The sequence below is a fragment of the Manis pentadactyla genome, chromosome 2 (genome assembly GCF_030020395.1).
Source record: "Manis pentadactyla isolate mManPen7 chromosome 2, mManPen7.hap1, whole genome shotgun sequence".
NCBI lineage: Eukaryota > Metazoa > Chordata > Mammalia > Pholidota > Manidae > Manis > Manis pentadactyla.
In genome coordinates this window covers 2,503,582-2,647,760 of record NC_080020.1, presented here as the reverse complement: position 1 = coordinate 2,647,760, position 144,179 = coordinate 2,503,582, and the positions used below count along the sequence as shown (strand labels likewise).

Here is a 144,179-nt window from a genome sequence, read left to right as displayed (position 1 = left end):
CAAGTGTTGCAATATATGCAACATACTCCCTTGTTTGCATAATCCCATTCTAAGTTCCATCTCTGTCCCAACAACCTCTCCCTCTCCAAGGATGGAGCTGTAATATAAATCTATAACCAAGCTTACAGGCAGTACATAGAAGAAAGAAAATGGTGTCCTTGAAGGATAATACATATTTTTTATAGCTTTTTAGGACTTTACTGTTCATAAATCAATTAGCATGATTTTTGTTAATTTGTTAGTTAGAAAATGCATTAATAGCACAACTAATTTTATATTAGATGAGTTTAAATAAATACTTTCATTCTGCCAGTCACAGAATTTTGCTTAAAATGAATTTGTGTTTGTTAATCCTCATCAAATTCCCCAAGATAAAGTTTTATAATCATTGTTTTACAGTTACCAAATTAAAACTGCAAAAGGTTAAGTACCTTGCCCAAGGGTACCTACAGCTACTTTAAGAATTAGCCTAAGTGTGCAAGTCTGTGTGACACACCATAAGCTTTAAAGAGCCTGTTACCTACTTGTAGAAAGATACCTGAATTAAAAAATGATAATAGACCATGAAAAGTTTTAGTGTGATTAAATGACCAGGGAGATAGGGCAGTCATTGCATTCGTTTCTTACTGTTACTGTCACAAATTACCACAGACTTGCTGGCTTACAGAAATACAAACTTATTAGCTTACAGTTCTTAAGTCAGAGGTCCAAAATAGGTCTCACTGGGGTAAAATCAAGATGTTGGGGGGCTATGTTCCTTCTGTAAGTGTCGAGGACCATCCATGGCCTTCCCTCTTTCAGCTTCTAGAGGCTTCCCATATTCCTTGGTTCAGGGTGCCCTTCCGTCTTCAAAGTCAGTGATGGCTGGTCCAATCTTTCTCATCACTTCATCCAGGCAGCCCTTCTTCTGCCTCCCTGCAGTGACGTGGGACCCAACCGGGTAACTCAGGATAATCCGACCTCAAGACCCTCCACTCACATCTTCAAAGAGCCTTTTGCCATGTAAGGTAACACAGTCACAGGGTCTGGAGATGTGGATGTGAATGTCCTGGAGCTCCACTATCCTGCCTACTACAGGCAAGAAAGGCTTTCTTGAAGGAAATAAAATACAGAGGTTGGCCTTGAATGTCAGAGAGTTAGGGTCGGGACATGGTCAGAAGCAGCACTCTGAGATGGGATGCAGGGAGGGGGTCTCTTCACTGCAGCTCCCCACGCAGAGCCAAGACCGCTGCGTCATTCGCTGGTTTTGCGATTTCAGGTAAGTCACTTGAAATGTCAAGGTCTCCATTTTCCATCTGTGAAATGAAGGCATGGGATCTCTAGTTGTTTCCCCAATCTTATAAATGTATACTTACATTTTGAATGATGTATAAATAATAGTATTTTTAAAAGGTGGATTGGTTAAGTTCCAGCAGTGTTTACCAAGCCTCCACAAGGTGCATGGCCGTGTCCAAGTATGAGACGGACTTCAGGCATCTTGTGTTTAGCTTCATGGAAACCTTGGATTTCTCCGTGGACAGGCCGTGCATTTTCATTTCCAGCGTTACACACGCTGAAACATAATGAAAAATGAAAAGTGGTTTTTTATATTGCTATTCTTTCTTGTTCCATAATCTCTTATTTTATGGAACTTTATTTAATCTTTTGTGAACCTTTTTCATTTAATTAAACTCTTGCTAAAATACATTCTTTTCAATATTTTAGTTTTATCAAAACAAAGGGAAAGGTACAGAGACTCATTATGCATTATTTGCACTTATTGGCATTTTCCAGTATTATTTGTCATCTTCCTGAGACTTATTGTGCTAGTCTCTTCATATTGTACCATTCCTTCATGTGAAATAATTCCCATGCCAGACTCTACCTGACCGACACACACAAACCTAGTGATCCGAACTCAAGGTCTACAGCCAGACTTGCCACAGGTCTGCAGTTCTGTTAGTGTCCGTCCTTTGGATTAAAATATATATATATCCTCTTCCACCAACTCTTATTAAAAGGCAATGATTTTTGCTCTGATAGAAGTATAGTGACTGGATATCAATCATAAATACATTAGTAAAGAGCAGAGAGCAGGCCCTGAAAAACAATTAAAAGAACTTGTGCATTTTGGATAAATAACGAAGAGGAGGAAAGGCCCGGCCCCAGGGGAAGGCTGAGTAGCCAGGATGCCTCACACTGACACCTTCTCTGTTCTCTAGACAACACCCCCGTGGGGTCCTTACGCCTCCTTCCCAATGCAGGTGCGTCAGCCCCTACATCCAAACCCCTCCTCAGCCCACCCCACACACCACCTTGGGTATGTCACCACCCAGCTGGGAAGCGTCATCTTGTCTCTGCCACATGTAAGACAAAGTTCAAAGGCTCCCTCAGCATGCCCTGCTCCTGTCTTCTTAATATTACTGCACTTTTTAACACAGTCTCCACTATTGTCAAACATGTCTGCTGCATGATTATATATACATAAATCTCCCTTTCTACCTCTCCCTCTCAAAATTGTTCCCTCGCCAAGGAAGCTTGGACTCCTCCTTCTTTCTAAGTCCACCTTTCTAGCTCTACCAAGAGCTTCTTATTTCCTCAGTTTTCATGAATTGCCTCCTCCTTGAGATTCTATGACATTTACAGTCAATCCTCTTCATTCGTCACAGGGCTAACCTTAGGGCTGCTGTTAAATGCAGGTGGCTGTTCTTAATGACATGTCCTATGTCCCCAGTGACATTCTAAATCCCTGAGGAATAGGGACTATATCCTTATGCTGTTGGCATTCCCCATCCACGGCACTTAGCTGTACTCGGAGACAGTTCTCAGAAGAAGTTTAGAGATGATTATGAGGACTACCTTAGTTTTTGTTCAAAGGATCTAAACACTGTGGTGTTAAAAAGCCTACTAGTATTTGCTTATTTGCATGTCAGGGATCTGGAAATAGATATTGAATAGCAGCATGAGCTTGAGGATACACTGAGATAAAAATCATAACATTTAAAATGCAGGTCCCAGCCCTCAACTGAGTCCCTATCAACTGTCAACACAAGGATATGATAAATAGTAATTCAGATTCTTACAAAGGTTGGTGTTCAAAGATTTTAAAACTCATGTGGTTGTAGGTAACTTCTAAATAATATTCTTGAGTATAGGGCTAAAATCCTCCTTTGCTGTAGAAATGTAAAACCTGTGATATACCATCCTTATTGTAGTTCTTACGGCACCAAAATGATCATGCAGTTCAGACTCTACAATGCCTCCCAAGGAGGTTCTGTTTTTCTCTATACACAGAAATGACCATCATCTCAGCTAAGAACAGATCAGGTCACTTTTCAAATATTTCACTGGTTCAAAATTTCCTCCTCTGAAAAACCTTTTGCGAATTAGTCACTCCGTCCAGTATGGTCCCCAAATGCAAGGTTCCCTTCTCTGTTATAACATTTATTATTATTTTGCTCTATGGTTTGTTTACATTTCCATAATTTTCCCTAGCCCAAAGATTTCTTCAGGATATTTTCCTTCTTTTTGTTTTTTTTATTTGTTTGATTTTTTTTAATGCTGGGAAACCTGCACATTAAAAGTGTTCCATAAATGTTTATTAAATATATATTTTAAGAACATACGGATTTTTGAAACTTCCGCCACCTGATTCTAGGGATTGAACCCCTCAGAAGCATCTGTCGAGCTTTCAACAAACATAAGTCCATTAAGCTGACACATGAAATGGTTAGTAACAATAGTGAGATTGCAGTGAGCCTCTTAAAAGTGCAATTACACTTTATTTTTTTCGTAACCCTTGCCATGGCTAATGGAACCACTGGAACCTTTTACATGCTCGATAAAGATTTACCAAGTGAATTTAAAATTCCCCTCTGACCGTGATAACTGCAGCAGTGAAGAAGAATCCGCATCAGATTTGGGATTCTCCCTGGCCAGTGAAGATGCCAGAAAATAAGGAGGCTATATCTGTATCAATTACTCCAACCATGTTGAGTTTCTGATGATCTTGTCTCTTCCAAGTTGCTGAAGCTACTATAGTAAAACACCTCTTAAAGATTTTGAAGATCCACTCAAATTCTGAATCTTTTTCTGGTATCAACACCACTCCTGAATATTTTTCAGGTTATATGTAAGTCCACGATTTCTACCAAAGGATATAAAGTTGTATGTCATATTACAATATATTGGCCATGTTACAAAATATGTGGACTCTTAATTTCAATGGAATTGTGGGTATTTAGAGTATCATCCCATTTTTAACATCATCATATTGATGAATGCAGACAGTAATAACTGGAACATCTTAACAGTAACATCAACACCATCTCCATTAGGAGAAAACTTTTTCAGATTTACTAATAGCATCTCTGTGCTATCCAGTTTATTCTCCAAGAGCAAAAATGGCATTCTGTGTAACAGAATCATGAATAATTGTGAAGCTTCTGGTAGGTAATGGTACCAGATGGCTTAACTATAGAAAGATTCAAATGAATGGTATTATATTTCTCAGACATCTGGAAAACATAACAACATATGGAACCTACAACCACCACTCCCAGTATTTTTTAATGGCAAAGTCATTAACATTTGCAAAAGTAAAATTCTGATAAGGCAACATTTTACCATATCTGTTGTTCAGACTTTCCATTATCAGTTTATGCAAAATAAACTGATATTTTTCCGAATATCAGTTTATGCAAAATATTTATAGATATGTAGTGACTGACAATCAATAGATGGTCTGAATTTTTTTGGCGTAGGAAGCACTGTGAGAATTGGAAAAGACCGTGAAAAAAAGTAAAGTGAAATTTAGCTTTGCTATGAAAATAAGCGAAGTTTCTCAATGACTGTAATTTTTTAAATTGACATTGTGCTTTCCCCATTTTCTTAGTAATTGTTTGACCATTTAACTCATGTTTGATTTATTATGGTCTTATTTCCAAATTTAGTGCTTACAAGAACAGTTTAGCACGAGCACACACACACACACACACACACACACACACACCCCACCTGCTGCCTTCCTCAAGCACCATCCAGGTTACCTGGGCCATTTTCGAGTTCCACAATTCACTTCACGGAGGAAGAGTGGGATGATCATCTCTAATATTCTTATGGATTACCAAACTATTACACACATGAAACTCATTTAAAATACTCTTTCAAGTAAGATTATTATTGCAATGGCTATAAAAATTAAGCAGAATTAAAAACAATCTCCAAGGTTAAGGGTAACAGAGTTCAAATAAGACAGTGTTTTAGCAATTTTCCAACCAACACAAATTATATGACTAAATAATTATGTAAATAGAACCTTAACATTTTCAATCCATTTCAAATGATGAAGGCTGAAAATAAATGAAACAAAGAAAGAAGGAAATGGGAGGAAAGGAGAGAGAGAGAAGGGAAATGGGAAAAGTCAAATAGGGTCGGAGGGAAATTACTTAGGTGTAAATTCTATTCTTTAATAGGACATCAAGAATACAGACGATTTCTGTATGTTCACTTGGATCCAATAACTCCACTTAATTCACTTAATAATCTTAATAATTCATTTGTAAGTTATTTTGAGTTTTCTAAATATATATTTATAAAACTTCTTAAATACATGTGGGGACTATTCATTAGTTTTCAGAAATTCTCATCCAGTATATTTTCAAACATGGTTTCTACCCAATTCCCCCTTTATTCTTCTTTGGGGACCTATTGCTCTTATGTTAAAACTTTTCACCATGACCTACATGTGTCTTAAGGTTTTTTTTTATGTTTTATATTCTTTTTTCATCCTCTTTGGGTGTCATCTTGATACTTTTTATTGACCTATTTTCCAGATGAGTGATCCTGTCTTCTAATGTTTCTAACCTTCCATTACAACTATTCCATTTTCAACTTTATTATTAAATTTCTTACTTCCACCATTTTACTCTTGTGTGTGTGAATTTTGGGTCTCTACTAAATTCTCCATAATTTTCTCTAAGATCTTGTGCATATTAATTGCAATTATTTCAATGTCCCTGTATGATAACTCAAAATCTCAATCACTAAGCATTTCATTTCTTTTACCTGCTTTTCCCCTCCTTTTCGTCAGTGATCCTATGTGTTCCTTTTGTTTTTTAATCATGCTTCGTAATTTTGGAGAGGATGCTGAAGCCTTTTTGTACAATACTGCAGAGATTCTGAATGACGTTATATGTACTCCCAGATAACTAAAAAGTTTCTGTTGGGAGGCATATAGACAGTTACTTGATATTTCCAAGCATCAGTTTGAGTTTTGTAATAGCTGTTATACTTTGGGTTTGTATATATACTTTCAGACCATGGTAGTTACTTTAAGACCCCTCTGAGCCTAAAGCCAAAGTTGGACCACAATACTGCTAAAATCTCTGTCCAACTCTCTGGCCTCACAGCTATTTTTATCTGCTGAGATTCCTGGAGTTTATCACTATGCACGCACAGCTGAGGATCAACCATTCACTTAAGAACAATTAATGTGCAGTGTTTGGGGTTAATTTCTCTGCAGTCCCCTTCTCTGAAGAACTCTGTTGCTTACATTTCAGCCAATCCGGAAGTCCCAAACACCAATCTCTTTCTCTTCAGCTAAGTGGGGCTGCTGATTGCCCTTGGCGTTTCTCCTGCTAGGAGGTGAACTAGAAATTCCCCTGAACAAAAATCAAGGATGAAGGTGGAAATCACATGTTGTAATTTTCTTCTCTCAAGGACAGGTCACTCAAATCTTACTTGTGTTTCTTGGTCTCCATTGCCCTCAAACAACTGTAAAAATATATGTTGTCCAGCTTTGATAATTATTTTCAGCAGAAGGATAGGACAATATGAGTTTCTCTGTCATTGCCAAAGCAAAATAACTTTCTCACTTAAAATGCTTGAATTTTGATTTGTTACTGAAATATACCATAGTTATTACAGATAAAGCAACTTGACAAGGTACTTAGGAAGTTGGAGTTGGAGGGTACAATCATATCCAGACTTTCTGACTGCAAATTCTCATTTTCTTACATTACATCTTAACTAACAAGATGCATCTCTGCTCCAAGTAGGGCTTAAATATTTGCTCAATCTTATGTGTTCTTGGGACAAAGCAGGTATGGCCTGTTGATGAATCAGAATAACACATCACGAGGAATAAATGAGATATCAGAGGAGAAGAAATGAATAGTATAACGATGTGGGGCACAGGTGTAGGACATTGATGGATTGAAGTCCCAAGGGAAGCAGAATGGACTAGAAAGAAGCAAAAACTGAAGCCAGAGAGTTAGTCTTGCCACAGAGGAGTGAAGCTCCTTCAGGGATAGAAATGGAGGAAGGGAAGGAGGGTTCAAGATAGAGGGTTAGTTAAAGGGAAGCTGAGCAAGTGCTTATAACAGTATGTGGACTCATGTACTGAGAAAAGGAAAGGATAAATAAGATTTGATGTTAAGAATTATTGAAGGGCATTAACAGTTTACCTTAGGTTTGGTAACCTGGAACGAATCTCATGGATTTCCTTCTGACTTCAGGAATGGGTTTATGTCTAAGGAAGCACGGGAGGCAAGGTAGACAGCAGGCAACCCAGGTGTAACACACTACAGCACCAGGAGAACGGGGTAGTCTGAGATTTCAGCAAACATCGAACTGAACTACACTCACTGAGAAACAAGAAGACTTCAAGAGGAGATTTGTTGGTACAGAAGGCATTGAAAAGTGGACAATCAGAAGACCTTGTGGTCAGAGATTGATACACTATGTTTGAAATACCTCCAAATGGTCATACATCATTTTAACCAAATTGGGGGGTAACTGAAATGTAGAGGAGGTTGCTGAGTTGATCAGATCAAGAGTCTTTGAAGTCAGGCTTTTTTTTTTTAATAAACAAAAGAAACCATTCTATAAGCACCAATATTTTGAAAATAATACACTTCAAAATCCATCATAAAAACTGTCTTGTATTTGGAAAACTTCAAAATCACTGTTTAAAATCATTAAAATGGCATTAAAGGTGACAGAATCCCAAGGGTAAATCTTGAATATCACAGATATAAATATTCTATCATTGATCTGATGCCTTTTATTCGATGTTACCAAAAGTCTTGTGTATTTCAAACACAATGTCTATTTCAGAGATTTAATATAATTCATGTTGCTATTTTTCATCTACCAGTCTAGTTTCTATTCTTCACTTACAAATGTTTTATAAATGCAAATTACCCAAATAATGTATTTTCTTCATTTAGGATCAAGTACTAATCCACTTACAAAAGAGCAGACATGTGCTTCTCTTGACTAGAATAGTCACAAAGCAATTTAAATGTCACCTTGCAGATATCAGTCTAGTTCCACTGAACCAATAGATAGCTCTTTAAATGGCTGATTTTCAGTTTTTCTCACCTTTCTCTCTACGGCAGTGGCTCACAGATTATTCAGTGTGGTCCCTGAGAGCAATATCATCACACACAAGGAAGCATAAAAATTTTGCCTTCTATGTCTCGCATCCTAACAAAATCATTAAATGGGTACTTTGTTACAAGTGATAGATGGGATTAACTGCCTGTGGTCCGGAGTTGGTTTCACCCTTACATGACTACACAGCTCTCTGTACAGAAAAGGGATATCATGTCTTACATATTCATGAACTAGATCTCTACGGCTGCTAGAGAAAATGTACTTTATTAAAACTACAAATAAATGTATGATTTAAAATAAAAAATATGAACTTTTATACTTTTAAGTTAAATGTGATATATGCAAAGGTTCATAGCAGCTTTTTTTATAATCACCAAAAACTGGAAACAACCCAAGGTTTTTTAACTAGTCAAAAATGAATCGGGGTAAGATTCCTCAAGGGAGGAACAACCTAAGACCGGCACAGTCGCAGGGGGGCCATCAGGTGAGAAATTGGGGATCAACAGAGGTGAGGCTTAGAACCTCACCCCCCCTGTTCTGAGAGAAATCTTCTGCATACGTGGATGTTTTATTGCCCTTGTCTAGCTTGGATTAACACATAGTCTACAGGCACACACCTGATCATCTACATTTGCCCTCTTACAGCACTAAACTATGTTTTCTACCTTTATCTTGCATCTACCTACCACTTCAGCATTTTATTAAAAATAATAATAATAATAATAATAATGGAGAAATGTGGGATTCACATATAAATCAAGTATAAAAATCAAATGAATAATCATATTTGACCTGATTGTTTATAGTTCATAATGCATGATCAAAACCAAAAGTTTCTGTGATGACTGCCCTTGTACTGTTCACCATGTAAGAACTTATTCACTATGTAAGAACTTGTTCGTTATGCTTCAGAAGATTGGAGACTGTTGAGAATTAGGCTTGGGGTTGATTAATGATTGTGCATTGAGTCCCCTATACAGAATTTTATTGTTGTTAACAACCATTTGATCAATAAATATGAGCGATGCCCTCTCAAAAAAAAAAAATGAATCGACAAGCAAAACGCGGCATAATTATATAATGGAATAGCAGTTAGCAATTAAGTGGAACAAACTGATAATAAACTCAATATGGATTAATCTAAAATACAATATCCTAAGTCAAAGAAGCAAAACACAAGACCACATGCTGTATGGTTCCATTTCTATTACATTCTAGAAAAGGTAAGACATAGGGACAGAAAACATGTCTGTGGTTGCTAGAGAACAGAGTGGGGGCAGGGTGCGGTAGAGCATTTGACTATAAAGGGACCCAGAATCTTTGGGAGATGCTTAAACTATTCTGAATCTGGATGGTGGCACTGGCTGCCCAACCACATCCATTTGTCAAGGCTTAGAGAATGGTACACTAAAAAGGGGGAATTTTACTTTTTGTGACCTCTACTTCTATTAAATCCGACTAAAAAAAAATTAAAACCTTTATTTTATAATCATGTACTTCTGGCATTGGTGCTCTAAAATGGGTATAACATCACCTCTATAGCTTTCTTGCCAAAAATAAGTTACCTCAACCTGATCCTGAGAAATACGGTGACAAATTGAGGGGCATTGTACAAAATCACTGGTCAGCACTTCTCAAAATGAAAGTCAGAGAAATGCTCAAGAACTGTCACAGACTTGAGAGACTAAGGAGATTTGACGACTAAGTGAAATTTCAGGTTCTCGGTGCTGGCCAAGAAAATGGTGAAATTTGAAGAGGGTCTGAACAGTAGTTAATGGTATTGTATTATGTTAAGTCCCTAGCTTAGATCATTTTAATGTGGTTACAGGAGATGTTATCATTAGAGAAGTCTGGGTGAAGGGTAGGCAAACTGTGCATTTCATCTTCAGCTTTTTGTATGTGAAGAATTATTATTTTTTTTTTAATAATTATTTTTTATTGAAGGGTAGTTGACGCACAGTATTACATTACATTAGTTTCAAGTGTACAACACAGTGGTAGAACATTTATATACATAATTCTAGGTTCCAGCTATCACCCTACCAGGCTGTTACAATATCTTGACTATATTCCTTATGCTATACATTACATCCCGGTTACTTATTTATTTTACCATTGGAAGTCTGTCCTTTTTTTTTTTTTTTTTTTTTTGTGAGGGCATCTCTCATATTTATTGATCAAATGGTTGTTAACGACAATAAAATTCTGTATAGGGGAGTCAATACTCAATGCACAATCATTAATCCACCCCAAGCCTAATTTTCGTCAGTCTCCAATCTTCTGAGGCATAACAAACAAGTTCTTACATGGAGAACAAATTCTTACATAGTGAATAAGTTCTTACATGGTGAACAGTACAAGGGCAGCCATCACAGAATCCTTCGGTTTCGCTCATGCATTATGAACTATAAACAGTCAGTTCAAATATGAATACTCATTTGATTTTTATACTTGATTTATATGTGGATAACACATTTCTCTCTTTACTATTATTATTTTTAATAAAATGCTAAAGTGGTAGGTAGATACAAGATAAAGGTAGAAAACATAGTTTAGTGCTGTAAGAGGGCAAATGTAGATGATCAGGTGTGTGCCTGTAGACTATGTGTTAATCCAAGCTAGACAAGGGCAATAAAACATCCACATATGCAGAAGATTTCTCTCAGAACAGGGGGGGTGAGGTTCTAAGCCTCACCTCTGTTGATCCCCAATTTCTCACCTGATGACCCCCCTGCGACTGTGCCTGTCTTAGGTTGTTCCTCCCTTGAGGAATCTTACCCGTCTCTGGCTAACCAGTCATCTTCCGGGGCCATACAGGGAAATGTGAAGTTGGTAAGTGAGAGGGAAGCCTTATTGTTTGAAAAGGTTAGCTTTTTACTTCTTTGCATATTTATGCCCTGTGGCTTCTATGCCCAGCATTTGTCTTGAGGTATCTTTACCACTTGGAAGAATTATGATACTCGGTAAATTTGATATGAGGCACGAATTCTATTTAAGGGTTGTAATTAGGAAGGAAGAAGAAAAGCTATAGAAGTAGCAGGCGGAAGAAAACATGGGAAGATTGATTATTTCTTTGACATATCTTCTTGTAGAGTAACTTCAGCATGTATAGGTTTTAAGCTACTACTTAAATTGCGCACACACATTAACATAATAGGAGTATAGTTACATAACCAAAGCATATCTGTAATTACCAGCCATCTCCAGTGAAACCAAGAAAACCAGTTAGGCACCTTAGGCATTTGTGAAAACTTATCTATGATATGGTGGATATTGTCCAACTGAACTTGAACAGTCTGAGAGAAATCAGACAAATTAAAACAACCCATTCCTGGGGACTGTTCACATGCCATATGTTCTTTTAACAATAAATAGTTTGTAGTTGTAAGACTTTGGAGCGCTACAATTTGCACTTCTCCAAATTCTTGGTTGAGTTCCAACAGTATAGATCCAGTCAAATTTGTTGTTTTACTGTATGCACAGGCCAGCTTAGATATCTCCTTCCTCATTCCCATGGCAGGTCCAGGAACTGGTGAGATGAGTGCATCTACAGCTGTAGCAGTGCGTGGATCTTTGTTGGGGTTTTTTAATGATCATGTTCTGGCATGAGTCTATCAGAGGGTGCAGATGTTGGAAGTTCTTTTTCATATCGTATCTTAGTTCATTTTCGGGGTAGCCCAATTAGGCTTTGATCCTCTGTATAAACACAAACAGACCCTTTGCCTACACTTTTATATGCCCTTTATACCCTTGTGTAGAACTCGTTGGAGGTTACCACACAGGAACTGCCCCTTTTTTTTTTTTTTTTGCTTTGTTTTTGGTATCACTAATCTACACTTACATGACGAATACTTTGTTTACTAGGCTCTCCCCTATACCAGGTCTCCCCTATAAACCCCTTTACAGTCACTGTCCATCAGCATAGCAAAATGTTGTAGAATCACTACTTGCCTTCTCTGTGTTGTACAGCCCTCCCTTTTCTCCTACCCCCCATGCATGTTAATCTTAATACCCCCCTACTTCTCCCCCCCTTATCCCTCCCTACCCACCCATCCTCCCCAGTCCCTTTCCCTTTGGTACCTGTTAGTCCATTCTTGAGTTCTGTGATTCTGCTGCTGTTTTGTTCCTTCAGTTTTTCCTTTGTTCTTATATTCCACAGATAAGTGAAATCATTTGGTATTTCTCTTTCTCCGCTTGGCTTGTTTCACTGAGCATAATACCCTCCAGCTCCATCCATGTTGCTACAAATGATTGGATTTGCCCTTTTCTTATGGCTGAGTAGTATTCCATTGTGTATATGTACCACATCTTCTTTATCCATTCATCTATCGATGGACATTTAGGTTGCTTCCAATTCTTGGCTATTGTAAATAGTGCTGCAATAAACATAGGGGTGCATCTGTCTTTCTCAAACTTGATTGCTGCGTTCTTAGGGTAAATTCCTAGGAGTGGAAATCCTGGGTCAAATGGTAAGTCTGTTTTGAGCATTTTTTTTTTTTTTTTAACATTTTTTTTTTTTTTTTTTTTTTAGATAATTATTTTTTATTGAAGGGTAGTTGACACACAGTATTACATTAGATTAGTTTCAGGTGTACAACACAGTGATTCAACATTTATATACATGATAATTCTAAGTACCAGCTATCACCATACCAAGTTGTTACAATATTTTGACTATATTCCTTATGCTATACATTACATCCCGGTTGCTTATTTATTTTACAATTGGAAGTATGTACTTTTTCTTGGTTGTTGTTGTTAGGGCATCTCTCATTTTTATTGATCAAATGGTTGTTAACAACAATAAAATTCTGTATAGGGGAGTCAATGCTCAATGCACAATCATTAATCCACCCCAAGCCTAATTTTCGTCAGTCTCCAATCTTCTGAAGCATAACGAACAAGTTCTTACATGGAGAACAAATTCTTACATGGTGAATAAGTTACATGGTGAACAGTACAAGGGCAGTCATCACAGAAACTTTTGGTTTTGCTCATGCATTATGAACTATAAACAGTCAGTTCAAATATGAATACACATTTGATTTTTATACTTGATTTATATGTGGATACCACATTTCTCTCTTTATTATTTTTAATAAGATGCTGAAGTGGTAGGTAGATACAACATAAAGGTAGAAAACATAGTTTAGTGTTGTAAGAGAGCAAATGTAGATGATCAGGTGTGTGCCTGTAGACTATGTGTTAATCCAAGCTAGACAAGGGCAATAAAACATCCACATATGCAGAAGATTTCTCTCAGAACAGGGGGGGTGAGGTTCTAAGCCTCACCTCTGTTGATCCCCAATTTCTCACCTGATGACCCCCCAGCGACTGTGCCTGTCTTAGGTTGTTCCTCCCTTGAGGAATCTTACCCGTCTCTGGCTAACCAGTCATCTTCCGGGGCCACACAGGGAAATGTTAAGTTGGTAAGTGAGAGAGAAGCCTTATTGTTTGAAATGGTTAGCTTTTTATTTCTTTGCATATTTATGCCCTGTGGCTTCTATGCCCAGCATTTGTCTTGAGGTATCTTTACCACTTGGAGGAGTTATGATACTCGGTAAATTTGATATGAGGCACGAATTCTATTTAAGAATTCGTTGTAATTAGGAAGGAAGAAGAAAAGCTATAGAAGTAGCAGGCGGGAGAAAACATGGGAAGATTGATTATTTCTTTGACATATCTTCTTGTAGAGTAACTTCAGCATGTATATATTTTAAGCTACTACTTAAATTGCGCACACACATTAACATAATAGGAGTATAGTTACATAACCAAAGCATACCTGTAATTACCAGCCATCTCCAGTGAAACCAAGAAAACCAGTTAGGCACCCTAGGCATTTGTGAAAACTTATCAATGATATGATGGTTATTATCTAACTGAATTTGAATAGTTTGAGAAAAATCAGACAAATTAAAACAACCCATTCCTGGGCACTGTTCACATCCCATATGTTCTTTTAACAGTAAATAGTCTGTAGTTGTAAGATTTTGGAGCGCTACAATTTGCACTTCTCCTAATTCTTGGTTGAGTTCCAACAGTATAGATCCAGTCAAATTTGTTGTTTTACTGTATGCACAGGCCAGCTTAGATAACTCCTTCATTCCCATGGCAAGTCCAGGAGCTGGTGGGATGAGTGCATCTACAGCTGTAGCAGTGCGTGGATCTTTGTTGGGGTTTTTTGATGATCATCTTCTGGCATGAGTCTTCCCGAGAGTGCTGATGTTGGAAGTTCTCTTTCATATCGTTTCTTAGTTCATTTTCGGGGTAGCCAAATTAGGCTTTGATCCTCTGTATAAACACAAACAGACCCTTTGCCTACACTTTTATATGTCCTTTATATCATTGTGTAGAACTCATTAGAGGTCACCACATAGGAACTGCATTTTTTTTTTAATCATTAATCTACACTTACATGACGAATACTTACGAATACTTTGTTTACTAGGCTCTCCCCTATACCAGGTCCCCCCTATATACTCCTTTACAGTCACTGTCCATCAGCGTAGCAACCTGTTGTAGAATCACTACTTGCCTTCTCTGTGTTGTACAGCCCTCCCCTTTCTCCCACCCCGCTATGGATGCTAATCTTAATACCCCCCTACTTCTCCCCCCCTTATCCCTCCCTACCCACCCATCCTCCCCAGTCCCTTTCCCTTTGGTACCTGTTAGTCCATTCTTGAGTTCTGTGATTCTGCTGCTGTTTTGTTCCTTCAGTTTTTCCTTTGTTCTTATATTCCACAGATGAGTGAAATCATTTGGTATTTCTCTTTCTCTGCTTGGCTTGTTTCACTGAGCAAAATACCCTCCAGCTCCATCCATGTTGCTGCAAATGGTTGGATTTGCCCTTTTCTTATGGCTGAGTAGTATTCCATTGTGTATATGTACCACATCTTCTTTATCCATTCATCTATCGATGGACATTTAGGTTGCTTCCAATTCTTGGCTATTGTAAATAGTGCTGCGATAAACATAGGGGTGCACTGATCTTTCTCATACTTGATTGCTGCATTCTTAGGGTAAATTCCTAGGAGTGCAATTCCTGGGTCAAATGGTAAGTCTGTTTTGAGCATTTTGATGTACCTCCATACTGCTTTCCACAATGGTTGAACAAGTTTACATTCCCACCAGCAGTGTAGGAGGGTTCCCCTTTCTCCACAGCCTCGCCAACATTTGTTGTTGTTTGTCTTTTGGATGGCAGCCATCCTTACTGGTGTGAGGTGATACCTCATTGTAGTTTTAATTTGCATTTCTCTGATAATTAGCAATGTGGAGCATCTTTTCATGTGTCTGTTGGCCATCTGTATTTCTTTTTTGGAGAACCGTCTGTTCAGTTCCTTTGCCCATTTTTTAATTGGGTTATTTGTTTTTTGTTTGTTGAGGCGTGTGAGCTCTTTATATATTCTGGACGTCAAGCCTTTATCGGATGTGTCATTTTCAAAGATATTCTCCCATACTGTAGGGTTTCTTTTTGTTCTATTGATGGTGTCTTTTGCTGTACAGAAGCTTTTCAGCTTAATATAGTCCCACTTGTTCATTTTTGCTGTTGTTTCCTTGCCCGGGGAGATATGTTCAAGAAGAGGTCACTCATGTTTATGTCTAAGAGGTTTGTGCCTATGTTTTCTTCCAAGAGTTTAATGGTTTCATGACTTACATTCAGGTCTTTGATCCATTTTGAGTTTACTTTTGTATATGGGGTTAGACGATGGTCCAGTTTCATTCTCCTACATGTAGCTGTCCAGTTTTGCCAGCACCATCTGTTGAAGAGACTGTCATTTCGCCATTGTATGTCCATGGCTCCTTTATCAAATATTAATTGACCATATATGTCTGAGTTAATGTCTGGATTCTCTAGTCTGTTCCATTGGTCTGTGGCTCTGTTCTTGTGCCAGTACCAAATTGTCTTGATTACTATGGCTTTATAATAGAGCTTGAAGTTGGGGAGTGAGATCCCCCCTACTTTATTCTTCTTTCTCAGGATTGCTTTGGCTATTCGGGGTCTTTGGTGGTTCCATATGAATTTTTGAATTATTTGATCCAGTTCATTGAAGAATATTGCTGGTAGTTTCATAGGGATTGCATCAAATCTGTATATTGCTTTGGGCAGGATGGCCATTTTGACGATATTAATTCTTCCTAGCCATGAGCATGGGATGCGTTTCCATCTGTTAGTGTCCCCTTTAATTTCTTTTAAGAGTGACTTGTAGTTTTCAGAATATAAGTCTTTCACTTCTTTGGTTAGGTTTATTCCTAGGTATTTTATTTTTTTTGATGCAATTGTGAATGGAGTTGTTTTCCTGATTTCTCTTTCTGTTGGTTCATTGTTGGTATATAGGAAAGCCACAGATTTCTGTGTGTTGATTTTGTATCCTGCAACTTTGCTGTATTCCGATATCAGTTCTAGTATTTCTGGGGTGGAGTCTTTAGGGTTTTTTATGTACAGTATCATGTCATCTGCAAATAGTGACAGTTTGACTTCTTCTTTGCCAATCTGGATTCCTTGTATTTTTTTGTTTTGTCTGATTGCCGTGGCTAGGACCTCTAGTACAATGTTAAATAACAGTGGGGAGAGTGGGCATCCCTGTCTAGTTCCCGATCTCAGCGGAAATGCTTTCAGCTTCTCGCTATTCAATATAATGTTGGCTGTGGGTTTTTCATAGATGGCCTTTATTATGTTGAGGTACTTGCCCTCTATTCCCATTTTGCTGAGAGTTTTTATCATGAATGGATGTTGAACTTTGTCAAATGCTTTTTCAGCATCTATGGAGATGATCATGTGGTTTTTGTCTTTCTTTTTGTTGATGTGGTGGATGATATTGATGGACTTTCGAATGTTGTGCCATCCTTGCATCCCTGGGATGAATCCCACTTGGTCATGGTGTACGATGGTTTTGATGTATTTTTGAATTCGGTTTGCTAAAGTTTGTTGAGTATTTTTGCGTCTACGTTCATCAGGGATATTGGTCTATAGTTTTCTTTTTTGGTGGTGTCTTTGCCTGGTTTTGGTATTAGGGTGATGTTAGCTTCATAGAATCAGTTTGGGAGTATCCCCTCCTCTTCTATTTCTTGGAAAACTTTAAGGAGAATGGGTATTATGTCTTCCCTGTATGTCTGATAAAATTCCGAGGTAAATCCATCTGGCCCGGGGGTTTTGTTCTTTGGTAGTTTTTTGATTACCGCTTCAATTTCGTTGCTGGTAATTGGTCTGTTTAGATTTTCTGTTTCTTTTTGGGTCAGTCTTGGAAGGTTGTATTTTTCTAGGAAGTTGTCCATTTCTCCTAGGTTTCCCAGCTTGTTAGCATATAGGTTTTCATAGTAGTCTCTAATAATTCTTTGTATTTCTGCGGGATCTGTTGTGATTTTTCCTTTCTCATTTCTGATACTGTTGATTTGTGTTGACTCTCTTTTCCTCTTAATAAGTCTGGCTAGAGGCTTATCTATTTTGTTTATTTTCTCGAAGAACCAGCTCTTGGTTTCATTGATTTTTGCTATTGTTTTATTCTTCTCAATTTTATTTATTTCTTCTCTGATCTTTATTATGTCCCTCCTTCTGCTGACCTTAGGTCTCATTTGTTCTTCTTTTTCCAATTTTGATAGTTGTGACATTAGACCGTTCATTTGGGATTGCTCTTCCTTTTTTAAATATGCTTGGAGTGCTATATACTTTCCTCTTAAGACTGCTTTTGCTGCGTCCCACAGAAGTTGGGGCTTAGTGTTGTTGTTGTCATTTGTTTCCATATATTGCTGGATCTCCATTTTGATTTGGTCACTGATCCATTGATTATTTAGGAGCGTGTTGTTTAGCCTCCATGTGTTTGTGAGCCTTTTTGCTTTCTTTGAACAGTTTATTTCTAGTTTAATGCCTTTGTGGTCTGAAAAGTTGGTTGGTAGGATTTCAATCTTTTGGAATTTACTGAGGCTCTTTTTGTGTCCTAGTATGTGGTCTATTCTGGAGAATGTTCCATGTGCACTTGAGAAGAACGTGTATCCTGTTGCTTTTGGATGTAGAGTTCTGTAGATGTCTATTAGGTCCATCTGTTCTAGTGTGTTGTTCAGTGCCTCTGTGTCCTTACTTATTTTCTGTCTGGTGGATCTGTCCTTTGGAGTGAGTGGTGTGTTGAAGTCTCCTAGAATGAATGCGTTGCATTCTATTTCCTCCTTTAGTTCTGTTAATATTTGTTTCAGGTATGTTGGTGCTCCTGTATTGGGTGCATATATATTTATAATGGTTATATCCTCTTGATGGACTGAGCCCTTTATCATTATGTAATGTCCTTCTTTGTCTTTTGTTACTTTCTTTATTTTGAAGTCTGTTTTGTCTGATACCAGAATTGCAACACCTGCTTTCTTCTCTCTGTTGTTTGCTTGAAATATCTTTTTCCATCCCTTGACTTTAAGTCTGTGCGCGTCTTTGGGTTTGAGGTGAGTCTCTTGTAAGCAGCATATGGATGGATCTTGCTTTTTTATCCATTCTATTACTCTGTGTCTTTTGATTGGTGCATTCAGTCCATTTACATTTAGGGTGATTATTGAAAGGTATGAATTTATTGCCATTGCAGGCTTTAAGTTTGTGGTTACCAAAGGTTTAGGGTTAGCTTCTTTACTGTCTTACTGTCTAACTTAACTCGCTTGTTGAGCTATTATAAACACAATCTGATGATTCTTTATTTCTCTCCCTTCTTATTCCTCCTCCTCCCTTCTTCATATGTTGGGTGTTTTGTTGTGTGCTCTTTTTAGGAGTGCTCCCATCTAGAGCAGTCCCTGTAGGATGCCCTGTAGAGGTGGTTTGTGGGAGGCAAATTCCCTCAACTTTTGCTTGTCTGGGAATTGTTTAATCCCTCCTTCATATTTAAATGATATTCGTGCTGGATACAGTAGTCTTGGTTCGAGGCCCTTCTGTTTCATTGCATTAAGTATATCATGCCATTCTCTTCTGGCCTGTAGGGTTTCTGTTGAGAAGTCTGATGATAGCCTGATGGGTTTTCCTTTGTAGGTAACCTTTTTTTTCTCTCTGGCTGCTTGTAATACTTTGTCCTTGTCTTTGATCTTTGCCATTTTAATTATTATGTGTCTTGGTGTTGCCCTCCTTGGATCCCTTGTCATGGGACTTCTGTGTACCTCTGTGGTCTGAGAGGCCATTTCTTCCCCTAGTTTGGGGAAATTTTCAGCAATTATTTCTTCAAAGACATTTTCTATCCCCTTTTCTCTCTCTACTTCTTCTGGAATGCCTATGATTCTTATATTATTTCTTTTATATTGATCACTCAGCTCTCTTAAAATTCTTTCATTCCTGGAGATCCTTTTATCTCTCTCTGCATCAGCTTCTCTGCGTTCCTGTTCTCTGTTTTCTAGTCCATTAATGGTCTCTTGCATCTCGTCCATTCTGTTTTGAAGTCCTTCCAGAGCTTGTTTTATTTCTGAATTCTCCTTCCTTAGTTCTTGCATATTTCTCTGCAAGTCCATCAGCATGGTTATGACTTTTGTTTTGAATTCTTTTTCAGGTAGACTGGCTAAATCTATCTCCCCAGATTCCTTCTCAGGGGAAGATGTAGCAGATGCCGAAGCTGTCTGGGTTAGTCTTGTCTGAATCATATTTTTTTGCCTTTTCATGTTGACAGGTGCTATTGACTGTCAGCTGGGAGGGCCAAAATTTTCACTTACTACTGGCCTTTCTTTACTGGGGCAACTGCGACCCCTAGTGGCTTGTGTTGGGTAATTGCGTGTAGAGTGGGTCTTTGTGTCTTGCCTGGCCGGAAGGGAGAAATTTCCCTTTCTGTGGGCGGAATTTGTCTCAGGCTGCTTCTCTGCTTTCGCAGCGCCCGGTGGGGTGATGGATGGGGGGGCTGCTTGACTGTTTGCCTCCGTGAGGGGTCTCAGAGCTGTTGCCCAGGGGGTTAGTGCACCCGGTTTTCCCTGTAATTTCCAGCTGCTGTACTGTGACCTGGGTTGTTTCCGTCAAGCTGTTAAGTCCCTGTCCCTTTAAGACTTTCAAAAAGCCCCCGCTTTTCTTTGTCACAGGGGCATCAGCTTCAGCACCCGCTCTGAGGTCTTACCCCCTGTTCTCCCAGTATCCAGGGCCCCCTGGGCATATACTGTGTCTGCGCTCTGGCCCGGATGGCTGGGGCTGGGTGCTCGGCAGTCCTGGGCTCCGACTCCCTCCCGCTCTGCCTATTGTTCTCCCGCCGGGAGCTGGGGGGAGGGGCGCTCGCGTCCCGCCCGGCCGGGGCTTGTATCTTACCCCCTTCGCGAGGCGCTGGGTTCTCGCTGGTGTAGCTGCAGTCTGGCCACTGTCCTGCGTCTTCTGGTCTCTCTTTTAGGGCTAGTTGTGTTTGTTGTATTTTCAAAAGTATATATGTTTTTGGGAGGAGATTCCCACTGTCCTACTCACGCCGCCATGTTGGCTCCGCCTCTTTGTTTTGAGCATTTTGAGGAACCTCCATACTGCTTTCCACAATGGTTGAACTAACTTACATTCCCACCAGCAGTGTAGGAGGGTTCCCCTTTCTCCACAGCCTCGCCAACATTTGTTGTTGTTTGTCTTTTGGATGGCAGCCTTCCTCACTGGTGTGAGGTGATACCTCATTGTAGTTTTAATTTGTATTTCTCTGATAATTAGCGATGTGGAGCATCTTTTCATGTGTCTGTTGGCCATCTGTATTTCTTTTTTGGAGAACTGTCTGTTCAGTTCCTCTGCCCATTTTTTAATTGGGTTATTTGTTTTTTGTTTGTTGAGGCGTGTGAGCTCCTTATATATTCTGGACGTCAAGCCTTTATCGGATGTGTCATTTTCAAATATATTCTCCCATACTGTAGGGATCCTTCTTGTTCTATTGATGGTGTCTTTTGCTGTACAGAAGCTTTTCAGCTTAATATAGTCCCACTTACTCATTTTTGCTGTTGTTTTCCTTGCCCGGGGAGATATGTTCAAGAAGAGGTCACTCATGTTTATGTCTAAGAGGTTTTCGCCTATGTTTTCTTCCAAGAGTTTAATGGTTTCATGGCTTACATTCAGGTCTTTGATCCATTTTGAGTTTACTTTTGTATATGGGGTTTGACAATAGTCCAGTTTCATTCTCCTACATGTAGCTGTCCAGTTTTGCCAGCACCACCTGTTGAAGAGACTGTCATTTCGCCATTGTATGTCCATGGCTCCTTTATCAAATATTAATTGACCATATATGTCTGGGTTAATGTCTGGATTCTCTAGTCTGTTCCATTGGTCTGTGGCTCTGCTCTTGTGCCAGTACCAAATTGTCTTGATTACTATGGCTTTATAGTAGAGCTTGAAGTTGGGGAGTGAGATCCCCCCTACTTTATTCTTCTTTCTCAGGATTGCTTTAGCTATTCGGGGTCTTTCGTGTTTCCATATGAATTTTTGAATTATTTGTTCCAGTTCATTGAAGAATGTTGCTGGTAGTTTCATAGGGATTGCATCAAATCTGTATATTGCTTTGGGCAGGATGGCCATTTTGACGATATTAATTCTTCCTAGCCACGAGCATGGGATGAGTTTCCATCTGTTAGTGTCCCCTTTAATTTCTCTTAAGAGTGACTTGTAGTTGAAGAATTATTTTTAAAAAGTTTAAAAATGTAAATGGTCTAGAATTTCACTTTCTTGGTATAGTATCTTGGTAGTGGTAGCCTTCCCATTAGTAACAATAAACTTATATCAAACCTGTATAAGTTTAAAAATAATATTTTAAGGCCATTAGAGAGCTGTGAAAACAAAGAGCACTAGATGACTTCAAATATCACACAGGGGAAATTCTTCCCTCCATGAGCCACTAACTGCTGGACCTTTTATTTCCTGTGCAAATTTGCTGTGCCATCTGAGGATCTCTCTTTTTATAGACAGAGAAATGCTGTGCAAAGAAGACACACCAGCTGAGAGTTTGATGGCCGTTTGGGCTGAACTCTGCAGGACACTCGAGTACATTGCCTGTTTTACCAATTAGGGCGTTTGCTGAATCTGAGATGGTGCAGGAGACGGGGAGCATGAGCTTAAACGGCAGGGTCGGATCTCCCCTGGGCCTGAGGTGTGAGCTTTCTGCAGGAGTCTAGGTGTCTGTGCTGTCTTGGTCCGCTAGATGTTTTGAGTGATTTAATACTTTTTCTTTATATGCCACAGACTTTCTAACAGCATAAAATACTACAGGTATTATGGCCAAACAACCGAGTAAGCACGCTACTGAGACAAAGTCACATCACAGGCAATTGCCGCAAATCCATGGGAGTTCCCTCCGTCACGTATCTGTCACATTTTGAACCCACATGTATGATTGGATTAAATGCTAACTTACAATATCCCAAAGCCACAGCTTTCATGATGGAAGAAGCCATTATATGAAGCCTATGTGGGCCATGCCCACGCCAGGGCTGTGTGGGAAAAGCAGAATGAAATTCCTCACAAATTTGCAGTTCTGAGGAAGCAAAATCTTGCTAGAGGAAGGGATCTGATGCAAGTAAAAAAAAGGCGTCATTTGAGTCTGGCCAAGCTGCCACATAGTTTTGATAGCTCAAGTATAATGGCACTGCATAGCCACAATATTATCTTACATGCCTAACAGAGGAGAGTATGAGCTTTCTCTAGGGAAAAATAACACTAATTGCCATCTTTATAATTCCTTAAACAGTATGTGTAGCCCAGAGTTAAAAAAAAAAAAAATTCTAAGACCAGTGAGAGGACAAGGAAGAAGAGAAAATAAGAGATAATAGAAGCAGACTCACAGAACATCAAATGTTGTTCTGTTAGAAGAATAGGAATTTAAAACTAACTATGATTAATATGTCAAAATAAATAGAGGAGAAAGTGATTGAAGTTAATGAAAATATGACAATAAATAGAAAGTAAGAATCTCTAAAGCAGTATTAAATCAGCAAACTGAAACTATAAACTGGATCTGCAATTAAAAACAGCAGATTGGACATAGCAGAAGACAGGATAAGTGAAACTGGATTGCAGTTAACAGAAAATACAAAAACTGAAAAATAGAAATAGAAATCTTTTTTTATAAAACAAAAATACAGCCTAAGAGATTTTTGAGATACAGTAAAAAACCTAATATATGTGTAACTGAAATCCCAGAAGGACAGGCAAGACAGAGCATATTGAATACACAGTGGACAATAATTCCCCAAAGTTGATTAAAGATGCCAATGAATGGGTTTAAAACTCAGTGATTTGAAAGAACATAACAATGCCATTCATCATAGCAAGCCATTGAACACCAAAGATAAAGAGAAAATTCTATTTACAACCACAGAAAAAGGACACTTTACCTTCAAAGAAGCAACAATCTCAAGTGTACACAGAGCATAGACCAAAATAGAGCACAAGTTGGGAAATAAAGGAAGACTCAAAACATTTCAAACAATGGAAATATCCAACTACAGTGGAATTAATCTATGAATAAAGATTGAAAGACAAGTAGAAAAATCCCTAAATATTTGTAAGTTAAATAATTAATGGGTCAAAAAAGCAATCTCAATAGATATAAGAAAATGTTGTAATAGCATGATAATAAGCATATAGCAAAGGAGATATTGTGGAAGATGTTTAAAGGAGTACTCAAAAATAAATGGATATATCATAAAGTGGAAATACAGAACATCAGTGAGATAAACTTCCATTTCAAGAAGCACAGTAAAAGCACAGAAAATTCAAATCAAAGAAATAAAAAACATAGGCAAAATATAGGGAATGGCAGAGCAAATTTTTAAAAATAAAAATAAGCATCTAAGAAAGAAAAGTAATAAGGATAAGGCAAACGCTCAATATGCAAAACTGGCAAAAGACTTGAACTGGAATTTCACAAAAGGGGATATGAATATGGCCTATAAACATGAATCGTTCCTCAACTTCTTTAGTCAAGAGTGAAAGTTAATGAAAATCAACAAGCTCCAGTATGATACAACTACACATTCACCAGAAGAACTAAAATGGAAAATACAGGTGACGATACATAATTCTGGGGATATGGAGTACTGGAATTTGCCCGCTGTGCTTTTGGGAATATGCATTACTGCAACAGCTTTGGAAAATTCACAATACCAGCTGAGGCTGAACATGCATATATGCCCTGTGATCCACAAAGTCTCACTCCAAAACAGGTATCAAGCAAAGATGTGTATTTATATTCCCCTACAAAAACATGGTCATTACAGCACTAAATATCAAAGCCAAAAACTAGGAACAACCACAAAATCATCAATGGCTAGATGCATAAATAAATTTTGGCATTTCATACAATAGAATACTAGAGAGCGATGAGAATGAACGAACACAGTTACATGGAACAGCATGTTACATGGAACAGCATGAGTGAACCTCACAAACATATGGAGCAGGAGGAACACAGCATAAGGGAGTGTACTTATTCCATGACTACATTTATAGGAATTGCAAAATCTAACAAAGCTAAAGACTGTATATTTACATGTTACTATACTGAAACTAGAAAAGTGAAAGATCTCCTACAAGAACAGTCACACTTAATATATTTTCAAAGTAAAAATTGTATCTTAATGATATATGAAAGAAAGATTTTAATACTGTTCAAAGTTATACCAGCCTAAATCAGAGAATAGGCATCAATTTCTCTCCAAATGTCTGACATAGTTATAAGAGGCTTACTTGTTACCGTTTATAGGAAGAATGTATTTCATGTTTGATCAGAAGGGAATATTCATTTTTCCCTGTTCACTAGAACTTACCAGAGCAGTCACACCTGAAAAGTTAGATGAGAATCAGCAGGTTCTGATGTTGCAGGCTACAAGAATCACCATTTCCTGGTGAATAGTTTGAAACAGGGAATGATATGAGATAAGGTTCAGAAAGTCAGAAAGGACCTGATTATGAAGACCAAGAACTCCTTCTCAGCTCAGGAGCCAAAATTTTATCTGGCATGTGCTGGGAAGTCACTGAATCCTTTTAAACGGAGAAGTGCCATGGCTGAATGTGCATTTTAGGTAAATGCATCTGGTGGTAATGTGGAAGCCTAAATATGAAATGCTAAATAGCAACAGATTTTCTTACTCTAAAAAAAGCTACCAAAACTAGAGTGAAAATTTCTCCTGACATTTTTTGAATCTCTGTGTGGTGTAATTTCAAAGACTCACTAGTGCCAACAGAATAACATTGAAGAGAAGATCTTTGCCATCACATCCTCCATTCTCTTTACCAGCATCATTTTCTAGTGTCGTCTCTCAAACTAGAGTCTAAAGACCTCAAGACTCTTTTTTTCTTGTCCAGGAAAAGTCCATTTTCTTGTCTCTTGAAATCCTGTGCATCTACCATTCCCTCCAGTAGTGATTTCCTTATCCTTCTGGTTAATCACTTCCCTCCTGTCCCTCAGAACTTCAAGCCTCTATTAAGCCCTTACTTTACCCTGTCTTCTACTGTACTCAGTGGCTTATGTCCTAGTCTCTTGCAGAATTGCTGCATGCATCACTACTATTGCATCCCTGTCCCACTCTCTGGTAATTCTTATATTATAACTGTTCAATAACTAATGGATAGATGTCTATATATTTGCATTTGAAATGAGGGTTTTCTTCTCTCAAGGGAAGTTACAATTAAAATGGATCATATTTACAATACATACACTAAGTACATGTCAGCCATTCTTGATCACACACGCTCAAGGAGCAAAATTTGATCCTGGCAAGGGACAAAATCTTAGCTATTGTATGATTTAGGTAACCTCAAAAGACCACAATACATTGTGGCATTAAAATTTCACAGGGTGGAAATGATTAAGAAAACATATCTTAGGAGACTGTTTATGGGGTGCGATTTTTTTAAAAAGTTAAGAAACATTGGCCTAGGCACATGGCAGAGAACAGAGAGCTAATACACCTATTACAGTGGAGGTTATGTTGTAGAGAGAAAAGACAAACCAAGCAACACAGGAACGAGTGAAACATGTCCTAAAAAAAAAACCAGGGTGAATAAACAAGGTTTGTAATAAGACTAACAGAGTTTGCTTTAAATCAGAAGGCTGTGATTGGCCTCTACTGATAAAAATCTTTAAAATGAGTGCATATCTAAATGGTAAGAAAAAGCCAAACATCCAACCATGCAGGAGAAAAGAATTCAAGGCAGAGAATAGTTAGTGCTAAAGTCCTTGGTTAAAGATTGGCTTGTTTGGTTTGAAGAACAGAAAACTTGTGTGGCAGTAAAAGCTCCTTTTAAATTTGAGAGTATATTTTCATGCTAATGGACTTAACCCAACACTAGAGAGTTAAGACACAGAGAGGAGACCTGTGGGGCTCATGTCCCTGGATTCAATAGAGAGTTAGAACTCAGTGCCCAAGGTGAGGAGGATTGATTGTACATAGGAACATGAATGTTTTCACCTGTGTATTGTAGGCAGGAAGGCTAATGCCAAAAGATGCGGGTTCTCTCTCAATTGCTTATGTCTCGTGAGCAAAGTAGGAATCAAGTCCATGGGCTGAGAGTGAAGACTGGGCAGGAGGTGTTGTAAAGGACGTGTGAGAAGTGGTTGTAAAATACTTTCCGAGGGAAAATGGGAAGCCAGTGAAGTAGGGAATATGGAATAACTGTCTAGGTCTTATGGAACCCATTAGAGATCTATAGCAATGAAGTTAAACTGAGAATGGTCACTGTGGCTGCGTGGTTTTCCCCAGTCGCATTCAGTGGCGTGGAGGCACATGCAAAACAGACAGATATTCGCTTTGATCTAGGGTTGTGGTTTCGATGACAAGTCTAGGGAAGGGAGAGAAGGACAAGGGAATTGAGTAGAAATGCAATGGAATGACTATAATGATTGGCTGTGGTGTTTCAGTTGGACAAGAAGGCAAAGAAGGTATCAGAGAGGTGAGAGAAAGTGAAGGGGTATTAGGATCAATGAAGTGCCCCTTTGGACTTACAGCAATGCAGAATTTGAGAAACTGGTGGACTCAGGAGTGGGAATGTGAGGAAAGAAAGAAAAAGGAGATGCTAGTCAGGAGTCAGTATGAATAAAATGGAGATTATGAAGCAACTGCAATTATCAGTAGTGGCCAGGTCTGCACAGGAATGGAGCTATGGGAGTGAATGGTTGAGACAGTGCACAGGTGGGCACAGTGGTTGGAGGGGAGGAGTTCAAGGAACTGATTTCTAGAAATTTTTTCTTGGATATCTCCTTTACATGTTTATTCAGTCATTGAGAATTAAGATGAGTCATGTTAAAAAGATTGTGAACCACCCCCCCACAAAAAAGTTACTCTTACACATATTCTGTTAAAGATGAAAACATATCACTAGAAAGAGCATATTTTGACTACTACTGGGAAGCTATGAATTCAGGTAGAGTGGAGAGTGGGAAGATGGGAGCAATGTCAAGTGACAGTAAGATTTAATGACATAGTCTATCCAACTGCCTGATCAGAATGTATCAATATTGAAGAAAAGGAAAGGCCCGTGAGTGCAAAACAGACACGGGTAAATCCCTGAGCATTAAAATGGTTTTTAAAAAACATTTAACTATAAGCAGTTGTTTTCAGCTGTTCTGACTACTATTCATATTTGATGTGCATTATTCAATGAGATAGTTTGAAACTATTTTTTTAAAAATCATTTTATAAAGTATTTATTCCAATTCTGATCAAGTCTGATCTCCTTTCTTATCAAGTATTTAATAGTTTCTACAAATTTTTAACAAAAGCAAAGTTACATTTTAATTTCTGGATCAATTGGTTTTAGCACAACAGCATATCCATATGAATATATATGTGTATAATATGTGTGTAGTTATATATATAGACCGATACAAATATGTTTCATTAAGCACATAGGAAAGTTTTCATGATATTTCATAAGAAATATTAGAGCTATTCCTAATGTTAATGCAGAATACTTTTTTCCATTATTCCCAAATTCAGAAAAACACAATTTGGTATAAACCCACACAAATATTCATACACACTTACTGAAGTAGTATCATGCCTTTTAAAAATCCTATCCTGTCTAATTATCTCCTGATGGGTCACACCAAGACATAACTTATATTAATAAAGTTTTATCTCTGTGCAGTTTCAAGAAAAGCATTCATGCAACTATTAAGAAGATGACTACATGGTCACAAATTACATACATGCAAACTTAAAGCTTGCATTTGGAACTTGTCTTGACTCACAACCTATAGTCTGCTAGAACGGACAATACATGTTATCTCAATCTGAGACACCCAGTTTGAGCCTCTCCTAATTTAACATCTATTTTCTTCAGAAAATTAGCAGACATTTTGAACTGTTACTAAAGCATAGACTGCTATTTGTTCTCTAATAGCCATTTTTCCCTTTTTCTATGGTAATAAAAATTTTAGCTGGGGTTATTATTACCCAGGTAAAAAAATTATAATTCCCAGTAGTGACATCAACAAGAGTGGCAGAGTAAGGAACATAAAAAAAGCTCTCTTCCATAAAATCAGTGAAAATGCTGGTAAAAATTGCCAAAGCTTCTCAAAACTCTGGAAATGAACCAAAGGGATAGAACAATCCAGAGAGCATTTGTCCAAAAAAAAAAAGCTGAATCTAGGTAAGAACAGTGAGTATTAAGTATTACAGCATTTTAATTTGCCCACCTCCCGTTTCCTTCTCCCCAGCTCCATGGCATCCTTTAAAGCCATTCCATAGTCACATCTAAACCAGTAGCACAGGAGCTGACACAGGACAGCTGCGGTTGGGGCTCCTCCAAAGCCCCAGGCCCAAATAACTGTCATTATTTTACCTGACTGGTAGTTCCCTGGAAGGTCCTCCTTCCAAGGCTTGTCTTTTTTGATCTGATTAGAGTTGATCCAACATGAAACAGCCTCTTCCATGGTGAATTTGTTGCAAAAAATCAGTGGCAACTGTTTAACATTGCTGCTGCCTGGACATCAGGAACAGAGCAAATAACAAGCTGACCAACACACTTAAAAGGAAAAGCTGGTGTGAGTGAGGTGTGCATAGAATGATTAGAAAGGTTCTGACATGTTGCTGGGAATCTAGAAGGCTACATATATGTGTAAGGTTGTGCAGGTGTCCTGGGCTGTGTGCAGACCAATGGAAGACCCAATAATGCCCTAAACTCTCACTTCTAAACTCAAGTCTCCACAGCACAGAAATTAAAGGACAAGGCAACTTTTAAACACACATAGAATCCCCTCAGCAGAGGTTAAAAGCCATATGGTTATAGCCACTTAAGGAAGTATCTGTCCAATCAGCTGATCAATAACCTAAGCAAGCAGAGATTTCAGTGACCAGAAAATGACAGAAAATCAGCTCCACAGAATCAATCCAGGAGAATCACTAAAAAAACAACAGCAAAAACGGCAATCATAACAATCAGCAACAACAGAATGCCATGGGAAGAATAGAAATCTCATTTCTAGAGTTGTCAAATTTATTATTCAAAATGTCTAGCGTTCAACAAAAACTTATGAAACATGCAAATAAAGAAGAAACTATGGTCCATGCACAAGAAAAAAGTAGTCAATTGAAACTGTCCCTGAGGAAGGCCAAACATTAAAATTTGAATAAAGCCTTAAATAAAGACTCTTCTATTTTAAGTATCTTTAAGGAATTAAAGGAAACAATGTCTAAAGAATTAAAGGCAAGAATTAGGAGGATGGTTCATCAAATGGGGAATATCAAAAAAGTGCAAGAAATGAACAGAAAGTCTAGACTTGAAAAGGGCAACAACTAAAATAAAAAAGTTAACCAATCAGGCTCAGCTCACCTATATATTTGAGCTAACAAAATATTGTCTGACTACCCTCATATGCAGAATCTCAAAAACAAAAACCAGACTCATAGATTCAGAGACCAGATGGGTGGTAAGCAGAGGCAGGGGGTAGGAAGTGGGTGAAATTGGTAAAGGGGCTTATGAAATAAGTCCTGGGGAGGGAATGGTGACTACAGCTAGTCATTCTACATTGCATATTTGAAAGTTGCTGAAAGTGTAGATCTTAAAGTTCTCATCGCAAGAAAATTAATTATAACTCTGTGGTTGACAAATGTGAAGTAGATTTACTGTGGCGGTATTTCACAATATATGCAAAGACCAAATCATTATGTTGTACACCTAAAAATTATAGCTCAATGAAAAAATTATTTCTGAGCTCCCCTTCCTTGCCATTCATTACCACGTAACCTCAGGGGATCCCAGGAAGAGACTCACATTTGCCCTTACATTGCACAGTGACAACAACTGGGAAGGAACAACAGTCTATTTAAATCGGTGGGAGGGGAGAAACACGAGGTTGCATGCTGACTGGCGTTCATTTCTCCATTGGTTCCTTTCTACTGGAGCTTAGGTTCTTACTGTCTGAAGTTTGCTCCTGGTGGTATGTAACCCCTGGCTTTGTTGTGCATCCTGAATAGTCTACAAGCGCTAAATTGTACATGCTTTCCAAGGCTTCCTGAATTTGGAGATAACACATTCCTTCTTTCTACCCTTAGCTAGCCATCAGCTTCAGAGCCTCTCTGGGAGGACATAACTGTCTTGTCGAGCAGCCCCTTGGGGAGCTAGTGAATCAGTCTATGTCTCATGTACCTTTCACCCTCTCCCCTAAGGTAAGAAGAAGCTAAAATCCTCAATATCAGAGAAAACAGGAAGATAACCCGTAGTCTTTCCTGATTCCCGATGCTTTATGGCCACACCTCTTCCACTATTCCCTACAATTAGCAATTTCAAATGCATTTATCAGTTCTACCGCTCAGCATGGTTGAAATGAGAAGTTAAGATCACACTCACCTCTCTCATCTATATATATCTTATATTACAGGTATGAAGAAAAAGACAAGAAATATAAAAATTAGGAAAACAAAAGTGACTTTTTCTAGCAGGGTAGGAGTGGAAAGAGACATGCTAGATGTTCTAACTCCAGTTTCATCACCCTTAGGAAGATCTCCAATCAGCCTTGTCCTTGGTGATCTAGTATCTTTGTCCTAGGTGATCTGGGTGGGAAATGGTCCCAAGGGAGGAAAGTGGGATCTAAGGATTGGTGCTTGAAGTTATTGCCCCAGCCAAACATTTTATACACCACCCAATTTTGCTATCAAGAGATGAAGGTGTGGTAAAAATCAGGCCTATATTATCTATAAATTTTTTGAAATGTTTTCCCAAGTCATTACTGTCAATTTTCTAAGTTGTCTGTATTTCTCTTAGAACTTCTTGTTTTAATATTCTAAGAACACATGTATATGCATTCTTCCTTCATGCTCTTCTTTTGAATTTATCCTCAGGAAGAGTTTGATGTTCTCATGAGCAATAATGAACAAAAATAATAAATAAGAAATCTGTATTATGTGCATTCACAGAACTTATTCATAGATGTTCAGACTGTGGGAAACAATTTTCTGCAAATTAGCTCTCTGAGGAAGCTATTCTGTCTCCCACATCTCTAAAGCATGGGTATTTAGAGACACTCATGCTCGGCTTCACATGTCAACTATAAAAGCAAGTGAGAACTTTAAAGCCGTTGACAAAGCAAGAAGTTAAGAAATAAATCCCAAAGCACTCTAGAAAATAAAAGTCTGTTTCTTCAGGCTTCATCTACTGTGAGAGAAAGAAGCATCAATAAAGGAAATACATCTGAACTTAGAACTCAAGCGAAAGGAAGAATTTTCAGGGCATAAAAGGGAAGGGAGAGAAAGAGGAGAGCCCTGATTCGGCCAGCAGTTCAGGGGTAAGCAGAAGAAAATGCTGCGCTAGGCTAACAAACTGCCCTTTTCTTGTCCCTCTTCTTTTCTCCACAGGGAGAAAGGGGAATTTTCTCACCATTTTCAACAACGAACACTGTTTTCCCCAGAAAGCCAATGGATGACTCACTGTGTTCCTTTCTTCCCTAACTTTCTAATAAAGAGTCGGAAAAGGGAGGAACAAGGATAGCTCCACAGCCACATCCTAAGTCCTTTGAAAAATGTCTCCTCCAGTTCTTAGCAGCAGTCGTTAGCACTACCTGCCATCTGCTTAGTCTACCTGCTATCTTCTCATTTGACCCCAAAAGCCTCCCTTCTCGGTTGCTGCGTCTCATTGAGTCCCTCAACGCAGAGGCTTTCCTTCTGCCTGAAACACGTCTCTCCCTGAGGCTCATATCTAACCCTCGAGGTCAGGTGGTGGACACATGCCGGGCCCTCCCACAAATATGTCTGTCCTACCCTGGTCCAAATCCAAAAACTCTCATGCATGTTAACTCCCACCAGACTTGTACTGTTTTTCCCCAAATCTCCAAACATTCATGAACTAGCAATGGAACACACTAAGCCCAAACCCAAATCCTTGCTATAGAGAACTATGAGACTATTTGCACATTGCAAGGTAATCATCAATTGTTTCATGGAGTATGAGCTCATTGAAGCTAAGAACTTCATATATTAACTCGATATCCTAAAGCCTCCCCTACATGAGTGGCACACAGAGATGAGAAGAGTGGTTAGAAGCACATGGTTGGGAATATTAAATAAGGTAATGATTATAAAATCAGTATCTGGTACATAGAGAACATTCAGTAAATGTTAGCTTATTGTTACAGTTGGCAGTGATTAAAAATTTGCAATTATCAAGATTCAACATGAAAGAACTGCCTTCAAACATATTTCATCTCCTACAATTATTATGTAACTTTTACAATATCCCAAACATATTTTTTCTGGCTTTAGTTTCCAGAGTTGTTATGTTTTTAAGACTCCAGGAGTCCATGGGTCTCAAACAAAGACATTTCTTGGTAGGCATTCTTGTAAGACAGAATTAGTCTCCCTGAGAATTATAGCCTACACCTTTTTACAGTTGGGCACAATTTCCTGAGGCTATACAGTGTGTACTGCACAGAGAGGAACAGAAATAAAGCTGACATCCTTAAAATTATATCACTAAAACATTAACAGCCTAAGGCAAAGGAACAAATTTATAATGTGTCTAAGAAATACAGTGAATTGGAGATTTGAACCACAGCAATAATAGAAGTATGAGTACTGTAGACCAACTTAGCAAATATTCATATACCTGATGCATGGAATAACTTAGACACCTATGGGAATGCATAGCAGGATATATTTGGGTGGACTGATGAATGTTTTTGTAATTCCTTCGGCAAATTCTTGGTATAGACTAGAATTGTGACTTTTCAACCCTGTTTTTTTTTTTCCTTAGCAGCAGGACTTCTTCAAATGTTTTAATGTAAAATTTTACATAGAGAACTCTATGACAGGTAAGTGTGCAAGATAACTACGGGTTCTTTTTGCTTAGATTCCTGTTTCCCAATAATCTGTCCTTCAAAAATGTCCTGAAGTAAAGCAGATCACTTTCTTCTCCTACTTAAAACTGCCCAATAGGTTTGTTATGTGCAAAGAATGAGAAGGAGTCCCTGCCTAGCCCCATGGGTGTGGCACCAGCCAACCTTTCTGACTTCATCTCCTCCCATCTACATGCTCTCTGCAAGCTACAGGCACTTTCACCATCGCTCAGTCATTCCAGACCCCAGAATCCATGCAGGGTTTTGCACTAGCTCTTCTCAATGCCTGAAACACTTCTTTACCCAATCTGTGCACAGCTAGTTATTCCTGGAAGTGCATTCAGTGGAGGTGCCCAGTCATAGTCAGTCACAGTTTCCTACTTCAGCTCTCCACGTGGTACTTGCCATGGCCATCTTTTCATTTGTTTATTTGTTTGTATCATGTCTTCCTTCATGAGAATGTATATTCAGTATGAATAGGAACCTCTCTTTTTTCCACTGGTCTGCCAACAGTATCTTGAACAGTGGCTGGCATGGTGGATAGTGACTGAAGCAAGGAAGGCATAATGACTGTGGCACTCTCCTCTACCTTTGCACACCTTTCCTTGCCTGCTTTTATTTTCCTACCTCTAAATTCTTTTAAGCTCTCTGAAGGATTTGATGAATGACACCTCTTTCAAATTCCTTCCTGTTCTCAGAAAGAGACATACTAGCCCTGTACAGAGAGAAAGGCTAAGTTTATTTGCTGAGAAGAATCCTTTTCCATATTAAGACACAGCATCCCACAGCTCTCTATACCCATTTCTTCTCTTCTATATGAAAACACTGTCTGTAGGCAAACACGTGTTTCCAACCGTATCAGCAGACAAGGCTGTGGTCACCCTCGGTGCTCTCTCGTCTTCACACATTAAGGATAATGAGAAATTGATTTGCTCCCAGCAGATCAGTTTGTTCCTTTAGCTTTACTGAGAGAGCAAGACGCAGAAGAAAACCAGATGGCTGGGGCTGGGAGAAGGGAAGGCTCTGGAAAAATAAAGAAGAATCAATGCAAATTTTCTGAGAAATGCTGAATATTTGCAAATGATTTTTTTTCATTCCTGTCTCCAGTTACATAAACTTTCAAGATATCCACGATAGCTCTGCTACTACCATATTTTCAAAAAATTATAATACATATAATGGGACTTTATTCTGAAACAAGGATGAAGCACTGTACTGATTATGGCATATTTATTTTACCCAACATTCCTGTAAGAGAAAGGAAACTAGAATCACGCAAAATGAATTTTTAGTTGGCCTTTTTTCTAGCCCTATGACCATAGGTAACTTATTGTCTATTTACTCATTTGTTTTATTTATAAAATAAGAGATTAACAGCTCTGCTTTACGGCTGCTGTAAATTGTCGGTAAACCAAGATAAATATCTAGCCTCAACCCATGACTGGACATATGGCAGATGCACAGAATTCCTGCTGTGTAGATGGAGAAGTAGAGACACAGCTTGTTGAAGTCACAGTTAACGGTACATTTTAATTTCTTGATTTCTAGTCCAGAGCACATTCATCTCAGTCCTTTTATTTAACCGTTCCTGGCTTCCTTATAACAGGGTAGTCCCCAGTCAATCTCCTTCCCAAAGGATATAACTCTAAACTATTTTTAGAAAAAGATTATTTGGCTATATACTGGATCCTTCAAACTGTGATTACTTTGTTCAGTTCATTATGATGTTTTTATTAGCATTCCTTCTATCAAAAGCAAATCCCTCCACATGCCTGTTTCCATAAACTCATGATCCTGTCGTGAGTCCCTCAAAATCCACCAAGAGCTATACCTGTTCGTCTTGCTTCTTTAAGCTTTGCTCTTCACTTGATCCCTTCCATCATCCTTCAAATATGCTATATTTTCCTCCCTCACTTACACAAAATTCATGAGGCCACATACCTTTCCAGCTATTTCCATATTTCTCTGCCTGTCTTCACAGGTGGATTTTTTTGGGGGGTTGGCCATACATCCTGTTGTTTTTCTCTTCCTTTTTCCACATCTCGGTGGCTCCGCGACTTTCTCTGATATGAACCCCAACCACACCATCGCGACTTTCTCTGATATGAACCCCAACCACACCATCCCATTGCCTGTTTTCTTGTCAGCTTCCCCAGTGATCTTCGTGTTGCCATTCAGGGGACTATTTACAAACCTCTTCCTGACTCTTAGCAACATTTGACATGCTGACCAGTATCCTCCTGCCTTTGTCTTTGGCGTCTGTGACACCCAGCTCCAGTCATTCTCCCACCACCTCTATCTCAGCTCCGTCCCTTAAACCAGCTTCCTGGGAAGCTCTCAGGCCACACTGAGTAGAGACAAGGTTCTGGGGTTTGGCCTTTCTGCCCCCTGTGGGAAGGCAGTCTCTGCAGAGGGCTCCCCTTGGGTGGGCTGAGACTCCGTCAGAGCTCCATGTGCTCAGAGGTTCCTTCTGCCCAGTTCTTATCCCTCTTCCCTCTCTTTTCACAGGTGCTCAACTTGTATTACCTTCTGAGACACTTTCGTCCCCGCTCCTGTTCGCTCCCGTTCCCACTATCTTACACAGTCGTCAACCCTAATACATCTCTTGAACTTGCAGCTCTGTCTTGGTGTCTGATGTCTGGAATATCTGAACAGATATTGATGTGATTCTTTCTTAGAGAGATTCCCATGGAACTGTGCTAGTTAGACAAAGTCCTACGAGACACCACATGTTTATTAGCGGAGAGCACAGAATCATCCTTCCAACTGCAGAAAGAAATTAAGAGAAATATTCAAACAGAAATCACATAAATGCCTATGACAGCCAGAGTGAAAATACTTGCTTTCTCTGCAGGCAAAGAGCACGTTGGAAAGTTTCGGTAAAAAGATCATGTTGCTTTCACTAATATATCACAATCAAGTAGCACAGAATTATAAAGTAATTAACTAGCCCTTGAATTAATTATTGAATGAATGAAAAATTCTATGACTATAAGAAGCATTTGTTACATAAGAGCAGTGGAACTTTGCAAACAAAATGCCCCAGAACTCATTGCAGGAAATGTGTAATTTTGCAAAGGCTCTAATTATTATTATTATTTTTTAAATGGAAGAAAACTAATTCTATGAAACAAATTACAGATGAACTGTGAAGACAACAAATGGAAAGGGAATTGTATAAAAGATGGAGAAAAGGTACTTGATGAGTAAAGTGGGTTACAATTCAGCTGTGGCTGTAATATCTCAGACGGGAATATTTAGGCATGTACTTAAGGCTTCAAGTCCAATCCAACTTATCAGTGGTACTCGTCAAGGGTATGGTCAAGGGAAAGGGAAGGGGCTGTCCTAATTACAACATCCAGAAAGCATACGGGAGAATAATCTTAGAATTTGTGTCAGTGTCTAAGGGAAATTTATCATAATTTTATCAGTTTTGATCACAGCAGCAGGAATATATAGGCAGAATCAATAATTTCGCAGCCAGGTGAGTAACCCTGGCCTGATTCCAAGAAATCTGTCTAGGCTGGAGAATGACCTTGGGAACCACCAGGGATAACGTGACCAAGGAAGCAGCTTGAAGGGACTTATTACAAGGAGAGGGCCCACCTCAAAGGGCTGTTGTCCAGCTGAAATTACACTAAGATTTTTGAGTATATTTTTTGGATTGGTGAATAATTCAGACCGTATAATATAGGACAGAAGGCATCATGAAGAAAGCTTGAAACAGGCTTAGGAAGTAAGGCTCTATGTCACACAACAGACATTTAGGGTGCTGGACCTAGGGTAAGAAATTCCTGCTTATTGGGATTTAATCAAGAGGTTGTGTGCAGTTAGGGCATTAGGTGCGTATCGAATCTCAAATGCGCTATTTAGAGATGGCTGAAGTCTAAGGTGACAGGTAACCGTGAAGAAAACAAAGGCAGGACCTCGGAATTCCGACCAGTTGCTGGGAGAGAACAGCATGAGTATAACCAGAGGACAAGGGTAGGCTGGGAAGCTCTCTTCTGGAAGTCACCACAGCGGAAAACAAAACACATGAATAATGGTAAATCTATTGCCTCGGTCAGGGAGGAAAAATTCTCCTCTGCCCTTTAGGATTCTTCTCACCAGTCTAAGAATCAAATTAATGTGAGAGATTAACGGAGAAAAATCAAATTTAACTTGGTCTGTACAGGAATCACACATACATAACAGTTACAAAGACAGAAAGGCAAAATGAAGCCCTGTGCCCTCCTGAGCTAGGAATGGATAGGGGCCTGGGGCTTCAGAGGGGAGGAGGGCAATTCCCAGGGCCACACGCAGCGCGGGTGTCAGTAGTGCGGGTGTCAGGGATTGAGCGTTTGCCCTACCACACAGAGGGGCAGTCAGACAAAATTCATCTCTGGTAACAACCTTTGTTTTGGGAAAGACCCTAATTTGGATTTCTCTAGGTAGTCAAAGGGCAAAAAGCTTCCCTTGAGCCCACAGTATATCGATTGCCTTCAGCTCAAAATAGTCCACATTCCAAATGGCATATTTTAGGGAGGCTTGTTCTGAACCCCCTTCACTGCCAGCACAGAAACTTATTTCAGGCAGCAGTCATGTGGATGCAAGATAATTTGGTTCTTGTTTGAACGATACACTATTTTCTGTGGATTTGCTGCCAGTGATTTTTTATTCTTTTCATAGATCCTTCATGCCCACCCCCCAACAATTTAAAAATAAGTATAAAAGTGATAACTAACAAGATTCCCAAACCCATGTCCTCAATTAATAAAAACCCAACGCACTGGTTTCTGTACAGTATTGAGAATTGTTTCATGAATCTCATGGAATTATACATTTTTCCACGAAATATGACTGCACTTCATTTGCTCTGGGACAACACTTTAGTTTTTTAAACAATTTTTGCTTTTAAATAAGAAACAGAAAAATCAGTGCACTAGAAGAGAGGCAGAGAAATGGATGATGAAGAACAGTTCTCTCTCCCCTTTCTCCTCTTTCCTTCTTTGTTAACAAAAATACAAGTCCTCACAGTGAGCCTTCAAGGTATATTATTATTATCTCTCTCTTTAACAGTGAGAAAAAAATGAAACGCAAAGATACTAAGACACAAAAGTTTAGGCAGCTAATGTCCTTATTATCAGAGCCAAGATTTCATGTGACTGAGCAGTTCTAAGCCCCATGTTCCTTTGCTACCAAAACGCACAGTGCCTCCCAGCAATGTCCTCCCTGTAGGACGTTTTCCTCTTCCACTCAAGTCTTAGAACATCAGTTCTCTATGACACTTGAATTTATGATAATGACCCTATGCCTACATTTTCATTCCTTTTTTATTTCATTCAGCTTGCAAGCAATTCGTGGTAGAGGCAAGGGTAACATTTACCCTCACATTGTTTCAGGACAAAGTAATTTCTCTCTGGAAATATAATATAGTGTAGAAATTGAATATGCTAAATGAGTTCTTGTTTGTGCTTAAGTACAAATGTTAGTTAGATTGAAGAGAAAAATGTGCCCTGGGTGTGCCAAGCCCTCTTGTGACCCGCCGCCCTCCGGACGGGGGACGGGTGTCCAGTTGCGTCCGCAGCGGGGCTCTGCGCTGTTCACCACGTGATGGTCGCTCTGCACCCCCCGACTCCCCGTCTCTAAAGCGTAATAATCCATAACCAACAGCACAGAGTATTGGTCAGAAGCTTGGATCTACACAAAGAAAGAGCGCATCAGAAAAGGCAGATGATGAAGATAAAATGGCATTATTTATTATTCTTGGTTTCAAAAATAACTGCCTGTGTAAATTAATAATAAAACATCACGAGGTCGTAGGTGAGTCTGGCATATGGACGGAAGCGGGTGACAGCAGTGCCCCGAGAGTCGAGAGGCGGGACCTGGGAGGAATGCTCTGCTCTCGGGCACCGCGTGGAGCACACACGGAACTGCACGCTTCCTTCCAGCACTTCCCCCCCTGCCTGCGGTGCGGCCCACGCGGCTCACGGTCTAGCTCCCTGCCTGCTGTTTTGGCCTCAGCCACATGCAGCCTGTGCTTTGCTCATAGAAATAACTGCAATTCTCTAAACAGAACAAAGAGTTCAGTACCTTTATTCATGCTGATTGGTTTGCCTAGTGCATCCTCCACCTGCCAGCCACTGTCACAAGCGGCTTTCCTCTGTTTTGAAAACTACTTTCAAAGGACTCACCCTTTTAAAACAAAGCTCACACAGCCCTGCCAGGCAACATCAGCCGTTCCCTCCCCGGTCAGATGTGGCAGTGAAGGTTCCTGACCTTAAAGGAAAGGGAGAGTATTCCTAAAAATCGCTTGAGAATTGCTTATGGAAGGATGTTGGGAAATTTTTCTCAATGAGATAAGAAATTAGAGGAAGAGAGGCAGACGTGAGAAAAGGGAGATACTTTCCTTTTGAATCAATTCCTTTTGAATTTTGTTTGGAGAGAGCCTGTTACACTTTCAAAGGAAGAGGGCCAGCACTGAGCAATTACAGAATGTTGACAGTTGGCCAGTCATTACACGGAGTTGATAAGAGAAATTATCTGGTGTAGAGAGCTAGAAATAAAAAGAAATGCAGGACGTACAAGGATACACCCTTAGGTATTGTCTATAAGTTCAAGAGAAAGAAAATAAGGAGGAGGCAGTCAAGGAGAGACTAATAAAAGCCAAATATCATCTTGTCACAGGAAGTAATGGAAAATGTTTCCAAGAAGGTCGATTTGGTCAGTGGTGTGGATACTGGACAGAGATTTAGAGGAGCGGCCGAGAGGAAACTATTAGCATAAATGGTCCCACCTGCATGGATCCTTTTCCTTGGTGGCCCACAGTTCCCACACTCTGTAACAATTCTCATCAATCCATGTGGTTACGAGTAACACTTACTCCATCTTTCAGTTCATCCCTAAAAGTGTGACCCTGGCCGCAGTTCAGAAACAAGTACATACACGACCCGAGTTGAGCCAGTGGGATTCCTCCTGGTACTGCTGCAGGAACATCAGAAATGGGGCTTCTCTGATCTCTGGGGTTTGAAAGTTGTAAAGGTGTTGTTAATTGTGAAGTCAAGGGTCACCCAGAGAGGGAACACATTTAACCCTGCTTTGCAGTTTTTCTGTTTCTTGCTTTTTAAGGAGCATATAGCTAGGGTCACTTCTAACTGTGCATATAGTTTCTAGGTGAATAGAGCTTCTGTCCAGGGCAAAGTTTTCCTGTCACTTGTAACTAAAAAAGTCCTAAGTAAAACAGATCATTGTTGCACTTCAAGAGCAGAGTTTCGGCAGAAAGGCTAGAATGAAATTCACACACTTGTTAAAGAATGAGAGTAGCAAAAATGAAAGCAGGAAATGTATGGTGCTCCTCAAAGACTGGACAATAAGTAGGAAAACTGTAAGGAGGAAGTCAGCAAAAAGCATGAAAAAAATGAGATGGAAGGCGCAGGAAGGAAGGGGAGATGGATGCACTTACATTTATATTGTCTCAGAATGATTTTCTGGAGGCAGCAACCACTGATACAAAGCACTGGAACCCTGCGCAGAGTGACAGTCACCTCTCTCAGTTTGATCGATGGAAACAATTTCACAAGTAAATGTGAACAGAAAATAAAAAAGGCAATCCAGGAAGAGGGAAAAGATGAGAGAGATTCTTCGTAATGTCAAACTAGGATAACTGGTCCATAATTTAAAGGGCAGTGTGTATGTTTTGAATCTTTAACTAATAGTAATTTTTTAATGTCAGGAACCTTATTTAATATTTCATGGTTTTCATTCCAGAACAATTCTATAACCGTATGTTTAATATATAATTTTAACAGTTTTTAGAGACTATGATAAGAAAGACTAGAAACTATGAATGTATACACCATACTATATCAGTATCTCTATCAAATAGTTATGTTTAAAAGAGAAGAGCTAACAAAACTCCTACACTTACTGAAAGGAAGATCAAAGCTTCTGGACATGAGCTTCTCCGTGAAACCTTTTCCGTTCTTATCTCACATATAAAATTCTTTCATTAGCTTTTATTCTGAATATAGAGGAAGCTATGTAATCAGTTGCTCAAGTGCTTTCTTGACAGGCACCTAAAATAAAGAGAGCTTTGTTTTTGTTCCTATTTCTGTGTGCGTGTGTGTGTGTGTGTGTGTGTGTGTGTGTGTTTTCATAATATCAGCACAAAAACTGAACAGAGTAGGTGCTGAAATATTCTCTTGTATGAATGAATGAAAAAATAGTGACTGAATATGAACACATAAGTCATGTAATCATTTCCTTGTTCTTGGTTTTTGAAAATGTCAATTTCTGTTCTTTTTTAGGAATCACGTATGGTTTGTTCAGAGTGTACTACAGCAAAACTAGACATTTTCCATCATTAAGTAATATAGAATCTCTCTATGCTAAATTCTTCCATTTATCAATTCAAATTGGCTTGCTTCTCTAATGTCTAGACTTGTACTGTGTGTGTGTCTGTGTGTGTCTGTGTGTGTGTGCGCGTGCTCATGGGTGTGTGTGTGTGTGTATATACACACACACACACACACACACACACACACAGAGTATTTGATTTATATCAGCCATATCCACCTCTTATCACCAACATCCTGAATTTACCTTTGGTTTCCATACTTCTATTTTGGATGAGAAAAGTTCTAGATATATATTCACTGTAGGACTACTTAAATTAGAGCACCTAAATGCGAGCTCCCAGGCCACTTGGGCAGGGCAGGGGCTGGAATGGAATGCACACTGGGATGGATGCACTTACACTGTGCTTGGGATGGATGGATCCTGGATCCGGTGGCAGCGAGTCCCAGGAATCTGCTTCGTCGTGAATCCTCTCACTGAGTAGTCGCTTATTGATTTGTCATTATTCTTTCCAGGAAACTTAAAGATTAAGGTTTACATATTAAAAAGCAGTTCAAGGCATATTTTAAGATAAGTCACCGTATTTCAGACAAATTTCCAAAATATTTTTATTCTTAAAAAACACATAACTTCTTAATTGTAAAAACAAAAATCTTCATTTACTCTAGATTGGAAAAAGAGCTACTTGGATTATATCGCACAACATAAAGAATAATTTAAATAACATACTTTTGAAAAGTGGGACTTTCAACACATGAAAAACCATTTAAACACAAAACCAAAATGAATTAGATGACTAATATGACAAACATATGGCTTTGTCAAAATTGACTCAATGTTCAATGTGCACTTTCACTTTTATTTGCTTGGTGGGTGCCAGAATAACCCTGATACTAAAGTCTAACAGGGACATGATACGAAAAAAATAATTACTTATCAATTTACTTTGTGAATGAGAACTCAAATATCCTCAATAAAATGTTAGCAAGTTGAATCAAGCAAAATATAAAATGAGTGCTACCTCATAACCAAGTAGAGCTTTTCCTAGGAATGAGAGATTGATTCAACATTAGAAAATTAATCAATGTAATTCACCACATTAATAGAATAAAAGAGAAAAATCATATGGAGGCAGGAAAAACAGTAACTACTCAGGGAAAAAAATATTCTCAGCAAACTAGGAATAGCAGAAGACTTAATCAACCTAATTATTTTTTAAATGGGAACAGAAGGGATGTTCTCAATCTGATAAAATGTATTTACAAAATTCTTATGAGTGTTACCAAAATCAGTGGTGAAATAGTGAATGTTTTGTCCCTAAGATTGTTAACATGGTGAGACTGTCCACCATCAGTGCTTTTATTTACCATGTTATGGGAGGTCTTAGCCAGTACAATAAAGAAAAAGAAAAAGAAAAGAAAAGAAAATTATAAAGGAAGAAGTAAAACTATATTTATTCATGGAAGACATGGTGTTTATATGAAAATCCCAAGGAATCTACCAAAACAAAAATCCTACTAGAACTAACTTGTAAATTTAGCAAAGTCACATTATATATTCAATATACAAAGAACAATTTTTATTTGTTAGCAACAAAAAATTGGAAATCAAATTTGAATAATGAAATATAAAATAACATCAAAACAAAACATCTAGGAATAAATGGACCAAAATATGATGAAAGTTCTCTATACTAAAAACTACAAAAGATTTCTGATAGAAATTTTAAAATACCTAAATAAATGGAGAAATATACCATATCCATGGATTGGAAGAGTCAATATTACTCAAATACCAATCTTCCCCACATTCCTTTTAAGACTGTCCAATCCCAATTTAAATCCCAGTGGGATATTTATTGAAATTTCCAACCTAATTCAAAATTTACATGGACACCCACAGCATTTAGACAGTGAACACAATCTTGAAAAATATAAAATACAGCTGGAGTACGTACAACACCTGATTTCAGAATTACTTTAAAACTACAGTAATCAAGACAGTGTGTCACTGGCATAAGGAAAGAAACATAGCACAGAAGAACAGGACTGAGAGTCCATAAGTAGATCTGCACATATTCAGTCACTTGATCTTCAAACAGACTGTCAGGTTAGTCCAATGGGGCAAAGTTGGTTTTTTCCTTTTCATTCAATTTGTTTTGTTTTCAGCAAGTGGTGCTAGAACAATTTGGTACAGCTCTGAAAAAACATTAGCCTCAACCTTAGTTTAAAACACCAAATATTGTCAGACACAACACTCATTTTAGGATTCTGAAATGGAGAGAAACTTTCTCCAAATTTTGAGAGAAAAAATTTGGAATTGTAATACATCATATTGGAATTTTTCAGGACAGATGAACTAGTAAGAAATGAAATTTTGTGTTATTCAAGAAAGATAAAAATTAAGGAAATGAAAATATGAAAGTGTTAGAAAGAAAAGCAGTTAGTACTTTGTAGCCAAAAATTTAAATAATTTTGGCTTACATTCCTAATCTTGGAATGTTAGGCCACATTTCCACAGCTCCTAGAATAAAAATCAATTAAAATTCATCCTATGTCATATATATTCAGTCTAAACTACGCTATTTAGCCAAATGTTTTAATCTGTTTACTTTGCTACAAATAAAAGGAAGACCTTTGGGAAAAATCTCTGACCCATTACCTGCTAAGTAGCTGGTCAAGAAATTCTCAATAATCCAAAACATTTCAAGTTTAGAAGCTATTCTCAGTCAAGAGCTTTGCCTCAGGAGTCAACCAATCTGTAAAGTATTCCAACAATGGAACAGATGAGCCATTTCTTTTTTTTCCTGCTTAGCTACAGGCAAAATCTAAAATTATAAAAATGATCACCACCCAATTCTTAAGAGCCTAGGATGTCGGCTATCACAGTAAAACAAAACAACAAACACACTCCTTTCAATTCTTCAGATTTCTTATTCTCTAACACTTGAATTAATTCCTCCCAAATAAAAGCTTAACATACATTCATGAGCTAATGGCATTATGTTAGGGTTATATAGCCTTACACATTAATTTAGCCCTTCCTTTATGTGAGGAGATATATCCTCTTAGGCAGGTATCTGGCTAGTGATCTCAAATGTTCCCATTTCATCATCAGTGGAGGTTTTTCTTAATTTCTGCATTGTTATTGAAGTGCTTAGAACATTTTCATTCAATGATATTAGCAACATGGCTAGGCTTACATCTACCATCTTATTATTTGTTTTCCATTTGTCACATCTGGTTGTTGTTTTTATTTTCCCTTGTCCTGCCTCCTTTGGGACTGATTAAATTTTTATGATTACGCTGTGTTTCCATTATTGGGTTTTTAGCTATTTTCATTCATTTATATTTTGGCTTAGTGGTGGTTTTAGTGTTTGCAATAGACATTTTTTCATTCATCACAGTCTACTCTCATGTAATATTATACATTTATGTTGAAAGAGTCCTACACTTTCACTCCCCAGCTATTGCTCACTGTCCTAATGATGTCATATACTTTGCTTCTGTATATGCTATAAACATCTAATTTTTAAATTATTTTTGCTGTTCAACTGACTTTTAAAGAATCTGATAATATTAGACACATTGGCTTTGTGTTTATCCACATAGCCGCCATTTCTGGAACCATTCATTCCTTTGCGTTGATCCACATTTCACACTGGTATCTGGTATTATCTTACTTCTGCCGTCAGAACTTCCTTTAGTATTTCTCACAATGCAGGCCTGCTGGCCATGAAAGCTCCAAGCTTTTGTTTATTTGAAAAAAAAGTCTTTCTTTCACCTTCATTTCTGAAAGAAAGTTTTATAGGTATAGAATTCTAGATTGACAGTTATTTTCTTCCAGTATATTATGGAATGTGCATAGCCACCATTTCTGGCCCTTTTCGTTTCCTCTCCTGCAGAGACCAGGACTCAGTGAAAGACCCTCTACAGGTCTGAGGGACTTTGAGTCCTTGAATTCAGATCTCTGCCTCCTGAGCTCATTGACACCACTGGACTCTGCTGGATTCCTCTCCGTGTGTTGAGGCTTGAGCAGAAAGTTGTGCAATCAGAGAACTCATCCTGTTTCTCTTCTTTCAGTTTTTCCTATTTTTCAATAACTGAAAATAGTTATTTCATATATTTTATCTATTTTTATATAGTTATTTAATGCAAGGGAGTGGACCTGGCTCCTGTTATTCCATTAGATGAGAAGTAGAGGTTCTAGATTACTAATTATGATTTCAACTCATTTTATTTCTATTTTCTTGTCCTTTAGCATCTCACTTTAATCACTGTAGTTTTATTTTCAGAATTTATCATTTTTCTTTTTCAAAATAACCCATTTCCATAATGCATAGATCTTCTTTTAGTCTATCTTTTCAAATTCTTGGGAGCTAAGTTGGCTTGTTTTTTTTTTTTATTTTTGCTTATCTTGTTTCCTTATCCTGCAATTTTGATTATGAGGTCATTTTTACAATCTCTTTTTTCCATGAGCGCCTCTGTGCCCTGAATTAAAAATATACTTGTCCAAAGAAGATTGTTTTTCACTTCATTCAGGAGTCCTAGTGTTAAGGAGAGAGTCCTGGACCATGTGAACAACTTAAATGTTTTTATTCAAACTTGATTTCTTCTACTACTGAGTTTGGTGCATCTTTTTCAAATCTTTGCTGTGTTTTAGGATTTCAGTTTAGACTGTTTCTGAGTGCTTTATTTACTTGCTGCATCTTTTCTCCAGTGAATTGCAGGTTGAGGTGGGTTAGAAAAGACAGGGTGTACCAGGAACAGGTCTTCTGAGCATGATGTCCCTCCATTGTCCTTTGGTACTCCCAGTCCGCAGGTTAATACCGCAAGAACCTATACTTGATTCTCATTAGGTAGCAGGTGGTGCCATCACTTGATGTCCTGTTTTTAGTTCCTCCATCACTGGCTTTATCACGTATTCCACAGCTCCACCATACCCATTCTTACTGTATGCTCCAGCTTTGGAATGCTCCTAAACTTTCTCCTTTATAAGCAACTCATCGATGGGCACATTTTGAGCTGTGGATTCTGCCATCCATTTCATCCTTCCCTCTGAGATTTTAGTAGCACTTTAAGGACAACGCTCCTTGTTTTCCTGGACATGTTTATGTGGCTATGTGTCTAACACACATATAAAAAATATATCATACAAACATTCATAAACATGTAGTGTGTGTATATATCTATGTCTGTGTCTATCTATATCTTGATCCAGTCTCGCAATGGTAATTTTCTATCAAAAACCATCCATATGACTTTGGTGACTTTAGAGCAGTGAGACTTTCTGAAGTGGAAGATGTGTCCCAGTATTCACGATATTTAACTATGCCTTCATATCTGGGGCATGATAGGTTATTGGTTGATTTTATATTTGTTATTTTTCCCTCGAATTGTCCCTTCTCCTGCAAGAAGCTGCCTGTGCTCTCTTGCCTAAGGTATCATTTTTACTACAGGGCTGAAAACAGAAGCTTCCTGAAAACAATGCATTGTCCTATCTTTGGTGAGAGTCTGTACCAGTTGTATGATTAAGCTAATAATTTTAGTTAAGAGGAAAAAAAAGACAATCCCTTTTAAATCAGAGAGGCAGGAGCCATGGGAGAGACTAGTCCTTTCTCTTAGTCTGGGATTGGGAGAGACGATATATGGGTTCTGTGGCATCCCAAGAAAAACACCACCTCAGAAAGCACAGTACCTCTATAGCATGAAGGACAAGCCCTCATATTAGGAGTTAGTCCAGATTTTGACCAGCCAAGAGCTCAGCATCCTAGCAAACTTCTTAACCAGGAACAAATGAGAGGAATAGGCTAAGCCCCTGTCTTACTGCTTCTGTTTGTTTTTATGTTCTGGCTTAGATGTGCAGCAGACATAACCTGGTGATTAAGAAATACTCCAGAGACATGGAAGACGATAGTATGTTTATATCATTGCAATTAGCATCTAAGATAATGCTTTTTTCTCTTAAGTTTCTTAGTTTATTAAAAAAAACGACTTCATATTACTTCCCATAAGGACTATTTTAATGTATTATGAACCACACTTGAATTTTATGTTATGGTAGGCTAATGTTGGATATAAACATCTTAGACTTAAGAGTTATGCCAACAAAAAATCAAATTAAAGCCAAATGCTATATTCATAAGCATTATGGTTGAAGAGACCTACAAATGGGCAAGAAAAAATTAAATTAGGCAAATACCTCTATTAGAAAGGCATGTATTACAACAGAAATTTGAAGTTCATATCAACAGTGACTCAGGACCTAAATAAATAAATAATCCAGGATATGCTAAATCTCTTGGGAGATAATGACTGTCTTTGATGATAGTAAATAAAAACACTTTTGAGTAAAATTTATTCAGTAACCCAAAATAGGTAGGACATAAATAGGTCAGTATTTCATTTTCCTTTAAATGAAGTAGATCATATTCCTGGTTATAGTAAGGAGCAGGAAAAAAATTCCACTTTTCTGTAATAGTCTGATATTTCTGGAAGAAATTCTTACCCATTACAAGTTTGTGACCTGTTCATTTATCATCACAAGTTCACCTTTAAGCCAGTAAGGGGGAAAAAAGCAAAACCAAAAACAAGAAACACACACACAAACAGAAAACAATTTTATAATTTTGTGGGATAGAAGTTATCTCAATGCCTCAGTAAGCACGAAAAAAAATAGCTATGAATGAAAAAACAGGGAATTTTAAAGGAATTGCTATAGATTTGGGTTAGAATCAAATACACTGAGGTGAACAGAGCCTCCTAAGTGTCACTCTGCATTGCAGGCTGTGACAATGTGGTCACAGCAGGCAGTCAATCCCTTTTGCAAGAATTCTAAAACTGTTGCATGAAACTTTTAATTTCTGTAGCAATGCATAGTTTTAGATTATCTAGATTAGATAACTGTACTATTTTAGAATAGTTCCTTCAAGTCAGACTTCCTAAATCAATTCCTCTTCATGACATATGTCTTAAATCACAGGTAAGGTTGTCACCTAGCGATTTGGGACTTTAAGATTTCTAATCTCTGCATTAGAACTTGAGATTACATATAAGTATTTATGTGGTTCTTTTGGCTGATGGAGTTGCAACCATAAATGCTTTCCCGAAATCACATCATTCACACCGTGGATCATAAGCTCCAGGGGCTGCCAGAGGGCCAGAGCACATGAAGTGTGACTAGGACAACAGTCGCCAAGCCCTTGTATCTGCCCCAAATACAATACTCACTCAGCTGCACTGTACAGTCCAAACCTAAAACTCCCCAAGGCTGCTCGCCATTAGCTCGCCTCCTCTGCTGTCCACACCACTACCACGCGAGCTGAAGGAAGGTTAATATCAATGAGAAATCCTTCATCTCTAAGACAAATCAATAAGGAGGTATCTATAATATGTTACATTTGCCTATTACCTCCTAAAATCCAGAGTTTGTTTTTGTTTACAGTCATTAAATCTGCTTCAGTACTTTTAACATTTCGGTAAATAAGGTTTTTTGTTATATTTGCCAAATTCTGCTAAATGCCTTACCGAAGTTTTAAAAAAGTAAATTATTGAGTGTAAATAAATCCATTTATCATTTCTTACTTGTACCAGGAAAAATGAAATTCTAAAGGTTCTATAAAATTATAAGTCTGAAGAGACAAACTATGGGTAGGTGAGCTAGACTGAGGTGGAAGGAATTCTAAACATTAATGAATAGTACTTCCCAATGTCTTTTGGGAACACAATGTTTTCCCCTTGTCATTGTGATACGATATATTATATTAATATATTTTCTGAAGAGACAGTGGAGTGTCAGTACTGAATCACACTGCCTGGGGTTGAATCCTGTCTTCACTACTTTTTATACATACGATAAAAACTAATAAAAATATGTTTCTTCTTCAAAATTTTGCCACCTTTTTACACATGACCAGAAACAAAACTATAAATAACAGCCTGCAAATACTGTTTAAAAATATTTATGTAATTAAAAATAGAGACTATACGCATGTGTTCTAATCTCTCCATTGCTGTGTAGCTAGCTGACACCAGGTAAGATACAATCAGTAGTTCTCTCCTCAAAGATCTTAGTCATACAGTCAATCCCATGGTCTCAGGTATTGATGCTGTAACTGTTGATCCCCAAATCTATCAGCCAACATTTGCCTATATCTCTCTTTTTCTATGGCAAGACTTACAGTTTTAAAAGTGAAGACCATGAGTGTCATGAGGATACTGGAGTGTTTCCCACAGTTGGAGTCAGCACTCAAGAACAGTCTGCTAAAAATCATGGCAACGGTGGAACTGATCTTCAGCGCTCCCACTGCAGACGCTTCCCTATTCCTCTCTTAGATGTCTCGCCTTCAGTCTATAAAGACTAGATCTGCCCACGATGCTACTGCCTGTTTCCGATTTTTCTTATTCATTGCAATATTGCTTAAAAAGGGCATTGCACACATTGTGAGTAGCATGCTTATTTTCCAAACACAGATGCTTAGATGTGTCATGAAATTTGCAGGACCTGCAGTCTTCTCCTCTCACAAAACAAGAACTTCGGACTCTTATATCCTAGATGGTTGGCACCTACCTTACTCAGCAGCCCCAGCGTTTAGCATTTTAGTGCCTGCCACATAGAAAGGATTCAAAGTTTGTTATTAAGCTGAATAAATGTGGCGGATGATAAACAACCTCGTTCGCTGGTTTATCCTATTAGACCACCCAACACACTATTAAAGTCATGGACTGCTCCTCTTGACTGCAAGTTCCTCAAAATAAGGATCTTGTGTTTCTCCCCAGCTTGAAAACTATCTGTTGAAATTAAATGGTCAGCTGTCAGTCTGTAAATCGGGAAGGAAAAAAATATGAGAAATGTAAAAGATACAAAAGGACTGGGTTGCTGGAAAGGCAGATGCGGATCCAGCTTTTCAGCGGCGCGCGCAGGTTGCCTAAACAACAGCGCGCGCGCGGCCGCGCCCACCTGCCGCCCCTCGCGCGCCGCTCCTAGTCGCTTACTTCCGCCTCGACCCTCCAGCAGGGTCCTAGGCCCCACCCTCTAGGCCCTCGCTGGTATCGCCTGAGTGAAAATATGGGAGCAAATATCGCGTTTAGAAAAAAATGTCTGTTTCCAGACAACCTGTGCTTTCGTTTCAGAGGGACACTGGGAAATTCAGGAGTTACTGGTAACCTGGAGGCTCCTCCGAGCCCGAACACTCAGGCCAAGTTTCAGGCAGTGCCCCGGACGGCAGCCACGTGAGGTCCCCGGGCTGCGGAGACGGACGTGGCCCTGGGCGAGGCGGGCGGCGCGGCGCCCGGGAGGAAGCTGAGGCGCGACGGGTCGGCGGCGCTGAGTCCGGGCCGGCCTCACCATGTAAGTTCGCCGGGCGCCGCGGGCCCCCGTGGCGGCGCACGGCCCTGACGCCCTCCTTCTCTCTCCCTCAGGTCCAAGGTTTCCTTCAAGATCACGCTGACGTCGGACCCGCGGCTGCCGTACAAAGTGTGAGTAGCGGGGCGCGCCGCCTGCGGGCTGGGGGTCGGGGGGGTTCCGCGGCCTCGGGGCATCCCTCCGGGTCCCCGCCGTCCCCTCCGGGTCCCCCGCCGTCCCGCCCGGTCTCCGTCGGGTTTGCCGACAGTGCTCAGCGGGCCTTTTCCCACCCGCAGCCGTTGGACGGCGGGTTAGCAGGGCCCCGGCCCCACGCTCCTCCCCACCGCCCGGAGGTTTCATTACTGCAGCCGGAAGCCACGGGAAGGAGGCAAAGAGCAGTGCTTCCTCCGAACAGTACCTGGCGGCTGCCTAGCGGAGCCCCACCAGCCGTCGCGGACTCGGGCAGAGCCCTCCGACCCTGCATCAGCTCCGCTCTGGATCAACCTTACTTTCACCTTGTCCCCAGCAGTCACGTGTGCAGCCTCGAACCTTAAGGTCTCCGGCAGTTGCCCCACCGCTGAAGTGTCATTTCAGACACCCTCAAATGGCTGAGCTCGTTCTCTTCTTACACTGCTTTATTCCAATATCTCTTATGTCACAGGTTTCTTTGCTCTTTAACCTGCCACTACCCGCCCCCCGTGCCTTGCCCCGTCTAGGCTGCAGCCCATGGTCCCCTCGCTGTGCTGCAAACACCCTCCGCTGTGCTGATCCCCTCTGCCCAGTGAATTTCCCTCGGTGAAACACCAGCTTGGAACTCAGCACTGTATTCTCTGTGCGTTGCTGAATACACAGTTGCGCTGATGGGTTTTACCCGAAATTCATGACGGTGCTAAGTAGTACTCAACACTGCTACGTTTCCCAAGTTTGCTAATTTTCCTTATTTTTTAAAGATTTCTCTTCACACGGTCACACTGCTTTCCCCATTTTTCTCAATCTGCCAGAGTAAAATTCTCTCGTCGTTCCATCACCGCCATCTGTAAACCTACCCCTAGAACTGTCAACCCAGGATTTCTGCCTCCCCTCCTGGTAACAGTGGAAAGCGGGACTTCTATGAAAAGCCACTTGTCCCGCTTCCACTCTGAATCTCATCTCAAGATTAAAGTAGAGTGACCAGAGCCCAGAAAGACTTTCTCCTCGTCATCTTTGACTTCTCCGTTTATGCTGATGAGTTGTCAATGTGTAAGTGTGCTGAGATGGAGAAGCAGGACCGGAGGACAGTCGCGGTCTCTGTAAGCATGCCTGGAACATTGCATCAGCTCAGTTACTGTTGGTGGCCAGGTGTTAACAGGCATCCTGTGGTGTATGTGTGTGTCGGTTTGTGTGTGCATGATCTATGTACGGGTATGTATGTGAATAAAATGTGTCACGTGTTTGTCAAGGTAGTGGACAACGCTATGTTTCTTATTCAAAGTAAATGGTAACTGATACCTGAGTACTAGGAAAAACATTTCTTAAGATTTGTGGGAGAACACGCTTTAACTTCTTAATGTCACTTTTCACTTGTCAAGCAGGTAAACATACACTTCGATAGAGAAATGTTCTTTTGAGTTTCCAACATTATTAAAAAGTTGAATTCTAGAAAGGAGGTTTCAGTTTAAATTTATTCTGGGAGATGTCAGGATTTTTGTTTGTTTTTGTTTGTTGATAGGTTCACTGTTGGTATTGCTGTGAGGTTATCGAAATGTTGAGATCAAACATTCTCTTTTATATACAAGATGAATTAAAGACTCCTTGGCTCTTTCATTCTGATTCCATCCTTTCTAGTCTTCCTACTTCCCTCTTCTCTCCCCTCCCTCTTACCACCATCAGTTCATCAAAGCTGCAGCCACCCTCCTGCCCGCTTGGCAGGCAAGCCCCTTAACTCCTTTTACCAGGTCCTTTCCTGTGCGAGTGCCGTCTCCTGGCCACCGCTCTGACAAGCAGCACCCTTTAACGATCAGCATTCCACCTCCAGGAGGGTTTCTGTAATGGTCCAGGGAGTTCATCTCATCCTTTAGTTTCCTAAAGAAACTCGGCTCTTACTCTTTGTAAGAGTGCTTGTCATGTTTAAGTGCCAAATGTACAAAATGACGTAGCTGGCAAACAGAACAAATTCAAATCTAGAGAAAATACATGGCCTTTTTGATTTGAAAGTTAATGTTCAGTCATATAAACTTCAGACTCTAAAGACAGCTTTTCCAGGTCTGCTACGTGGAAATAAGGGACAAAAGAGCTTTAAGGTTAAAAAAATCAGCTTTTTAAAAATTTCTTTTTAATTCTTGTAGACTCAGTGTTCCCGAAAGCACACCTTTTACAGCGGTCCTAAAGTTTGCAGCAGAAGAAGTAAGTATAGAAATGGGAGCAATGGGTATGGAATGTAGTTTGGCTGTATATCTCAGAATCTTTAAACTTTGCATGCCCTTTGACCCACCACTTCCAAGTGGGCTCATTACTAGGTTTATGCTATCCAAAAGGTAAGCTTACTTACAGACACAAGTGGGGTGAGAGTTGAGGCTTGCTTACAGATGTAAGAAAAATGACTGAAACAAAACGACACATCTATTTAGTGCAGTGATTTAAAATTATAAGGAAAAATTTTATTGAAACTGAAAATGCTCAATAATGTGGAAAATTTTTTAAACATCAACGTATCACACTATATATATTTATTTTTCAAATCTTCTGTATGAATATGTGGACTGCCAGTAAAATATATTGTTTTTAAAAGTGTCCAGTTTTATAAAACATTTTTGAGTTCTCTGTTTTTAAGAAAATTTTCCACCCAGAATTACCAGAAGTATCCATAGAGCAACTGCTTGATTATGACACTTGGGAGAGTACCATAGTGTGACTTGGGTCACAGAGCTCCTGTTTAATTGTGTTAAAATGATCTGAGTGACATGAGCAAGGCTCTCAAATTCTCTGTCCTGAAATTTCTTAACCTATAAAATTGGAGTATTTAATATCTGTTCTAACTATCTGAAGTAGCTTGAGTAAAAATATAATAGCATTTACTAAACTTTCATGAAGCTAAAAAAAAGTTCTCTACAGGTACAGAGTAACCCAAATCCAAATGTTTTGGTTCCGAATCTTCAGCAAAGTTTATAGTCACAGAAAAATAATTGTAGTAACTAAGTACTTACATGATCAGTGGAAAAATCCCCCAACCGTCAGCGCTCTCGGCTCCTCAAACTGTTGTCGGGCCACTCACATCATTTCTCTCTCATTAAGAATTAAATTGAAAATTGTCGTACTTGTTTTACAGTCACTTTTAATCTGTTCTTCATGTAGAAAGAGTAAAAAGAGACGGGAAGCAGATCTGAGTACAGCACCATTACTTGAGGCTGCACAGAGCCCTTGGAGCAGGTGTTCCTAGTCTGGGGCACAGGAGACCCACAAGTTCAGTTTAAGAAGTAGATCCGTTCACACTCTGATTAATATCTGTTACTCTGTTTTATAGTTATAATGTATCCTTTAAAAATTAAAGGCATTGTGATGTTGTGATCTTGGTCTTCTAATGAAAATAAAGGAAAATCATGACAGACATGCAATAGGAAACAGACTTCACACAATATATTTAAAGTTTTAAAGTGGCTTTTAACTATTATGAATCATGATTGGATGTCACATATTTAGAAAGGTTGTGACTTTCAAGCAACAGTGAGAACCTCTCACACGGTGACATTGGAAAAGCATTTCCCACAGTACTTTTCCCTGACCTACTAAAACCACCAGGGAAAAATAATTCCTTGAAAAACTGGGATCAGTGGCAAAAAACTGGGAAATACTTCATTCACCATTTCCTTCTGGGAGTTGAGTATGTTAGCAGCAGATTTAAAGATTTTGAAAAGAAGACTAGTTTAGTGTTTTCCCAACTTAATTGATCACAAATTCAACTATACTGTCTATAAAGGCAGTCTGTAGTGTATGAGTGCCTAATAAATGTCGGGTAAGTGAATGAACTGTGAGGACATGAATACTCTGACAACTGCTGGTCTCTGGGGCATGAAGAGAAGAATTCTACTTTTTAGCTACCAGTAAGTTCCATACGTTTCATTGATTCGGAAAACACAGATTTTTACGTTTCCGAACGCGGATCAGTGGAGTGCTACCTGCCTCTCACTGCTGGCCATGTGGCAGACACAGCGTTGTGTCATTGACGTCACCTGAACTTGACTGTTACTTCCTAGTGGCATTATTATAGACTATTGTAATCCTGTGAGGTTTGTCAGCAGTGCATTATAGGGGAATATAAGGAAGAAATGTGAACTCGGCTTCCCATTAAGGATAAGAGAGCATTTGTTTCAACTTAACTCTTGTCTACAAAGTTTAGGAATGTTCTGAACTATTGTTTTCCTTTGACTTTTGCCTATGCCAGAAATGATATGTGGTGAAAGTTTGAAGGAGTAAACATTGATCTGAACTTAGATTTATTCCCAAAGTTTTTCTGTTCTTTGTAGTGCATAAAATAAGGTGCATTTTACAATACATAGTGTTCTAGATATAGTGAAAGGCAATATTTAGGAAACAATGTTCTTTAAAAATAAAGCAAATTATGGTTCTCTCTGATGGCGTTGCTTACCCTCACATTTAGAATTGCAGAATGTATTGCATGTACTCCATGCTTGCCAACCATCCTTTGTAAAGTTTGCTTATATAAAATTTTTTTCCCTTTTAGTTTAAAGTCCCTGCAGCAACAAGTGCAATTATTACCAATGGTAAGAATTCATTTTAAACCTATTACCTCAGAGCTAAAGAAATTGTTTTTTGAAAATTAATTAAAATTAACTTTAATACAAAAACCCTCAAAGTTTATGTCAGTGTAAATGCTACACATAATTGTGACCACTAAGTCGAAGTTATTGTCTCTAATTAGCTCTTTTCAGCTTCTTTACTAGCTTACAGTATTGAATACCACTTTATAATATCTTGTGTTATTTTTCTTTATGCCACATTGTTACTGAAAATAATAATTTTGTTCAACAAGGTTTTTTGGCTTTTGGTTCTGTTTTCAGTAAGTGGTAAATGGCATTTAGAAAATAGGAAGTTAAGCAGGAATATACTGTGTTATTGCTCTCCTGATAGAGAACTATTTCTTAGAGACTTGAAATAAGGAGGATTTTATTCAGTGAGATACATAATTTAAGTTCTGACTGTCTTAGAATACTACCTCTAATTAAGTGTGCTGGAACAATCCCTGTGAGAAAATGCTGAGATCGGATAGAGAGTAAAGACTGTACAGAGGGCTTCACTGTCTGTCTGGAATACGAAGTGCTAGTTACGGGTGCCGAGGGGGTGGCTGGTGTGCAGTGAGTGCGGGCTAAGAGAAGATGGGCTTAACGTGCAGGTGATGTGACAGACTTTGTCCTTCTAAATCATTCTGCATTCTGTCCCACTGAAGTGCTTCTCTCTTGGAAGAAAGCTTGCCTACTTTCTGGAAAGTTTGAGCTTAATGATTGAATAGCTGTTAGGTAAACTTTTATCAAGTGTCAATGGAACTTTAAAGATTTTGTTGGCTCGACCTCAAGATTTTACACCTTGGAGTATATGTGCGTGAATGCTCAGTGACATCGCTAAGGTGCCTTTGGCTTTATTTTTCACTGCGTGACATAACAGAATAAAAAGCTCTGTAAAATTTATCAGAATCATTGCATTGACAAGTGGTCGTGTCCAATGCAGCATGTGTAAATGAGTAATAGTAACATTCCAACAGCTCATTTATCTGGAAGATTGTCTTTTGTGTTCTTGAACTTTAAATTGCCAGCGGCAAATCTCTGGTTATTTTTAAACCATTTTCACTTTAGAAATAACTTAAATGATTTTTCCACTTCTTTCCTAGATGGAATAGGAATAAATCCTGCACAGACTGCTGGTGAGTACAGATCAGAGACTCCTGGAGGCATGGGTGGGGCATTTTATGGCAGCTGATAACAGTATTGCCTTCATTCTGATTAGACTGGATAGGATTTGACCAGGATAATAGTTGTTTTTTAGGGATTATACAACAGTCTTTACCTGTGTGTCTGAGTAATTGTTTCATTACATTTATTAGTTATGTATGCTTTTGGCTACAAGAAAGAAAACCTGACTAATAAGCATTAAAGGTATTTAATTAATATATGTAACAGAAAATCTGAAGGCAAGATTGTATACCTAAGGGAATGATGGTTTTGACCGACTTCATAAGGGAGTTGTGAGGTGGTACCTGTAGAGCTTAGGAGCTTGTGTTGTCCATAGTAAGCGTTCAAGAAGTGCCACCTGTTACTATTATTTTAAAGAAGTACAGTCATTTAAATTTCAGGGGACTTCACACTCAGAGCTTCAGGCTTGACATTATACAATGCTATATATGATGGCCTAACAAGCAGGCAGGGTAAAAAGAAACTTTTTAACAGGTCATTTTATATTTTTTTAGATGTACCCTTTTTGTCTTATGATCTAATTATAATGCTTTGAAATTAAGCATGTTTTCACATAGTGTAACCTCAGTCTTGAGCAGTAGTTATGTTTATTATGAAGTACTTCTGTATTACAACAAAATTACATTGTCCTCATAGGATTGAAATTCAGTCAGAGAGAAAATGAAGAAGGATTTATAATTAAATTATTATCACTTTAATCAGCAGTTTAATGTACATACCATTTTATTAAAAGTTAATCATTGAAAATCTTGAGGTATTTATTGCATAGATGCCTTTAAACTTGGGTTTTAAATACAGGTTTTGTTTTTTCTTATTCTAGAAATGTTCATTGGTTTATGTTAATTTGAATCCCTGCTTCCTCTAACATGTCGCCTGTAACATGACCCTCACAAGTTGAATCTGTGCTTTTCATGGGCATGAAGAGAAACTCAGCAGGCAATTGAGGGAAAATAGGTCAGGTTAGGTTTCTAAACATCTGTCACTTGTAATTTAGACTTAACTATTTTTTTCTGTCCTTAGGCACTTTATTGTATATTAAAGCAAGTATTGGTTAACTTAATTTACACCGTTACTTGCTGAGTGTTTTGTTAGCATTGCGGTTAGTGTTCTTAAACTGTTCAGTGGCTTATTTAACGGGTTGCAAAGATGTGAGAGGAACAGGAACCCACCGTAAAACGCATGTAATTGGGTTCTGATGATGATTGAGCTTCTGTACCTACTTTTCTAGTTTGCTGAGTATGATAATTGTTTGGATGTTAAGATAACTTGTTGTTTTTTAAATACCTAACTTGATGTTTTGTTTGTTTGTGCAGGAAATGTTTTCCTAAAGCACGGTTCAGAACTGCGAATTATTCCTAGAGATCGTGTTGGAAGTTGTTAATATCTGCTATATGGAACATAGTATTACCTTTCAGAATAAATATTGTTATTGTTGTAATTTGCAGTCAGGCATTTAAAGTACTGTGAAAACACCAGTGGTTGATGAAATAATGAAAGGCAGCTCTGTCCCTTCTGTGCTCGCACTCTTCATGTGTGCAGGCTTGGGTGTTGAGGGTGCTGTCTCCCCAGGGTCATAGCCTTTCATCGCTGCCTCGGCACAGGCCTGTCGTTCATTTGGGGTCAGTGGGTTATCTGAGTCTGTTTTGTATCTGGAAGATGCTTCTGATGATTCGTTCTGAGAACATTTGGAAAAATTAAAAAATTATTTACTCCATCTTCCTATTCATCTTTTAATTAGAATTTTTAAAGGTTTATGGAATATACATAGTCGTTTGCTTGATAGCATCTGACTTGTGTACTCAGGAAAGTTGAATTCTTAATTATAGAATCAATGAATACTTAATATCTTAACTTTTTATCATTTAGCGTTTTCTTAAGTTTCAAATTTCATGTGTTCACACAAACATTAATATCAAAGCCAGAAATGGAATTTACTGATCTAGCCCTTATGTCTAAAACTGATATCCAACACCGAAGAATTTTAACTGTGATCTTGCAGAATTCAGTGCTTGTAATGGTGGGAATTGAAAATAAAAGTTGGAGCATCTTTTGTTGAATTATGCTTTCCTTTATCAGTCTCTTTTAATACAACCTTTAAAACAGGAGTACTCAAGAAACCATTGTCTTTCTGAGAATGTTTCTAAATAGCATTCATGAAGAGTGTAATGTAAAGGAGATCTGAAGTTCAAAACAAAGCTGAAGGAAATGCTAATTGGAAATGCTGATTAATTATACTTACTGAAGACCCAACGTTTAAGGAGGTGTTAAAGTGAGTCACTCAAGTGAGAAGCCTGGAAATGAAAGATGGGGAAGCCCAGGTGACTAGGCTTCTAATGGGGAGGAAAGGAAAGACAACAGCGAAGGGGAACTGAAAGCTGAAGCAGAGTCTCTCAGGAAAAGCAGACAGGGCAGGCAGCTCTGTGGAGGGAGTGTTGGAAAGACCAGTAACTTGACATCCTAAGGAGCAGAAGGCACTCAGAGAGGTGTGGGCTTTGTGGACACGAGGCTCCCAGACTCCCCTTACCAGGAATCTGAAGAATGGTAGAAGAGAAGATTTCATAACCAAGGAAACCTGAAAGGTGGAACGAAGGCCCATAGTGATTGAGAACTGGGGCTGCACCTGCTGTGCCCCCCATGGGAGCTCTCCAGCCTGGTGTCTGGCTGCCCTTACATCTGGCTGGCTCTTCATAGACCTGGAAATGTAAGCTCCAATAAATAAATGCTGAATAACTCAAAAGTGTTTATGAGACCAGTTTTTACCTAAGCATGTTTCTGTATCTTCCCTATAGGCCCTAGGTTCACTGGAAAAAAAGACTAGGAGGAAATGCAACAGAATCAGCCTCGAAAGGTGAAATTAGTAGTTAAGTTTAAAAATTAAACCAGATACTGTTGATGTATTTGACAAATGATCAGCAGGATTCTGAATTGTAAAGGAAAAAAGTCTTTGGTGAGGTAGAGAGTATACATCTGATGTTTGGAGAGGTTATTTTTATAAACAATTTGATACTCAAAGATCCTTGGTCCTTAACAATATTAAATGTCATTAACCAGAACTTTATGAATACCATTCCTGAATTTTTTGTTTGGATAGCCCCCTATTCTGTTTCTAGCACAAAGTCTGCTGTGTTACATAAATTACCATAAAGTAATTTAATTTTTTTTGGTAGTTTTATTGTAATAAAATTGAAAGTTTTCTTAAAGAACTAGACATTTTGTTATTAAGTGTGATCTATAAGTTCTTTATGCAGAATGTTTTGAAGAATTTAGTTTAAATGCATTATTGGTATATAATAAATATCAGAATGCATTCTCTTATACCATAAGTTATATTGTCTATTTTATTGTTAAAGCTGTTATTCAAACCACCTGTTAACCGAGTGTATAACAAATGTAGCCAAAAAGAAAAATGGTCAGAAGATTATTAATGTCCGTAGATCTTAGAATTGGGTATGTACTTCAAATGCCAGTCAATTTTCAGGAAAAACAAAGATTATGGTAATTGTGTATGCTAGTATATCCCAAACTCATTATCAGAGTCAGCTAGAGAATTACAGATTTCCAGAAATACAGATTCCTGGAAACTACCCCTAAAGTTCTGACTCACCCAATCTCTTTATAAAAAACTGTCCTGGGGATTGCTGTTGTGCACTGGGTCTGAACATGGTACAGCCAAACTTTCCACTTTGTAGATGTGGGACAAAATGAGGTCTGGGAGTTCATAGTAACTAGAATGTGTTCTAGCATCTTGGAGAGTGCATATTAATTATTCTTCATTCTCTAGTAGCAAAGTGCACAGATGTTAACAATCTCACTAGTAGTAAACTTTCAAGTGTATCAAGTCCAATAGTTTAATGGATATTTTATTTCTTAAAATCAGTTGTTTGAAAGAAAAATCAATGAGAAGTACAGTCTTATTTAAGCTCCCTCTCCCAAATTAAGGTGTTAAAAAATATCTGCCATGTTTTTTACCCAAGCACCTTGACAGATTTGATTTGGAAGCAATATATTTTAATGAATCACTTGGTTAATGTGTATTAATGTTTCCAAGGCTATTTGGAAAACCATAAATTTCATACTTTAATCATAGGGGTATATGTGTGTGTGTGTGTGTATGTATACATATATATAGGTAGATTTATGTATTCACATATGTGAGAGTTAAATGTATATATGACTTATGTGATTAACCCAGAAGAAACATTGAGCATCTGCGTGTCAAGTATTTTGATAGATACTTTGACTTTTCACAGCAATGCCAGATTATTCTCAATTTACAGAAAAGAGGATTGAAGAGGCTGAGATTTGAAATTTGACCTCTTGTTTGATTTTGGAACTGGGATAATTTTTTGGTATCTTTTCACGATATACTAGGTCAGTATTGGATAATAAATTTAAAATACAAAATCTAAGGCGTACATTTTCATTTTAAGAGAACTGAATATGTGTGTAATGATCACTAATGGCATTTTTCAATACACGTTGTAAATATGGTGAAATTATAGGAAACTAAATAAAGAACAATCAAGATGATTCTGACGCTGATGCTACTCCATAGGGTGGCCTAGCGGGGGTAGGACTGCAGCCCCATATTCAACAGCCCCATCAATAATCTGTTTTTTAATGTTACCTGTCTTGCAGCTGCAGCTACAAGATTAGTCTCCTAGTAACTGGCTCTTCTGACCAGACTGCTGTGCACAAACCTCTCCAGAAATTCCAGAACTACCCTTTGATAGTGTTGGAGATTGATCACTATCAGAAAGCCATTCCTTTAATTGGAATAAATATTCTCGGAAGGCTCAATCTATCCAGTCTATTATCCACATACTCCTAATCGCGTAAGCCAGATATTTCGAACACATTAGATTCCCTTGCCATAACAAACCAATCACAAAAATGCTGTTTACAAGATATAGGTCATAGCATCTCTGCTAATTAAAACCCTCATCTCGTATATGCTGTTACGAAAGCCTCTAGTCTCCATTTCCTCTTTTACGCTGTGAGGTTTTTTGACATGGAAACATCACGTAGTTCCACTAGTCAAAAATCCTGCTGAATCTACCTCCATGACCCTTCGTAAGCAGATCTTTGTTCAGAGTACTCTGCTGTCAGCAGTCTTGTTCCCTTCTCCACTTCACACTGCACCTACACTGAATTACAAATATTCAGTATCTCTGTTGTGCCGTATCCTCAGGCCTTTACTTTCTCCATTTGTCCATCTGGAAACCCTAGTACTGATTTTTCAAGCTTAAAATCCACTCACTTCCTCACTCCTCCCAAGAAGTTGGGAGTTAAGCTGCCTAAACTGCATTTTGTGCATTCCTCCGTTAAACCAAATGTTCAATACATTCATCTCTGATTTAAATATAAAAGCATAAATATGATCATGACAAGCTGGATTTCCAAATTACCCTGCCCATAGTAGATACTCAATAAGTATAACTGAAAAACTATGTAAAATAATTGAAACTTTGAAAATTGCAACTCATTATGGCTCATACCTAATAATTACTTTAGCCAGAATATGATTAACCAATGTGCTCATATTTCTCACCATTTCCTGTAGTGGGGAATTGACTCACTCAGAAATGAATCAGTTCTAAAAGTGAAAAATACTCTTCCACTTTGAAACAAATATATGTTATTAGCTGTATCATGGGTATTGTTAAATTCTGGAGATGAAATATTGACTCATTACCTTTTCTTGGGCTCCCTAGACTTTGCACACTTCAAAAACAGCAAAATCTTCCAAAGAAGTAATTATATGGAAGTGAAGATGTGCATCAAATCCTTTTTTAATGTGCTGGGCAGTGTTAGACACTTTACACGTAACTATCTCATTTAATCCATCTCCACAAAACACCAGTATCTGTTCTTTACTGCTAAGGAATCCAGCATTAGGTTAATGTGTCCAAAGTTAAAATGAGATTGGTTCCTAGGTCCATATGATTATAAAGTCCACTCTGCAAATCGTTACATGTTTACTATCATTTTCTTAGAGCTAAGCTGAAATATTTTTCCAAAATAAGGATACTTCTGGAAGGGGCCTTGTAGCTTGCTATTCAACGCTGCTGTGATCTCACTTTGAAGAATTTCATTATATTAATAATCTATATAAACACTGACTCAATTATACAATATATATTTTTCACACACATATATATAAAGAAATTGTTAACATTGGAAAAGTAGGTTTATGGCTCTTACTACTGCTTCACTATATAGAAGGTATTATGTTAATTTTGTTCTGGGTGGCAAACACTGGCCAAGGTTGGCAGACAAAATTGCAGAGAGCCATTTTCTGGCATAAGTCTGATTTTCTGGCAGAACTCGTTAGCAATGTAAAAGCTGTTATTGAGAGCATATTGTGATGATGCATCATGTCAATATTTGTTTGGCTGAGTAACACTGGATTTAATAAATTAAGTCTTAAATGCACAATTTGCAACTGATGAGTTGCTTTAGAAATAAACTGTGATATTTATGGTCAGTACCACTAACATTCTGATGTCTTAAGTGGAGATACTAGCTTCTTTGATTTTCTAGGTACATTTGCTAGAATAAGAAGGACCAAGCCTTTTTGAATTATCCTTCCGTGTGCAAATCATGTAGGAATGAAACCTAAGAGACATTGAGGACATCAGTGAGTCACAAAGGTCTTAATGCTTTGGGTGCTTGGCCATAAATCCTCATTATCTACTAGATGATTATTACTCAACATTTTCAGTTTTGGATTAGGGTTAGAGGTGCCTAGAAAAAAAAAACTGTCGATTTGGAAAGTCATTTTTTGTTTGTTTTCTTCGTATGTGGGAGAGCTGCACCTGGCATTTGAGCTTTAGACATAAAGTCTTACAGAGGAATAATCACTATTACCTTCTTTCTTCCAGCAGAAGGTGGCACGTTTGGACAGCGAATCTTGATGTTTACTATATTATCAGGCACTAGGTTTCAGCTTACATTCCTGTGTAGTCCTCATCAGAAATCTATTGTCTCACAATTCTGGAGCCTAGAATCTGAAGTCAAAGTGTCAGCAGGCTTTGTTCCTTCTGACTCCGAAGGAAAGGTCTAGTCCGGCCCCTCTCCTGGACTTACACATGACAGTCTTCTTCCTGTGTCTCTTCACATATTTTCCCCCCATGTGTGTCAATCTCTGTTCAAATTTTCCATTTTTTCAAGGACACCAGTCCTATTGGATTAGGACCCTCTCTAATGATCTCACCTTAATTATATCTGCAATGACCCAGTTTCCAAGTAAGTCACCTTCTGAGGTACAAGAGGTTAGGATTCCAACAACATCTCTTTTATTTGCAGAGGGTATATAATTCAACGTACAATAGCCCACCTCATGCTATTAATCGTTTGCAGCTTTCTAGATAAGGCTCTAGGTGAAATACGTGAATTACAAAATGTATACTGGAGCAAAAGCTTTGCATGTGTGAATACAATTCACAAATTTATGAATAAAGCTCTATCATTTTTAAAATGTCAGTTGAATGAATTGGAATAAATAGGAAAACAGAACAGAACAATGAAATGCATTATTAGTCCCCAAATTTCATTTTAACCAATAATCCATTGCCTAGCACAGTTAAGCAGCAAATGACACTGTATTTCTCTTTCCTTTAGGTCCCCCTCTGAGAGCAAAGAACAGACCGATACTCTAACGGGAGACCGTGGAAGGAACAGAAGTTCCAGCCAGTAATTCAGACACCGTAATGATTAGTCACCAAAGTCATCAGCTGGAGTTCTTGACAGTGGCTCAAAGGTCGCGTTGGAGAGATTTCTTACTCTTGGACATTTTACTAGATAAAAACCTCATCATTCAAACAAATGGAAAGTCGTTTTTTGTTTCTCTTTTCAGCAGCCAGACTGCTTTCCATTGCCTGCACTACTTACAGAGACGCGGCAAAGCTGCAGCCGTCACTCAACCCACTCGACACAAACATGTGGGCGCCCAAAGTGACCCCTAAGAGAACAAACGGTAAGCAGGGAGAAGCTGTGAGAGCGGGGGCTTCGTGTTAGACGGGGACTGGAGGCAGCAGAGCCGATCATAGGTGCCTTTCTGCTTGGGGAAGAGCACTCAGAATAGAAGGTTTTTTAAAAATCTGCCTCAAAAGGCTTTCTTTCAGTAAAATTGAAAAAATTATGATAGGCCATATATAAAAAAGAACACCCATCCTGCCTGCCAAAGCAATCGTTTTCTTCCTCTTACCGGATTCCAGGCGCAAGGTAATTGCCCCTCAGGGGCGCTTTGTTACAGGCCTTCTAAATACACCACTCGGCAGCCTCCTGAGGAGCATCCCCAGGAATCCTCCATTGAGCCTCGAGACTAATTTGTTCCAGGCACTCTGAGCAAAATACATTTTTTTCCCACTCTCCAAACTTGATAATTAGCTGTGCTTAGTGAGAGTTAAAAATAAAATGAAGTGGAGACTTCTCCAGGTGCAAGTCACTAACCTGGAGTGATGGAGAACAGGGGACTCCACAGAGCCACACATTTCCGTGCATGTGAAATGGCCAGAAAAAGCTCTCTGCCGAGCGCTTTATCTAACGCCCCTCTTAATTCTACACAGTGATACATTTATATACTTATTTTACGGCCGATGAGAGAGGTAAAATGACTTCCATACCAAGTGAGCTAGAAGTGGGACTCAAACCCATGTTTGTTGGACTCCGACACTTCCTCCATTCAGTCCCAGCAGCCAAGGCCGAGGAAGAGATGGGCAGTCGGTGCCGGTCTGATTCCTTAGCCCGTCGGCAAGGTTCTTCACGTTCTGGCTCCTCTGCTACCCCTCACCCCTCACCCTACACCCCGATCCATACACCCTTCAGGAGCATCTTCTGTCTGCCCTTGGGCATGCCGCTCTTGCCTGGAACGTCCGTCTCTACTGTCTCCGTCTGCAAGGTTCTTAACCAGGTGCAGCGCCCCATCCTAGGAGGCGTTTATAGGTGCGACCAGCGCTGCGGTGGTCGTCATGAGGCCGGCTGCGCGGGTATCCGCACGACAGGATCCCTCAGGGCCGGACGCCCTTAGAATCCCTCTGAGAACACCACCCCTGAGCCTGCTCACCCCTCCAGCACCCCCACCACCATGAAGCGTGCGATGTCCTGCTTCATCTCAGGAACTCAGACTTCTTACCTATTAGTCTGTGTGTTTAGTGCTAATGCAGTTTGAGCTCAATTATTAGTTACCCTTTCTTATTACATATGTTCTTGGCCTCTCTAGCCATTGTTGTGTTCCTTGAGGACAAATTAATATTCCTTTAAGCACAGTCATAATAGCAAATATTTATATAGCTTTTATAGCATGTGTTTGCCAGCCGCTGTTTTAAGTGCTTTATGTCTATATTAACTCATCCCTCCCAATAACATTGTACAATATTATTACTCTCATTTCACACCCAGAAGAACTGAGGAACAAAAGTCAAGAAACTTGCAGAGTCACACAGTCAACTAGCGTCAGGGGTGGGATTCAAACGCATGGCTCCAGAGTCTGATGCTCTTAACCACTGAATTCAATGGCCTTTCCTAACAAACGTGTCCCAAGTGCCTGTTACAGGTCACACACAAAAATAAGACTTTGTTTTTAGAAAACATCAATAAAATATGTTAAGTGTGGCAGCGGGGTAGCCCGTAGGAGGCCTCCGGAAAGGATGAGCTGCACCTGGAGCACCAAGTACAGGCAAGGGGCAGGGGGAAACGGGGCGCAGGAGCAGGCAGAGGCGTGCATGGAGGGACCCCAGCAGTGAGCTTCAACTTCTGCTCGTCACGGGATTTAAGCACGGGGTCACCAGGTCAAGTAGGAGTTTTACAACTATAATTTTGGCATCCAGGTGAGGACAATCTAAGGAGAGGAAGCTTCGCCGCGGTGACGGCCGTCTGGAGGCCGTGGTGGTGCAGAGCCAGGGGTGTGGCTGAGGAGGAGGGGGCCAAGGTGAGGACGGCAGAGGCCAGCAGGCGACACGGCTGCAGTGGACGGTCCTCTCCAGGCCACATGGAGCCCCTCCCACTCCCCACCTCCCAGCCTGATGGTCTCCGGGTGGCCCACAGACCTTCTCTTGGGTGAGTGGATTGCAAACCAAGCCACTATTTCTCATCCTCAGGTGGGGAGGCAACTTCACGTGCTGGGATGAGCCCTAGGCCAGGCGTCCTGATGTTTGGGTTCAGTTCCGTGTTGCCTGTGGCTGCTGGTGTCACTCAGCCTCTGTGAATATATTTCATTACCTTGCAAATGAGGGTGTTTTTGAAAGGACTAGAAAATGTCACAAAAAAAGGCGTCCGTGCATTTCCCAGAGATATATATTGCTTATTTTCTGAACACTAGATGGTTATTTTATAAAATCCTGGCAAACGTTTAAATGTTTTTTTCTATTTTGACAAAGACACTTCCATTTTATCATTTTGCCTGAAGCAAGTTTTATTGTTGTTATTTTTTGATCTGCATACTAGCCAAGCTGTACCCTAGGTTCACTTCTTTGGAAATTCCGTGGACGCCAATGGGGTGTGGAATGGTTAGCCATCACCCAAGCCTGGCCTGTGTTCCTCTGTGGTTTGTGGGGCAGGAGGCCAGACAGAATTTGAGAAGCAAAGTGTGGGTTAGGAGGGTGAAAAAATGATGGAAAAATGGTCTTAATTAAGATAGGTGTCAGAGACGGCTTCTTTGAAGAGGTGTCGTATAAGTAGAAACATGAATGTGATAAAGGACTGATATGTTCAAGACGGAGACAAGCATGCCAGGGGGACTGGAAAATGGGTCCAAGGCCATGAGGCCGGAATGTGCAGGTGTAGAGAGCCAGAAAGTGAGGTCAGAGAGGAGCCCAGAACATAGAGGGCATTGTTGGTTTCTCCAGATTTCATTCTAGTGTTATGGGAAGTCATAGGGAGGGATGTGATCTGATTTTTAAAGAATGTGTTGGCTGCTGTGTGGAGATTAAACAGCAAGAAGAAAAATACCAGTTTAGAGGCTCTTGCATCAGTGCAGGCAAAATAATATCGCTTGGATCGGAAATGAGGTTGATGAGAAGTAATCTCACTGGTACTAAAAGTACATTTTAAATGTAGACCCAGCAGAATCTGTTGAGGAAAGGAGATGAATCAATGATGACTTGTACATTAAATCTGAACTTCTGGAAGAGAAAGGACATTTGGGGTTCCACACTGACAGCCTCACAAAAAAGGCTTACCTGGTCTTGCTATTGCCTCTCTTTTATTTTGTTAGTGCCATTGACGTGGTTGAGATTTACCCTTAATGGTGAGTCTCATTTGACTGTCTAACTGTTCAGCTTAGCACTGGGCATTATATTTATCCATGGTTTACCGATGAAGAAATTGAGGAACCTGTGACAGATCTCATCACAAGTTAGTCATGAGTCAAGCTTTGCTCCTTGAAGGCTGACAATAGAGCTTCTGTTCTTTGCTATCACTCTGCCCTGCCCCTCAACATTCTGCCTACATCTACATGACATTTAAGGTGTATATAAAAGTATCAAGGTATAAACAATATCAGAAATGATAAAGATAATAAATTTAATTTAAAGGAACAGCCAAATAAATGTTATTCAGAACCTGAAATTGAGTTGTCAGTTTCATATTACACCTAACTTCTGAGTTCCCTAGCATCTAGGAATAAAGGAAAATACTGAATAGCTGAATTCTCCTTTTCTACTTAAAAAACATATTTAATATAAAATATACTTAATATATATATCCTCATCTCAAAACTTTTCATAGCATTTAAGTCAATAATAAATGTATTTTATGAATCCTTGATAAAACAATAAATGGCTTCAAAAATGTTATAGTCAAAACAAAACACAATTATCAAATAAAAACTTCTCTTCGTAAAACAGAACATAATCTTGGATCGTGACTCAGTGCAAGTTTTCCTGTCTGCCTACACAGGTACCCAAAGTTCACATGATCTAGCTAAAGTGTAACATTGCAATTCAAAAGATAGGAATGCAAATCTCTGGATAAGTTATGTGAACAGTGAAGCTCACAAAAGGTTCGGAACCTACCTTTAGATGATGGTTCATGAAACTGTCCATTGAAATGTTGGAAAATATTTCATTGAATGCAAACGTATGTTATGTTAAATCATTCTAAGAATTATTGACAAAGAATTTTCTTGCGTATGTTTTTACTTAGGAGAAAAGGTCGTCAACATAGAAAATAGTATCAATGCTTCTTCTGATTTCTACTTCAGCCAGATTGCTACTACGAAATACTATGCAATTCATAATAAGAGCTTGCATTTGTGTATTGTTTTGATGTGCTTTTACATATATTATCTTGATAAATCCCAATAATCATTGTGAATACAATTATGTGCATTTCTCAAATAAGACTGCAGGAGCTCTGAGCAACTAAGTAGCATGCCTAATTTATTAGTTGAGATTAGAATTGATTGAAAGAGAAGCCCACAACACTTTGGTTTAAACAAGATAAATTTCTTTCTTTCTAAAGTCCTAAGTTCACCTCATTGTCAAAGAGGGCTTCTGAAGCTCCAGCAGTTATGATCACATTCTAGTTATAAGGAAAAATAAAGAAAGGGAAGGGGCGTTACTGGAAGTCATATGCTCTTTCTGCTGACAATATCACATATAGCCACACATGTCTAAAAAGGCCTGAGAAATCTTTTTGTTCTGGGATCCACATGTCTAACTGAAAATGGGGGCTCTGTTAGTGTGAAGGCAAGAGTGATCTCTATAGAGGATCAGATTCCAGCCTCTGTTACACTTACTAGCTCATATCTAGGAAGTGATGAAACTGGGGCCGGAACTCAGCTTTCCAACTCCTTATCTCCTGGTGTAACTGCAGCATGTTGCCATATGGGTAAGGAAAAGGGCTTGAGACCCAGCCTTTCTTTTCTCCATGCTTTTAGAGCTGTGATGTACCTTTCTTGAGACTATTTCTGCTTGCCATCATTTTGCCAGAATTGTTTAGATACAGTCTTTGAAAAAACATTAATAACCAACTATTCTGTCATTGTGAAAGATTAGTCTGAACAAAAAGCCCTATGAACTTAAAATCCAAGCTCACTTTCCCAAGTGCTATGAAAAGTCTTAGAGTTCTTATTGTTTTCACATTAATAAAGAACTGAGTACATCAGTAATCAGCTGTAAATGTATGTATCTTCCACCCCATGCAAGATTTTAGGTTAAGATTCATTTATTTTCAATGACCAAATAAATGCCATTTGGACAGACTTCCAAGAATGAATAAACCCACAATTTTTGAGCAATAGAAGAATTTACGTCTTGTAGTTGGTGTGGCCATCTTTTGGGACCAGCCTTAGAAATTACGAATAATTTGGCCAAGATGGGGGCCTCATAATTCAGCACTAGAAACCTCAACTTTCTCTGAGGGAGAGGTGATTCCTTGAGCATTTTTACATTATGATAGATAAAATAGGTTTAAGAGTTTGCTCAGTGATTGACTGAAAAAACTGTTTGGCAGAATTTCAGCACTTTCTATAGAAATGGCCTACATTTAGAGTTATGTGTTCTGGCCCAGATTCTGCAAATGTCCAGAAGATGTGAGAAAACAAACAAAAAATAAAACACTTGATAAATGAAAAATAGATTAAAAAAATGCTTCATTACATTACTGTTAGCAGGGCATAGACATTTAAAATGGGCGAAAAGCCTACAAGTCTGTGTCTGGAGATATAAAAGAGGAAATAAAGAAAAGAGTAATTTTTTTTGGTTCAAAGGGTTCCATGCAGTTAATCAGAAATGGAAAAGCAGATCTGGAAGTTTCAACTTTTTTATTACAGCAATAGTCCTTGTATTTCAGGGCGCATCAGAATCACTGGAAGGTTTGTTAAAACAAATGACTGGTCCCAGTCCCAGCATTTCTGATTCAGTTGATCTGAGCTGAGGCTTGAAATGTGGATTTCTTACCAGTTCCCAGGTAATGTAATAGCAACTGGTTGGAGGGCCGCACTTTAAGACCACCACGGTGCGGAAGGATTGCTGAAGGGGAGCAATTGCAATTGCATTTAGGAATAGACAGAATAAAATTTTATGTGCTGTTTCTGGTTCTAAAGAAAACAGCCTGGCCTTTATTGGCAAAGCTGGTAGATGTTTTCATTACCAATAAACATGGTATTCTGATATATGACCAATCAAGTAAGATTCACTACAACTTTGCCACCAGGTAGTACATATTCCAGCTTATCTGAAAGGGGAACAAGAGAGAGATGTGTCGTGATTGTTCACCATCTGGGAGGAAGGTAATACTTACAACATGCCTACGTCTCTGACATGACCCCAAATTACATGCTAGGAGAGACGAACAGTGCACAATTTATCCAGATGTTCAGTCTACAACTCTACATGAGGCCAAACATCCAGAAATTACAGTCTCAAATAAATTAAACATCTAGATATTTGACTGATTTTTAATGTTCTAATCTATATATTCTAATCTAATATTTTTGAGTCAGATACACTAGATTTTGCCTTTAGAGCACTGTCTGATGAGGACCTTGCGCTCTCCCATGTGTCTGCCTGCTGCTGTTTTTTTTCCAACCTCCATCCTTGGGGCACGTCTGTGTCTCTGAAGTTGGTCATCTGCCAGCTCCAGTTTCATTTGCTGGCTCACTACTCTAGTTGTTTGAATTTTCATAGGAATCTATGAAGCCTCTCGGTAGGAAGTTTTACCCATAATGGTTCTGTCATTACCACTCATTAAAAGAGACCCTATGAATGTGTACAATAGGTGACTGTACTCTGTTTGGACAGAGCCATAAAACAGTCCCACTGTATCTAATTTACTATGATTTATCTTAAACAGTCATATCCAAGGCAGCATTTTCACGACTCAAGCTGTATTAACAAAGCTTAATAAAAAAAAGAAGAAATGTTTTAAATATGTATGCATATATATAAAACCAGATTAAATTATATAAATTTAGTATAAAATTAGTTAATATAAAATATATACACAGATTAATTTCATATGCATCTACTTAGTCTCTATCAAGTATTTTACCTGAAAGAAAATACAAAACTTCTAGTTTTGGTGAAAGGAACATATTTTTCAAGTGGTATTAGAGGGAACAGACTGGGAGTACAAGAAATGGATTTGTTCAGTCCACTGTGGCTTGAGATTTGAGATGCAACTTAGAGGCAAAATCAAGTAAAATATACCCACACATGATGTATCTACATTAATTAATTTTCATATTGGTATATAACAACTTTTGTTGCATTGTATATTTTGGATTAAATAATTTAATTTTAAACCTCTAGTTATTTCTCATTGAGAAGGCTGCTTTTGTGGTACTTCAAAGACAAATAATTTCTCAGGTAGTGCCACAAGCAGATAGAAACTATTGGCTTTGAAAGCACTCTGAGCTAAAAGCATCATGTGCTATTATGTATGAGACTGGTGAAAATGAAAACTTCAAAGGCAATAGGGTTAGAACTGACCCTAAAATCTAATATAGTTCATGCAGAAGAATCCTCATTCAGAGTAAAGGAAGAAAATAGGAAAGTTTTACTGGGTCAGATGCCAAAGTACAATAACATAGTGAAATAAACACTAAATTATGAGAATCCGTGATTGACAGTATGGGGTGTAGCATCAGAGGAGGCAGGTATGCTGTAGTCCTGTAAATGTGTAAGCTAAATATTCAAGGACCCACTCTCTCCAGAAAAAAATAAAAATTTAATAAATAAATAAGTAAATGACCAGAGAGTCATCAAATCATAAGTACAGCAGTGGTCACATTAACAGTTAACAGTTCCCCAAATCTCAATACACTGAGACCCCAGTGGTGGGATTCACAGGAAACCCCATCATTTCTGGAAACACGCAGGACAGCTAATTGCAACGTGAAATCCATGTCGTGGGTACAAATCTCAGTTCTCAATGCAGCCAGGGCTTATCAGGAGGTTGAGGAAAATCCAGCAAGCCAGCATAGCTGGCATAGAATAAGTGATGGGGTAGAATCACAAATGAGAAGAAGGAGGCAGGCGGGAGCCAGGAGGAGCTCATGCTGGTGGGACACTTCGGTACTTGCATATTCAGTGTTAGTCTGCACTCTGCATTCTAACAGGATTCACATTCTTTCTCATGATATCCCTGGGCCTGTAAAAATCAGAGAATATAGCAATTATTTGTCTTAAGGATTTCTGAATATTCTGTGATAATTAGGAGCTGCTGTTTATGATAATTAGGGAGCTGGTCTACCAAGAGCCCAGCATACAGTCTCTAAAGCCAGGCCCCTTACTCTACAGGATGGACTATCAGAGTGTCCAATCCACTTCTCTGTGGAACAATGCAGTCCATACTTTTAAAAAAAAGTATTTAGATTTTAAAATGGCTTTATATTTACAGAAAAATCGAGAAGATAGTTCTTAGAGCTCTCATATGTCTCCATACCAAGTTTTCCCTATTATTAATCTCTTACATTAATATGGTACATATGCTACAATGTCCCAAAATTGATGCATTATTAACTGAAGTACAGTTTATTTACATTTCCTTAGTTTTTACCTAATTCTCTTTTCCTGTTCCAGTATCCTCTCGAGGGTCCCCTGTTACATTTGGTTGTCATGTCCCCTCCAGCCCTTCCCTGTTATGGCAGTTTCTCATGCTTTCTTTGTTTTTGATGTCCTTGACACTTTGGAGAAATACTGATCAGGTGATTTTAGAATGTTTCTCAATCAATGCTTTGATCATGAGTGCTCTGGGGTGATGTGTTTTGAGGGAACATTTGAGAAATGTGGTGCCATGTTCATCACATCAGTTACAGGGTGTGTCTACCATCAGGAGCCCTCCCTGCTGCTGTTAACCTGGCCACCTGGCCAGGAGAATGTTTGTCAAGTTTTCCACCACAAACTTACTTTTATTCACCTTTCCATACTGTGTTCTTTGGAAGGAACTCACCACATAAGGAGAAGGGCGACCCATAGACGTTGATAGGAATAATCACCATTTTCATCATTTGTAGAATTTTTACTTTCTCTGTCTTCAAATGATTATTTGGAAGTGTAATCTCAGGATCAGCACTTCCTATTTATTAATTATCATCCACATAAAATTAGCCTGAGTCTCCATTCTCCAGATGCAGTGGGAAACCTGTTATGTTTTCTATCTCTGTGTTTTCTAGTTACCCCTTGTTCTGATTTTCTGCTTCCTTGGGATGCATAATCCTTTCACATTATGCCTCTCTGAGGTGTCTGACTAAGTATTATGGGGAAAATGGAAGTTGCCATGTCCAGGATCCTCACCTGATCCTAATCTGCTCACCCATTGTATATGTGCAATGATGCAATATGTAGCCTATCAAGCAGGTGCATGCTTGTATACCCGTTGGCCATAAGCCATTACTGCCAGTGTTGCTACATAAAGAGCTCTGCCAAATGCTAGACAGGAAGCAGGAGAGCAAGAGAGAGAGGAGAAGAGAGGAGAAGAGCAGGAGCGCAGAGGCTGAAGGCAAAAACAGGGCCTGGAGTGGAGGCAGTGCCTGGGGTAGAGGCTGAGATGGAGGTGGACAGGGTTCTAGTGCTTGACCTGCCACCGTGAGAGTAAAGCTTGGTATAAGCCCCTTTTACCCTCAATCTTCCACTGTCAAGTTTTGGTCTCACTGAACCCAGAGTGGACTTTCCCAGAGCTGAAACCCCCTTCAGCCCAGACCTGCAGCATTCAGCAGTGGCAATAACAAAAGCTAGCCTGGTGAGGAGAAGACATTTCAAGAACTTTTGGATCTGCTGGGTCATGACACCCTAGGAACAGAACAGGTTGCATTGAATCCTGGAGTTGTTTCAGTGCCTTCTCCTACTGAGCTCCTTCTCAAGAGTGACAGCCTTCAAATCGGTACATGGATCAGAGAAGCACATTCAAGTCTTGTCTCCAGGATTCAAGGAGGCCCACCAAGCATATGTCTCCTCCTTGGTGGCAGGTTGTACAAGGTATAATCAGCTGACCTTTACTTACAGGATTACTGGACATACATGCCCCAGACTACATGGACTGGGCTGCTAGACCCCAATCCTACCAGACATGTATGCCCTGTACTACAGACCCTGAGAAATCTCTCTGAGATGGCAAGCTATGGATTTAATTGGATTTGTTTCCTACCCTTTGATATTTATGTTTTACTAAGTCATTTAGATTATTTATTACAACCTTCTCACCACATGCAATCAGTAGAATGCCACCAGTGATTCTCAGACCACTATAGGTTCTGTCAAATAGAAAAAAATAATAAAAATTTCTATGGACTACATTGTAACAGAAAGAAGAGTTGGTACAGCCTTGAGTTAAGGCAGTGAAATGTACTGATGTTTCTGTCAGATGAAAACAAACTACTTATGGTGTAGCTTTTCTAAGTAATTAGAGAAAAAGTGATTTGTCAAAGTAATAGTTGCATACCAGATAGCAGGATCTGTGCTCATTTGCTCCGGTAAACTCAGTTGATTCTAGCGGAGTCACCACCTGATTAAATTTACAATTCTCTGTTGTCATTATCTAAGATCCATTTGTCTTTTGCACAGGCCTAATAGGCAAGGTAAATGAGAATTTGAGAAGAATCTCTACTGCATCTTTCAATAGTTTTACCATTCTCCCAGGTGCTCAGATTGCTTTTGATTTACTGTTTTTACATTGAGAGGTTGCCCCAGTCTTCTGCTTGGCCCTTCCTCCAAAATAGCCCTCCCTGCGTGTTTCAGAGAAACACTTGGAGACTCTGCCAGTTGCTGAGCGTATATATTTCAATTTTACATTCAGAATTGATGCAAAGACCTAGCTGATTCACTGTGACAAAGGCATAGGCCAAAACTGACTTCCATAAGCTGTCACTGACTGATGAACCTCAGGGGCATTTTGGGTCCTCAGGAATTAGTGTCAGTTAAAATCCAATGTCTAATAATTCCCACAAATTTGTATGTTTTCTTTTTCCCAGTTTCCTACCCCAGTAGCGTCTGCAGGAGGAAGGGTCTATTGCCTGTATATGGCATTATCTCAGTTTTCTTGCTCTAGAGAACTCACCCTGTCTCTCCTTCCTTCAGGGGTTTCCAGGTCTGTGCACTGAATGAATTCTGGGAATTTGGTAAGGGACTAAGATTCTTCAACTCCTTGAGACTGCTTCAAGACAAATTCCTTTTTTGATTGAGATTTTTCTTTTGGTGTGTGGGTTCTATCGTTCTGATACTTCTCTGGAGCTGCAACTCATGTGCATAAACACGTCCCCCTTCTCTTTGGCAGCTAATCCCGGCTTGCTCCCTCTGTCACCACGGGATCCCACCGTCCCCAGTGAAGTCAGAGAGCCTGTCTCTGTGAGGGCAGCCCCCACTGGCGTGCCTAGACGCAGAGCACAGTGACTTCAGAGCTTCCCACTATCGCTCGCGCGTTTTACATAGTTGTGCTTCTCAATCCCTCACTGAAGGATGAAGTCTCCACTGGGCCTTTCCAGTTAGAACATTGATAAGCAGTTCACTCCAAAACTTCAACATCCCTAAGCCTTAAGGTTCCTTTCTCTATTGGACTCTCAACTTCATTTAACAGATCCTCAGCTCAGGCCAGGTTTTAGTCAATCATTCGCTCAAATGTTGGGGGCCTCTCCTGGCTCCTTGACGTGGCATGTTCAATTTAGAATCTCTGCTCAGTTCATCCACATGTACAAAATCGATCAGATTCAACATTATATTCCAACAATATATTCACAGTGGACTTAGGACCCGGTTGATTGCTTCAAGACACATATGAAAAATGAGCCTATTTCCTCCTTGGCCTAGAAACTTTATGATCCATTTCCCACATAAAATGTCCAAGTATCTGCAAATCTTTCAGAGCATACACACTTCCTGATGAGCTGCTGGAGGCACTGCCTCTGAGCAAAAGCTAGCCTGGCTCCTGTCGCTGGGAACGACACCATGGCTGGCACCTGAGTCGCCCAGACTCACTGATTCTTGTGTAATTGTATAATATTTAGAAGAATATGACTGCTATAATTTCTGCTTCCTTGAATCTAACGTAAGTTTCCTTACAGTGTAACATAAAAATGGCTTTTGAAAATGATTCAAGGATGCTTGAAAAGAAAATTCATTCTCCTTAGGAAACAAGTTTAAAATGTTAGGCTTTGTGACGTATAATCAAATTGTTTGTCTGTATTTTTTGTTACTGTTTATTTTCTGTCAGTTGCCAAGATAGTTGCATTCAGGTTTCTCACAGTGGTTGCTCCAGCTAAATTCTCTGTGCATTTAGCTGTCTTTTTTACATGTTTTGATGCCATGTCATTAAATCATCATGGTGTATTGTATATTCTGTCAGTGTAGAATGGCTCCCTTGGCCCCGATTTAATTTTTTGCTTTGAATTTTTTTTCTTTTGCTTCAGACAATTCTTGATACATCTGCTTCATTTTGCTTACAGTTTGTAATAATTCTTCCCATTGTTTTATTTTTACTGTTCAATATAATTTTTGGGTAAAAAATATAGAGATGCATTTGTTTTTTTAAAAACAATATGACAATGCTAGCTCCTTAAAAAGGAAGTTTTGCCTATTTCCATTTACTGTAACAACTAATATGTTACAGTAGCTACTTTTATTCTCTTAATTTAAAGGAGTAAATCTCATAGTAATATATTTAAAAGGCTTTCAAGGAAAAATGAAATGAAAAAATCTATCACACAAGAAATATTCATTACAATTAAAAGTCTGAATAACAGTGATGCCTGAATCAAATTGTGAAAAAACATAGAAAAATAAGAAATAGAGAATAAACTTATCAGTATCTTACCACCAAGCAGTAAGCATAATTAACATTTGAGTGTATTTTTTACTTCTGTGCATAATGTTTTTCATCTCCAAGATCAAACTTTGTAGTTATAATCATAGTTATATCAGAAGCATTTTCCCACATCATTAAACATACTTTGCAAACATTTTTAATGACTGCATTTTATTGTCATATGGTTATTACATTCTTTACTAATCATAACTCATCATGAAAATGTGAGTTAGTTGTTTCTTATCATTTATTCTTATTAATAAATTTTTGGATGCATTTTAGTTTCTTAGACTCCAAAAATAGCATTGCTCTATACAAAAAATAACTCTAGAAAAGGGTCCTTGATGAATGACTCCGTTCCAAAAATGTGTATTAATTTATGTTCCCACCATATTGAATTTAAGATTAAAAGCTAAATTTAGTTCCATGCTGAATGAAAATATCAGCCTTTTGTTCATCATTTTATTTCAAGTGCCTACACAGTGCTTGGCACATATATGGTAGGTATTTAGAAAATATTTTTGAATGAATAATTGAATTATTCCAATGCAAGCAATCATGCTACAGCTCAAAAGTTATAATCCTTTAGAATAAAAGGGGATATATTTATTTGAAAAACTGATTGATTTTTAAAAATTCAGTTATTTTTTGAAAAATCCAGAAGTAGAACTCAGTTTATTGACTCCAACCTTTTTATCGTCTTTCTGCAACACCTAAAGAAGTTAGAGCATAGGCAGGAATCAAGTCAGCAAATGGAGTTTGAGACTGTCAGAACATTTGGAAATGAAAAAAAATCCCAGTGAGAAAGAAGCCACAAGAGGAGCTACTCTCAAATATGCACATAAACACACCAAATGGTTGGTTGGATCTCTGAATTGTGCGTTCCTCAATGATACTCCAAGCATCCTGGACGGGGAAAACAAAGGTAGGAGACAAAGAGGTGGGCAGAGATTTCAACAGCTGCCCATTGCAGGGGAACGGAATTTGGAATTCAAATCCTTCCAAGTTAGGGAGTATTTGTAACAAACCGGGATTTCTATTGAAGCTCTATGCCGTTGATATATGGACTAGATTCAAAGAATAAGATAGTCATTTAAGGGAAAAATCAAAATAGACTCACCCTAACAAGCAAATTCTGCACATTTATGGTGATTCAATAATTTATTTGCCTTCTAGAATAAAATAAAACACTCTCCAGAAGAGGATAAATCAATGTAGAGTTGCTGCAATGAATTATACACAATGTAGAGTATACAGTAAAATTTAGTAGACATGAGAAAATAAGAAAATATGACCTACAATCAAGAGAAAAATTAGTCAATAGAAAGAGACTCACAAATACCTAAGACATTGAAGTCAGCAAAGGCTAAATATTAATAATAAGAATGTTAAAGATTCTTCAGGAGGAAATAGAATGGAAGATAAGTAGAGCAACTTAGAAAGCTTAAAAAGGAAATCCGAGAACTGGGCGTGGACCTGGAACCTCGAAAAGGGGCAGATTACGTCGGGTGCCAGGGGCGAGGGGGAGGGAATCCCACACAGGGAGAGCCGAAGAGGGGGCCTTCCGACTGCTCAGGAGCCTTCACAAGCCTCAGGCTCACCCCTTAGCAGTGCGTGAACGAGACAGGCCGAAACAGCGCAACGAAAGTGTTGAGGGTATGTTCAAACATACAAAATTTACTTGCCTTCTAGAATAAAATAAAACACTCTCCAGAAGAGGATAAATTTCTAGAAGGCAAATAAATTTTGAATGTTGTATGTGGGTAGAAGAACTAGAGTGGCATAGCAGAAGCTTTGAACACGAACTGAGACTGGAACCACCACCCACAGAAGGCAAGACAGAATTTGTGGTCTGAGCCTGCCTGGGTCGATCACCGACTGAAACAAAAGCAGCACCCTCCAGATTTTAACAGGACCCACGGTTTACAAAAAACAACATTCAAAATATCCAGGATCCAAATCAAAATTGCTTGACATAAAAAGACCCATAACATGTGCCAGTTTGCAAGGGAAGCAACAATTTGGGAAAAGAGCCAGATGTTAGAATGCTTCAGGGTTTAAAATACCTAATAGAACTAACTGTGTTCCAGGAAGTAAAGCTGAACACACATGAAATGAATGAAAGATAAAAATTCTCAGCCAAGAAATAGAACCAATGATTTTAAATTGGAAATTTTAAAACTGAAAATGCAATCCCTGAAACAAAAATTCACTGGATGGGCTCAATAGAAAAAGCAAAGACAGCAGAGGGAAGAGTCTGCAAGGTTAAAGATCAAGTGCAAATTCATATCATTATCATCACAATAGATGCAGGAAAAGCATTTGGACAAATTTAATACCTGTCTAAACTCTCAGTAACAAAAACTAGAAGAGGTCTTTCTCAGTCTGATAAATGACATCTATTAAAGTAACAAAAACACCTCCTACAGCTAACGTCATTCATAACAGCTAACACTGAATTCATACATCCCAAAGGTCAAGAAAAGTTGAAAAAATGCCCATTCTCCCCATTATCATTCAACATTGTATGGATGTCTTAGTGAATCCAAGAAAGATGTAAGTAAATAAATAGATTTTGGAAAGAAGGAAGTAATATCTGTCTGTATTCTCAGATTATGTGACTCTTAAAAGAAAATTCCATGGCATCTATAAAAAAAAGCTATTAGAAGTAATAGGTAAATTTAGCAAAGTTATGTGGCTTATGGCCAAAATGTTTAACATCAATTATATTTCTAAATATTAGCAGCAAGCAATTAGAAAATGAAGTTTAAATGTTAAAAGAACAGCATTTAAAATAACATTAAAACATAACCAATTTAGGGATAAATTTAATAAATGTGCCCAAGACCCCCACACTTAAAAATATTTCTAAGAGAAATTAAATAAATACACACAGAAGAGATTTTTTTGTGAATTTGAAGATTCAATGTTTTTAAGAATGCCCATACTTTCTAAACTGATTTATATATTCCATGAAATTCCAGTGAAATTTAAGCAGGTGTTTTCTAGAAATTTACAATATAATTATATTTGTATGAAAATGCAAAGGATCTACAACTGCTAAAGCAATCAAAAATAAATAAAACCACTAAGTGGAAGGCTTTCACTACCTGATTCCATGACTTATCATGAAGCTATAGCCATCAGGAAAATTGGTCTTGGCACAAAGATAGGCAGAGGTCGATGGACTCTGGATCCACAAATTGATTTTCAGCAAAGGTACTAAAGTAATTTAATATGTAATGAAATGCCTTTTCAACAAATGGTGCTGGAACAGCTGGAGAGTTATGAATAAAGTGGAATCTCAACACTACTTCACAAAAATTAATTCGGTGTGGAGCACAAACCTGGACATAAAAGCTAAATGCAAAGCTTGTAGAAAAAAATTAGTAAGTGTGTTTATGACCATGGTATAAGGAAAGAATTCTAATACAGGTTGTAAGAAAATGTGAACAGAACCCTCAAATGAAAAGATATATATTAGTTACCAGTAAACACAAGAGAAAATGCCCAACATCATTAGTTATCAGGGAAATTAAAACTACCATGAAATGATATGTCACATAAACCAGCAAAGACTAAAATTAAAAAGTCTGATAGTATAAAGTGCTGACAAGGACGTGAGGAAATGGAACTCTCCCTCATTACTGATGGGAAAGTAAAATGATACAACAGCTTCACAGCATCATATATAGCTAAACACATACCTACCCTGTGAAACAGTTCTGTTCCTGGATGTTTACATAAGATAAATTAAAGATATATATCACAAAAGAATTGCACAGATATCTTCACTGGATCTTCATAATGATCTCAAATTGGAAGCAATCCAAGTTCCCATCATTAAGAGACAGAACAAATCATGGTGTAGTCATCCAAATACACACAATGAAAAAGACACAGGCAACAATGTACACGAATCTCAAAAAGCATAATCCTGAATGCAAGAAGCTAGGCATGAAAGAGGATATATGATTCCTTTACATGAAATTCCAAAGTGGGCAAAACTAAACTACAAAAATGTTATAAATTAGAAGAGATGTTTGCCTTTGGGCTGAAGGTGAGGAGTTCAACTCCAAAAAAGCACACAGGAACTTCCTGTGTTGATCGAAATTTTACAAATATATCCACTTATCATATACAATGTATTTGTACATTTATGTATATTTATATATAAGGCAAAAATTTATGTAAAGTCATTAAAATTATATATGTAATAAAGTTTATGCATATAAATAATAGTTTGGGTTACACAGATGTATTATTTTCATGAAACCACATTGAACTCTACACTTCAAATGGATACATTTAAATGTATATGTTATACTTCAACAAATATTAATTATGTGCAAGCCAGAATTATAATCGTTGTTAATAGTAAGGTATTTATAATATATCTCTCAACTGATGGCATGTTTAAGCTGTAGGGTTCAGTCTCCGCACTGCTACATGCTAATTTCTGAAAATTGAACTCTTTACTCTGAAGAATAATAGCCTTATTCCTTGTGGTTGTGGAAAGACTCAATGGGACAATGTAAAGGACATACACTAAAGCGCTTCGCTCAGTAAATGATAGTTTGAAACAAATCTCTGAAAAATAGCAGTGGAACCCAAGAGTGTGCATGCAGCCATACACTCTAGCGACTCAACTAACTCTGAGCCTAAGCAGGTGATGTGGAGGTGCCCTTAGTGCATCCCACAAATTACAAGACTTGAATTTTCATGAACGCATCTCTACCCCTGTATGAGGAGTCTGTCGTCACTCCTTTAGGGAAAGTGGACAGGGCCGTTCCCCTGGTCCATATCTCATAGCTGCTTCCAGCAGGGAGCCCATTCAAGCCATGGCACAGTTTACAGAGAATCAGAAGATTCAGTTTATTTCTCTTCAGTTTATTTCTGCTGGGGAGTTAGAGGCAGAATTTGGGGCTTCCATTCTTTTAATTGACTGCAGTAAGAAAAAAAAAAAAGATTTATTATTTTCCCTCCTAGATCTTAAGTCAATCTACCCAGACTACAGGTCCTGCTTGGCCAAGTCTGCAGCTTGCTAAAGGGTTTGAATCCATCATTAAGTACTTTGTGATCCAGTATAATCAAAATAATTCTATAATCTTTCATCTGAAATTGTTTTGTATGAAATATCATTAGAGGAGAGGGAGATTATGGAAAATTTCCATTTACCTTTTTCCATTATTCATGGAAAAATACGAGCTCGGACACACATATTTCAAAAGACAGAAGAATTTACCCAAAGGTATAGTTTCCAATAAAGATAACAACACACTAAGGCCCTTAGGGAGAAAGAGAGTCTCATTTCAGTTTCTCCTCTAAGACTGCTCCGGCCACTCTGCCCAGGGGCAGTGTCAGCACTGGGGTTACAGTCTCGACGTATTTTACTAAAGAAAATCAAGAAACTGTTTACCATTCTTCATGGTAAGGGCAATCTCCCTGATCCTAGCACATTTATTTAAACTGAGAATGACCTTAGCCATCTATTCTTTCTCATAAAGACAGAGAATGTTCTTCAGTTTACTCCAACTGAAATGAGAGTCCCATCTTATCATAAAACTGCCAATTAGCCTGTGCTCGCTGAGGTAATTTTACATTATGCAGTGAAAGTAGTCCAAGGATGTACCTGATTGGGTGGAGAGGTCTTGGTTTCCCAGATTAGTAGTCAAAACGCCTCAGAAATGGAATTCTGCCATTGTGAGTGAAGCTGACATTTTGTAATCCCTGGGCTTTAAGTCTGATACCTGGATGTAATATGGTCTGTAATTACCGACTGTGAGAAACGGGGTGCTCTTCCTTTGTCTGTAACAAACCCTGTTCGATTCTCATTTTCCAGACCTAGGCAATCCCTCTAATTTTATTGTTAGATGTTTTAATCTCCTCATCACCTTACTTTTTAGCCTATGTATGTGCCCTTGCATGCAAATGACTTTAGTGGCTTCGCTTGCTTTCTGTCACACTAAATTATAAATTTCGGGGAAAATTGTCATATGAATCTCACTGGACTACCGTGAGAATTAAATGAGATAATGCCAATAAAGTGCTTAGCACATTGCCTAGCACATACTGAAGACATGGTGAAGGTAAACTGTTATGTGCCATAAACTCCTTGCGGGGTGGATCTTTGTCTTTATAACTTCACATACGTTAATTAGTACAGATCCCTGCCGTTTCTCCGTAAATTAATTTGTCCAGTGATTTCAGAGGAGTGATTTAAATTGTGAAATATATGATAGCTTTGACTTGGTACTTCCTTTCCTGGAGTTACCATTTTTCTCACCTAAAAAGGCTTTTCAGCAGTTAAGTGTTACTTTCTAAGATTTTATTCCTTGTTGATGGGAGGAGGAGCCAGTGAGCAAATGCATCAAAGAGGGGAAATGAACACGCATCCCTGCAAACTCACCGATGAGTCATTCGCCCACGTGGTAATGCCCGTGGCTCTGTAACCCCGCTTTACTCATGATCGTAAATGATCTTCCTCCTCTTTAAAAACTAGTCAATGAGCAATACTCAACAACTGAAGAAAAAATTTAAATGCTGTGAGACATTATATTAGAATAACACTGAGATCTTTTGTTTACTTCTGGTTAGATATTCTTTGCCTAACCCCAGCCTGCTGAGCACTTTCCTTCTGGTGACTGTAGAGGTGGAAGATAAATAAAACTGACAGAACAAGTATTTTGGTAGAGGGTGTGCGTTACTCTCTTTCCTCACTCGATGCCCGGTGCTAGAACACAGAATGTGTGAGGAGGTAGTGTCTTCTTTCAGTCACGATCCTTATTGCAAAAATTCATCCCCTTTATTAGAGTCTTCGAAAATTGTTTAGGCTATGACTTGGGCTCCTAAGTAGTATTTCAGAGTATTGCACTATAGTAGATTGCCTAAGCCATTCTTTTTTTTCATTCTAGAAACTATTTTTTGTTTTTCTAACTTCAGAGCAGGGAAGTCACTCCTTTTTCACAGAGTCCCAAAGATCTACAAATATCGCAGAGTTTTTTTTACTTTGTGGATGTGGCTACCCACCTATAGGTTCAGAGCTTGCAGGTAATCTGGAATGACTGTCATGCTTGCAGGACCACCGCATTGCATTAGAGGCCCTTTTACTTCAGTGACTGGTGTTGGGATTAAGAATTAATTTAGTGCAGACGATTTTTATTTCAATTCTGAACAAACGTGTACTGCTATATTTTATCAAAATATTGCACTTGGAACTATACATTAATGTACACTTTTGTGTGTTACTTACATGTGTGAACATACATTCTGTTGTCTATATCATATGACATTTAAATTATGAGACAATATTTTTTTTAACAGTTCACAACAAAGTGGCAACACAGCTTTACATACTTAAATGAAAATGACTCTGCCACCACGACACTGACGCTGTGTTCATGCAAGTCCGCGGAGCGACTTGCAATGGTCAGCGTCATCGGCCTGTTGCTTTTACAGAAGTGTTCTCGGTGTTCATCAGTCATTAGGAAACCCTGAGAAATCAGATGAAGCACTTTTAAGTCAAGAACGTTCTTTTTGGACCCTGGGCTTAGAAAAACTTGCCAAGTTGAGAATCCATGACAACTGTGAATGGAGCTTTTAAAACAGCCCCATTGTAAAACATGCAATAACTCAATATCTGGCCTGACTTTGTCGCAAGATAGAAATTATTGCTGCTTCTTGGAGATTTAAGAAGGTTGACAGTACAGTTAAGATAATGAATGGAAGTCTACTTGCATTTCCCTAACAAACCTTCATTGTTGATCATCAGTCATTTGAAAGTCTCTGTGTAAGACTGTCGAGAAGGTATAAATATAAACACAATGTATTCCTTCTCCCTGAGTTTTACGCATGGCAAATCAAAGCACCACTGATCCTTTACATTCATCTGTATACAGACTGACTACCTCCTTAGGTCCAGGTGCTTGGAAATTACCATTTTCCTATTACACCCCATACATTTGAGGTAATATTAACATTGACTAATTTCTGTATGTAGTTCTGAACACAAGGATCATAAATACTGGCTGTCCCCTAAACAGTGCTTTTTTTCTCCCAGTCCCTCTTTTAGAGTTTTTCTTTATGATATGATCCCAAAAAACAGTTGATATATTTATATTATAGCTTTAAAAAGATCTCATCTACATTCCAGTCTCATTTTTCTGAGGATGTGACTTATTTCCAAAATAGATACATGGTAAGTATTTTAGGCTCATCATTTAAATATATACAAATCAAGATTTAGCTTCAGTTACTATGCTGATGTTGACTAAACTCTCTCAACCCACGTGACCAGCATGGCATTTACATGTGAACAGACCTGGTCGAATCCCAACCTCATCTTTCACTAGTCTTGCAGCCCTGGGTAACTTAATAAACATCTCTGAGAGTTTCTTCACTTGTAACATAGGACTAGAAAACCTTTTAAGGGGACTATATGAATAATCTATTTGAATGAATATTCAACAAATTTGAGGTTTGAGGTACCTTTTCTACATTTCTGGTTCCATCTTCAGCGGGTGATATTGCTGGGCTTGGTCTCCCCATTCTGGGTGTGCGTCCGACTGTGTCTCAGCTCCTACGACTTTTGGTACAATCCATGGTAACCGGGTGAATAGAACAGCTCCCGACACCGGCGACATACATTTAATCCGGCAGTAATTGCTCGTGACCACTCCCCGGCACCTCAGATCTTTCTGCTCAGTCTCGGTACTGATCATCTTTGTGGGTGATGTTTGAGCAGCAGTGATCTCTCTCCCGCCCCCCTTCTGTGATCGGTCTGAACGGCAGGCGATTTCATCAGAGCTCTTCACTGGGGTCTCTCACCAGGGGTCTCTCTCCTTTCCTCCCCCCTTTTTAAATGAGCTAGAAGAAATATCTCACTCTTACGACAGGTACTTGGGCCCATTCAGGTGTAGAGATTCCTAGTTCAGCAACACGTGCGTGCTACTCTGAATTTGTGTTTGAGGGTGAAACAGTTGACTTAGACATGAAGAGACTGATCAAGGGGGAGATTTCCCCAGCTCCAGGCCCTAAAAGCTCGGGGTCAGCTTTAGCCTAGCTCCTGGTTTTTACCTCGCTTTTCTGTCCAGGCATATTAGCCTCTTCTTAACCACTGGGCTCATATCTTCTGAAGGAATTCTGTCCTTATTAGTGCTTTCTGAAAAGTATTACTGATTTGTTCCATACTGCAAGGGGTTTGTGCCGTAACTACTGTGTTTATTAAGGTTCTTTTGGATGCAAACTACCAAAATCCACTCAAGCAATATGAAGCCAGGAGGTAGAAGAGGGGAAGGAGGAGAAAGGGACTTTGTTTGGAGGATACTGAAGTATCTCAAAGAAACAGAGAAGGCCATTGGGAGGGAAGCCTTGGGCCTGCTGGAGGGGCTTGAGCACAGAAGCAGCAGGCATGTTTGTCTCTAGAATATAATCATTCACTAGACAGGGTGCCAATTACTAATAATAACTTCCATTATCTGATTCATGTTTCAATCTGAGAAGAAAGCATCCTTTTGATCTGGTTTGGGCCAGGTGTCTATCCTCAGATCGATTGATCATAAAACACAAATATAAGAGGAAAAAGACAGGGGTATCTGTCCTACCTATATATGTTTTCAAACTCTAAATTCTTTTCCTAGAGGTACTATACATTCGTGTCTCTTTTCTTCTCTTTCTGCCTTGGAACAGCCCAGGCATTGCCTTGTGGAGTGAAGCGTATTTATTCTGGGCAAAAACAAACAGGTTATAGTTTCTTCTTCTCCTTGATAGAAGGTTAATCATTTTCTCCTTTGTGCAGTGTTCCAGGGGAATACATGTAGAGACCATACTTACAGGATTGTTTACTGCAGGAATGTTTTATTTTCCACCTGAAACACTTTCAGCTGTGGGGTAGAATGGAACATATCCTCTGGGGCCTGCACCTAGAGCCTATTATATGAAAGAAAAGCCTTTTTTCCTAATTTCCACTCTTTGCGGGGTTTACGTCCCCATGTAACTCAAAGTAAAATCACTTCTAAAATAGATGACGGTGGCAATTCGAATACAAGTTTCAATTTTTCTGGTTGATCACGGAGACATGGTTTCTGTAATTGTCGAATAGTCTTGGGCCTTGAGGTTGGAGGTGGGAGGGATAGAAATAATGTTAAAAGTATTAATCAGAGAATAAAAGAAAATATCATTAATACTTTTATGAAATCACAGTTTATGAAAACTAAGGCTGTACCCTTAATATTTCAAATATTGAGCAGCTGACCCCCTTGTGACACTTTCCTTTTTTCTGTCATACCACAGCCCCTTACATCTCAGACCACAGATACTTTGGCAAGGAGAGGAGATGGCCAGGTGCAGCCTGCCCTCACACCTGCCATCACACCTGCCCTCACACCTGCCCTCTTGCTGCTGCCTGCAGGGACACCTGTTGTCAGTCTGACCTGTCTTGCCAGATTTCTTGACTCATGCTTTTTTGCCAAGAACTCCACTGCCTTTTCTGCATCTTCTATTTATATATATTTAAAAAGTCAGTATCCCAGTTATCGGCTAGGAACAAGTTTTTCATCATGAGATTCTTGAGTGCCATGTAAATTATGGCTGTCTGGACCTTTTGTGTCCATATCCTAAATTTTATGTGGCCAACAAGAGGCAAGTTTTCCGAGAATGAATGGAGGACCTCCAAGAGGGTGATGTTCTAACCTCCATCCTAGCTTTACACAGCCAAAAATGTTCTAATGCACACATGCCCCTCCCACCTAGGGATGCTACATATGTGTGTAACATGTTATAATACAATTCTTTTTTATTCCAAAATATGCATCATATAAAATTTACCATCTTAACCATTTTTAAGTGGACAGTTCAGTGGCACTAGGTACATTCATACTGTTGTGCAACCATCATCACTATCCATCTTCAGAAAATCTGTATCATCCCAAACTGAAATCTCATACTCATTAAACAGAAGCTCCTCCCTTCTCCTTCTCCCTAGCACCTGGCAACCACTCCCTTCTGTCTCTCTGAACTTGGCCATTCCAAATACAAGTGAAGTCATATAGCATTTGTCCTCCTGTGTTCTCAAGTGACTTACATAATGCCTTCTAGGTTTACCCATGTTGTAGCAGGTATCAGAGTTCCATTCCCCTGGAGGGCTGAGCCATATTCCACTGTATATTTATACACTTAGTTTGTCCACTCCTCTGTCCATAGAGACTCGGGCTGTTACTACCTCTTGACTCTTGTGAATAACACTACCGTGAACATGGATGTACAAATATCCTAGGTTCAACTGAGAAAAAAACAAACAAGTTGGTATACATGTTTAGAGCCATTAAAATTAGGAGGCTGTTGTTCAGCTGCTTCATTTAATAATAGGCTCTAACTGGATTATTTAGATTAATGAATTAAATCATTTATTGATCGAGGCTCATTCATTCACTCACTTGGATTCATTAATTAAATGATTTATTCCAGTTACTGAGAGGACAGTCATATAGAGATGAATGAGATAAGGTTCTTGCATTTAAGGTTCTTGCAGTCCAGTTGAGGAGGCAAATAAGGAGAGAGGCAAATAAACACAGAGACAGGTGCTTAGGAAATTCAGGAAGGCCTCCCAGGAGAGGTGATCGTGGAGCTGAGTCTGGAAGCACTGAATAGGATGCCTCTGTAGAGACTGGGAGAATGGGTGAAGGGGCTGTCTGGGCTCATGAAAAAGGCTAAACCTCAAGAAGGCTGGAGGAGCAGCCTCTGGGGCTGGTGAGCCCCCCACTCGGCCTGTGTGAGAGCCGCGAAGCCATGGGCTAAGAGGGGAGGCGTCAAACGTGAGATCGTACAGGGCTTCAGGCCTCCATGTACTAAGGAGCTTGACATTTTCACTAAAAGCAAGCTTGACAATGAGCCTAATTCTCCTAAATGTTAAAATACATTTTAATAAAGAAAATGCTCCTTACATTAGTTTGGATCTCATCTTGTTTCCTGGCACACCGGGCACAGCACTGCCACCTACTCGGGAACAAATTGTGCCAATACTTAATAACAGTCCACCCACACGGGCTTTTAAAATGAGTGTAATTATGAGAGATTACAGGCCTTTCATGTTAGCAATTAATTTGTTCACTGTTTGTATCATTGGTGAATGAAGAACTAATGCCAGATTACCTAGAAGTGCCCCCAAATTCTACCTAGAATTTTTAAATTAAAAAGCTTTGAAAATTCTGTTTTGTTCTGAGTCAGACCAGAGCTATTTTGTAAAGAGCTCCGTGAGTGTTGCGCACCAGCAGCTTACTTTCTGTTTGACGGACTCCACCCTCCCATAGAAGGCATATGTCTTTACATTCAGTAAAATCAAAAAGGATCATGTTGATGGACTGACAAACTTCATGGCTTATATGGTAAAAGGTGTCCAATGGGTCATTCATTTTGTTAGCCCCACTCTGTAAACCCAGGACCAGTAGATTCCAGTCAGTCTTTTATGACCCAAGGTATCAGCTGGAGGTCTGACTAGGAAATAACACATTTCTCCAGAAATTAATCAACTAGCCAGTATATAAGGGTAGGTGTTCTTCAGGTTACTAATTACATTTTCCCCATCAACCTATCTTGGTTAATGAATAGTTCTGAAACTGTAGATCATTATTGTTCCACATTTTATAACAAAATATCTACCCTCAGACAAAACTATATAGAAAAATATACCAGTGTCATCATGCTGCTGAAAAATAGTGTGGCCGAAGGAGACTGCCTAACAAGGGACATGCAGAAGGAGGCATCCACCTGACTCCTGTTCCTTTCCTAAAGCCCCAGTCCTGGTTCATACTCCCAGAGAAGTCGGTCATACAGTTTGAAGGGACCTTCAATGAAAAGGGACCTCGTGTCTGAGAAAAGTAAGCATTAAAAAAAAATCTATCTATTTCTAAAAGACTATAAGGTTTGAATACTTAAGATGACTGAATCACAAGTATTTTGTTGCTGAGACCATGAGAATCTTGGAGAATTTAAAAGAAAGTCTCTTTCTGAACAGCAAAAGCAATGCCAAAGTGCTGTAGATAAAAATTAGCACATTGTCCTGGAACACATATAGATTCTTTAATGTGTATGTGGCGTGTGACTCCGCTTTACAAGTGTGCAGATGCTGTAGGATCATTTCTTTCCAGTGTACATTTCTTTGTTAAGAAAGCCTCGGAGCAGAACTACAAGGAGAAAATTATATGTGGCAAGCGTCTGAAGAAACGTGTTACGTTAAATAGATTTTCCTCGATACTTAGAGGAAACGATCACTTTGAAATATGGCTTCCACCCAACACAATGTCAAGACGACAAGAACCTGACCTTTGTCCTTATTCACTGCAGAATTCTCACCACTTGGAGCTAAGTTTGACACAGCCAATGATCAGAAGTTTCCACCGACTTTAAAAATAGCATACAAAATTTGAACAAGCGTGTTTTATGATCTCTTGGAAGTTCTCTAAGAGGTCAGTGTTTCCAGGCCAAAGGTCACCGGAAACCACGTATAGTTGAATGAGTTGCGTTAACAGCGAATCACAGTGACTGAGAACGCTCACCTTAGCCAACTGCCCGCCATCTCGGGGAGCGGGTATCAAGGAAGGTTTACCCAGGGTAGGATGACGGCTCTGGGTAGGCAGCTGGATAGAGGCTTCAGGGAAGCAGGGCTGTCCCCTGAAGCAGGTGTTGTCAGGAGGCAGGGCTGATTCTACAGTGGGTATGTCATTAAAGGGCATCTAGAAGGAGGGTGGACTAGAATAAAGTGAAAGCTGTATGTAGTAAAGAAGCAGTAGGCGCTCAGATGAGCCAAAATGGGGGAATCTTTGTGGCTTGGAATTTTCACCTTACGTGTTCAGACAAACTTAGAGCAGGGTCTTATTTTTGTCTTGACCACAGAGTGGCCTTCTTTGATACCGGACTTCTGGAAACTATTTGTACTTAACAGGACATGCAGGTCCAGCTAGAAGGGCCCCTGCCCGTGCCTCGCAGCACCTGGGCAAGTGTGACTCTGCCTGGCAGGTTCCAGCAGCCGAGGGCCGCTTCGGTCTTTCTCAAAACTAAGCTAGTATTTAGTCTTTCATTTCTGACTTTCATCCTTAAAGTGTTTTCAGCAGCTGGCTACAGGCAATCATTTCAAATGACATGCCAACCTCGGGGTGCACTTAAAGGCAATTGACTAAAATCGTGAAATGGTAAAAAGTCTGAAAGGCTGAGCACCAAGAATTTAAAAGTGGCTTTTTACATAATTTAAAGTCATATAGTGGGATTATGAGAGTTTACCTTCTTTTTCTGTTTTTGTCCTCTATTTTCTAACGAAAAGTATTTTTTAAGTGCGTGAAATGCTTAGAATGAGGTGTCAAATGTTCCAAGTGCTCAGAATTATTTTTTACTGTGTATGTTCTATGGCAATGGTTAGTAAATAGTGTGGGTTTTTTCAGTATATGAATAATATTAGATGAAAAACACCTAAAATGAATGCATGTCTGATGGTCCGAACCCCATCAATCTGCGATCTGTCTGCTCCTCGCCAGCTCTCTAGCTGTTACCTTGGTCACAGCTACATCATTTCTCACTTTGATAACGGTGATATTCCCCTCATCTACCCCTGCTTCTCTGCAGTGTGTTCTCAGCTGAGCAGGCAGAGCCATCCTTTGCACACCAAAGACAGGTAATGTTACTGCTCTGTTAAAGCCCTACAGTGGTTCTTCACTTCCTTCTGAGTAGACCCTCATGGGAGCCTGCAAGGACCACCCAGCTTGGCTGTTACTGCTTTGACATCTCTTTGAAACAGTCTCATTGCTCCTAGAGGTCATGACTATGTCCTCCTCCTCTTCATATTGCCAGCATTTTGCACAATGCCTGGTACACAGGGCTCAGCAACCTTTCTTTAAATGCTGAGTACATACCCAGATTCCCAGTAAGGAGCTAAAGCCGCCGGTGGTCTTCCTCCATCTCTCCCTCTCTTTGAGCCTGACAGCAGACATTCTGAGCTGGAGAGAATCGGGCTCAACAACAGTCTCACAACCTTGTACCACAGCCGCCCAGGCCCAGACACCCAGCCCGAAGTTGGCACTGGCTGTATAAATAACTGCTCAGTATTCGGCTTCACAGTGAACTTACTCCTATTTAACATTCCAATTTCAGCTGGAAGATTATCTTTCAAGTATGAATTCCTCTTGAAACTTTGCTGATGGCAGTGCAAAATGTGTGGCCACTTTAGAGAAGAGTGCAGCAGTTTCTTAAAAGTTTAAATATAGAGTTATCATCAGGCTCAGCCATCCCACCCCTAGGTAATAAATAACCCAGCCAAATTATAGCCAAATAATAGCCAAATTATTTCAGCAATCTTTATAACTATTTAGAGATGGAACATAATTATCATGCTAATCAAAGGAAGTAAAGTTATTTTCACTATAGGAGTAAGGATGTCCTATAGATCCCCAAGTATAAACTGTATTTCCATTTCCTCTAGGAATAGTTTTAGAGTCAACAGATATACTTTTAAAATTTGGCATTGTTTGAAGTTAGCCAATATGAGAGACATGCAAAAGAATCATATAGTGTCCACTCTTTATAGGAGATGAACTTAGGGTTAGCAGATCACTGACTAGTTCATTATAAACTACAAGAAAGTACTAAAATGGCATAGAGAAGTGATCTGGAGTGTCTTTGCAGAAAACTCAGACTCTTAAGAGCATCGCATGTCTGACAGGCACATTTTTGTTGATGATAAGAACTTAGTGGGGAACAATAAGGTCTGAAAGACACTTAATGTAAGTCACAGACAATAGATCAGTTACCCAAAAATCAATCTTCACTTCTTGAAAACTCTAATGTAAATCACAGCAGGGCTGACTCACTCTTTCCCATTGAAGACAGGCATTGAAATGGGTACTCTGTTCAAATAAAACTTAAGAACTAACAAGCCCCTTTTGCTGAAATAATAGATATTTAAATATAATACCTTTTGTGTGTGAAATGAATTTAAATTGTTTGGGAAAAAAACATAGGGAAATGCAAGGGACATAGAATAGACAAAACTGTCTTGAAAAAAGACAACAAAGTTAGAGGATCACATGTCCTGATTTCAAAAGGTACTACAAAGCTACAGTCACTAAGACAGTGAGGCACAGTGTGCCGTAAGACGAGATGTATATATTGGTGGAATTAGAGTGAAAAGCCTAGAAATAGTTCCCATTTATGGTTGCTTGGTTTTCTAACAAGGGTGCCAGAACAATTCAATGGGGAAAGAATAGTCTTTTCATCAAACATTGCTGAGACAACTGGATTTCCACATGCAAAAGAATGAAGTTCATCTCCTTAGATACAAGATCTATGAAGAAGGAGTATGCTTATTTTGTCACCCATGTCACCTTTGTGTTTTTGGAGCTTAGAACAGTGCCTACTATCAAAAACTATATCTGTGAGAAAAATAGCTTGAGAGTAGAGGAAGGGAAAAGGAATGTTGGAGATCTGAGAGTTTAGGAAATAATGTTCTCTCAAGTCGGGGAGTTAAACTAACAGGAAGTGTCCATCGCTAGAGAAGGTTAAGGTCTGGGATTTGTGATCAGGATGTAAAATGAGTCCATTCAGTGCAGCTCCCTTGTCTCCTGAGGCATTCAGCAACGGCGTTGGAGGAGCAGAGGATGCCCAGAGCTCTGTGAAATAAGGCAGAACTTTCCAAGAGGTTAGAATAGGTGGGAAGATGGCCACGAGGTAAGTTGATGATGATTTGTGGAATCTGAAGTGCTGAGAGGGCAAAGAAACCCTCCTCCTGAGGGGCTGAAAGTCAGTGGAAACTTAATAAATAGATTGGAGATCCTGATAGATGAAAACAAAGTTCAAGTGAGGGGTTGGCAGGTCTAGCATGGTTCACGGGCTGGGAAGCCAGACGTTAACGGTCTGAGAGCGAGATGGTCAAAGCTGTAATTCTGGGTGTGGTTTGGTTATTGAAGTGCTGAGATGAAGAGGTCTGGAAAGAGATGTTGGAAAGCAAAGGAGGAAACTGAAACTTTTACCCAGAGCCCGATTTCCAGATAAACATAAATTGCTAATAATCATGCTCTCATTGCCCATTATGCTCAACAGAAATGATGTAAATCTTACTCCAGACAGCTGACCCAACCTGCACGCTATCACAGACAGGCCAGCTTGTCCCCACGGTACATGGTAATTACAGAGCAGAACGCCAGTGAGTTCCGTGTTTGCCGAGTCCCAGGATGAGATTCTCTTTTAGATTCCAGAAGGAAGAAAATTAAACTCATCGTTCTTTTGTAGTTAGATTTATATCTAATTAAATTACAGATTGACTAGTTTACTGTATCTCAGCATTCACATGCCATTAAAATTCCCTGGTTGGCAGCTGCGTAAATCAGCAGGAATTCTGGGGAATGGAAGAATGAAATGAATATTTAGAAGTGGAAATAGCAGACATCGCCATTTCTAAAACGCCCCTTACTGATTACATGACAGTACCACCAATTGAGATATTTTATTATGTTTTTAATGTACTATCAAAACATAATAGTAATTAAAATATCATGAGTTTTAATATCTACCTTTCTTAAACATTTTTTATCACTTTTTCACTTTTAAAGAATTAACTCTTTAAAAGAAAGGGGCATACATCTTGAGCCCTACATCACTTCCCTTATTCTAAAGTTTCAAAAGTATAAACAACCATTGTTATGACCACCATGCCCATAAAACACCCAAATACAGTTTGAGAAATATCGTGCAGAAATGGCCTTGACATTAGGCATCATAGTTTATACTAAGATGCATAGTAACGTAATTCCAAAATATCTGAAGTAAGCTGAATCTTCCATATCTTAACCATTTGCCATTTTTGTGTGTGTGAAAATTCTTATACATGTTCAGAAATAAAAAGGATTGCATGATGAACTCACATGCACTCATAATCCAGATTTTATATTATCAGATTTTAACACATTTTTACATTTTTTATTCTTTGTTCTTTTTACTCAAGATTTTTAAAAAAATAATGTCAAATATCTTATAATTTATCCCTACCTTCTTGACAGTTACATAGCTAGCATTATTAAATTTGTTTCACAGTTTTTCAAAACTTTGCCATATTTTATCTGTGTAAAAAGCTTCTCAGTGTATGTCTATCTAGCAAAACAGTGAAAAAATAGAAAAGTCAAAATAATTTGAAAAATTTTAGGACACAGGGCAATTGGATAGCAAGTAACATGTCACTTTTTCATTGAACTTAAAAAAATTGTACATTTACATGCAGTTGTAGGAAAAATATTGCAGAACAATCCTACGTACCCTTTGCAGTATCCCCTGATGGTGACAACTTGTGAAACTGTAATATAATATCATGACCAGGACATTGACATCACTACAGCCAAGATACACCACATCCCATCAGCACAAAGAACCTTCATGTTTATGACCACACCCACCTCCTTCCTGTCCCCACCCCCTCCTTAATTCATTGTAAACACGAATTTGTTCTTCATTTTTATAATTTTGGAACTTCAAGAATGGTATATCAATGGAATCATACAGTATGTAATCTTTTGGAATTGGCTTTTTTAAATCTAGTATAATTCTCTGGCGATTTATCCAGATTTTTAGGTTGATCAGTAGTCTGTTACTTTATATTGTTAAGTAAAACTCCATGGTATGGATCTACTACAGTTTGTTACCATACGGTTATTCACACGCTGAAGGGCATATGGGCTGTTTATAGTTATGCTTTTTGGGTCAAGTCTAAGAACTTGTTGCCTAGACCTAAATTCCTATGTTGAATCAGCTGGGTGAGAACAGACATCCCTACCTTGCCCCCAGTCTTAGAGGGAAGCATTCAGTCTTTAGCATTAAACATCTTGTTGTCAATAGGTCGTCATAGATGTTCTTTATCAAGTTGAGGAAGTTCTTTGCTATTCATATTCTTCTGAAAATAATTTTCAGGAATAGATGTTGAATTTTGTCAGATGCTTTTTTATATTGATTGATGTGAACATAAATGACTTTCATTCTTTAGCCTGCTAATACTGTGGATTACATTCATTGATTTTCTAATATTGAACCAGCTTTGCATCCCTGGAATAAATTCCACTTGATCTCAATGTATACTCTTTACATCTCACCTGTATGCACGCTCTGTAGTTTTGTTTGTTTGGGGGGATATTTTTTGGTACTATCTTTACCTGGCTTTGGTATTAGACTATTATACTAGCTTCATAAAATGAATTAAAATGTATTCCTTCCTCCTCTATTTTTCTGAGGTTGTACAGAATTGATGTTAACTTTTCTGTAAACATTTGGTAAAAATTTCCAGTGGAAGCATGTATGCCTGGAGATTTCCTTTCTGGGAGTTTTTAAATTATGAATTGAGTTAGTTTTGAGGCTCACATGAATGAACTGTGACTGTACTTTGCAAGGAGGTGATCCATTTCATGGAAGGTGTCTAATTTACATGTTTAGAACTATTCAAAGGATTGCCATATTATTCTTAGTTGTATCCCATGATTCATTCCTGATATAGGTTATTTGAGTTTTCTTTTTTATTGGTCTTTGTCAGTCTTCAGAGATAATCTTCAATTTTATTTATATTTGCAAAATACTAGCTGTTTGCTTCATTAATTGTCTCTGCTGTGGTACTGTTTGGGTTTCACCGGTTCCTGCTCTTTAATGTATTCTTTCCTTTTTTCTATTTGCTTTGGGTTTATTTTGCTTTTATTTTTCTAGATTCTTGAGGTGGGCAGTTAGTCTATTGATTTTAGGCTTTTCCTCTTTTCTGCTGTGATGAGCACTGTAAATTTCCCTTTTGGTATTTTAGCAGTTTCCCACACATTTTTATATGGGTTATTTTCATTTTCATTCAGCTCAATGTATTTTTTATTATTGGGGAATTGCTTCTGACCCATAAATTATGTGGAAGTGTTTTGTTCAGTTTCCAAGTGTTTGGGTATTTTCCTGGTCTTTCTGTTCTTGACTTATAGCTTGATTCCATTGTTGTCAAAAACACATTCTATGATTTCATATATTTTAAATTCGATGAGGTTTGTTTGATGGCCTAAGAATCGGTCTATATTATTGATTGTTTCATGAGCAAGTAAACCTTGTGGGTTGCTGGTGGTGTTTATTGCTGTACCTTTTTGGTGGACTGACCCTTTTTTCGTTATGTAATATCCTTCTCTGTCTCTAGTAATTTTCTTTCCACTGAAGTCTAATTCGTTTGTTATTAATATAGTCATTCTTTCTTTCCTTTGATTAAAGTTTTCATGATACCACTTTTTCCAACCTTTTACTTTCAGTCTGCCTCTGTTGTTACATCTGAAGTGGCTTTCTTATAGAAAACATGTACGTGGGTATCATTCTTTAATCCACTTCGAAAATCTCTGTCTATTGGTACGTATAGACTATTTAATTTATTGTAATTACTGATGTGCCAGGGCTTAAGTCTGCCATTTGGTCTTTTGTTTTCTTTTTCCTCCTGTGTGTTACTCAAACACTTTCTGGAATTCCATTCTGATTTATCTATAGTGCTTTGGAATGTGTCTTTTTGTGGTTGCTTTGGGTGTTATATATGTATAGTTATCACAGTCTACAGTTATATTTTTACCAGTTTGAGGGAAGTATAGAAACCTTGCATACATCGTGTCCTTCTGCCTCCCCTTGTGTGTATCTTCTACAACATTTAGCACAGACAGTATTCTTATTTTTGCCTCCACCATCAAACAATTTAGAATCCAAGAGGAGAATGAAAGTCTTTTGTATTTATTCATATTTTTACCATGTTCTTTCTTCCTTCCTGATATTCTAAGGTTTCTTCTTTTATCATTTCCTTTCTGTTTAGAAAACTTCCTTTAGTTATTCTTTTAGGGATGTGCTGCTAGCAACAAATTCTCTTCGTTTTCTTTATTTCAGCACATTTTAATTTCCCTTTCATTTCTAACAGATATTTTCAGTAGGTGTAGGATTCTGGCTTAACAGTTCTTTTTCAGCACTTGAAAAATATTATTCTACTTCCTTCTGGCCTCCAAAGTCTCTGATGAGAAACTTAGTTTCATTTGAATTGTTTCCCCCTATGTATAAGATGTCATTTTTCTGTGGCCGATTTTAAGATTTTTGTAAGTTTTTAGTTTACAAAGTTTAATTATGATATCTTTTGTCATGGATGTCTTTGAATTTATTCTCTTTGGGTTTATTCCTCTTGCATCTGTAGGTTCAGATTTCTTGTCAAGTTTGGGAGTTTCTTTCTTAAGAGCTTCCAGCCCTGCCCTCTTTCTCCTTTCCTTCTTGGACTCCCAGAACATAAATGTCAGAACTTTCCTTAAGGTTTCATTGGTTTCTAAGGTTCTGCTCTTTTCAGTGCATTTTCTCTCTGTTGTTTAGGCCAAGCTATTTCTATTGTTCTGCCTGCTGACTGAGTCCTTCCTCTGCCTTCCAACCTGTGTTGAGCTGATCCACTGAGATTTCTGTTTAATTTTGTGTGTGGTATTTTTCATATAAAATTTCCATTTGATTCTTCTCTGTATCTTCTTTCTTTGTTAAGACATTTTGTTCCTTTACTGAAGCTCTCTATTTCTAAATTTGTCTCAAGTATGTTTATAATAATTCATAGAAGCATCTTTATCATTATTTCTTTAAGTTCTTTGTCAGATGACTCTAACATCTCATCTCAATGTCGGTATCATTTTTACTTAACAAATTCTTAGCAATCTTGACAATATGTATGTTTTTCTGTGTTATTGTCCAACTTCAGTTATAAAAATGGCCAAAAGCACTGAAATGATAATCTTATAATCAGATATCTGAAGGACAGGTGAAGCCAAGATCATGAACTCTATGAAAAGGAATTGAAGTAGGAGTTTTCTTTCAATTTATCAATAAAATACAGCCACCAACAATCCTTTACTCAGCATTTGTCTTTATTGATGTGAAAAATTAAATCAATTATTTTTTAGTCTTTATTGAGCTGAAAAATTAAAAGATTTGATTTTTTAAGTTTGTATTCTTACTATAAATATCCTTTTAAAATATCATGGCCAAAGGACTACAACTTTTAGCTCTATCAGCTTCCCACATAGTTTTCGGACAATCTTTCAAGAATATTAAAAAGTAGAGACGCACAACAGCTACCATATAATGATCTGATCTTTCCTGTTCCCTGAATCTGGGATTCTTGGGACTTAAGGTGTTTGCTTCATCTCCGGCAACGTACTTGAGGATAATATCCAAAATACTCTGGGTGTCATCCTCCTCCATCCAGTCTCCAGTGTTTTCCTGTCTCTTGGTTTGCTGTCTAAATGAGGTTTTATCATACTAGCCACTTAAAACTTAATTTTATACACTTAGTTATGGGTGACTTGATCTGCATCTCTAAAGAAAGACTTTTCTTTCATTTCAAGAACCAGAAGGTCACATTAACATTTACTGTGTCCTTCAGTGTACATATTTCGGTTCTGAAGAAGAATTACAAAGTATTAGGTGGATTGGTCAGGGTTCCGCAGAGAAATAGAACAAAGCATAGAGATTTGGCGTGGGCATCAGCTCGTGTGACTGCGGAGGCCGAGGCGTGTGGTATGTGCTCTCTGGAAGCTGGAGAGCCAGGGAACCCGGCAGCCTGAGAAGGAGGGGGGCCACTGGTGTAAATTCCGGAGTCCAAAGGTCCCCCAAGAGCACGAGACGATGGATGTCCCGGATCAAGAGAGAGAGAGAGAATGAACCCCTGCTCTGTCTTTTTGTTTTATTTGTGCCCTCAGTGGATTCGATGATGCCCATCACCCTAATGACGGCAGATCTCTTAACTCCGTCTACTGCTTCAATTGCAAAGCTCTTCCAGAAACACCCAGAAATAATGCTTTACTGGCTCCCTGCGGGTCCCTTAGCTCAATGAAGCTGACGCATAAGATTAACAAGTTGCATTTGGAAATTCAGTCAGATTGCAAATCTTCCTTTAAAGATAACTTTGAACCATAACTGTGTCATCAAACAAAAACTTTGCAAATGATACTCAGTCATTGATTCTGATGAAATACAAGAAGGAAATATAAAATCTATTGCCTTATAATATTTAAAAAAGGGACACATTCATCTTTCTAGCCAGTCAAGAAAGAAGTCAGTAAGTTACACGGTATCTGATCGGTGCTTTGAGGAGTGTTTCACTTTAGTTAATTAGAGAAGGAGCAGAGACATATTTCTGGTTCTGTGGCCCAAAGTTTGGCTGCCTTGGCTATGCTAACACAAGCACACTAGAGAAACAATGTTTCTAGAATAGGCTGTTTCTCCCAGAGTTTTTACTCCTTATATTCCCAACCCAATTTGGATCATTTCTGTAATTTCTTAAGGGGCCAGTTTGTTTCTACTTTATTCATCTGGTTACTTGTTCCCTTCAGTTCTTGACGTTTTAGAGAATATTGACTCTGAAGCCAGTAAATATTAGCAGAACTTTGCTCCAAACCAGGTGGTAAGGTTTGCAATGAGAGTGAAATTCCCGAACCCTGATTTTCTTTAGTCTTCTGTTCCCAAGTCAAAACAATAGAAGAAAGTTTTCTGAAGTGGGATTGTTTAGTTAAAAGGACACTCTTGACAATAGAAAGCCACAAAGAGAAATGGTGTCTTGCCTGTGTGCCCTCATTTAGGACCAGCGAACCAACTGAGTGACTCTGTACTCGCAGGCGCTCTGCCACCGCTCAGCCTCCTACTCTGTGGGCCTGTTGTCTGCAGGATCATCTCTCAGCATTGCTCTGATGCCTCTGTTTATTTTCTCATCCAGCTCATCTTTCCATCACCAATTTCATCCATGTGGATGAATCACAAGCTTATAATTTTCTTTTGCTTGGTCCTTAAAGGCGCCTTAGGATTTCTTTCTCTTGATACCTGTACTTTTCATAGACTACAAATGAACTTTTCACATCTATAAATAACCCAATCAGCACCGAACACTGCCTTCACTGCTGACAAGCTGCTGTTCACTTGGGGCTCATACTGAGCCTTCACGCTGTTCACATCAGCAAATCTTTTCCTTTTAAGTCACTCAATATACATTCGTTGTGCTATTTACTTCAAAGTTTTGAAAAAGAAAAGAAAAATAAAAGGTTCTGCCCACTAACCCTTTCAAAAAAGCATTAGACATCTTACCTAGTTAGTAGAAGTGACACAGCTACGTAACTGTAAGAATATTGTTTTTAATCAGTTATTTGAGTGAAGAACATTGTTTATATATGATTTATGTATGGTTTCTTAAAATCTCTATAAGCAATAACAACTTTTAATATTATTGTGTGAAACACTGGCCTCTGCTTAATTCAGCTTTAATTGCAAAAATCACAAGAAAGATGGAATTGTTTAATGGGAAACGACTATTGAGAATCAAAGTCTTCTTCACTTTAAACTCCTTTATGAGAAGCCCCTATTATTCCTAACAGGAAACCTTCTAGTTCCTAACAGACTAAGATTTCTAAAGAAAAACGAGAACAGGGAAACATTCACATTCAGGAAACCTGGGAGGTTGTCCTTCAACTATACTTTCAGTTTCAACAGATATTTGGCAGATATTTTATGGATGAAACAAAATTAAAGGAAATTGTTAGTGATCAATTTATAACCCCCTTCTAGAAAAAAAACAGTGTAACACTGTAATTACATGAGAGAAGTTGGTGTAGAAACTCAGACATGCCTCCTAATCTGAAGAAGGGCCAAAAGTGAGGGTAGATTGTGGGAGAGAGAAGAAACAACCCCAAGAGCAGTAGAAATGTAATTCCTGTATATGGCAGCAAAACACACCACCAAAGAGTGAATAGCAATGTTAAGATTTTGAGATTAAGATTTTCCATAGTTAATTCCCAATCTAGATCATCATCCCAGGAATATTTAAGTTACCTTAAATTTAAACTGACGTGAAGGAGAATTTATCATAAGTGTAAAAGAATATATCAGAACTTCAACAGTTTATTTTAATTTGTATTTATTCATTTTCTAATGGATATACTGATCTTTTCCAATTTTCCTTAAAAGAATGTAAATATAACTAAAGATAAATATATAATTTGTAAGTGGCTAAAAGGGGATTTTCTTAAAGTTCAGTTTCAAATTTAATATATTTTTCTTTTAGTCACAAATAATATTTAGTAAAGAGAAAATTCACTGTAAGAACTTTGGAAATTGTTGCATCCACAGGGAAGCAGTTAAGGGCCCCTCTTTCTAGCACAGGAAATACGTTCTAAGACTGATCTTCTGTTTCCTCCTTGTGTCCTCGCAGCCTGGCAGTTCAGTTAGTGAGGCAAGAATAAGGCTTCCTCTCACCATGGGAAGAACGTCCTTCCTCACATCCCAGGCTAGTTCCACTGAGCCTTTCTAACATGAGTGGACAGGATAAGGCCTCTGACTCTGGGGAAAATACTTGTGCATTGTCAATTCGGTATTCAGAGAACCCTTCTATTGCCTGAAAAGGATAAACATTTTCAGAGGAAAGTGAGTACCCCTAGGACCACATTCATATCTCAAGTGAAAAGGCAGTGCTTATTTATATCTTTGTGTTAAATCAAATTAGGTTGTTGGATGAAAATATCTATCAAAATAGTGATGTGGAAAATTTTAAGAGCATAAATCCTGTGCAAATGATGGGGTCTTAATGGAGAAAGTGAAGTCATTGGTCTTCTTTGCTAAAGCTAACATCTGGTAAATTTATGGCTCATGGTACTGTAGTTTAAAGGCAAGACCAAAAATACTGTCATCATATCAATGGTAGACCAACATAAGGAGTAAATGTTATTATCCAGAACATAATCCCCTAAGAAAATGTATTTCTAACTGATTAGCAAAGCTGGCAGGCATATGAGGACCCTTCATAATGAGGCAACTGTGTTTCTTAGCAACAGGAGAATAAAATAGGTTGAAATATGATGGGCTTGACAATGACAATAAATGGGAAATCAGTGTAACTTGAAAAAAAGCAGCAGGAGAGAAGTTGAGAGGTACAGAGGAAAGCTGCGAAAGGCTTTTAGATTTAAATGATTTTGAGCATCAATCCAACACCTAGAGGAGCATGATAGTTGTAACAAAACAGAAATCTGAAGGAAGAAAATTTGTTTTATAGAAGAAAGTGCTTCACTGTCCTTCATTATGTGAAGAACTATTTACAACCTAACAACCAATGTGTTAAGGAAAGGGAGAAAAGGAACAAATGAGGTTTCCATGCTTTTGAAATGCTTCACTGGGGAACTAAGCATGAAAGGAAATACATTTTGCAGATTAACTGGAACTTTAATATCCTAGAAGGGAATTTTCACTAAAGATTGTGATGGATCAAAAACATTTTATGTATGTTCTCAAACCTCCTTTGAACTTTCCATGGGATGGGGAAACTTTAATACAAAATGTAAATATTTTATTCAGTTCAATGAACACTGTTGAAGAATAATAATTTGCTGGGCTCTTACTGTGAACCAAGGTCTTCCCAATCAATTTCCATACTATATGTTGATCTTTGCAACCCCAGTAAAAGTGGTACTTATTTACCTCATTTCACAAAGGAAAGCAGACACCTAAGGAAATTTGCTTGTGGTAGGCAAAATTCTAATACGACACCTAAGAGTCCTGTCCTGTTTTATGCACAGTTCCTGGCTCATAGTCTGCATAATTCCCGACCCCTTAAGTATAGGCAGCACATGCGAATATAGATGCTAAGTCTCACCTTTGATTGGGTTACTGATCAGTTGATTTTGAGTTAATCAAAAGGAAGATTACCTGGGTGGGCTTGATCTCCTTAGGTGAGCCCTTAAAAGGGCCCTGCCTACCTCTTGAAGGTAGAGATTGGAAGTGAGAGAGAGCCTATGGGCGGGGCCAGGTGACAGGACCGGGATGCAGACAGTCCAGGAAACCAGAGCAGCCCCTTGCTGGCAGCTGGCAAGACAGGAGGGGCCACAGTTACAGACCTGCCAGGAAGTGAATTTTGCATAACCGGTGAGCTCAGAAGAGGGCCTGGAGCTTCAACTGGGAATCCAGCCTTGGGAGACAGCCTGATTTCTGGTGAGACCTTCTAACCAGGACCTGAAAAAGTGACATCCAGACATTATAGGACAGATAATAAATGGATGTTGTTTTAAACTGAGGGATTTTTGATCATTTGTGGTGCAGCAAGGGAAAAACAACACAGAGCACAAAGCCCTGTTGCCAGTGATCAGGATGAGGAGTAAAGGGCCGTCTGATCCCAGAGGTCTTGCTTTCAAACATCTTCACGTCAACTTCCATATAAATTAGGGTTTTTTGTTTGCAGTCTGTAGAAACTGACCTATTTGGCTGACGGAAATGGCAGTACAAATAAAACGATTTCATTTCATATGAAATACAGAATGTTTCAGAATAAAATAGAGAAGTTAAAGAACCAGCCTCGGGAAGAACCAGACAAAAAGCACATCCCCAAATCCCTTCAAGGTGCAGCAGTCTTTCTAAGCAGCTGCACCTGAGAAAGGCTGTTTGCACTGCTCCAGGCCTGAAGCTCAAGACCCGGATTCCCCGGAAAGAGGCCCTGGTCAGCTCACCTGCTTGCTGGCCCGCACCTGGCGCTGGAGGGGCTGGAGGGGGGATGGGCGGCATTTCTAGAATCACAAGAAGAAGCGTGAAAGGAACCCTGCAGGACTGCTTTTCATTCCCTAAGAGTTCGGAGGGTCTCCAGGGAAAAACAGCCGGTAGGATGTGTCTGTGCAGAGAGAGAAGTTCCTTTATAGAAATCGGCTCACATGGCTGTGGGGACTGGCACATCTAGAATCTGCAGAGGGGACTGGCAGGCTGGAAACTACGCCGAGGGTTGTGTCAACCACAGCCTAGCACGTTGACATATAAATGAGCCATCGCATGGGGTCTTGTCAAAGTCGGGGGAGACTCCCAAAGTTTCCTCCTGGACTTTTCTACATGATGGCCCTTTATTCTGAAAGTTAGTAAGGACGTCTTTCTATAATAAATTTGCAATATTATCAAAGCTTGCATTGAAAATTATGTAAATACAATAAATCATTAGCTTCAGCTTTAGGAAATTAGTATTGATAGAAAAATGGAGTACTTAATTGTATTTTCAAGCTGGATGTTGGAGAAATGTCATAATTGTGATGAGACAGGTACTTGAAAATCGCTCTGCCATATATCCATGTTACTAGTAATAGGAGTAGCATCATTCATGGAGAAGCAGTACAGTAGATTCACTGAATTTGATGGAAACATCCTTGGGACCTGACTTTGATATGATTTATAAATTATAGTGAATGATTGAAATAGGCTATCTTTGAGGGGAAAAAGATGCTTTGAATTCTTACGGATTTTTTAATTCATTCATTCATTGTTTTATTTAACAAACACTTTTTGAATGACTCATAATTTTCTGGAAAAATGATAAAGTGAAGTCGGAGAGCCCCTTAATCACTCTAGGTGATAATTTTCCTCAATTTCTAGAGGCAGATGTGGTATAAAGCATAACTCTTTCACTTCTGAGTAAAGGACTTCAAAATCTCCAACCTCTGCTCAGATTTAGGCTGTATATATTTTAGTAAAGAGAACCAAGTAGTAACATGGTTTCCTGCCAAAAGGCAGTGTGAAGATTACACTTGAGTGGCTGTTTACATTGGCATTCCTATAAATAGATCTTGGAGAATTTGCCAGTTAATATTCCAAATAAGGGTAATGTTTTTGTTGGCCCTGAATTCTACCTCTGGACAATTAATGTTTGAGGCATTCCCCTCACTGGCATATTTATGAACTGGTATTACTAAGGCTTGGTTGCAAATAGAGGGCTATTTTGTTGATGCTCTTAGTTCCAGATTGGGGACAATTCTTTCAAATTTAGGTACTTCAGGCAATTTGGCTGACTGCAGAATACCCCATGTGGTTCAGTGTGAGTAACATTAAGCAATATACTGAAGACAAATAAGTAGTAAAACTTGCATTATCCCTAATCCGCTGTGATTTGTAGAGATAACAGGATGCCATGTGAGCACTAAAGTCCTGGCTCTGCTGCTTCAAAACTGTGTGACCCTGGTTGGCTTTCTGAACTCCTCTGTTCCTCACTTTCTTTTCAAAATAATAGTAATAACAGCAGGTTTGCAGCGGGGACTACAAGAAATAATATGTGTAGAGTGCTTAGAACCAATGAATGTGAGTGAAAGTTTAATAACTGACAGTTAGGGATAAAAGTCCCCAAATCGTAGAATTTGCTGATTTCCATGGTGTAAATTCTCCCACTTGGCCAATGTCAAGCTGCTGATGTGATCTCACTGACCCTGGAGCGGAGGGGGCATGTGCGTTTGACTCTTGGGAGGCAGTAGAAACCAGTTTCAGAGCATCACTGATTTGAACAGTGCCTGAATATCATGAGCTTTCAAGGAAAACAGTATTAGTATTCCTATTTGTTGAGAATTTACAACTCAGCATGGTCTCATCCAGGAGGAAGCCAAATTGGACAGAACCTGAAACACCACCCCAGCTCCTGGCACCTCCATTAGGACATCTCCTGGTCAATGAAAGCAAGACGCCCGTGTCCCATAAAGCCGTTCTCTCTATGATTCAGTTAGTATTTTTCTACTTGAGCGGCTGTTACGAAGGTGGTGGAAACGAGTAGCAAAGCAGCAAGCCCTCCATCTGTCCCGGAGCTGTTCACGGTTCTGGCCGCTCCCCAGATGCTCTGTTGTATGCGAGCCCTAGCAGAGGTTTTGTTTTTGTGCTTGTTGTTCAAATTACAGTTTGGGACTTAGGCGAGTATCTTCAGAAGCTACTCTGTTTAGTTCCAAAACCACGGGTGCCATGATTTGTTTGGCTGACCTCTGGATTTCTACGGAGTGAGCTTTTTCCTGGAAGCTGCATGGGGAATGAAAAGCCCATCTTTTTCGTAGCAAAGGAATTCGGGAAAGAACCTGCCTGCAGTTGGTGCTGGTCTCCCGAACGGAAGAAATCCCTAATCTTAACCAATGTCAAAATAAATATAAATGTCCAATAAGCATTTGTTTATTTGATTTGGGGTCATATTTTATTTCAAATGAGAAAACCCTTTTCTTTTTTTCTGAAAAAGGAGTTGAATATTACTTTGCGTTTAAGTAAAGTAAGCCCACCTAATCTGGAGAGTCTGATTCAATTGCAAAGATGACATCTCCCTCCCTCCCCATCGCTCACGCTCTCGGGACGGTGGGCGTGATTCAGGAGCACCTGAGCTGTATAATTGTAAAAGATGAGGCTTCTGAGTCAGGGAACTCATTGTTCCAATCGTGACCCAACCACACGCTGCTAAGTGACTTTGGTCAAAGGGTTTAGCCCATAAAATTTACTTGCTCAACAAATATTTGTGATGCCTTTTCTTCACCAGGCACAGGAGGAGGCCTGTTCTTGGACAAAATCGGGATGTAAAGGTTACAGAGTCCCCATCCTCATGAAACTTCCCTTCTGGTTCATGAGTATAGACGTCGCTGTACAATCTCAAGTAGCAATGAGAACTAAGAGGAAAATGAAAGCTGAAGGAGTATAAGGATGGGTTTAAGTCTTCTTTGAGGAAAGTTCTTCAAGGGGGATACCTCTAAGGAGCAGAGACAGAGAGAAGAGTAAGTGCAAAGTCCCGGGGGCAGGATTAATGTTGGTGTGCTCAAGCATCAGCAAGAACAGTGTGATTGAAGCAACCTTAGTGGTGGAGACTGGTAATGCGGACAAGGTCATGGCAGTGTGTGTGGGCCAAGTGTATTAGGGTTCATGGCTGTGTGAAAGGTCATCACAGACTTAGTGGTTTAAAACAACACAAATTTATCATCTCATTGTTTCTGTGGATCTGAAGTCCAGGCACAGCTTAGCCACGTCCTCTGCTCAGGGTCTCATGAGGTCGCGATCAAGATGCTGGCTGAGCTACCTTCTCATCTGCAGGGTCGACTGGGTCCATTCAGGTTGATGGCAGAATTAATTTCCTTGCAGGTGTATGACATTTCCTCATTTTCTTGCTAGTTTTCAGCTCCTGAAGGCTGCCCTCAGGCCCTGTTCCTGGTCCCCCTCAATGAGCAGTTCACAAAATGGCTGTTTCTTTAAGGCCAGAACAAGAATTTATTTTCAGGAGGGGCTCAGTCCCTCTTCTAATGGATTTTGCCTGATTAAAATCAAAATCAACCGATCTGGAATGTTAATTATATTTGCAAAATTCCTTCACTTTTGCCATATCAAAGGATATGGTAAACTCATCAAAAGACTGATAGCCCATTATGGTGGGTTCACGAGCCCACCCACTCACAAGGGGAGGGTTGCCTAAGACATGTACACCAGGGGCTGTTACCTTGACAGCCAGCTTAGTATTTTGCCTCCTGCCCCAAGGTACTGACTGTAGATTTTATATTAGTGGGATCAAAAGTCATCAGAATATTTTGAGCAGGAGAGCAACATAATTAACTTTTTTTAAGGATGACTCTTGCTCTGTTAAGAATTTTTTGTAGAACCACAAGAATGGAGGCAGTGCAAAAATTAAGAGGTTTATGCAGTAGTTTAGGAGATAGATGATAACAGCTTGGAGTAGTGTGATATTGGTGAGAATGAGTTAGACACTTCATATTGCAGATTTGGAAAATGCAGATGGCAGGGTCTGATGGTGGATAAGATATAGAATAAGTTGTGATGATAATTAACTGAGATAGCATGCATACAGCATACAGTAGATGCTAAACAAATATTAATTTTCATTAATAATAGAATTATTAGTCAGAGGAGATGTTTTTTCTTTAAAGAATCTCATAGTAAAGAGGCTTAGCGCCCTCATATTGTTTAGACCTTTACGTAATATTTAAAAAATCAAAATGGAGATATTGAAGACCAAGAAAGGAGCAGCGAACATTAGGATATAAAGAAAAGTTCATTTCTTTCCTTCTCTCTCTGAAAACCCAGCTTACATTTTTATTCCCTTTGCAGTATAAGCAACCCAGGAAACAGGGAGAGTGGTGTGTGTTTGGTAGAAAACTCAGCTGCATTTAATTGCGCTGTTTGATTCAGTCTGGCTTATGTCCAGAAGCAATGGTTATACCAGAGAAAAATAGCTCCTTTCACCTGTAAGAGAATCTGTTGGAGAGAGAAAAAATTATGGCTTAAAATCTCAGTCTCTGGAGCACCACTAAAATAAAAGGGTTTGTCAAAATAGCCATATCCATGGGCCTCCACGCTCCAGCCCAGAACAGTATTTCAGAACTTCCATTATGTTTGTGTACAAGAAACTGAAAGAAATGAGCCAGCTGTTTCCCCAGAGGATGGCTTAAGCTTAATGAGTCTGTGGTTGTAAGAGCTTTTAGCTCCTGTGTATATAGGCTTTTAGAAGACATTACCATATTATGAATATAATATACCCGGGATCTACCTTTGTCCTTGTAGAAACAAAGGAAATTATTATATTTAATATAAGAGTTATAAAGATAGTTTCTCTTACTGGCATTTCACCAAAGAGATCCTCACATTCCGCAATCAGAGATACTGACTGATGACTTTGAATGTTAATTGTCTACGCAGAGACTGTGCTACCAAAACCAGTTTTGCAATTAGGGAGAGAGAAGAAGTAGAAAATACTTGAGTGATTAGCTCCATTACTGGAGTCCATTAGAATGACACCCCTCTTGGCTTCCTGAGTAGAGATTCTCAGCACTGTGTACATATTAGAATGTTCTGGATACTTCAAAAATGACCAAGGTCTGGGTCTCACTCCAACAGATAATTATCTACCTAATCTGGGGTAGATTCTGGGCATAAGTATATATTTTAGAATAAATGTGATCAGCAAAATATTGTCCCCAGATGTGCCATGTTTCCAGAATCAGTCAATATGGATTTTGAGATGTGATTAAGGCTGCAGACCCTGAGGTGGAGAGATTATCCTGAGTTATCTGGCCAGGACCAATCTAATTACAGGAAACCTTAAAAATCAAAGAATGCCTCCTGATGAAAGTCACAGATGGGACAGAAGAAGAAAGGAGAGACTTGAAGTACGAGAGTGACTCAAATCACCAATACTTCTTGGAAGAAGGGAGAAGGGGGTCATGAGCCAGGGAATGCGGGACACCTCTAGAACTGGGCATTACCCTCAGCTAACATCCACCAAAGAAACAGGAACATCAGTCCTACAACCAGAGGAGCTGAATTCTGCAAATGCTCCAACTGAACAAGAAAACAAATTCTTCCCTGGAATGTGTAGAAAAGAACACAGTACCTCCAATGCCCAGTGTGACCTAGATCACACTCCTGATCTATAGAACTGGGTAATATTAAATTTATATTGTTTAAGTTCTTAAGTTTCTGGCAATTTGTTTGTAATTAATCAGAATAATTTTGCATATATTATGCATAAATAATAGTGATAGAGTACATAAATAAATAATAATAGAATAAAATTTGAATTTAGAGTAGTTTTAGATTTACAGAAAAGTTGAAAAGATAGTACAGAAAGTGCCCATATTGCCCACTCCCAGATTCCTCTTCCATTAACACCTTATATTAGGATGCTGCAGTGGTCACCAATAATGAACCAATACTGATGTATTATTACTAACTAAAGGCCATACTTTATCCAGACTGGCTTAGGTTTTACTGAATGTTATTTTTCTGTTTCGGATCCTGTCCAGAATACCTCAGTACTTTCAATCATCATGTCTCCATAGGCACTTCAAGGCTGTGACAGTTTCTCAGACTTTACTCATTTTTGATAACCTTGACAGTTTTCAGGAATACAGTCAGGTATTTTCTAGAATGTCCAATTTGGACTTTGATGTTTTTTTTTCTGGGGTTAGGGGGTTTTGAGAGAAAAACCACAAAGGTAAAGTATCATTTTCATCACATTGTATCAAGGGTACTTGCTATCGTCATGACTTATCAATAGTGATGTTAACTGATCATTTGACATTTGATGGATTTTTCCACCATAAAGTTATTTTTTAGTTAGAATTTCTTGTGACTCTAGTAACTTCCCATTTCCCCACTCCCAGGCCCTGGAAACCACCATTCCACTCTCTGATTCTGTGAATCTGTCTTAGCTGTCTCATCTAAGTGCAATCACACAGCATGTGCCTTTCTGTGACTGGCTTATTTAATTTACTACAATGTCCTCCAGGTTCATGCATGTTGCTGCATATGGCAGAATTTCATGATTTTTTAAGGCTGAATAATATCTCATCACGTGTAATACCATGGTCAGTTACCATTTGGATTTTGTGGGTATTTTGTTTTTCTCTTCTTTTTTCTTTTTGCATGTTAGTTTGGGCAGATTCTTTTAGGTGATCTTCAAGTTCATTGGTTCTTCAACTATATCAAGCTTACTTATTTGCTCATTAAAGGCTTCCTTTTTTTTTTGCTGCCAAATTTTTTTCCTAGCATTTCATTCTGATTCTTTCTTAAAATTTCCATCTCTCTGCTTATATTACCCATCTGTTCTAACATGTTGTCTACTAAGGCTTTTAACATTTAATCATATGTGGAGAAAGTGAAGGTTCCTGTGGCCAGGATTCTCAGCTGGCCCTGGTCAGCTAGCTCACTGCACATGTGTGGGTAATACGTTGTTATTGACTCTGTATAAAGAGCTCTGCCCAGTGCTCTGGGCATGACACAGTGGCACGGCTGCAAGACTGCAGGAGAGCAGAGCAGGGACTAGAGTAGTGAGGCCCAGAGGACGGCTGTGCGGGGCAACTGTGCAGAGAGGCCCAGAGGATGGCTGTGCGGATAGAGAGGCCCAGAGGCATAGACCGGCTTGCTGCCTGCAGACTCACTCTGAATGAATGGGATTCTAGTGCCTGACCGGCCACCTGGAAATAAGGTTGGGTATGACCCTTTCACCCCAAGAACGTTTTGCTGTCATTTTCTTTGGTCATACTGAATTCATAGCAAACTTGCCTGGGGCTGAAACCCATTGGCAAGACAGTGATATATAGGAATAGACATACATTTTAATAAGAGCAGAATGCATGTGTGTTACCCAAATGGCTAAGTTTAGGGAGTGCCATGCTCTTCCCTGTGGGTCCCTGATGGCTTGAATGTATTAGTGTATCTGTACAGTTTGTTTTTTTCCAAGAATAAATTTTTATCTGATTTGAGGCAGCCATATGCATGATCTTGGTCTTCTGGCCAACCCTCTTTTCTATTACTTGAGCGTGTTACTGCCTCTGTGAAATGCCTGGATACATTGTGTTCATTGATTCATAATTGAGTTGAGAACAACCTTGAAAGAATGAAGGACCATATGCAAATCTGCCGTCCTTACTGCCGGGGAACAGCTGTTCCCTCCCTGATGCAAACCACCCATATGGTGTCTTTCCCGTCACATATGGACTAGCGTTGGTTTTGATTTTTTTTGTTAGTTGTTTTGTAAATAGAATTGCCAACCGTCTCTATTCATTTTGGTGTCATATCTGAATCTAGAACTGTGTTTCCCTCAACCTTATTTTGGTCACAAAGAAAATGAAGACCATGCTCCCTTCTGTGCATGCTGAGTTTTCTCTCCAAGCGGGACATGCATTGTCATCTTCTGGTACTGTTGTCTTGCTGTTCCTGGACAGGAGGAATCAAAGCCAGAAGCTGCCCTCCAGGAGTTAATGATCGCCAGGCCGTGGTCACCGTAATGTCTGCCCAGCTGCCTCCTGGGAGGAAAACAATGCAATCAGTCGAAAACATTACGTGCCTTTTCTTTTCTGAAACTATTCCCTAGGCATTTCATTAAAGGTTAAAGAGAACTTGAGTAAATGTTAACTAAGTTACTACAAAGATGACGTGAGAAAATAAATATACATGAGTTCCTCTGATTGTATAGTAAATTAGGCTAAGGAATAAAATAAACCCTAAGGCAGTGTGAACGTGTCTTAGCCAGGGACCGCCATCTCCATTTTACATATACAACCTATGTTATTTAACACAAATAGTAATATATGTAAAGTACAAAATAACCTATAAGTCAATTACAAAAATATATCCAGAGGGCAAAACAGATCATATACCATTTAGATAAATTATTTTTTATTATTTTACATCTTGTGCTGATAGGATATTTTTCTAGGACAACATAGAAGAGAACACAAATTTTTACTGTAGACACACAAAATGTCACTTTTTCTTTTGTTACCGTAGGCTGGATCTTTCTGGAAGCAAAATTCAATAATTTCATATGAAATAGGAACAGCTTGCTGACAGAATCAACCCCAACTGGATACTACATGAAATACCTTTGAATTATTAAGATATCAAAATCTATTTTGTTTTTAAAGGAAATACATCTCTTTGAGGTTGCTAGACAAAAAGGCCAATATGTAAGATGAAAGGATTTCATCTTACATTTTCTAGGATTTCTGTACATATAAAATGTAAAAGTTGAATCCACATACATTTTTTAATGTAATTATTTTTATAAGAATATAAAAGCATTTAACAGAAAATAAGCTGAGAAGCTACATTAAGCCAAATCTATCAGACTCCAATTTCCATGATCTTCTCACTGTATTAGTGATGGCAATTATACATAATGCACCCTCCCCACCCGCCACCCAGCTCCCCCACCACAGTGAACATTGCTAATCAGCTGTGGCTGTTTGTGGCCGAGCCCTGATGTAGTCTCCAAAGACCTCTCAACATGGAAATTCAGAAAGTCAATGATAAGCAGGCATGGAAACTGAGACCTCTTTGCAATGCCTCCCCTGTACGTGCAGCCTATGTATACATATGTCTTCACCTAGTATTCTCTAACAGGGATAATGTTTTTGGAAGATTGCCCCAGTGTTATCTCCCCCTGGATAATCCATTTTGTTCTTTTTCCTTCTTCTGTCTTTTCACCTTCAAGGCAAATCTGTGAAATTTACTTTCCCAGGGTCATTTGAGGCGGGTGAACTTCTCGAACAAAAAAGCCCATAGAACTGGAAAAAAACAGGATGCTATGGCATACGGAAAGTTCCAGGCAGGAGGACCTGCAGTAGAGGGAGAGCTGTTCCTCTTGGAGAAAAGGGGAAGTGTGCAGGGGTGCTCACCAGGGTGGCGATACTATGAAAAATAAACTGGAGGGGAACCCATGAACATCTGGACTGGTGTCTGATTTCGGGTTGTCGACATGTCATGTGCAGGCACGAAGACTGACTGATGAAAGCACTACGTAGATGGGCTTCAGGCTGGGCCACAGCACACACACTCCCTCCCACGGTCTGCAGGTGGCATCCAGGAGGCCTGTGAGTCTTGGAGAGGAGATACGAAGGTGTAGGAGGCTGTGGACCCCAACGTCGGGGTTCTGGACAGAGGAACCTCATAGTCCCGTATACATACCTTAGGTGAACAGCAGCAAACAGAATTCACGGTGGAAGGCCTACAGTGCATGGCGAGGTGACTGTTCTCTGCATATTCTGGTTCCCAACCCCGAACAGTCTCATGCCCCCAGCTGTAGGAGAGCAGAGACATCGAGGAGAACAGAAGCTCTGGAATCTTCCTCTTCATCCCCATGTCCTTGACGAGGATACTCTGTCCTCTACACCCAGATGCCCTTTTAGGAAGTCGGATGGAAGGCAAAGATGTTTACAGGAGAAACCCTGTGAGGTGATGCGGGGGCTAATTAACTGCATGGTGGGGGACCTGTCACAGTGGGTAAGTATCTCAGATCACCACGTCACGTGCACTTTCAATATCTCACTATTGCATTTTATATTCCAATAAAGCTGGAAAAAAAAGAAAACTATGAGAGGGAACATGAATTTTGAACTCTTTGGACTAACTCAATATTCACCTGTAATGAGACTGTGCCAACTCAGGGGGAGTTGATACATTTGTCTGGCACATTTGGAGGTTTTCTTCTGCCAGCAGAGGAAACAGGACCTCTAGAGAACTAGCCGCTCTTTGTATTATATTATAAACATAATATACTTTTATATTAAGTATACATAATTGTGTGGGATTCTGATGTAAACTTTCATGTTTCCTCATAAGAGGACAGGCAGTAAGAAAATACGTTTATTAGTTTATATTTCTCTTCCTACATGTTTAGTTCTGTGGAGCAGTTTGAATGTGTGCCGGTCTTGTCCCTCATCACCTTTGCTGACTATTGCTTTCCTCTCAGACTCTACTGGTGAACTCGCGCAAAGTTCTCTTGAAGAGTCAGCCGTAGAGGTTTACGTCCTCTAATTCCATCCAGTGGTGGCATGCTTTGATGCCCACGTGGCAATGGCTTTGCTCACTGGCTTCTTGAAGCTGTATCTCTTCTGGTTGACCTGAGTTTTCATCTGTCCCCTCTGATTTGTGCGATTCATTAGAATTCTGTATCCTGCAGGGATGGAGGGAAGGAGCTATAGATTACTTTTGTTGAGAGGGGTAACTTCAAAATGACAAGTACGTCGCCTCTGGGTGTCATTGAAGACAGGCAGAATTTGACTGACATGAGTCAAATAAAGTAAATCATCAGGCGGGATGAAGGACCAGGCTCGGTGTACATAGTCGGAAACGACAGCCCAAATCACACACAAACTGATCCGGTGGGGAAACGTGTCTGTACTCTGAGCCCCAAGCGGTGCCATTTTCCCTGTGTGCCCCGGTGCTCCGAGAGCAGCCACCCCCTCCCCGATTCACAACCTCCTTATTCTCTGGGCCCAAAGGGCTCCCCATTCCATCTCTGGGACGCGTGCTTGTGATGGGCAGAGTTTCTCTGCCCACATGCAGAGGAGGATGGGAAAGGGAGCCGCTGGCATTCTTGGGTCCTGTTATGTGAAGTTCTTTCTGCTTCCTCCAGCACTCCTAAGATCTCTTTGTATCAGATAGATACAGGATAGAGGAGGAAAATTCAGATAGTGGGCAGCCACAAAGAATAACAAATCTCTGCCACAACATCTGAGTTGAAAATTGTTTCCATATTGGGCAGAACCATAATGGGATGCTACCAGCTACCAGTCCTCTAGCATGTATTATCATCACTATGTAGGGCCAGTTTCCCACAGGACACACACACACATTCATGGAAAATAGAAACACATAGATACCTGCTCCTAAATTGTAACTGAAGAGTTGATATTTTGAACGTGGAATAATTCCATAAAAAATGAAAGGTGAATAGAAAGTAATCCTTTGGGCTATCTTTGGTGTTTATTTGGCAAATTTTTGTCCGTTTGCTTTTTTCTGCTTGCTGATGACACTTTTGAATGTTTTTCAGGCTAATTTTAACAAATACATACTAGGTTGAATGCATTAAATATGCTTTTCATTCGTATCCCTGGGGAGGTTGTTATAATTATTATTGAAATAAAATCAACAGAAACATAATGAATTTATGAAGCTCTAGCCTATAAATACCATGAGGGCACATACTTATTTTTAATACGCAAAGTGAAAATATTAAGCATAATTGAACAAGAGTGTCCAATTATAATTTAGTAAGACCTTTAATTTTATATCCATGGGGACGATATAAAAAAACTGTTATAAAAAGGAAAACTCAAAATCTCCACTTTTCTCCTCTTTTCTGTATTCACATCGCACATGTCCGTATCTTTCATAGATAGAATGAGGGTCACTGACCTTCTGTTTTGTTTTCATTAAGGGTGTAGTCTCATTTCTCACTTCAATGATTTCAACCTAACCAAACGCTTGAAATAAATCTGACACATCGCCGCTGCCCCCGGCTGGGGCCGTGTGCGGTGTGCCAGCACACTCTGTTGGACGCCCAGGGTAAGGAACGTGGTCTCCACGCGGTGCTTTAATGCCATTAAATCCTGCTGCTCTGCTTAATGACAAGGTGTTCTTCTGCACTTACTTTATAGAATAAACTGAAATGACATGATACTCATGGAGAAATCCAGAATTTGGGTATAGATGAGAATAAGGAAAAAAGTAAAATCATTTGGACATGTAGACTCTGGACCTAATCACCAGCAGGCCAACGGGGTGAAGCCATGAGAAATGCTCTCGGGGGATCGCTCCCCACGCTAAGCAGATAGGCCAGGACTGAGATTATCCATTCCACCCACACTTTTTGAGTCCATCGTCTGTAAGACAAGCTAACTATGTGGATGTGAGAAGGGCTGAGATAAGCTTGTCTTAGCGTTCTGAAAACTTAATAGGGTTGAAATGGTTATGAAGTGCTTCTGCTATGCCAGTAAGCAAAATATGGGTGAAGGTTAATTTCTCAATGTCCAGTTAAATAAATCCATTATTGTGAGGAAGTTAACATTTTTTCTCACAAAGAGGATGGAGAAGGGGCCCATTATTAAGATCAAGGACTCTGAGCCCTTCTGTATATGCCCACATCTGCTCAAGATTTTCTTTGCTGCCTCAAGAACATTTTTCGGTTCATTGGCCTATAAACTGTAAGCGTGACTCCGGATGAGAGCACGGATGAATTTTCAGTGCCTGGGATGGGCTGAGTTCTTTTCTAAAGGCGTAGCATTTGGTATCTCATTTAATCGTCACAACAACTTTATCAGTTATTACTGTGTTTCCCACTTTCCTGATGAAGTGACTGGGCCCAAAGGACTTACACAATCATCCAAAGATCACACGGCTTGCTGGAAGTGACAGTCGGGTTCAAACCCAGGGCTTCGGATAGAAAAGCTCTTGCTTTTCCCCCCACATCACAGGATATCCCGGGATAACCTGTTTCCCTGGAACACGGGGAGGACAGAGGACACTCGCAACAGAGCTCAGACCTTTGGAAAACCAGTGATCTCCACAGAAATAGGGCATCTGGCTGGCTGTGGCTGAGGACTGGTGACAGTAGCCCAGACTGTAGGGGACAGTTTATAACTTGTAGCCAGTTGAGTGATTCTTTAATAATATATCAGCTCCACATTGCGGTGATGAGCGTGGAATATACTGAAGTCTACAGTCACCACAATGTTTTTTCCTTCAGTGCTAAGTGCACAACACATCTTGTACATTTTCTTGCCCCCAGGAGCACATACACACACACACACACACACACACACACACACACACATATATACATACATACACACAAAAATATATGTATATGTAGGTATATACATATATGTGTATCTATCTACTTGAATACATCATGAACAAAATAGTTGATATATGATATCCTGCTTTCAAAAAAGAAGAAAGGTATTTTTGTAATTACCATAATAAGCCAAACAAACTGTAACTCAGCATCAATATAGAGTGAAAGGTTCTACTTCATCCATATTCCTATTAATAAATTCTGTATATTATTGGCTCACATGCCCATTTACTTATGTCTTATATTCATTCCGTTTGTCTGCTTCTCTTAAGTTCTCCATGAGACTGCAGGAATATTGAGGATTTGGGTATATTTCATGAGTCATTCACTTACATAATGTAAATGTGAAAATTAAATACCCTTTAGTCAAAATAAGGATAATTATTAATCTTACAAAGTAAATTGCCCAATAGATGCTTAACTTAATGGCAAATATACCAGTTTTAATAAAAGCAGCTTGTTTTGTAAAACAACTGTCAATCCTGTTTCACTGAAACCAAAACATTGTGGTTTATGTCTATGGCCTCACACAAATAGATTCATACACATGAATATTTATAAGTTGTGCATCGAGGAATCTCACTAAGAATTTGATTTATAAAGCCAGTCTTGCACACCTTTACTTAGGTAACCAAGTAAGGTACGAATAGGGCAAACATCAAAAAAAAAAAAAATGTTAGACCATGTATGTTGTATGTTGGAGAATTAAGACTGACCAAATAGTAGTAAATTTGTTCTGTAATATCTTTCAGTGACTGAAATTGTTAACAAATATGCAAAAGCAGTATTTCTATAATGATGGAAAAAGCAATATTTCTGGACTTAAATATAAAGGTAAATAGAATTATATATCCTTGCCTTCAATTCTGGAAAAAGAAAAAAATGACATGTAAGTCATAATGAAATGTCTTTAGAGCTTGGGCTCGTGCTTTACATGGTCTCTACTGGTTCAATCTCAAGAGTTCGAATCAAAATCACTTATTATTCAGTACGCACACGAGGAGGTGTTCATACTAATCGGTAACTATTATTTGAAGAGTCTGAGGCTGGAAGGACCTTAAGACTCATCCATGTCCTTAGGGAAAACCCTTAGTGGCTCCTTGGCACCAAAACGCTCAGTGAAAATGTCAGACTTGAACTAATTGGTCCATGATGTGTTTTTTTTCTCTTTCAAGATCATAAATAAAGGACTGGTAGGATTCTATTTATGTCAGGCTAAAAACAACGCATCCAAAAAAAATCTTCTCCAACAGTATTTGGGGAGAACAATGCGTGCCAGGAGATGCGACTACCGGGTTACTCCTGAGTCGGGGGACAGGGAGCCTCCGGGTGCAGAGAGGGGGGCTGATGCCTGGGGGAGGGGCACAGAGAGGGCCTCAGAGCTTGCTCTATTTACTAACTTAACTTCAGTGATGGGCCTATTGGGGTTCGTTTTATAATTGTTTAAACTGTACATGTATTACATGCCCTTATTCTATGCACAGCATAGTTCACAACAAAAAGTTGAAGATTAAAATGATTTTACAAATCACCGCAGGAGCCCATTTTGGCATCCTCTGTATCCTTGTGTTCACTGCTCTATCATGCGTATGTATAGCTACGTCTGTATGCCATTTTAAACTTCCTGGCTGGTAATGGACAGCTGAATTCCCCCCGGGCCCCGGGCCGAGTAATCCCGGGTCAGAATATCTTCATCAGTGACCAGTACTCAGATTCCAAGCCAACTTTTCAGCCCTCTCTTTCACCGTCTAACTCCCTGCTGTTCCCTAGACAACCGAGCTGTTTCCCACATCTAGAGTTCGATGAGCTACTCCTTCTGCTACAGGATCTTTCCCCTCACTGTCTGTGTCCCTGGTGAAGATGTGCTCTGGTTTGAATACCCAGCTCAATCCTGTGTCAATAAATTCAGCAGTTCTCTCCTCTGACTTACCCCAGCCCTTTCTGCAAACTTGCTGCAGCCCCCACCCCAGCTCATGTGAGTGTCTTCTGTCCCCACGGGGTCACTGCACTATGAGCACTTTGGTGGCTGACATTTACTCATGCGTCCCCAGTGCCCAGCATACTGCCTAATATAGATGTGGTGCTCAGGAATGATGATAATGGCTGAACGAACTCAAGACGCTTACGAAGCCTGACACACGTGCAAGCAACGTTAATATACAAGACGCAGGCCCTGAGAATAAAGTGCTCAGACAAAACAGTATAGAAACTCAGAAGAGAAATGAATGTGGCTCTGTTTGCACATGGTGGCATTGCAAGACATTTCTCATAGACAGACACGGTTGTATACGGCCAATGAGCTAGGAAACATGGGATGATTCTTGTGTCTTAAATTGGCAATCAAGTTGGGGAGATAAAACCAAGTTAACACTGTTCAGTGAAGGGATGAAATTTAGAAATTTGCAGGAGTCTAGAGAAGAGGAAATCATAAAAGCTAAGTTAGCCTAAGCAGAGATAACTTTCATGAGGAGGTGAGACTGCTTTTGATGTCAAAAAAAACAAAACAAAACAAAAACAGTGTTTATACAGCATAGGAGAAAAACAGATGGTTTTCTAGATGTGTGAAGTAAGGGAAAGCAAAGGGAGGCTGGTGTTTATGGGAAATGCTGAAACAGAGCCCAGACCTCATGTTAGGAAGTCGTGGGAAATAATGGGAGATCGGTAGGTCGTGCCAGATTCTAATGAGGCTTTTAAAGTTACTAACTGCTAACCAAAGTTTGAAATTTTTATGGTAACTGAAGCAAATGATTGATTGATGAAGGGGGTGGGTGGGAGAAACACTGTACTGATTAAATGTTGACCATTATAATTTTCAGTGCCACAGCTGCTACTGAAATTACAGCCATTCAGAATGAAAAATAGACACTGTTGTTCTGAAATAGCTTGGACTATTTGGAACCCTGTAGCATGAGTTGATGCTATGTGGTTTTGCTAAGTACATGATGGGCGCAGGTTCCGTTTTTTGTTTTTTTTTTCATTTTTATTACAATGACTTGTTCTATGGATGCAGAACTCAAACTGAGCAACAGTTTCACAGCCAGAGTTGGAGTGTGGGCTGTATAAAGTTTTAGAAGCACTTTTCCAAGGATGTGAAAACTCCTCCATACTACCTACTTACAGGTTCTAACTGAAATGATATTTGAAAAACATTGCTTTTTCTGACTAATATAAATCTACTTATGATCAAGTTATTTCTTACATTGCATTACTTGCTCATAATTATTTTACCAAAAAAGTTTGTTTTGAAATTTGAAGTCTCTGTTTGCATAAAGATAAACATTTACAAAACTAACCATGTTAGTTTTGTGTAACCACTTGGGGCAGCAAGAATCCATGGGTGCGATTTGCGGTTAAATTCATGGTTGCTTATTATTTTCCACTCTGGATTAACAGTTTATTTCAGGCTCCATCATTTAAGCTTCTTTTGGGTTAGCAATATCTATAATGTCAAATAATCATGTTATAGCTCAACATCAGTTCCCACAGATCCTTGTTTATTTACTGATGCATCATCTCTGATCTCTAATGTATTTTGAACTGCCATACCAAGAGATTTGGACATCCAATAGTAGATATTCAGAAACAGAAAGAAACTGGAGAAATTCCAACCTATGTTCTGGAAAGATAATGCTTGTAGAAGTAGGAAGAAAAATCTGAAGGCAAGGAAAGATGTTTGAAGGGAGGGGGACCAGTTATAAAATAAATGTTTAGGGCAGGAACAGATTTTGTGAGGAGCTGAAGAAACAGATTAAAGAACATTTTAGGGGATGAAGAGAACTTGCTTGAGGACAAACTGAATCAACAGGTACATATAAAACCACCTATCACTGGTGCAGTTCTAGAAACGCTTGCTTAGGGTAAAAACGGAGCTTTCTGGTTACTGTCAGGAGAGAACGGCAGAGGTGTCTCCGAGTCACAGGTGCTAAAGCAACAGTATCAGGTCATACGCTAACGGCCGTCGCCTCTGTCAGTGACCAAGAGAGGTTTCCAGAAGGCTGAAAGCCTATTAGTATCCTGGAACAAGTGGTATTTTGTCACAGAAAAGTGACCACCAGGTGGATACTATAAACATGGTTAAAACTTAAATCAAAGCAGTACCCCCATCTTATCAAGTTTTATATAAAACTCTCTAACTCTTCTACTCTGGGAAAGTAATGTTGCTTAACAGCTCTGTGTTTCTTACTCCTCATGTGTAAGACATTAATTGCATCTGTCTCACAAGCTTGTAATATATGGTGCTTAGAAAGTGAATGGTACCTACTAAGTAAAACACAAATGTCAGCTGTTATTTTAATCATTATCATCCTCACCCTCACAGAGTAGGTAGCATAATGTGGTAAGCACATGAACCCTAGAAACGGAATGTCTGGGCTATTATTTTTTAATACAACAGCTTTCAGCTGTGTAAACTTGGGCAAGCTATGTAACCTCTCTCACCTATAAAATGGCAAAGAATAATTTCACTAGAATTCATATTTGTAAAGTGCTTAGATTGGAGTCTGGCACATTGTAAATATTAAACAAGTACTCACTGAATAAACAAGCAAATGGAACTTTTTATTAAATCAGATCCCTCTTATAGTTCAAACATTTTCATGATAGCTGCCCTGGCTTAGTAATTATTTTTTATCTAATTTGCTTTTATACTTTTCCATGGCTTATGAATTTAAAGAAAGCAGAAAGGAAGGGAGAAAAGACTGAACTAAAATACACTGCATTTCTGTTTTCTTCTAGGCACCCTTGGAGGTACTGTATCATTGAATCCTCACAAAGCCACTGGACGTAAGCTTGATTTACACCATGGTACAGATAAGAAAAATGGGACCCAAAAAGTTGGAATGGCCCAAAACTCCACTGGTGTGGTAAATGTTGAAGCCTGAATTTTAATCCACATTCCATTAATTCTAGCATTACTATTCTTTAAATTATACACAGAAATTCTTAAGTTTAAAGTAAATGCTGATTATTATCATATAATTGTGATAATTACTGATAATGATAATGTGACATTTTATTATCAAACCTTATTTTTTAGTTGTTATCATTTTTTAACACAATATAAAACATATCAAATTATCAACCTGCTGTGTGACTCCAGAGTGAGGTATAATATGCTGCACAAGAGAAAACGTAATGGTTCATTCATGGTTGATTGACTGATTAATAATAAATTCAATGGAGAATATAACTTTAAGAGCCCACTAGAATGTTTGAACACGCCCAATTCTCTATCATGTTATTTTTCAGACTGCAGTACACTAACTCTGTTTCATTGGGTTTTAAGATGACAGTGAGATTCCTTTATGCTCTTTTAAGCAGAAAAAAACACCCATTAAAGTTGTTTTTAAGGGCTGGATGTGTGCCTCAAACTTATGAATTCATCCTATATGAAGCAGAAAAGCAGACTGCATCTTGGGCTGACAACGAATGAATGATTGGAGATACACAAACCCCGTCATTAAGTGTTCCATTCTCACCAAACTTAGACTGAAACAAAAATGACCTCATCTGCTATTTCCTAGCTAATTTTCAGCTCAGCATTTTGTCAGATTATATTTTTGGCTTAGAGTCCCCATCTGCACAGAAGCCATGATTTCCACATCAGGGTTTAAAAGAAGACAGAAACACATTCTCAGACAGCAAGGAAAGAATAATTACTTCTGGGAGTCACTCCTCAAAGGCCAAGGAGAAAATGGAAATGATTTTAAATGTGGATGAAAGGTGGCATGGGGCTCTTCTCTACCACTGCTATGTGTTAGTTACAGAGCAATCTGATGAATTAGAACACCGTCAGGGAGAAGCTATAAACATGCCCCAAGCATATTTTCTTTTTTCAAGTGATTCCTAATTTCTATTGGCTAACTGTTAGAAAATCCGATGGAGATATTTTCAGCCTGTAAATTCATTAGTGGTGGGTTTTTTTCCTGTTCATATTTTCTTAATGTACCTTAACACAGAAGAAATAAATCCATGAACTGTTTTCAGTAACACTACAGAACACTAACAATGGTAATAAACTCTCAGAGGTAATCTATTAAACTCTTCTAAAGAAATGCATTATTAAATGTATATGTGTTTATATTTACAGTTTTCATTCTGAGAAAATAGAGCATCTCTCAGTCTCCTGGAAAATAACCCAAACCTCAGCCTAATATATGTGTGAAGTAGTGAATACAGCCTTTGAAACAAATAACAGAAAACTAATCCCTTGCTGTGATTTTTTTTTATGCCGTGAAATTTTGTCGTTTGTGACACTGAAAACTTTTCTTAAAACTTACTGATTCAAGAAGTGGTTTTAGAGAAAGCCCCCCAGTACCTACGCTTATGCAGGAAAATATTAAAATTTTTGTAAACAGAGCAGGGAGGAAAGGCGGAAATGTAATTGAAAAACTCAGCAAGAAAGCAAAAGTTACGTGTCCTCGGTCGTAACAGTATATTTTTCTTAAAGAGGAACAAAGGGAAACAATGCATGGGGAGATGTAAATTTGTTGTAAGGAGAACTATTTTTAACAAAATGAATGTCTGAATATGCAAGACATTTTGCAGTTTTCCTCCCCATCCACCCTCTGTTCTCCACCCTGCCCTGCGCCCTGGGAAGATGAACTGCATGAATTGCACGAGCCTCTCTGACTTCCACATAGATCTGGCCCATGGACAGGATCAGTGGGAGATGTGCCTGTGGATGGAAAGTGAGATTTGAGGAGTTATCTCTGGCTCACTCTTGCCAGGCTGCAGGTTGGCCGTGATTATGTCACCCTACCAAGGCCAGGCACCTGTCTGGCACCCCACTCCCAGCACCACGGCTACACTGAGGGGACTAAGGACATTTCTTTCCAGGTCCCCATGCTCGTTCCCATCCGCCCATCCACTCCAACGCCTGGGCCTCCCCTTTCCAACCTGGTCCGCCCGTGAGGCTGCGCTTCCCACTGTTCCCACTAACTGCCTCTGTCAGTCTTGAGGAGCGGTGGGGGTGGGCAATGTGATTCTCCTTCCTCCGACTGTATGACAGGCACAGGGCCAGCTTCAGGGACGTGTGACTGGTACAGTCGCACAGGGCTCGGCTTTCCAAAGCACGCCAGCACTTGGATTTTAATGCTCGGTGGTCACGATTTCTAATAATCTTACCTTTGAATGTGTGGTGGGGGGAGTGTATTTACTGAGGCGTATGCAGGGCAGTGAGCGAATCTCAGCAGGACGGGCTTGCCACGCGCATGCATTCACGGAGCCATCACCCAGACCAAGAGAGCCAACATCCTAATATTTTCCCTTTTGCATGTGTCACCCATCCCCTCGCGGTGGGCTTGTGATTTTCCATGACATCTCATGGGGTGGAGGTGTGTGTGCCCGGGCCTGGAGCCTGAGCCCGCACGTGGCCCCCGCCCGCCCGCCCCCTGCCTCCGCAGGAGGATACTGGGCAGCGCCCCCCCTCCCAGGCCCTGATGCGCCGGATCCCGCCCCGCCTCGCACCCTCGCTGGCCTCTCCGCCTCCCACCCAGGGAAGCAGCAGAGCCGCGGCGGAGGGGGGCCTGCGTCCCTGCTGTTGCCCTTGGCTCCCTCCAGGGCCTGCGGGAGGCGGGGTCTCCCGTGCAGGCCTTGCGGTGCCTCGGGAGGCACGTGGGGACGGTCAGCCTGTCCCCGGGCTGGCGGCCTGATGGGGCGGATCTCTCCCACCCCTGCTGCAGACCCCGGGTGTGTATCCACGTGGAGGGAGCAGGCCCTCGGGGGCTCACCTGGCCTGCGGTGGGTGTGACGGCGGCCCGGAGGAGGGGAGATGGGCGTCCCAGCCCCCACTGGGCACCTGCATCGTCATGGGCACCGAGCCCCCTAAATCATGGGGCTGACTCTGAATGAGTAACACACATACACCCTGGCGTCCTAGGGAGCAGGAGGAGGACTTACTCTCTTCTCCCTCTAACAGGAGAGCGTGATGGCAGCGGAGGGCCTTACCACGCTGGAAGAACGAATCATCGGGGGCACCACCGCTTGGCCCTGCTCGGCCCAAGGAACCCCCGGGCGTGGAGGAGGGGAGGCGGGGGAGATGATGTGCGTGGGCAGAAGACTGGTCCTAGGTGGGCGCGTGGAACCAGGTGAGTCTATCGGGAAGGGCGGGACGGGTTTAGAAGACCACCTTTTGGCAAGCACCGCAGTAAAAATTGACTCAGAAAAGGACAATTAATGGATGTTTAAAAAAAGTAAGTGAGGGTGGAGCCAAGATGGCAGCGTGAGTAGAGCAGCAGAAATCTCCTCCCAAAACCACATACATCTATGAAAATAGAACAAAGACAACCCTTCCTAGAATAAAGACCAGAGGACACAGGACAATATCCAGACCACATCCGCACCTGAGAGAACCCAGCGCCTCGTGAAGGGGGAAAGATACAAGCCCCGGCCCCGCGGGACCCGAGCGCCCCTCCCCCCAGCTCCCGGCGGGAGAACAATAGGCAGAGCGGGAGGGAGACGGAGCCCAGGACTGCCGAACACCCAGCCCCCGCCATCCGGGCCAGAGCGCGGACACAGTATATGCCCAGGGGGCCCTGGATACTGGGGGAACAGGGAGTAAGACCTCTGAGCAGGTGCTGAAGCTGATGCCCCTGTGACAAAGAAAAGCGGGGGCTTTTTGAAAGTCTTAAAGTGACAGGGACTTAACAGCTTGACGGAAACAACCCAGGTCACAGTACAGCAGCTGGAAATCACAGGGAAAACCGGGTGCACTAACCCCCTGGGCAACAGCTCTGAGACCCCTCACGGAGGCAAACAGTCAAGCAGCCCCCCCATCCATCACCCCACCGGGTGCTGCGAAAGCAGAGAAGCAGCCTGAGACAAATTCCGCCCACAGAAAGGGAAATTTCTCCCTCCCGGCCAGGCAAGACACAAAGACCCACTCTACACGCAATTACCCAACACAAGCCACTAGGGGTCGCAGTTGCCCCAGTAAAGAAAGGCCAGTAGTAAGTGAAAATTTTGGCCCTCCCAGCTGACAGTCAATAGCACCTGTCAACATGAAAAGGCAAAAAAATATGATCCAGACAAGACTAACCCAGACAGCTTCAGCATCTGCTACATCTTCCCCTGAGAAGGAATCTGGGGAGATAGATTTAGCCAGTCTACCTGAAAAAGAATTCAAAACAAAAGTCATAACCATGCTGATGGACTTGCAGAGAAATATGCAAGAACTAAGGAAGGAGAATTCAGAAATAAAACAAGCTCTGGAAGGACTTCAAAACAGAATGGACGAGATGCAAGAGACCATTAATGGAATAGAAAACAGAGAACAGGAACGCAGAGAAGCTGATGCAGAGAGAGATAAAAGGATCTCCAGGAATGAAAGAATTTTAAGAGAGCTGAGTGACCAAACGAAAAGGAACAATATACGAATTATAGGTATACCAGAAGAAGTAGAGAGAGAAAAGGGGATAGAAAATGTCTTTGAAGAAATAATTGCTGAAAACTTCCCCAAACTAGGGGAAGAAATGGCCTCTCAGACCACAGAGGTACACAGAACTCCCATGACAAGGGATCCAAGGAGGGCAACACCAAGACACATAATAATTAAAATAGCAAAGATCAAAGACAAGGACAAAGTATTAAAGGCAGCCAGAGAGAAAAAAAAGGTCACCTACAAAGGAAAACCCATCAGGCTATCATCAGACTTCTCAACAGAAACCCTACAGGCCAGAAGAGAATGGCATGATATACTTAATGCAATGAAACAGAAGGGCCTCGAACCAAGACTACTGTATCCAGCACGAATATCATTTAAATATGAAGGAGGGATTAAACAATTCCCAGACAAGCAAAAGTTGAGGGAATTTGCCTCCCACAAACCACCTCTACAGGGCATCCTACAGGGACTGCTCTAGATGGGAGCACTCCTAAAAAGAGCACAGAACAAAACACCCAACATATGAAGAAGGGAGGAGGAGGAATAAGAAGGGAGAGAAATAAAGAATCATCAGACTGTGTTTATAATAGCTCAACAAGCGAGTTAAGTTAGACAGTAAGATAGTAAAGAAGCTAACCCTAAACCTTTGGTAACGACAAACTTAAAGCCTGCAATGGCACTAAATTCATACCTTTCAATGATCACCCTAAATGTAAATGGACTGAATGCACCAATCAAAAGACACAGAGTAATAGAATGGATAAAAAAGCAAGATCCATCCATATGCTGCTTACAAGAGACTCACCTCAAACCCAAAGACGCGCACAGACTTAAAGTCAAGGGATGGAAAAAGATATTTCAAGCAAACAACAGAGAGAAGAAAGCAGGTGTTGCAATTCTGGTATCAGACAAAACAGACTTCAAAATAAAGAAAGTAACAAAAGACAAAGAAGGACATTACATAATGATAAAGGGCTCAGTCCATCAAGAGGATATAACAATTATAAATATATATGCACCCAATACAGGAGCACCAACATACCTGAAACAAATATTAACAGAACTAAAGAAGGAAATAGAATGCAATGCATTCATTCTAGGAGACTTCAACACACCACTCACTCCAAAGGACAGATCCACCAGAAAGAAAATAAGTAAGGACACAGAGGCACTGAACAACACACTAGAACAGATGGGCCTAATAGACATCTACAGAACTCTGCATCCAAAAGCAACAGGATACACATTCTTCTCAAGTGCACATGGAACATTCTCCAGAATAGACCACATACTAGGACACAAAAAGAGCCTCAGTAAATTCCAAAAGATTGAAACCCTACCAACCAACTTTTCAGACCACAAAGGCATTAAACTAGAAATAAACTGTTCAAAGAAAGCAAAAAGGCTCACAAACACATGGAGGCTAAACAACATGCTCCTAAATAATCAATGGATCAGTGACCAAATCAAAATGGAGATCCAGCAATATATGGAAACAAATGACAACAACAACACTAAGCCCCAACTTCTGTGGGACGCAGCAAAAGCAGTCTTAACAGGAAAGTATATAGCAATCCAAGCATATTTAAAAAAGGAAGAACAAGCCCAAATGAACGGTCTAATGTCACAATTATCGACATTGGAAAAAGAAGAACAAATGAGGCCTAAGGTCAGCAGAAGGAGGGACATAATAAAGATCAGAGAAGAAATAAATAAAATTGAGAAGAATAAAACAATAGCAAAAATCAATGAAACCAAGAGCTGGTTCTTCGAGAAAATAAACAAAATAGATAAGCCTCTAGCCAGACTTATTAAGAGGAAAAGAGAGTCAACACAAATCAACAGTATCAGAAACGAGAAAGGAAAAATCACGACGGACCCCGCAGAAATACAAAGAATTATTAGAGACTACTATGAAAACCTATATGCTAACAAGCTGGGAAACCTAGGAGAAATGGACAACTTCCTAGAAAAATACAACCTTCCAAGACTGACCCAAAAAGAAACAAAATTTAAACAGACCAATTACCAGCAAAGAAATTGAAGCGGTAATCAAAAAACTACCAAAGAACAAAACCCCCGGGCCAGATGGATTTACCTCGGAATTTTATCAGACATACAGGGAAGACATAATACCCATTCTCCTTAAAGTTTTCCAAGAAATAGAAGAGGAGGGGATACTCCCAAACTCATTCTATGAAGCTAACATCACCCTAATACCAAAACCAGGCAAAGACACCACCAAAAATGAAAACTACAGACCAATATCCCTGATGAACGTAGACGCAACAATACTCAACAAAATTTTAGCAAACCGAATTCAAAAATACATCAAAACGATCATACACCATGACCAAGTGGGATTCATCCCAGGGATGCAAGGATGGCACAACATTCGAAAGTCCATCAATATCATCCACCACATCAACAAAAAGAAAGACAAAAACCACATGATCATCTCCATAGATGCTGAAAAAGCATTTGACAAAGTTCAGCATCCATTCATGATAAAAACTCTCAGCAAAATGGGAATAGAGGGCAAGTACCTCAACATAATAAAGGCCATCTATGAAAAACCCACAGCCAACATTATGTTGAACAGTGAGAAGCTGAAAGCATTTCCGCTGAGATCGGGAACTAGACAGGGATGCCCACTCTCCCCACTGTTATTTAACATTGTACTAGAGGTCCTAGCCACGGCAATCAGACAAAACAAAAAAATACAAGGAATCCAGATTGGCAAAGAAGAAGTCAAACTGTCACTATTTGCAGATGACATGATACTGTACATAAAAAACCCTAAAGACTCCACCGCAAAACTACTAGAACTGATATCGGAATACAGCAAAGTTGCAGGATACAAAATCAACACACAGAAATCTGTGGCTTTCCTATATACTAACAATGAACCAACAGAAAGAGAAATCAGGAAAACGACTCCATTCACAATTGCATCAAAAAAATAAAATACCTAGGAATAAACCTAACCAAAGAAGTGAAAGACTTATACTCTGAAAACTACAAGTCACTCTTAAGAGAAATTAAAGGGGACACTAACAGATGGAAACGCATCCCATGCTCATGGCTAGGAAGAATTAATATCGTCAAAATGGCCATTGTGCCCAAAGCAATATAGAGATTTGATGCAATCCCTATGAAACTACCAGCAACATTCTTCAATGAACTGGAACAAATAATTCAAAAATTCATATGGAACCACCAAAGACCCCGAATAGCCAAAGCAATCCTGAGAAAGAAGAATAAAGTAGGTAGGGGGGATCTCACTCCCCAACTTCAAGCTCTATTATAAAGCCATAGTAATCAAGACAATTTGGTACTGGCACAAGAACAGAGCCACAGACCAATGGAACAGACTAGACAATCCAGACATTAACCCAGATGTATATGGTCAATTAATATTTGATAAAGGAGCCATGGACATACAATGGCGAAATGACAGTCTCTTCAACAGATGGTGCTGGCAAAACTGGACAGCTACATGTAGGAGAATGAAACTGGACCATTGTCTAACCCCATATACAAAAGTAAACTCAAAATGGATCAAAGACCTGAATGTAAGTCACGAAACCATTAAACTCTTGGAAGAAAACATAGGCAAAAACCTCTTAGACATAAACATGAGTGACCTCTTCTTGAACATATCTCCCCGGGCAAGGAAAACAACAGCAAAAATGAACAAGTGGGACTATATTAAGCTGAAAAGCTTCTGTACAGCAAAAGACACCATCAATAGAACAAAAAGGAACCCTACAGTATGGGAGAATATATTTGAAAATGACACATCCGATAAAGGCTTGACGTCCAGAATATATAAAGAGCTCACACGCCTCAACAAACAAAAAACAAATAACCCAATTAAAAAATGGGCAAAGGAACTGAACAGACGGTTCTCCAAAAAAGAAATACAGATGGCCAACAGACACATGAAAAGATGCTCCACATCGCTAATCATCAGAGAAATGCAAATTAAAACTACAATGAGGTATCACCTCACACCAGTAAGGATGGCTGCCATCCAAAAGACAAACAACAACAAATGTTGGCGAGGCTGTGGAGAAAGGGGAACCCTCCTACACTGCTGGTGGGAATGTAAACTTGTTCAACCATTGTGGAAAGCAGTATGGAGGTACATCAAAATGCTCAAAACAGACATACCATTTGACCCAGGAATTGCACTCCTAGGAATTTACCCTAAGAATGCAGCAATCAAGTATGAGAAAGACCAATGTACCCCTATGTTTATCGCAGCACTATTTACAATAGCCAAGAATTGGAAGCAACCTAAATGTCCATCGATAGATGAATGGATAAAGAAGATGTCGTACATATACACAATGGAATACTACTCAGCCATAAGAAAAGGGCAAATCCAACCATTTGCAGCAACATGGATGGAGCTGGAGGGTATTATGCTCAGTGAAACAAGCCAAGCAGAGAAAGAGAAATAACAAATGATTTCACTCATCTGTGGAATATAAGAACAAAGGAAAAACTGAAGGAACAAAACAGCAGCAGAATCACAGAACTCAAGAATGGACTAACAGGTACCAAAGGGAAAGGGACTGGGGAGGATGGGTGGGTAGGGAGGGATAAGGGGGTAGAAAAAGAGGGGTATTAAGATTAGCATCCATAGTGGGATGGGAGAAAGGGGAGGGCTGTACAACACAGAGAAGACAAGTAGTGATTCTACAACAGTTCGCTATGCTGATGGACAGTGACTGTAAAGGAGTATATAGGGGGGACCTGGTATAGGGGAGAGCCTAGTAAACAAAGTATTCGTCATGTAAGTGTAGATTAATGATAAAAAAAAAAAAAAAAGCAGTTCCTGTGTGGTGACCTCCAATGAGTTCTACACAATGATATAAAGGGCATATAAAAGTGCAGGCAAAGGGTCTGTTTGTGTTTATACAGAGGATCAAAGCCTAATTGGGCTACCCCGAAAATGAACTAAGATACGATATGAAAAAGAACTTCCAATATTAGCACTCTCAGGAAGACTCATGACAGAAGATGATAAGCAAAAAAAAAAAAAAAACCCCAACAAAGATCCACGCACTGCCACAGGTGTAGATGCACTCATCCCACCAGTTCCTGGACTTGCCATGGGAATGAGGAAGGAGATATCTAACCTGGCCTGTGCATACAGTAAAACAACAAATTTGACTGGATCTATACTGTTGGAACTCAACCAAGAATTAGGGGAAGTGCAAATTGTAGCACTCCAAAATCTTACAACCACAAACTATTTACTGTTAAAAGAACATATGGGATGTGAACAGTCCCCAGGAATGGGTTGTTCTAATTTATCTGAATTCTCTCAGACTGTTCAAGTTCAGTTGGACAATATCCACCATATCATAGATAAGTTTTCACAAATGCCTAAGGTGCCTAACTGGTTTTCTTGGTTTCACTGGAGATGGCTGGTAATTACAGGTATGCTTTGGTTAGGTAACTATATTCCTATTATGTTAATGTGTGTGCACAATTTAAGTAGTAGCTTAAAACCTATCCATGCTGAAGTTACTCTACAAGAAGATATGTCAAAGAAATAATCAATCTTCCCATGTTTTCTTCCGCCTGCTACTTCTATAGCTTTTCTTCTTCCTACCTAATCACAACCTTTAAATAGAACTCGTGCCACATGTCGAATTTACCGAGTATCATAATTCTTCCAAGTGGTAAAGACACCTCAAGACAAATGCTGGGCATAGAAGCCACAGGGCATAAATATGCAAAGAAGTAAAAAGCTAACCTTTTCAAACAATAAGGCTTCCCTCTCACTTACCAACTTAACATTTCCCTGTATGGCCCCGGAAGATGACTGGTTAGCCAGAGACGGGTAAGATTCCTCAAGGGAGGAACAACCTAAGACAGGCACAGTCGCAGGGGGGTCATCAGGTGAGAAAATGGGGAGCAGCAGAGGTGAGGCTTAGAACCTCCCCCTTCATGTTCTGAGAGAAATCTTCTGCATACGTGGATGTTTATTGCCCTTGTCTAGCTCGGATTAACACATAGTCTACAGGCACACACCTGATCATCTACATTTGCTCTCTTACAACACTAAACTCTGTTTTCTACCTTTATCTCGTATCTACCTACCACTTCAGCATTTTATTAAAAATAATAATAATAGAGAAATGTGGTATCCACATATAAATCAAGTTTAAAAATCAAATGAATATTCATATTTGAACTGACTGTTTATAGTTCATAATGCATGAACAAAACCGAAAGCTTCTGTGATGACTGCCCTTGCACTGTTCACCATGTAACTTATTCACTATGTAAGAATTTGTACTCCATGTAAGAATTTGTTCGTTATGCATCAGAAGATTGGAGACTGACGAAAATTAGGCTTGGGGTGGATTAATGATTGTGCATTGAGTATTGACCCCCCTATACAGAAATTTATTGTTGTTAACAACTATTTGATCAATAAATATGAGAGATGCCCTCACAAAAAAAAAATATATATATATATATATATATATATATATATATATATATATATATATATAAACAGACTTCCAATTGTAAAATAAATAAGTAACCGGGATGTAATGTATAGCATAAGGAATATAGTCAAAATATTGTAACAACTTGGTATGGTGATAGCTGGTACCTAGAATTATCATGTATATAAATGTTGAATCACTGTGTTGTACACCTGAAACTAATGTAATGTAATACTGTGTGTCAACTACCCTTCAATAAAAAATAAAAAAAAAAAAAGTAAGTGAAAGTTTGATGAGAAACAAAATATTTGTCACCTCAAAATAGCTCCCCACTTTTAAAAAATGTTTATCATTTATTTGAAAACTAAAATAATAATCACATACTGAAAAAACATTTTAATTTAAATATTGGTGGGAATATTTAATAAAAATCGGTGAGAAGTGTGACATGGCTTAACATTTTTACCAACCTTATTACTATGGGATTAATAGAAGCAGCTGGATTTCCACAGCTGCTTGTGTATTTCCTCTGATGTGACATGTTGGTTTGGTTGAAGTGTGTAAAGAAAATGTGCCCTCACGTGGGTATGCAGTTAAGAAATGAAAGGATATTTTAACTGCCCTTTTAGATAATGGTGGATATTTTTCCTGACACTATAGCAAAATTGAACAGTTTCTTAAAGGTTCTCTAAAAGGTTTTTTATGGAATAAAAACCTGTCTCAATGAACTTTTCATCCTCTGTTAAATTCCATTTGATTATCTTGTGGAGTTTTTTTATTTGACTTTACATCTGGTATATGTGTTATAATTAATGGATCATTTTGGTACATTATTATTAACTAAAGTCCATAGTTTACATTAAGATTTACTCTTTATGTTACACAGTTCTATGGGTTTTGACAAATGTATGTCATGTATCCAGCCTTATAGCGTCATGCAGGATAATTTCACTGTCAAAAAAAACCCCTGTGCCTCATGCATTCATCTCACCCCCACCACTGTTCCTCAGGATCCCTGGCAACTACTGAATTTCTTACTGTGTCAGTAATTTTCTCTTTTCCAGAATGTCACAGTCGTACCTAATAGTGATTAGATTTTTCAGACTGGCATCTTTCTCTTACCAATACACGTGTTAAGCTCCCTTTATTTCTGGATAGTTTGTTTCTTCTTATCACTGAATGATATTCCACGTCTCCACAATGTGTTTATCCCTCCACAGATGGAGGACATCTTGGCTGCTGCCAGCTTTTGGCAATTAGGAATAAAACTGCTATAAACATGTGCACATATAAACAATTTTGTGTGTACAGAAGTTTTCAACCCAATTGGGTGCATACCTAGGCACATAACTGCTGGACAGTTCATAAGACTATTTGGCTTCATAACAAACGGCCAGACCACCTTCCCAGTGCCATTTTGCATTCCCACCAGGAATGAACCAGAGTTGCTGTTGCTCCACATTCTGTACAGCACTTGGTATTGTCAGTCTGGGAATTTTAGCCATTTTAGTAAGTGTATAGTGGTACTCATTACTGTTTTTACCTGCAGCTCCCTAAGGACATGTGGTGTTGCGCATCTTTCATGGGCCTCCTTGCCGTCTGCCTATCTCCTTGTTGATTTCCAGTTTGCTCAACTTTTTTCGTGTTGTGAGAGCCAGTGACAACCGCCAAGCCCTCTGCATGACAGAACTCCCCGTCTACTTTCCAGTAAGTACAAAACTGATAAATTGACTTATAATGAACAATCCTGGTGAGCACTCTCTTAAGTGAATGATAAAATTCAGCATCTCCAGTTATGAAAAAGATTGGCATCATGTGCCCACTGATAATATGCACTGAGAACACAGCATCGCTTCTGTAATATTCTGTCAAAAATGCATAACCCAATGTCATTTGAGAAGCAAAATGCCAGTCCAAATTAAGATAATTCTACATAGTAACTGACCTATATTCTTCAAAACTGTCATGGTCATAAAAGGCAAGACAAAGCCGAGAAATTCCTTCAGTGCTGTGTGTGAACCGACACTGAATCCTAGACCATAAAGAAATGGATGGTGTGAAGATATTGATGGAGTGATTGGAGATACTTGAATAGGGTCTATGTACTGTATTGCAATAGTGAATCAACATTTATTTGCTGATTTTGATGGATATATGTAGAATAGTGTCTTTGTTTTTAGGAAATTTACCGTTATGAATGTAGCATATCATGTCAGAAACTTACTTTCCTATAGCTCAAAAAAATATAATATTTATATAGAGGATATGATAAGACAAATGTGGCAAACTATTACCAGGAAATCTGGGTGCAGCGTCATAAAAGATCATACAAGGTCATACAAGGTGACCTGACATATAATGAACACTTGGGCAAAGTTATGTTTAGAATGCACACAAAAACTATTTGTTACACCATTAAAAATAATACATAATTTCAAAGATGCTGAAATTTCTGCATCCACAGAGGGCATATATCTAGGATAGAAGACACTTTTATTTAACAATAAACAAAGAAAGCACACTTTAATGGGTTTTCTCGGCAAGTCTAGTTTCTGCATATAACATAAAAAGTCATTTCCATTATGGATAGGGAAATATTTAGCGATTGTATTGCCTTTAGGAATATGCTTATTTTATATGAATTTCTGAAGTGTCTCTGCGTCTCCCTGTGCACACATCCCACGCAGTCTTGTGTATCCTGGCCCAGGCGCTCTGTTCCATGGGTAGGAAGACTGCCAGGACAGTGATAAGGTGTGTTGTCACTTCACTGGTGGCCAACCTCAGACAGGACTAGATTTGGAATACTAACCCACCCGTAGCACTGTCTGTAGGACTCGGAGTGCCAGGGACACAAGGACACTGTGCTGGGACATTTCATAAAGTTTACCGAAGGTCACCGTCTAGTATGTTTTGTCACTTGCTCGGATTAATGATATTTTGTAGTGCAGAATTTCAAACGTATATGAGAGGGAGCCATCTGGTCTGAGAAGGGACGCAGAGGAGGCCCCGTGGGCGCCCAGCACTGAGGGACGCAGGAAAAACTGGGGTCGCCAGGAGAGAATGTGAAGGCAAAGGGGGCGGGTTCTTCAACCTCGAAATGGGCGGCACAGGAGCACGCTTGCTAATGTGACAGGGACAAGCACCCTGTGCATCCTTGGTGGGGGGGTTTCCGGTCCTCCTGGTGGCCTGACGTTGTCAGGGTTCTGCTCCTTCAGGCAGCACAGGATGGGGAATCTGCTTAGGTGCTGTTTGTTTGTTTGGTCTCGGTGCTGTTGTGCAAGAAGCAGTGAGATAAAAGGGAACAAACAACGGTCGTGGATCCGACGCACCTAAGGCAGGAAGTCCCCCAGCCCAGAGGACGCTGTCTCCCGGCCACAAGCTGGGAGGGACACTGGCACTGCAGAGAGGCCTGAGGGGCGATGGTCTCCCTGAGACCAGGCCAATGACGGGAGGTGCTGTCACAGAGCTGGGCCCCCGCACAGCCCTGGGGTGGGGGGTCCACACACTGGAAGACTCTTGGAGGTCCCCACTCTGGCCACCCCCCTCTCTGGGCCTTTCAGACCCTTCACCCGCCATGTGCAGCGGCGGGCTTCGCATGTCTGCTCCACTCAGTTTGGCCCTTTGATTCCCGAGCTTCTGAGAGCCGCCCTGGCAGTAGTTCAGCACCGTCTCCCAGGGGCCTTTTCAGATATCATAACCTGGGTTACAAGAGAGCCTGTTAGACCGGCAGCTCTCATTTCTCCAATGATGCATCCCAACCCCTCGACCCGGCAGCCCTGGGATCGAGTCCCACATATACTATTCTGTTCGTGCGGCGGGGCTCCTGCGACTCCTACCACACCGAGCGCCTTCACACCTTCCTCAGCCCAGGACTGTGTCACTACATGGCCCTAGTCATGGGTCTGGGCACCAGGAAGGGAGCTGGGAGCAGATCCCGGGGGGGGCACGTGCAGGCTTGCAGGGCAGAGTGTTCTGGGTCACCCATCTTCAGGTCAGGCGGGGCGGGGGCAGGAAGGGAGGTCTCCCACAGGCCCAGGGCGGGGAGGGGCAGGGCGGGGGTGGCCCAGGTTATAAGCCTCTCTGGTGGACTGACCCACATGGCACATCTGGGTCTGAGGATTCCTGCTCCCGACCTCAGCTCTAGTCTTGGTGGAACAGACGTGTATAGGCCGAGACTTCAGACTTCTCTGGATTTCAGCCTCCCTTATAATTAAGCCCGGGGCCTAATGCCAGATTTCCGTGCAGGAGACATAAGTGTGTATGTGATGCCAAAGGATCTTTGATTTTCACACTTTGCACTAAATATTTACTATCTATCAAACATCTGATTTTTAGAAGATTTACATCAGGCTAATGCAGAACTCTCATTCATCTGAAAAAGCAAACAAAAAATGTTTTTTTCTCAAAAGAGTGAGAGTCATTAATAGAAATATATTCAAAGACTTGAATATTCACATGAATCAAGTATGCATGGGGAGATGGTGACAGAGTGATCTATAAGGAGCCATAGACTTCCTTTCAAGAAGTTTTACATCTGAGAATAACAGTAAAGTGAAACAACTTAAAGTTTCCCAAAGTATCAGTTTTATACCTTAATGAGATGATTCTAAGTCAGACATTTTTTAATCTTCATTAACATTTAAAAATTACTGACTGTTGAATACATTGTTTTAGTGAAAACTGCAAATTATGACAACTACTCTGTAAACTTTTTTTTGGTGAATTAAAGATCTGTAAAGTGTGTCACCCATGCTATCACAGTTTTTCCACGTATGTTGGAGCAAATCAGGTAGATTTCTGTATGTCTGTATGAACTTGGAACTGAATAGCACAAGCCCACACCTAATGCATCTTTCTCTTTATGGAAGAGCAACAGTGACAAGTTTCTCCTCCATGATTGTCGAAGTTCCATGGAAACTTCCAGCAGTGGGGCTGCATGACAGTGTGATTTACAAGAGTCATTTATATCAAACCTGATTCAGCAACTTTCTGGTAAATTTAGGTGATGGGTACATTATGTAAAACATTGTATGTATGTGTGTGTATTCATATGTATATTCATATCTATAGATATAGATGATAGATAGATAGATGATAGACAGATAGATAGACAGACAGATGTTCCATATCAGCCCTGATTTATTTATCATCTCTGTATTACTTTAGTTTTGCAGTGTAAGGTTGTGGTAAAATTTCCTGTTTAATCTTCATGTAAACCATGTGATATGAACTAATGTATTTCTGACTTTTATGTGTGGCTGTTAGAAATATTTCATAAAATACAATATAAGTGAGGAGGGGGCGGAAGATGGCGGCGTGAGTAGAGCAGCGGAAATCTCCTCCCAAAACAACATATATCTATGAAAATATAACAAAGACAACCCTTCCTAGAATAAAGACCAGAGGACACAGGACAATATCCAGACCACATCCACACCTGAGAGAACCCAGCACCTCGCGAAGGGGGTAAGATACAAGCCCCGGCCCCGCGGGAGCCGAGCGCCCCTCCCCCCAGCTCCCGGCGGGAGAAGAGCAGGCAGAGCGGGAGGGAGACGGAGCCCAGGGCTGCCGAACACCCAGCCCCAGCCATCCGGGCCAGAGTGCAGGGCCCTCGATACTGGGAAAACAGGGCAGCAAGAACAGTGAGCAGGCACTGGAGGCTGGGCGCCAGAGGACATAAGAAAAGCGCGCGACCATTTTTTTTTTTTTTTTTGCTTTTTTGCTGCTTTGTTTTGGCGAGCGCTTTTTGGAAGTCTTAAAGGGACAGGGACCCCAATATTAGGGAAACAGGGCAGAAAGACCGGTGAGCAGAGGCCTGAGGCTGGCACCGGAGAATAAAGAAAAACGAACGACCACCTTTTTTTTTTTAATAAAAAATTTTTTTTTTTAATTAAAAAAATTTTTTTTTTCTTGTTTTTTTTTTGGTGGTCGTTGTTTTGTTTTGGCGGGTGCTTTTTGGAAGTCTTAAAGGGGCAGGGCGGGTCACTTAATCCAGAGGTAGGGAACCCGGGATCTCTGGGCACCCTAACCCCTGGGCTGCAGGGAGCAGGGAGGCCCCTTACGGAGATAAATAGCCTCCCAGCCGCTCCTGCTCCCACGCGACTCCACCATTTTGGAGCAGCTGCCCGAGCCAGGCCACGCCCACAGCAACAGCGGAGATTAACTCCATAGCAGCCGGGCAGGAAGCAGAAACCCTGTCTGCGCGCAGCTGCGCAGCACAAGCCACTAGAGGCCGCTGTTCTCCCAGGAGAGGAGGGCCACAAACCAACAAGAAAGGAAGTCCTTCCAGCCGTCACTCGTCCCAGTTCTGAAGACTATTCCTATCACCATGAAAAGGCAAAGCTACAGGCAGACAAAGATCACAGATACAACACCAGAGAAGGAGACAGACCTAACCAGTCTTCCTGACAAAGAATTCAAAATAAGAATCATAAACATGCTGACAGAGATGCAGAGAAATACGCAAGAAAAATGGGATGAAGTCCGGAAAGAGATCACAGATGCCAGAAAGGAGATCGCAGAAATGAAACAAACTCTGGAAGGGTTTATAAGCAGAATGGATAGAATGCAAGAGGCCATTGATGGAATTGAAATCAGAGAACAGGAACGCATAGAAGCTGACATAGAGAGAGACAAAAGGATCTCCAGGAATGAAACAATATTAAGAGAACTGTGTGACCAATCTAAAAGGAGCAATATCCGTATTATAGGGGTCCCAGAAGAAGAAGAGAGAGGCAAAGAGATGGAAAGTATCTTGGAAGAAATAATTGCTGAAAACTTCCCCACACTGGGGGAGGAAGTAATCAAACAGACCACGGAAATACACAGAACCCCCAACAGAAAGGATCCAAGAAGGGCAACACCAAGACACATAATAATTAAAATGGCAAAGATCAAGGACAAGGAAAGAGTGTTAAAGGCAGCTAGAGAGAAAAAGGTCACCTATAAAGGGAAACCCATCAGGCTAACGTCAGATTTCTCAACAGAAACCCTACAGGCCAGAAGAGAATGGCATGATATATTTAATACAATGAAACAGAAGGGCCTTGAACCAAGGATACTGTATCCAGCACGACTATCATTCAAATATGACGGAGGGATTAAACAATTCCCAGACAAACAAAAGCTGAGGGAATTTGCTTTCCACAAACCACCTCTACAGAACATCTTACAGGGACTGCTCTAGATGGGAGCACTCCTAGAAAGAGCACAGCACAAAACACCCAACATATGAAGAATCGAGGAGGAGGAACAAGAAGGGAGAGAAGAAAAGAATCTCCAGACAGTGTATATAACAGCTCAATAAGCGAGCTAAGTTAGGCAGTAAGATACTAAAGAGGCTAACCTTGAACCTTTGGTAACCACGAATTTAAAGCCTGCAATGGCAATAAGTACATATCTTTCAATAGTCACCCTAAATGTTAATGGGTTGAATGCACCAATCAAAAGACACAGAGTAACAGAATGGATAAAAAAGCAAGACCCATCTATATGCTGCTTACAAGAAACTCACCTCAAACCCAAAGACATGTACAGACTAAAAGTCAAGGGATGGAAAAACATATTTCAAGCAAACAACAGTGAGAAGAAAGCAGGGGTTGCAGTACTAATATCAGACAAAATAGACTTCAAAACAAAGAAAGTAACAAGAGATAAAGAAGGACACTACATAATGATAAAGGGCTCAGTCAAACAAGAGGATATAACCATTCTAAATATATATGCACCCAACACAGGAGCACCAGCATATGTGAAACAAATACTAACAGAACTAAAGGGGGATATAGACTGCAATGCATTCATTCTAGGAGACTTCAACACACCACTCACCCCAAAGGATAGATCCACTGGGCAGAAAATAAGTAAGGACACGGAAGCACTGAACAACACAGTAGAGCAGATGGACCTAATAGACATCTATAGAACTCTACATCCAAAAGCAGCGGGATATACATTCTTCTCAAGTGCACATGGAACATTCTCCAGAATAGATCACATACTAGGCCACAAAAAGAGCCTCAGAAAATTCCAAAAGATTGAAATCCTACCAACCAACTTTTCAGACCACAAAGGCATAAAACTAGAAATAAACTGTACAAAGAAAGCAAAGAGGCTCACAAACACATGGAGGCTTAACAACACGCTCCTAAATAATCAATGGATCAATGACCAAATCAAAATGGAGATCCAGCAATATATGGAAACAAATGACAACAACAACACTAAGCCCCAACTTCTGTGGGACACAGCAAAAGCAGTCTTAAGAGGAAAGTATATAGCAATCCAAGCATATTTAAAAAAGGAAGAGCAATCGCAAATGAATGGTCTAATGTCACAATTATCGAAATTGGAAAAAGAAGAACAGATGAAGCCTAAGGTCAGCAGAAGGAGGGACATAATAAAGATCAGAGAAGAAATAAATAAAATTGAGAAGAATAAAACAATAGCAAAAATCAATGAAACCAAGAGCTGGTTCTTCGAGAAAATAAACAAAATAGATAAGCCTCTAGCCAGACTTATTAAGAAGAAAAGAGAATCAACACAAATCAACAGTATCAGAAACGAGAAAGGAAAAATCACGACGGACCCCACGGAAATGCAAAGAATTATTGGAGAATACTATGAAAACCTATATGCTAACAAGCTGGGAAACCTAGGAGAAATGGACAACTTCCTAGAAAAATATAACCTTCCAAGATTGACCCAGGAAGAAACAGAAAATCTAAACAGACCAATTACCAGCAACGAAATTGAAGAGGTAATCAAAAAACTACCAAAGAACAAAACCCCCGGGCCAGATGGATTTACCTCGGAATTTTATCAGACATACAGGGAAGACATAATACCCATTCTCCTTAAAGTTTTCCAAAAAATAGAGGAGGAGGGGATACTCCCAAACTCATTCTATGAAGCTAACATCACCCTAATACCAAAACCAGGCAAAGACCCCACCAAAAAAGAAAACTACAGACCAATATCCCTGATGAACGTAGATGCAAAAATACTCAACAAAATATTAGCAAACCGAATTCAAAAATACATCAAAAGGATCATACACCATGACCAAGTGGGATTCATTCCAGGGATGCAAGGATGGTACAACATTCGAAAGTCCATCAACATCATCCACCACATCAACAAAAAGAAAGACAAAAACCACATGATCATCTCCATAGATGCTGAAAAAGCATTTGACAAAGTTCAACATCCATTCATGTTAAAAACTCTCAGCAAAATGGGAATAGAGGGCAAGTACCTCAACATAATAAAGGCCATCTATGATAAACCCACAGCCAACATTATATTGAACAGCGAGAAGCTGAAAGCATTTCCTCTGAGATCGGGAACTAGACAGGGATGCCCACTCTCTCCACTGTTATTTAACATAGTACTGGAGGTCCTAGCCACGGCAATCAGACAAAA

At 39.5% G+C, this 144,179-nt stretch overlaps 1 protein-coding gene across 3 annotated transcripts; it reads left to right on the top strand.

Moving 5' to 3' along the window:
• Nucleotides 1-51,149: 51,149 nt before the first annotated feature.
• UFM1 (ubiquitin fold modifier 1) lies at nucleotides 51,150-126,810 on the top strand. Of its 3 annotated transcripts, none has more exons than XM_036904928.2 (6): nucleotides 51,150-51,281; nucleotides 51,353-51,409; nucleotides 53,600-53,657; nucleotides 55,993-56,032; nucleotides 57,154-57,186; nucleotides 64,859-65,213. In XM_036904928.2, coding segments are annotated over exons 1-6 (228 nt in total). In that variant the 5' UTR covers nucleotides 51,150-51,279; the 3' UTR covers nucleotides 64,897-65,213. The 3 variants fall into 3 exon arrangements, with proteins under 3 accessions (XP_036760823.1, XP_036760822.1, XP_057345418.1); XM_036904927.2 differs by lacking the exon at nucleotides 64,859-65,213 and adding an exon at nucleotides 58,549-59,292; XM_057489435.1 differs by lacking the exons at nucleotides 51,150-51,281; nucleotides 51,353-51,409; nucleotides 53,600-53,657; nucleotides 55,993-56,032; nucleotides 57,154-57,186 and adding exons at nucleotides 58,612-59,936; nucleotides 67,066-67,294; nucleotides 115,435-115,540; nucleotides 123,633-126,810.
• The last annotated feature ends 17,369 nt before the right edge of the window (nucleotides 126,811-144,179 follow it).

Excerpts from the sequence above, each read along its gene's own strand:
- UFM1 (XM_057489435.1), top strand. The coding sequence starts at position 65,063 with ATGGAAAGTCGTTTTTTGTTTCTCTTTTCAGCAGCCAGACTGCTTTCC. Across the intron at positions 65,214-67,065 it reads GACCCCTAAGAGAACAAACG|GTGAGGACAATCTAAGGAGA; the intron begins GTAAGCAGGGAG and ends TTTGGCATCCAG. Across the intron at positions 67,295-115,434 it reads GCCCACAGACCTTCTCTTGG|ATGCCCTTTTAGGAAGTCGG; the intron begins GTGAGTGGATTG and ends CTCTACACCCAG.